The sequence below is a fragment of the Amblyomma mixtum genome, chromosome 1, assembly GCF_055824585.1.
Source record: "Amblyomma mixtum isolate Tamu chromosome 1, ASM5582458v1, whole genome shotgun sequence".
NCBI classification, from domain to species: domain Eukaryota; kingdom Metazoa; phylum Arthropoda; class Arachnida; order Ixodida; family Ixodidae; genus Amblyomma; species Amblyomma mixtum.
Genome location: NC_143012.1, coordinates 101,696,669 through 101,840,847, shown reverse-complemented (window position 1 = coordinate 101,840,847; position 144,179 = coordinate 101,696,669). Strand labels below are relative to the sequence as shown.

General features: G+C 48.7%; 1 protein-coding gene, 1 long non-coding RNA gene and 1 pseudogene across 2 annotated transcripts; 1 reads left to right on the top strand and 2 right to left on the bottom strand.

The window, feature by feature from the left end:
* Window positions 1-6,380: 6,380 nt before the first annotated feature.
* LOC149367344 (uncharacterized) lies at window positions 6,381-10,402 on the bottom strand. Its single transcript, XR_016284741.1, has 4 exons — window positions 10,084-10,402; window positions 9,627-9,695; window positions 9,048-9,112; window positions 6,381-6,516 (listed from the first exon to the last, which is right to left on the bottom strand). It is a non-coding gene; the product is annotated as an uncharacterized LOC149367344 (long non-coding RNA).
* A 24,208-nt stretch (window positions 10,403-34,610) lies between these two features.
* On the top strand, window positions 34,611-36,082 carry LOC149367343 (uncharacterized; annotated as a pseudogene).
* Window positions 36,083-65,877: 29,795 nt separating this feature from the next.
* On the bottom strand, window positions 65,878-136,349 carry LOC149367342 (uncharacterized). The gene is made up of 5 exons (XM_089573713.1): window positions 136,330-136,349; window positions 132,339-132,576; window positions 122,605-122,680; window positions 75,985-76,065; window positions 65,878-65,996 (listed from the first exon to the last, which is right to left on the bottom strand). The coding sequence occupies exons 1-5, from the start codon at window positions 136,347-136,349 to the stop codon at window positions 65,878-65,880; spliced, it is 534 nt and encodes a 177-aa protein (XP_089429839.1).
* Window positions 136,350-144,179: the final 7,830 nt, after the last annotated feature.

Sequence of the window (144,179 nt, the reverse complement as noted above, 5' to 3'; positions counted from 1 at the left end):
ATGAATTTAAGCGCACAAGAACAGGCACACAAGAAGACTTAGCGCCTGTCCCGTGTGTTTCCTCTTCTTGTGTGTGTGTTCTTGTGCGCTTAAATTTCTTTCTTTCCTTCTTTCTTTCTTTCTTTCTTTCTTTCTTTCTTTCTTTCTTTCTTTCTTTCTTTCTTTCTTTCTTTCTTTCTTTCTTTCTTCCTTTCTTTCCTTCTTTCTTTCTTTCTTTCTTTCTTTCCTTCTTTCTTTCTTTCTTTCTTTCTTTCTTCCTTCCTTCCTTCCTTTCTTTCTCTCTTTCCTTCTTTCTTTCTTTCCTTCTTTCTTTCTTTCTTTCTTTCCTTCTTTCTTTCCTTCTCTCCTCCTTTCTTCCTGCCTTTCTTCCTTTCTTTCTTTCTGCCTTTCTTTCTTTCTTACTCTCTTTCTTCCTTTCTTTCTTTCTTTCGTTCTTTCTTCATTTCTTTCTTTCTTTCTTCTTTTCCTTCTTTCTTTCCTTCTTTCTTTCATTCTTTCTTTTTCTCTTCCTTTCTTTCTTTCCTTCTTTTTTTCTCTTCCTTTCTTTCTTTCCTTCTTTCTTTTTCTCTTTCTTTCCTTGTTTCTTTTCCTCTTTCCTTCTTTCTTTCTTTCTTCCTTTCCTTCTTTCTTTCTCTCTTCCTTTCCTTCTTTCTTTCTCTCTTTCTTTCCTTCTTTCTTTCCTTGTTTCTTTCTTTCCTTCTTTCTTTCCTTCTTTTTTTCTCTTTCTTTCTTTCCTTCTTTCTTTCCTTCTTTTTTTCTCTTCCTTTCTTCCTTTCCTTCTTTCTTTCTTCCTTTCTTTCCTTCTTCCTTTCTTTCTTCCTTTCCTTCTTTCTTTCTCTCTTTCTTTCCTTCTTTCTTTTTCTCTTTCTTTCCTTGTTTCTTTTTCTCTTTCCTTCTTTCCTTCTTTCTTTGCTTCTTTTTTTTCTCTTCCTTTCTTTCTTTCTCTTTCTCTTTCTAACTTTCTTTCTTTTTCTCTTTCTTTCTTTCTTTCTCGCTTTCTTTCGTTCCTTCTTCCTTTCTTTCTTCCTTTCTTTCTCTCTTCCTTTCTCTCTTTCTTTCGTTCCTTCTTCCTTTCTTTCTTTCCTTCTTTCTTTTTCTCTTTCTTTCTTTCTTCCTTTCTCTCTTTCTTTCGTTCCTTCTTCCTTTCTTCCTTTCCTTCTTTCTTTCTTCCTTTCTTTCCTTCTTCCTTTCTTTCTTCCTTTCCTTCTTTCTTTCTCTCTTTCTTTCCTTGTTTCTTTTTCTCTTTCCTTCTTTCTTTGCTTCTTTTTTTTCTCTTCCTTTCTTTCTTTCTTTTTCTCTTTCTAACTTTCTTTCTTTTTCTCTTTCTTTCTTTCTTTCTTTCTTTCTCGCTTTCTTTCGTTCCTTCTTCCTTTCTTTCTTCCTTTCTTTCTTTCTCTCTTCCTTTCTCTCTTTCTTTCTTTCGTTCCTTCTTCCTTTCTTTCTTTCCTTCTTTCTTTTTCTCTTTCTTTCTTTCTTTCTCGCTTTCTTTCGTTCCTTCTTCCTTTCTTTCTTCCTTTCTTTCTTTCTCTCTTCCTTTCTCTCTTTCTTTCGTTCCTTCTTCCTTTCTTCCTTTCCTTCTTTCTTTCTTCCTTTCTTTCCTTCTTCCTTTCTTTCTTCCTTTCCTTCTTTCTTTCTCTCTTTTTTTCCTTGTTTCTTTTTCTCTTTCCTTCTTTCCTTCTTTCTTTGCTTCTTTTTTTTCTCTTCCTTTCTTTCTTTCTTTTTCTCTTTCTAACTTTGTTTCTTTTTCTCTTTCTTTCTTTCTTTCTTTCTCGCTTTCTTTCGTTCCTTCTTCCTTTCTTTCTTCCTTTCTTTCTTTCTCTCTTCCTTTCTCTCTTTCTTTCTTTCGTTCCTTCTTCCTTTCTTTCTTTCCTTCTTTCTTTTTCTCTTTCTTTCTTTCTTTCTTTCTCGCTTTCTTTCGTTCCTTCTTCCTTTCTTTCTTCCTTTCTTTCTTTCTCTCTTCCTTTCTCTCTTTCTTTCGTTCCTTCTTCCTTTCTTCCTTTCCTTCTTTCTTTCTTCCTTTCTTTCCTTCTTCCTTTCTTTCTTCCTTTCCTTCTTTCTTTCTCTCTTTCTTTCCTTGTTTCTTTTTCTCTTTCCTTCTTTCTTTGCTTCTTTTTTTTCTCTTCCTTTCTTTCTTTCTTTTTCTCTTTCTAACTTTCTTTCTTTTTCTCTTTCTTTCTTTCTTTCTTTCTCGCTTTCTTTCGTTCCTTCTTCCTTTCTTTCTTCCTTTCTTTCTTTCTCTCTTCCTTTCTCTCTTTCTTTCTTTCGTTCCTTCTTCCTTTCTTTCTTTCCTTCTTTCTTTTTCTCTTTCTTTCTTTCTTTCTCGCTTTCTTTCGTTCCTTCTTCCTTTCTTTCTTCCTTTCTTTCTTTCTCTCTTCCTTTCTCTCTTTCTTTCGTTCCTTCTTCCTTTCTTCCTTTCCTTCTTTCTTTCTTCCTTTCTTTCCTTCTTCCTTTCTTTCTTCCTTTCCTTCTTTCTTTCTCTCTTTCTTTCCTTCTTTCTTTTTCTCTTTCTTTGCTTCTTTCTTTTTCTCTTCCTTTCTTTCTTTCTTTTTCTCTTTCTAACTTTCTTTCTTTTTCTCTTTCTTTCTTTCTTTCTTTCTTTCTTTCTCGCTTTCTTTCGTTCCTTCTTCCTTTCTTTCTTCCTTTCTTTCTTTCTCTCTTTCTTTCTTTCGTTCCTTCTTCCTTTCTTTCTTTCCTTCTTTGCGTCTTTCTTTCTTTCTTTCTTTCCTTCTTTCCTTCTTTCTTTCTTTCCTTCTTTCTTTTTCTCTTTCTTTCCTTGTTTCTTTTCCTCTTTCTTTCTTTCTTTCCTTCTTTCTTTCGTTCTTTCTTTTCTCTTTCTTTCCTTCTTCCTTTCTTTCTTTCCTTCTTTCTCTCTTTCTTTCCTTCTTTCTTTCTTTCTTTCTTTCTCTCTTTCTTTCTTCCTTTCTTTCTTTCCTTCTTTCCTTTTCTCTTTCTTTCCTTGTTTCTTTTTCTCTTTCTTTCTTCCTTTCTTTCTTTCTTTCCTTCTTTCTTTTTCTCTTCCTTTCTTTCTTTCTTTCTTTCTCTCTTTCTTTCTTTCGTTCCTTCTTCCTTTCTTTCTTTCCTTCTTTCTTTCCTTCTTTCTTTTTCTCTTTCTTTCTTTCTTTCCTTCTTTCTTTCTTTACTTCTTTCTTTCTTCCTCTCTTTTTCTTTCCTCCTTTCTTTCTTCCTTTTTCTTTCTTTCTTTCTTTCCTTCCTTCTTTCTTTCTTTTATTGTTTTCTTTCTACACAAAGAGGCAGCCGAGACAAAAGGCTGAAAAGCCTGACGAGGCCTCGGCACCCTGATAGTTTGACAGAGAAGAGGGGTGAAATAATAGAAGCAAAACATACATCACAGCACAATTAGAGCACGTACATTTGTAGAAATGTACACAAAAGAATAAATGTGTCATACAATTTATCTCTACCTCTATTCCTTGTGTATAACTCGTGTGTGACCCTTGGCTCCCTAGATTTTTTTTTAGCTATGCTGGTGGAAATGCTTTATCATAGCAGTATTTAACTCTACTCAAAAATATGTTAGACAAGCTGGGATTTTTTTTTATTATACACGCAATTCCATTGCACTTTTTCTGTCAAGGCCCGAAAAGCAGCTATGGTGTCTGGATTAAATTTCCGGCAAACAACAGGAGGCGCATGGCTGCGCTTGATTCTCTTTTGTACACATGAAAAAAAGCTAAATATTGGCAAATGATCGCTCAAGTCAAAGGTAAGAATTCCCGAAAGAACGTTGTCTCGGACATTTCTGGTGAGTCGTGACACACAAATAAATCAGTGTTCCACTTTGCGGTGTTATTCTCGGATGTAAATGGATAACAATAGTACACTGAAATGATTCAATCACATCAAGGAACTGCTCTGTTTGTGGACTTGGTACTGCCACGTTGATGTTAGTCCCCAATCAGTACAATTGGCATACACAATACTGACGCGTATGCAAGCTGACTGCTAATGAATTTAATGAATTCATCGAGACTGCCCGAAGGGGGGTGATAAGCTGTGGCAACTTATTGACCGCAACGTTTGACATTCAACGACTCATGATGGTCGGTTATTTGTAGGAATTCTGGTACAACATGATACTGCAGCTTATGAAAGAAGCCAACAGCCACAGAAACCAAGGGGCACAGAGGATTTTTTTTTATTATTTATTTATTTTGTGGTGTTGATCAATTTAGAATATTACTGAATATGTTATCGCTTAACGCTAAATGATTAGAAAAACAGAAGAAAAAACAACCACATGCCGCCGGTGGGATCCGAACCCACGACCTCCGAATTACGTGTCCGGTGCTCTACCTCTGAGCTACGGCGACGGCTGTCAAATCTTCTGTTTTCGGGAGTATTTATGTTTACAAAGAACCTAACCTTGAGAGTGTTCATCAGCGCCACCCACGTTCATAAGCGGCCGACGTAGAACGTCCTGAGTTACCGCAGGTGTGACGTAGAACGTCATCGAACGGAGAGGGTGGAAGCTGCGTGAGAACCCTCTTATGCTTCCTATGGCGTCAAGGCTGCCAGAACCGAAGCCCTCGCTAAGCAATTAAGCAAACAAGAGAAGGGGATGGAGGGGCTCGTTATAAATATGAAAGAAGCTTGTTATTTAGATAGAGTGAAATTCCGCCACCTCTCCGATCCTTTCGTTAAATCCATTCAGACTGGTAACCATCGATGTCAACCGAATCATGTGCACCTGAGAACCACGTCTCCGTCAAAGCTAGCATATCAAACCTATGATCCAGTGAATCTCGAGCTGTAACAATGTCAGATTGTTTTTTCTTCAAACTTCTAATGTTGACATGAAAAATGGACACACTGTCGTTAAGGTTAAAAGCAGGACTGCGCAGGACAGAGTTGAAGGACACGCTATCTTGATACACGTCGACGCAACGGCTAGCCGTCAGTGCGCAAAGGAAGATAAACAGATGGCGTGTCGGAAACGGCGCAGCAGCTCGTACTATCAGATCAAGGTCCTCGCCGCACTGAACGCGGATGACCCGTGCGCCTGACGCCTTGCGCACAAACATCTTGTCGCCCCTTTGCCAAGCGTACTGATAGCCTTTTTCTTTTGCTCTACCCTTCATAGCCCACAACAGTCTCTTATTTCCTGCTGTCAGATAGTCCAGAAAGAACACTTCAGAATTACTGTCCTGCAGAGCATCCCTACTTGACATGCAGTAGTCTCGCGTGACACGTGAGACGAAGCGAACCAGCACTAGGGGTTTTTTACCTTTCTTTTCTGGAAACCTACGTAGGCCTTCAACAAAACGCAGCTCCTCTCTCTTGTTAGGACCGCTGCCAGAAGAGTAAGAACGGATGAAGCTGGGAGATGCATCAAGGAAGGCGTGGATTCCCTCCCCTCGGAGGTGAAGAAAGGAAGCACGCGCCGGCTCACTGCTGCAGTATCGACCCTCAAAGACGCTGGCGTCAAGCTCCTGCAGTCGGACAAAGAGGGTGGTTTTTCGTCGTGGCAAACGACCTTTACAAGGATAAGGCTCAAGCTGCACTCGCTGCCAACTTCAGACAAGTGAAAACTGTCAAGCCGTCGAAAGTGCAAGAGCAGGCAGTACAGCTTTGTAAGCGTGCTGGCCTTTCAAGACTGGCCTCTTCTGTCAAGGCGTCGAAGGCATCCAGCCTCACCGTCTTCTTCAGCGCCAAGACGCATAAAGTAAGCTGCCCCTTCCGTGTCATTGTGTCCGAACGAGGAACGTGGCAGCGCGAGGTAGCGGTGTTCCTGCAGAAGTGCCTGTCGCACCTTGAGGTTGAAGATCCTTTCCTCAATAAGGACGGCAAACTGGGCGAGTTGGTGGGGATTCATACTTTCAACTGCGCAAAAAAAACACGGACACAAGGTAGAAGGCACGACACGAGCGCAGAAAGAAGGCACAACACTGCGCTCGTGTCGTGCCTTCTACCTTGTGTCCGTGTTTTTTTGCGCAGTTGAAAGTATGAATCCTTTCCTACTCAGAAAGCCTGAGACCGTGTCAGAATTCCTTCCCAATCAACCAGTGTACATTCACTGGACGTCCGAGGTATGTCCTTTACTGGATATACGGATATCCGTGGGAGATCCGCCGACGTCCAACGGCTCTCGCACGGACCTCCGACGGAGGTACAAATATAATTATTTAGACTGCCGACAGATATCCATCTCGGATATCCGCCGGCGGATCTTTTGAGGATATTTGCAGGTAATGCATTCTTCACCATTATGAGGCAAGCCAGAACTACAACCACCAATCAGTGCACCTCCCAGGGCCACTGGGCTTATTAAAAGCCCGCAGAGTGTCTGAAATCGGACATACACCTTGCTGTATGTAATCTGCATGAATCTGTAAAGCAATCGACCAAAATGGCAAAGCATATCAGTCGGGATGATTTTATTATGACATAAATGCCGTCTTCAGTCTTCATGAGGAATTCATCAAGCCGGCCATACACAGCAGCAGGAAGGATACTGTACAGACCATGATGAATTTGTAGACAAGCCGGGGACGTCTTCTGCAGAAAACAGTAAACATTAAGTTCAGAATATGTCATTAAAGCAAGCGAATTTGACAGACACCATTCAGTTGTATGCAGTAAGTCCACCGTGCCAAGTAAATTAGTCATCTGCCGCTCCGAAAGCATGTTTACATCTTGAACAACTAGTAAGTTGTAAGCAACAGAGGTGAGAATATTTCTTGCAATACAAAATATTTTGCTTTTCCAAAAAAAACTGCAAAAACAAATGCCCGACTACAAAGCTTTGTACCAGTTCATGAAAAATGCGTGTACATTGCAAGCTTGAAGGAATTGGTGAGCGCTATAAAAACACGGAAAAGGGATAAACACACAGGACAACTGTTTAATCTCAGAAGAAACATGACTAAATACACACATTTGACTTCATATCATACACACAAGAGGGAGGAACACACGCGCTGACAAGAATGAAGGAAAAACAGGTAAAAACTATGCGAGCTTACAACAGCCGAAGATTACTATTCTTGAGGTAGGTTAATTCTGTTCCCCCTAACATCACTGAAGGGGAGCTGACGCATTGCTTATCTGGAGCAACGTGCATTGCAAAATTTTCGATAATTTCTCGTTCCCGTCAGTTTCTAGCCCTACCTATTACTTTGGTGTTCTTTAGCAAGGGTATGCATTTACAGTGTGCGAAATGAGGTGCCAGATTCCCGGACTTTGCAAGTTGTTCACTTGATCTTTCGTGTTCCCGGAGCCTCTTGTTAAGGCATCTTCTCGTTTGCCCTGCGTAAGTTTGTTGGCAGCTGAGGGGAATGGTGTAAATGACGTTTTCGTCACACTTTACATAGGTGTTTTCGTGTTTGGTGTTGCACCCAGGTTTCTTTTTGTGGTCTTCATTCTCGTTGACCTTTTTACACATTCCAATGAGCTTATTGGGAGCTGAAGAAACCACCTGGACTCCGTACTTGTTAGCTGTCCTCCTTATTCTGTGGGAGATATTGTGAACATACGGCATCACGGCAGGGCGTCCCTCGTAGCTCGTTCTCTTAGTTTTGTGGGACCCAGTAACTTCTCTTAGTAAGCTTTCAGCAGTACAGCAAAGTAACTGCTACGGGTAACCGCTCTCCTTCAATCGGGAGACCTGTTGGTCTACGCTGTGAATTATCAGTCATTCCAGAATTGTAAAGCGAGCTGTAGCTACGTCTTGCCTGAAACCAGCTATAAGAAAATCTTGCCCCCACTCGATAATTCAGAGCGTAGACCAACAGGTCTCCCAATTGAAGGAGAGCGGTTATCCGGAGCAGTTACTTTGCGGCATTGCTGAAAGCTTACTAAGAGAAGTTACTGGGTCCCACAAAACTAAGAAAATGAGCTACGAGGGACGCCCTGCCGTGATGCCGTAGGTTCACAATATCTCCCACAGAATAAGGAGGACAGCTAACAAGTACGGAGTCCAGGTGGTTTCTTCAGCTCCCAATAAGCTCATTGGAATGTGTAAAAAGGTCAACGAGAATGAAGACCACAAAAAGAAACCTGGGTGCAACACCAAACACGAAAACACCTATGTAAAGTGTGACGAAAACGTCATTTACAGCATTCCCCTCAGCTGCCAACAAACTTACGCAGGGCAAACGGGAAGATGCCTTAACAAGAGGCTCCGGGAACACGAAAGATCAAGTGAACAACTTGCAAAGTCCGGGAATCTGGCACCTCATTTCGCACACTATAAATGCATACCCTTGCTAAAAAACACCAAAGTAATAGGTAGGGCTAGAAACAGACGGGAACAAGAAATTATCGAAGCTTTTGCAATGCACATTGCTCCAGATAAGCAATGCGTCAGCTCCCCTTCAGTGATGTTAGGGGGAACAGAATTAACCTCCCTCAAGAACAGTAATCTTCGGCTGTTGTAAGCGCGCGTAGTTTTTACCTGTTTTTCCTTCATTCTTGTCGTCAAATGTGTGTATATAGTCATGTTTCTTCTGAGATTAAACAGTAGTTAGAAAGCGCTTCGTCCTGTGCGTTTGTCCCTTTTCAGTGTTTCTATAGCGCTCACCAATTCCTTCAAGTATGTATTTCCAACTCGCCCCAGTAGTAGCTCTTTTGTCTTTTACATTGCAAGACACCACAGCTACTCCCACAGGCAGTCACTTCCACACTGATGGTCAAAAAAATTCAAGTGCAAGAGTAGGGATCCTTACCACATCGTTGCAAGCTAGCTAATGACTTAGGTTGGGCACAAGGTACACTCATAGAGAAAAGTTTGCTGGATGTCGATTTTCCGAAAATATTTATTTTTGCATTGCCTCGCCAGGCAGTCAGCTGAAATTTGTTCAATAAGATCGAGTATCCATGTCCCCTCCTGGTTCTAGGCTTTTGATTAAATTGCTCTGGCTAACAGCACAGAGAAAATGTTTCACAAAGAACTCTCATACCACAAATTTTTATCCATTATTGTACAAGTACACTGCAGTATAGCTAGATACCCTCCGCTGCACAGAGCAAACAGAAGGAAAGTATCCATTATGTGACAGGGTCAAACTTGCACTGTAGTTCAAACTTACCTGAAGGTTGCTGCTGTAAGCTGCAGGTACTATATAGCTGCTAGCTTAGGTCAGTCACATCCACACTGTATGGACAAGAAAATAAAGTATGAGAGAGCACCTTATACTGCACGTTGTCAATGATGCAGCAAAACACAATCTCTGTCGAAACTACAATGCCCACAGGGTTCACTGATGAATCACGCATCAGGGCACTGACAGCATATTTGATGATCCACAGCTGCACAGGAGTAAGGAAGAGAGGTCTGGTCACAATCCAGGAACATGTGGCTCTAGGGGTGCCATATATGGTCCTGCTATCTGGCTCAGCATTGAGCCCTGTGGGCATAACATGTTTGGCAAAGTTATACCAAAGCACTGCAAGAGCTCATTGCACTCAGTGATTGGGAAGTAAGTGAAAAATGTGACTGAAGCTCGCAAATTTAACACAACAGTTAAGCTTTCCTAAACAATGCTACTGCACAGTGCAAAGTATTGTGTAGTGAGTGGATGGTTGGAGACTTCCATTTGGCAAGCCTAATAAATAAATTAATAAGCTGTGGAAGTATGCACAACTTTTATATGACATTTTCAACCTACCTGTGCTTTCCACGGCTTGGCATAATTAATGTAGGCACCAATACACTCGGTAGCCGGGCCACATCCACACTGCAAAGGCAACAGAAAAGTAAGAAAAACTAAGTCGCGAAGCACTGAAAAACTAACACCGTCCTGGCACTATGCTTTTCGTGCATTCTGTTTCATCGTAATTATGAACCTACGCGCAATTGCCTGAAGATTCACACCATGCAACTACACACCGTCTCCATCCATGGCAGAATTCTGCAGGGGTGGCAACGAATCACCTCCTTTGATGAGAAACGTAGGTCAACTTTTTTTCACAAACACGAGAAACACGTTTGCGGCAGCTAATGCATAGTGCTTGCAACTTCCACTCCGTGGCAAACAAGTAGCGCAACAGAGTACAACTGCGTTAATGCGGTTTAGTCATCCCACAGCAACACCCTGAAAGTAATTTTCAAGCACAGTTACTTACCTCGCAAGTGTTAACACCATGGCCGCTTCTTTCATCCAAAGCAACAAAGCATGTCTCGGCAAGGGGTCAGGCGACACCGGAGCTTTTTCACGAGAGCCTCAGAATCAAACGAACGTCTTTTCGAGCGCGTAGATGACACAACACATTTGTAGCACAGCCAAGCAACCACAGAGCGAACAAACCGCACATTGCAGCAAAAGTAAAGGTCGAAAGGAGCACCACGCGACGAAAACCAACGAGACCATCGCGCCACAAATATTGGCTTGGCTGATAGATTGGATTGGGTTGACTTTTAGGCTTACCGCTCTGCCGCGGCCCCTGGTAGGACAACATGAACTGGTGGGCGAGTTGGTCTGACATCAGTGTCAGTTCAGCGCTGTGTTTGTCCTCTTCTTCCGTTGGCCTTGTGCCGTTGCGCTGCTTCACTAGAAAATATCCCTGGTAGGAGTTTATTAGGGTTTGTTTTCATGGAAGGCAGCATGCATGGCTACATGCCTCGGTTATAGTGCCTAGAAAATATTCTAGGCACTATACCTCGGTTACCTCGAAGGAGTGCTGCAAAAGGGCGTTAATTATGAGCACTGGCGCCAGAAAGCCAAGCGATTCGTTTAATTCTGGTTCTTTAACATCAACACCATAGTTGAGTGATCTTAATCAATCTGAATATTAAACTAGTTGGTGGTAGAAATGTGATTGTGTGAATTTTGGCATTGGCAAAATAGAATTTGTTTTAAAATGTTCGTCTGAGGGAAAACAAATTATATATGTCATGTAAGCTCACATCCTAAGAGGGATGTTTACGGATACTCCTCGGACATCCGCCGGCGGATGTCCGCCAGCCATCCAAAAACGAACGTCCCTCGTACATACACAGAATCTCCAATGCGTATATCCGAATATGGACATACGTAGGCATGCCCTATGGACATCCCAGCCTGGCACTGGAGATTCGGACCTTACTCGGATATACCACGGATATCCGTGGTTGACTGGGTTCAAAACGAGTGTCCTGCCCACGTTGGCGCGTTTTCGGTGGATGTCAAGGGCTTGTACTACTCCCTGCCGCAAAGCGCGGTGATCGCAGAAATCAGCAGTTGCATCAACCGTCACGGAGTTAAAGTTCCAGAACTAAAGTGGTATGAACGTTAGCATGTTTCTAGAAATGCTCCGCTTTTATTTACAGTCCACGTTTGCTAAAGCTGACGATGGTTTTTTCATCCAAAAACAAGGTGTTTGTATTGGATCCAGCCTCGCTCCCGTTCTCAGCGATCTGTTCTTAGCTTCGTGCGATAGACAACTTCAAGCCAAGCTTGACGGCACCGTTGTTAAGGTTATGCGTTATGTAGATGACTTTTTAGTATTTTATCTCAGAGGTGACGCCCAACAAACTGTTGCTCAGATTTTTGAAGTGTTCAGTACTGAACGTAACAACCTACCATTGACCACAGAGCTACCTACTAACAACAAACTAAGGTTTTTAGATCTGGAACTTGTGCTATCGTGTGACCATGTCTGTTGGATGTACTCCCCGCGATCCCAGAAGAGCCTGCTCCCCTTCCGGTCGGCCCACTCTAAGATAGTTAAGCGCGGTATAGCGAAAACATGCATGAAAGCCGCTCTAGATCATGTGCGCATAAAACCCAAGCCAGCTTTGACGCGCAGGATACTAGGCTTACCGCTGCAGGCTACCCGACGAAGGTATTGTCTAGCACTGCTGAGCCGATATTAAAAGAATGCAGAATGCAGAAGGAGACACGCAAACTGGACAATAGGCACATAACATGTATTCCGTATGTTCACCAAGTGTCGCACAACCTGAAAAAGATTGTGAACAAAGCCGGCGTGAAGCTCCTTTTTTCTGCCAGGAACAAGCTGGGAGGCCTGTGCAGAGAGTGAATCAGGAAAGTGGTAAGAAGGCTTGTCAGAAGAAACACAGAAACAAATTAGTCAACTGTTGCTGTGGCGTGATTTACAAGGTCCCACTGTCATGCGGTCGATTTTACATCGGGGAGACCGGACGGTGCGTCAATGATCGGCTACGCGAACACGCGAAAGACATAGAAAACAAGTCACGCCGAAATAACATGGTCATTCATTTCGCAGATTGCGACGAATGTAAGGCCTTTTTGGACCAAAACACTATCATCGCCAAGTATAGAGATCATACCTAACGCCTGATATCGGAGGCCTTTCACATTCACGCATTAATTAGGCAACTCATGTGTAAGCCAACCATCGGTAGCTCTATTCACACAGTAGATCGCTTTTCTTAATCAGTGATGATATCCCGAATGTATGCCATGTCATGTTTGCACCGTATTTTTCTTCCCTTCTATGCTTTATATTGCCCCCCTCTTTAGCAATAAACCATTTGGTTGTCAGTTCAGCGCATGTGTCTGTCTCATCTTCTTTCGTCCCGTCCGTCAGCGCTGTTTTGCCGTACCATTCAACATGAACCAACCAGCCCGACTCAGCCATCTCTTTGACTTCAACCCAGCGTTGGTCAGTTCAGCAAAACCCATTTCCTTAGCCAGATCATTGACTTTATGGAGCAAATTTCCATTACCACTTGAGGGATGGATTTCTAGGTTCTGGCTTCTGCTGTACTGTTCCAAGCTGTTCACTTGTTGCCGCAAGATATGCACTTCCTGTTTAGTATGGTCCCTCTCAATTGTGTCCACTCTTTTCTTTAATTACAGTGACTGATTTCAAACACTATTTTTATTGTGTACAAGCATTCGAGCCAAGTGCCCGTCAGCTTGGTTTCGATGTTTACAGAGAACCAACGCCTGGGCCCCTGTACAAAATTAGAGGAGTGCCTTGACCCGCGCTGTCTTTAGGTATTCAATTGAAATGACCAAAGGAATGAAAATAGAGATGCCACACTTTAAAGCAAGGGGACATTTTGAAATGCTTTGCTGTCAACATACAGGCATGTCATGCTATCGCTGGTTAAAAGGAACGACGTCAAAGGAGGTTCCCACTGAAAGAAAGATGAGAAAAATGAAATGCGCCCGTGTGGCGGGAGTATAATGCTCTCGCATTAAAAACTGTTCTGATCCGTGCTGCACCCGAACTACCAGACTGCAGTGATGCATGCGTAGTGCGCCGTTTTTTGTAGCAATGCATAGATATCGAGCGTTGTCAGTACAGAAACCTTTATGAATTTGTCTCGTCTCGTATCGTCGCCCAGGACGCCTTCCGCGTGAGCTAAACTTTAAGCAAAACCTCATTCAGTGTGTTCTCTCTTCTCTGGCCAAGTCTCCAAGGGCGTGGAGAAGGCTCGGATAGATTACATGCTGGAAACGCTACTGCACGAAATGAACGTCGCTTCTCAGATCTCGGCGTCTCTTCACCGCGACAGATGCCCCGGCCCGCTGTCGCTTCTTCGTGGCGTTTGTGGCGCCGGGCGAAAGTGCGCCTCTTCGGACTACTCCTTCCTCCTCCGTTCCTATTCACGTCGCCAACTCCGCTCAACCGTAGAGCCTAGGCCATACATTTAGTGTCTATGCCTACTGGCTCCGTTTCTAGTCTTTTCGTTTTGCTTTTCTGCCATGATGCAGTCGCTTCGCACCGCTCAGGGTAGAGCGCTAATTCTTGCAAGAATAAATTCGACCGCTACGGCTGGGATCGAACCCACGTATTTCGGGCCAGCAGCCGAGCGCCATAACCACTGAGCCACAGCGGCGGATGAAACGAAGGTTTTTTTGACGAGAACCTCAGACGGGGATAGCACGTAGCCTCAACTTTCAACTGATACTCATCACTGCAAGGAGACAATTATACGGATAAAAATTAAGCAACTTACAAGAAGCACAGCCTTACGCCGTCCAGCATGGAATTCCCTTGTCCAAAAGTGAACGCAAGCATAACTCAAAACAACACGCAACTTATGCGCGCACTGTCATCGCTGTACCAGCAAAACCTGTGAACCATTGTTCAGTGAATGCACAGCAGGGATAGCGGCACTCAGGGGATCATATACAGGCACATTTGGTGCGCCAGAAACGAGTGGAGCTAGTCCACAAGTGCATGCAGCATCGGTACGCTTTTGTCTTCCCGCTTCCGGGCAGTGAAAGAATTCAGTTGAAAGTTGTCTCATGTCTTCGCGAATTTGCGCTATGACTTAACCTTCACCAATATAGATGGTACTGACCGCGCTCTTGAAATGGGTCTCTTCGAAACCATGCCACGCCACGAACACACTCGTGCAGCCGACCTCGCAGGGCGAGCCACAGGCGCACGCGCTCGTAGCAGTGAAGTTCCTGGGTGCGAGGGTGTGCGTTCCTTTTATTGCGAAAGCAGTACTACGCTCATGAACGGCCTTTCGCGCAGCGGTGGCCGGTAGCCCCGCGTGACATTTAGAATGACCTCTGACGTCATGCCATGCCTAGTGACGTTATACTCGGGTGAGAGATGGGCTACCAAGTCGAGTCGTCGCGCAGCGTCGGCCGTTAGCCACGCGTGACCTGTACACGCGGCGCACTGCGTTCTTTCTGTTGGAGGCGCTGCGCTTTTGCTTTCGCAACCTACTAGGCTTAACCAAAGCTAAGCCCCCGCCAATTTTTTCTCCGCCCCTCACTCGTTGGCATCAGATTATCACAAAAGGTGTCCGACTATGGTGTTGGCCAACAAGTTGGTGTAGAGGACCTAAGGGGAACATGCCATCGTGCGCTACGACTCAGGACACTCGAAGCTGATCGAGAGATCAGTCGCATTGGACTCCATTGTTGCAGGCCACCGAAAAGTCTTGGGAGCACATGGTGCAAAAATACCTCGGCGCTCAAGTTGTCAGGCTCAAGGAAAGCGGTTATCCGGGCGTTCTAATGACTTCAGTCGCCGAAATGGTGCTACGAACAACCGGCAGCAAGAACTCGAAAAAGGAAGAACCTTGTGCGAAAAAGGTGTAGCCAGTTGTTCTTACGTGCATTCAGAAAGTGTCACATGGACTTCACGGCATCCCTGCTGTCTTTTCTGCTGCGAAAAAAACACGCCGGTCTTTGCGAAAAAGACCACCGAAGAAAGCATCCCACAGCCACGAGATAAGATTCGTCGAGCGCGACAAATAAGTGGTGTACAACGTGCCCCTTTGACGTTCAAATGCAGTAGGACGCAGTACTGCATCTTGCAAGCTGCATCAACACTAGACTGAGGGAACCAGATAACGCTCTCCGGCAACTTGGCTACGCACTGTCACCACTGCACAGAATGGGAACGTCACCATTACGACATCACCATCACCCTAAAACGAAAGCCGAGAGAGAAATCATTGAAGCATTCGATAGTAGGACCGCAGGAATAGAAACTGCATCAGTGTTACGTCAGTAGCCCGCGAAATGGAACTGTTGGGGCACGGTGTAAGAAAACATTCTTACACCGTGGGTTGGGGCCATTCGCCAGATTCCAGGTAGAAGGGTGAAAGTTTTCCTTGGGGTGCTTTCGTTCTGTCAAGTTCAACTCTTCCCTCTCATTTTGATTGTGCATAAAATCGCCATATCCTATGCAATGAGGTCAGTACGCGCTTCGTCTGCCTGCCCGTCCTGTGGATATTCCGTCTTGTCTGCAAGATTTTTACTACGACGCCGCAACTCTCCCCCTATCTTCTTGCTCTGTTATTCAGTGTAGTCATGCAGCGGAGCAGGCAACCTAAATGCAACTTTAGATGAACAGCTGTTTGCGAGCGGATCCCTGAGGCTAAACTACACTACCGTTGCATCCCAAATGGTGATCACGGAGTCCTTTCACAAGTTTGAATAAACTGGCGAAAAAAAAAAGGGGTAAATTCGATTATCTCAGCAACGAACGCGTCTTTTAATGCCGACCGGGAAAAGGTCGCAAAAGCCAGAAAGAGCCATAGCTATGAAGAAAATAGGTTGGCGGAGTTGTTTTTCGCTTACTGCATGGAATCGGGAAAAGGAACTTGTGTAAGTCACCTCTCAGTTTTGCTTTCCAAACAGGAAATGCAACTCTTGGATCAGTATTAACAAATGTTATCCAATCAGCTGTGATAAAATCTTTTTTTGATGCTTGTTGGCATGATTGCAAAATTGCTGCTGAACTGCGTTTTTTGGTGATTTCTGTTATGACATGTGAAGCTTATATATGTGTGCTCATCGCAATAAAAACTTCATTTGCGCACCAGAGTTTGTGTCGTCCCTGTGTTGTTCCAAGTCATTTTCAAAAGCGCAATTATGTGTGACCATGTTGTTTTTCGTGACACTCCCGCTGATATGGCTGGCGTGTTTCAACATGGCCCATTGCAAGAAAGCTGCTGCAGCACTGAGACAGCAGCGGAGATAGCGCGCGGCTGCTGCCAGCAACAGGTGGAGGCAGAGCAAGGCAAAGCAGGAATGCGCTGTGTCTGAGGGATCGACATGTCCCGCCAACATTCCACTCCAGAAAACATGCTGTTACGTGACGGGAAGCCGACGAAAACAAAGCTACATGACAGATGCATGATTTAATGGCGGCGGGCCTAGCGCGAGCACTCCGAGCCGCGCCATTGCCCACTTTGTCGCCTTCTAGTTTGTGACAATATTCAGAAACTTCATGCGGCTGGCAGGGGTTTCCTACTTCCAGCACGTGAGATGGGATTTTAAAATGTAAAGCATAGTGACGTTATCAAAATTAACCTAGTTCTTTCTCCTGTTACGGTACACTTTTGAAATGAACGAAAACCAAAATATTTTTGCAAAATACTTTGGCAGAAAACCATAGTAATGTTCAGTGGTTTAGCACGGCAACAGAAGTTTGCAATTGGTAGCGAGGAGCTGGAAGTGGTAAGGAAATAGGTCCACTTAGGGCATGTAGTGGCTGCTGATCTGGATCATGAGAGGGAAATAACTAGAAGAATAAGAATGGGGTGGAGCGCATATGGCAGGTTCTCTCAGATCATGAATGGTAGCTTACCAATATCCCTCAAGAGAAAAGTATACAACAGCTGTACCTTACCGGTACTCACCTATGGGGCAGAAACGTGGAGGCTTACGAAATGGGTTAAGCTTAAGTTAAGGACAACGCAGCGAGGTATGGAAAGAAAAATGGTACAGGTGTAACATTAAGAGATCGGAAGCGGGCGGAGTGGGTGAGAGAACAAATGAGAATTAATGACATCCTAGTCGAAATCAAGAGGAAGAAGTGGGCTTGGGCAGGGCGTGTAATGTGAAGGCATGATAACCGCTGGTCCCTAAGGGTAACGGTGTGGATTCCAAGAGAAGGCAAACGTAGCAGGGAGCGGCAGAAAGTTTGATGGGCGGATGAGATTATGAAGTTTGCGGGGATACGCTGGCCGCAAATGGCAAAGGACAGGGTTAACTGGAAAGACATGGTATAGGCCTTTGTCCTGCAGTGGGCGTGGTTCAGACTGATGATGATGATGAAGAAGAAAAATTGCCATGCAAATGCTGAAAAATCTCGGTGAAATCTTGTAGCTGAGGAGAAAATGCCCTTTGCGAGCGCAAAGCTCGCTCTTTCAGAAACTAAAATTCCAACTTTGATCGCACAATCGCCATCCAAAAGTGTCGGATAGACTAAAGCGCCGTTTCCTTCCTATCCCTATATATTTATTTATTTTATTTATATATACATAATGCTAATACCATCTGGGATTGTTGCAGGAAGGCATTGCAAGCCTAATTAGAACAACCGAAAAGAATACATCATTTTGTAAGCAAAACAAGCGATAAACAACAAATAGCAAGGGTAAATAAAGAGAACCGCAAGAAGTAACTAATCTAGTACAACAAACCTCGAATATAACTAAAAAATTACTTGACATTGCGCAACAATAAGTTACATCTCTTAAAGAACAACAACAGTAAAGACATGAAGTTTCATAAAACACTATATAATAAAACTCAATACAATAAGATACAAAGGCGGTGTAAAGACGCATAGTTGAAGTACACAGTTAAAACACGATTAACTGCACATTAACAACAGCGCAAGGAACAAAAACTTGAAGAATCATTTGCTAATTTTATAGTATGCTCTCAACTGCAGGGGTAAACAATTTTAATGGCAAGCTGTTAGTAATTGAATGATGTGAACGGTCAACATTATGTACAGCGCGAAAAACGAAGACAGGGGAAGAAACACGCAAACAAACAAGCGCTGACTATCAACTGAAATTTTATTACGAAAGACTCGTGCTGCACATTGCATGAAACACAACAAAAACAACAGAAACAGCAAACCAAACCACACGTGTGCATTAGCCTCATTGCACTGCAGCAGTACTCTCAAGATAGTTCAGTTCTACCTGGTGTAACGCTACCGAAGGTTTTGCAACGCACGGGATGCGCGATGTGGCGATCAGATACGCCTCCACTATTTCCCGGTACTTCTGATTCCTGTGCCTGAAGACCACGTCAGCACACCCCAAATCAGGAGTACACACGCTATCATTTTCTTTACTGCAGCCACAGCAATGTAGAACGAGATTTGATGAAGCGACGGATGTCCCCAGCGACCTCTCGTGCTCTCAGGCGGACGTTGAGACACCTTCCGGTCTGCCCATAATAAATTTTCCTACACGATACGTGTATTTTGTACACAACGCCGGTGTTGCACGGCGCGTATCTGTTGCCGTGTCTGACAGCGCACGCTCCTGCAATGGGCCTCGACTCGTCCATTCTTTTCCTGACTACGGCACAAATCTTGACAACCTTATTCTCAGCAGAAAAAACCACCTGTACGCCGAACCTGCCTGCTACTTTTTTGAGACGATGGGAGACACCATGCAGATATGTAATTGGAGCAATATTTTTGTGACCGGCACTTTCCTGGGCTTTTTGGCAACCCCCTTTCATTTTCACCAAGAGCCTCTCCGCCAGACGCGCGAGGCTGTGTACCGGAAAGCCAGCCTCTTTGAGCCTTGAAACCTGTGCGTAGAAGCTGTCCTGTATCAAGTGTGGGCAGGACTTATTCAATGATGACCCAAGGCATGACATTGCTCTGCCATCTTTAACAAGCCTCGAGTGACCAGACTCGTGGCTCAGAAGGGGTTTCTGAGATCGTGGGGCATATTTCCAACACATCTGATCTTCGGTAACGAACAGATTAATGTCCAGAAACTGGATATGCCGTCTATCTGGCAACTAAAAGGCAAATTTCAAGCCTTGTCCCTTTTACGGGATGTAAACGGTTCCATTCTGTATTTGCTGACGGGAAAAATGAGTGTTTAAAGCAGTCAATATGGGAACAATACTTGTTAAGTACATGGGAATGTTTATGACACGGTTGTCTTGCTTCAGAGAGTGAAATATATTTTTCAGTGTCTAGTTTTAAGTGGCGATGAATTAGTTGGTACATCAGTTTAAGCCGCGAGAATTTAAGACGAGTGTTCAGTGTTGGTATTCCTTCTTATTTCATTATTTTAGTTGGTGGATCGGTGACTTCCTGTTGGTTAAATATAAATCTATCGGCCTCCTTTTGGACTGTGTCGAGCTTAGTTATGTTTCTATAAGTGTAACGAAACCAAATAATATTGGCGCATGCACGCACGCACACACATCCTTTTTATTGCCTAAGAAATTTTTTTCTTCGCATCATGTCTTCATTACGCTGCCTCTCATGAGATGCTTGAAATTATGGCCTCGGCCTGCCCATTCGCTGCGACATGCGCGAATAACACAGCGGACAGAGACGGGACAGATATGCTAGACATCAGCTGAAGTTTAATGCACAATCAAGCTATTGTCTCACCAGCCCAGCTTTATTGTTTAATCGACCTGTCCATCTACGTAGCTAAAAACACATTCTCTTTTCCGTTGAATTCTTTCCCAGATCCCCAGATCGGCGGGGCGAGCCACCGATGAATTCGCGATGCGATGCGCAGCTCTGATAGGGAGCACATTTTCACCGCTTCCTCTTTGTTTTCAAGAGCCATACGAACGCCGCGTGCCTGATTAAGTAATGCCACCGCAAGTGTCGAGAGACGAGCGACAAGGTTCTACAACGAGATTCGTCGTCATCCTAATCGGCAGCCCGATTACGCCCACAGCAGGACGAAAGCCTCTGTCATATCTCTCCAATTAACCGTGTCCCATCTTATCCCCGCAAATCACTTCAATGAATATGAATACATCAATTAGAGAGGCGTATGACAGGCACATGTCTCAGTGAGAGAAACGGTTCTCAGACGCTTGACACGCGACGAAAGATTGGCCGGCTGCATATGCTATGTAACATAACCAACAATACTAGAACAATACATTTTGACATTTGCATGCGGTTGAAGAAAGGCAGACAGGCTAGATGGAAACACTATGCCTCAGACTAAAACTAATGAACAAAGTTTTTCCATCTCTCCGCGCGCAGATTACCATCGTGATAGGTGCGCCCGTAGGGCTTGAGCCCCTGCGAGCTAAAGCCGACATATGGCGCCCCATAGCGGCTGTTCGGAGTAGTAATGGTCATTGAGATCGGCTAGCGTATGCCTTTTCCGCCAAAAGGGGAGGAAGCGAAAACCACATGTGGTGGAGGAGAGAGAGACAGGTTGGTGGGCGGGGAAAGAAAAAAATTACCGACGATTACGTTACTTCCTAATGCGAAATTTGAGCGCAGCAAATAAGCTGTTTCACCTTTTCGATAGATTGAGGCAAAGAAATCGAGCAACACATGTATGCGCTATCACAGAGTTTTTTTTTTATTTTTCACACGTATTCCTTTAACAAAGATTCCACTAACAGTTCTTGACAGTCATGAAGGAAGCTTTGTGGTCGGAGAAATAGACTGATGTATGTTCGACTTGGTACACCAATGCTTGATTCTCAAAGACGAGATCTATACAAGTGCCTCGCGAGGTTGTCACAGCCGTTGGACGCGTTACGAGCGAGAGGAACGGGATGTTCTCCCGCATAAGTGTTAGGAAATTGCTGTTTGTCTTTATGTCAACATTAAAGTCCCCCACTACTAACATCGGTGTGGATCGATGGACGGTTAATGCGAGTTGCAGGAAGTGCACGACGTCTTTCGTGAGTGCGGTAGGGGCGAAGTAGGCAGCTACTACCAGCAAGCCGTTGGGCAACTTTGCGGCGCACAGTTCGCCAACTTCATGTGACGTGCCAAACATTTCGACTGGTATTGCAGAGAGACCTGTGCGCAAGTAGATAGCGACTCCCGCCGCTCTGTTGTGGTCTCTGCGAGCACCACAGCAGTATAGGAAATCTATGATTTCGAGAGGCTCTTCGGGATCCATCCAGGTTTCAGCAAAGCAAAGTACAGAGGAATGACGCAGAATGTGATCGTGGTGTACGTCCTTGGCATGTGCGGCAAGGAAGCGTACGTTAAGAATGTGGTTGTGAATGATGAATCAAGTGCTGCCAGCGAATGACGCGTCCATTGGCTGTCTGCGTGTGTTACTGATGTGTGGTTAACATGTTAAGCTTCGCCTGTAAGAGTGGAACGCGACAGCGTCTTGCAACGCTGCCAGGGAGTCCACAGAACGCCATCGCCAATTCGGCTGTACGCCTTGCTGGACGGTAAATTTATTTTTTGAGGAAAGGAAATGTATCTCTCTCGCATATCTGGGTGGACACCTGCACCTCGCCGTAAGGGAAAGGGGGAAGATGGGAGTGAACGAAGACGCCGTATTAGCTAGACGCGCCTTTGTTCATTCCAAACCATTCAGCTGGCATTACGGAGTGGCTAGCGTGCTCGTATCGCACTCCGGAGACCCTGGTTCGATTCCCCAACTCGACCAATTTCGTTCTCGGTTTTATTGATTTATGCGGTCTAACTAGAAACGTTAATTAGGCTATTTCATATTTATATTATTGTATTTCTATCCATCGTGTTCTGTCATTAACCTGCCAATTGTTGGAACTCTCTAGGATGTTCGACACGACGTATATGAAACGAGCAACGTCTTACTGAGTGGGGAAGTGCGTGGTGGTGGAGGGAACGCGGCTTCGTACTTATCTGTTTTTTTCAGCAGCGTCTCCTTCCGCGGACGCTGTTGTCGCTGCGGCGCGCGTCTTTCTTTTCTTGTCTTCTGACCTCTTCATTCTCCTGTATATTAATTAGGCTAATTGATTAATTAAGCAATTAACTAAACTCAGTCCAACTTAGCTGCAGCATCACTATACGATCCCTTTGATTGGTTGCATGGTTACTAGCCAAAGTACAATTGGCCCCATTTGAAATTCGCGCACTGTGACGTCACGAGCATTTCGACCAATTGGAAAGCGAGACATTGGGGGCGGAGCTGGTTACGAGGCCGACGCCGATGCCGACGACGACGCGAAACCCAGGAACGGACGCCAAAGAGCTGCGCTCTAAAACAATAGCTTGGGACGAATCTGGAGGTAGTTTTCACGCGACGTCACGGGCGCCATATTTTGGTGCAGCAGACGATAGGGCCTTGGGGAGCGGCCTAGTCAGCGCTAGCTAGCACTAGCGACAACGCCGTCTCACGACAAGGGCCATACTACGCTGCACTGCCATAAAAAGTAACCGGCTAGCGATAGGCGGACAAGCAAAAAATTCAGGGGGCACTTTGGCTCTCTAAAGTGCTGCGTTTGGGTGTGTTTTTAAAATTTTTTACATTTTATTTTCTATTTTATTTTTGTTCAATTTCTTATTTTTCATTTCTTTACTTTTCTTTTCTTATTATATTGCCACGCGCCTAACGCGCCGCGCGGCCTCCGCGCTGAGTCGAAGACGACAACGAAGCGGCGGTGGGCTCTCGAGGCGCGCTTGTTCTGTTCGGTGTCCTGGAACCTGGCGTTGTAATTAAAAGAAGGCTCCCAGTCTTGGCTTCTTCCTGACGCCTATCTCCACGGCCCCTGTGGTCGTGACACTGGTGGAGGTGCGGCCGATGCTCCCTACTCCTGAGGACGACTCGACACGCCCGCCTCTTGTGACCACCCCTGTCCATCGTGCCAGCCGGAGGATCCGAGGCTTGTCCCCCGAGGCCCTCCCTTTTGTCGATGAGCCCTCGACTACCCCTACACTCATGACGACGCCAATACCCGCCCTGCCTCCGACTGTCCCTGCAGCCAGCCCCACCTATCTCACTCTTCAGACCCCACGAACGCCTAAGCCCTTTCACGGTGACCTTTTTGAAGATGCCGAAGATTGGTTGGCGCACTACGAACGGGTTGCGACCTTCAACTGCTGGGACGCCGCTACAAAGCTGCGTAACGTGTACTTTAGCCTTGAGGACTCTGCACGCACGTGGTTCGAAAACCATGAGGCTACTTTCTCGATGTGGCAGGACTTTCGACGTCAGCTCCTGAGTACGTACGCCATCAGCGACCGCCGGGAGAGCGCGGAGCGCACCCTGTCCTCTAGAATTCAGCTCCCCAATGAGGGTGTTGCCATGTACGTCGAGGATGTGACGCGTCTTTGTCATCGCGCCGATCCGGCAATGCCTGAAGAAAAAAAGCTGAGGCACCTCATGCGCGGCGTGAAAGACCAGCTCTTTTCCGGCCTCGTGCGGAACCCGCCCAATACCGTCGCGGAGTTTCTGTACGAGGCCGTCCACATGGAGAAATTGCTGCAGCAGAGATCCCAACAGCACGCCCGGCAACTGCGTCCGTCGTCGACACTGTCAACGTTGGACCGATTCGACCATGATCCTAGGACGAATCCGGACTCCCTTCGTGAACTCATCCGTTCAGTGGTCCGCGAGGAGCTGCAGCACCTTCAAGGAACCTTTGCCCCTCGCGTCGATTCCGTCACCAGCGTCATCCGCGAGGAAGTCCGGCAGGCCCTCAGAGCACCAGACGCTGCAGTTGTGCCGGCGCCGCAACCGACTCCATACGATCCCGCGCCGTACCCGACTCCGGTCCAGCCAGTCACGTACGCGGACGTCGTGCGCCGCGCGGCCCCATCTCCTGGGCCTTTGCCTTACACCGCACCATTGGTCGCGGTGCAGTCTGCTCAGCCTACTCCTTACTGGGCGGATCGGCGCCAGGCACCGCGGAAGACTGACCTCTGGCGCACCCCGGATCAACGACCGCTCTGCTATCACTGTGGTGAGGCCGGCCATCTCTACCGGCGGTGCCCCTATCGCGAAATGGGAGTACGCGGATTTTCTATCGACAGCCCCCGTCCACGGCCTGGAGAGCACCCTCAAGACATCGCCGAGTATGTCACCCGCCAGCGTAGTTCGCCGTCTCCTCCGCGCCGCGAGTCGCGATCGCCTTCTCCACGCCGGTCTTCCCCCTCTGGGCTCCGTTTCGCCTCAGGACAACGCGGTTCCTCGAGCCCTCGTCGGGAAAACTAGCTCCGGCGGTCTTTGGAGGCGAGGCCGCCGAACGCCGATCCGCCGCAAAGCTTCCACCGCCGCAGCAACTGAACAGCCCCGACGTCGGATGCCGCAACGCTGCGCAGTTTTCCCCGACGCGCCTTTCGACTAGCCGCGATGCCCTAACCCCAATCGCCGACCCGCTTCCGCCGCCGCACCGACCCAATCGCCCCGACGCCGAACGCCGCATCGCCGAAGAGTTTCCCTCTACCTGCCGCTTGAATCGCCCCGACGACGCAACCCCAGTCGCCGACCAGTTTCCGCCGCCGCACCGACTGAGTCATCCACAACAGGCATCGACGGGCCGCGCTGAAGGAAGGGTCTCTTTGGATATCCCTGTTCTCGTCGACACAAAGGAGGTTAGCGCGTTGGTCGATACGGGCGCAGATTACTCTATCCTTAGCGGACGGATTGCGACGGCCCTGAAAAAAGTGACGACACCCTGGGACGGCCCCGACATACGTACGGCCGGCGGACATCTTGTCGCACCTCTCGGCATGTGTGCGGCCCGGGTTACGGTCCGAGGCTGCACATTCGTTGCCACTTTTCTCGTTCTGCGCGAATGTTCTCGCGATGTCATCCTTGGCATCGACTTTCTTCGCGAGCACGGTGCTATCATAGACCTCCCGAATCGCTTGGTGACATTTTCTACCGCAATGGCCACAGACGAACCTGCGCACCAGGGTTCTCGATCCGCCCTGCGAGTTGCCGACGATACCGTTACGGTGCCACCACGTGCCAGCATTCTCGCAAGAGTTACCTGTGACGAGCCACATAGGGGACTGCGGGTTGTCGAGCCTAATGTCTCCCTCGTACTCATTAAGGGAGTTGCGGCGGCACGGGGCCTTGAATCCCTTCATGACGGTTGTACAGAGGTCCTTGTCACCAACTTCTGCAATGAGCATCGACATCTGTTTCGTGGCACAGCCATCGCTTACGTCGACTATATTCAGGACGTGGCCGAATGCTTTGCTTGCGAGGAGGGCACACCTGGAGCTGACACCGAAGAGGTCACCAACGTAGACATCAATCCAGGCCTTCCACCCGCTGAAAAGAGGCAACTCCAGGACCTCTTGCGGGAGTTTGGTGCGTGTTTCACGTCGTCGTCTAAAGTGCGACAAACGTCCATAGTTAAACACCGCATTATCACGCATGAAGGAGCACGACCCATCCATCAGCAGCCCTATCGTGTGTCCCCTCGTGAGCGAGATGCTATCCAAACACAGGTAGAAGAGATGCTCACAGACGGCGTCATCCAACCGTCAAGCAGTCCGTGGTCGTCTCCTGTCGTGCTCGTGAAAAAGAAGGACGGGACACTACGATTCTGTGTCGACTACAGGAAGCTGAACAGTGTGACCAAGAAAGACGTGTATCCGCTCCCGCGTATCGACGACTCCCTCGACCGACTTCGTCAAGCCAAGTACTTCTCTTCGGTCGACCTCAGAAGTGGTTATTGGCAGATAGAAGTTGATGAGAGGGACCGTGAGAAAACCGCCTTCATCACACCGGACGGGCTGTATGAATTTCGCGTCCTCCCATTCGGGCTCTGCTATGCTCCTGCCACTTTCCAAAGAATGATGGACACCGTTCTAACAGGTTTGAAGTGGCAGACCTGCCTTGTTTATCTTGATGGTGTCATCATTTTTTCCGCAACGTTCACGGAACATCTGCACCGTCTCAGGACTGTCTTCGAAGCCGTTCGATCCGCCAACCTCTCCCTCAAACCAGAAAAATGCCACTTTGGGTTCACCGAATTGAAGTTCCTCGGGCACGTCATTAGTGCTGACGGAATCCGAGCTGACCCAGAGAAGCTTGCTGCCGTTGCTGCCTTTCCGGTCCCCGTCCACAAAAAAGCAGTCCGACGCTTTCTGGGCCTGTGCTCCTATTATCGCCGCTTCATTAGAAATTTCGCCCAGCTCGCCAGCCCTCTGACGCTCCTAACCCGTGATGACGCGTCATTTTCCTGGGGCAACGAACAGCAGGCTACCTTCGACGAGTTACGACGCCAACTCCAATCACCGGCCATCTTGGCACATTTCGACGAAGATGTCGACACAGAGGTGCACACGGATGCGAGCAACGTCGGCCTTGGCGCTGTTCTAGTTCAGCGGCAAAGCGGTGTCGAAAAAGTAATTGCCTACGCCAGCCGCGCACTGTCGCGCGCTGAGTTGAACAACTCTACCACGGAAAAAGAATGTTTAGCGGTAGTCTGGGCCGCCGCTAAGTTCCGCCCATACCTGTATGGCAGACCGTTTTGTATCGTCACCGACCACCACTCGCTGTGCTGGCTGAAAAATTTAAAGGACCCTTGCGGCCGCCTCGCACGTTGGGCATTACGCCTGCAGGAATTCGATTTCACCGTCACCTACAAGTCAGGCCGGAAACACACCGACGCTGACAGCTTGTCCCGCGCTCCCGTCGAACCTCCCCCACAAGACACCACCGACGATGATAGCTTCCTTGGAGCGGTCAGCACGTCTGAGCTCGTTTCCAGACAGCGTGCCGACGCCGAGCTGCGTCTGCTCATCGATCATCTCGAAGGTGGGTGCCCTGAAATACCACGATACCTCGCTCGTGGACTGTCGTCGTTCTGCCTGCGGAGAGGAGTGCTTTATAAAAAGAACTCTGCCTCAAATCCGACAACTTACCTGCTCGTCATACCGTCTGATCTACGGGATGAAGTCCTCCTTGCCTGCCATGATGAACCGACTTCCGGCCACCTTGGAGTTACACGGACCTTATCCCGAATCCGGAAGAAATATTACTGGCCCAACCTAACTTCAAGTGTCAAGCATTATGTCCGGACATGCCGGCAATGCCAGCGGCGGAAAAAACCCGCGCTCAAGCCTCCTGGACTGCTTCAGTGCATCGAGCCGCCCCAAGTACCATTCGACAAAGTTGGCATGGACCTTCTGGGGCCATTTACTCTCTCGTCGACCGGCCACAAATGGATCGTAGTCGCCACAGACTACTTGACCCGCTACGCTGAAACAAAGGCCCTGGCGCGAGGTACTGCCGCCGAAGTTGCCCACTTCTTTATGCACGACATCGTGCTTAGACACGGCGCCCCATCGGCCATCATTACTGACCGAGGCAAGGCGTTTACAGCCCGACTCCTACGTGACATCTTAGCGCTTAGCCATACTGCTCATCGACCAACAACAGCGTATCATCCCCAAACCAATGGTCTAACGGAACGGCTCAACAAAACATTGGCGGACATGATCTCGATGTACGTCGACGTTGAACACAAAACCTGGGATGAGGTCTTGCCTTACGTCACCTTCGCATATAATACCGCGACGCAGGAAACCACCCAGTTCACCCCGTTCCGTCTCGTGTATGGCAGAGAGGTACGCATGATGCTAGACGCCATGCTGCCGTACGGCGACGCAGAGCTCCCCCCTGAAGCAGGCCACTTCGTGGAAGAAGCAGAGCAGGCCCGTCAGCTGGCCCGCTTGCACATCAAGGATCAGCAATCCGCCGATGCCCGACACTATAACCTTCGGCACAGGGACGTGCACTACGAGCCGGGCGATCACGTGTGGGTGTGGACACCCGTGCGCCGCAAGGGATTGTGCGAAAAGCTTTTAAATAGGTATTTTGGCCCGTACAGAGTCCTGCGCCGCCTGAACAGCGTCAACTATGAAGTTGTTCCCCATGGAACTGTGATCGCCGGCCCTCAGCGTCACCGGCCGGAAATCGTGCATGTAGTGCGCTTAAAGCCGTACTTTGCGCGTGATTGAGCGCTGTGTTCACGCTTCGTTTTGTACCTTTCTTCCCTTACCCCACGTGTGAACTTGACTCTCCCCGCCTTCATCTAGCGCCCATTGTATAGTTCACCTCACCCCTATTTTTCTTCTTTTTTTGCTCCTCCTCCTCTCTCTGTACATATCCCATTCCACATCGAGACGTTTGCTTTCGCGGGGGGGAATAATGCCACGCGCCTAACGCGCCGCGCGGCCTCCGCGCTGAGTCGAAGACGACGACGAAGCGGCGGTGGGCTCTCGAGGGGCGCTTGTTCTGTTCGGTGTCCTGGAACCTGGCGCTGTAATTAAAAGAAGGCTCCCAGTCTTGGCTTCTTCCTGACGCCTATCTCCACGGCCCCTGTGGTCGTGACAATATCTTTATTTATTTTATTTTATCTATGAAACCCATGCATTCACTACATGTGCCTTTATTCATGCCCAAACCCTGAGCCTTCGTGGCGGAGTCTTAGGCTCAGGGTTTGGGCATGAATAAAGGCGCATCTAGTGAATGCATGGGTCTCAAATTCCCAAACCCTGAGCCTTCGTGGCGGAGTCGTTTCGCCCAGAATTCATTTTAGCCGAATGTTGCTGCAGGTAACGGACATTTACAGAGAATTGGACTGGAATTGGATTGGTTTCCTTTCCTGATGCGCTGATATCCTACCCTTTTAGTTCTGTCTGTTATCCTGATGTTGCCGCCTTTTCTCACGTGTTGGGTTCGGAGCGATAATGCCATGAGTGTCATGCCTGAGCTGTATGCTTAAATATGCCCCCTTTCAAATTCAAATTCAAATTCTTTATTTCTGCCTTGTAAAGATACAGACAGCGGAGGCGCAGAAAAAGCTGTGAGAGACAGCTTGACTAAGCCGCAGCCCCCTTTCGCTTGGCAGCAGCTTGACAGCAAGGCTTTTAATACAAAAGGCAGTTGCAAAACGTGATAACAAGTATACAATAATGAGCAGGTACAAGAGAAAGCGAAAGAACATTATACAATACTGACACAATATTCACATTGGGTAGACTCAGCTAATGGCAGCAAAGAAAAAAAAAAGAGAAAGAAAAAAAAACACACAAAACAAAAATTCTACATGCTAGCATACAAAGCACGCAAAGACCTGTTTGACGAACTGAAAAGGTCAAAATTATTATATATATACGCGTTTAGCAGGGACGGAAGAGTGAACTGTAATAATAATAATAAACCGTGTAATAATAAACAGTTGGTAGTGTGCGCATGTGGTGTTCTGTCGTAGGCTACAACAACAACTTTCTTGTTAGTGTCCTCGTTGCGCCGCCGTTCATTTCATCATGCACCAACTCGCCCCTCAGGCCATTCTTCTGTAGTTTGTCACCCTCCCGGCATCCACATTGGATTTTTGTGCTCACCACTGCACTGCTGTCCAAGTGTCTCGCCCATTCAGGGGCATTGGCTGCTGCGGAAGGCACCGTTGGAAACCTCGCCGGCGGTCGTTCCCTGTCTTGTGGCGGATGTTGGCGAAATCTGACTGCAGTTTTCTGGACGCCGTGGAATGCGTTGTTCGCGCGCCGAAAAACAGCGACCCCAGTGTCTCCTGCAGGTTCTCGACGATGGAAGCGTGCGCAAAGTGTGCGCTCCAAGCCAAGCGAAGCGGCAGCAGCTGACGGGCTTTGCGGCGTCATTAATGGTATGTAAAGCGCTTTTTCGCGCCCTTGAGCACCAAAACACATCTTGTGTTAACAAGATTCTTACAATTCATATTGGCTTGCAAAATGAAATGAAGACTTTAAACGATCGTGTGCATGAACTTGAACTTAAAATCGAGTCTATTCCAGTTCTTCAAAGTGACTTACAGTCTTTAGCTACCCGTGTGAAGGAACTGGAACTTAAAAAACAGTCAGTGCCTACCACAGTATCTGCCACAAGTTGTACACACGATGTATCCAACATTCAAGTAAAACTTGACGACCTGGAAAATCGTTCCCGCCGGTCTAACATTCTTTTTTATGGTGTTCAGGACACTGATGAGTCTGAAACTTGGGAAGACTCTGAGCGTCTTGTGAACGAATTCTGTTCTAGCAAACTTGGCATCACGTTGTCTTCCTTAGCCCGTGCTCACCGCATAGGCCGTTTTTCTCAGGAAAAAAAGAGACCCATTATTGCAAAGCTGTTCAACGAAAAAGAAGTCGAAACGCTTATGAGTAAGGGCTATAAACTCAAGAATACCGATTTCAGCATTTCGCGAGATTACTCGAAAACGGTTCGTGAGAAACGCAGCCAACTGTGGAAGTATGCCAAATCAGTAAAAAAAGAAGGTGACAAGGTCCGTTTGTCTTTTGATAAACTGCTTATCAATGGTGTCTCGTATTTCTGGGATGACCAAACCAGTAGCGCAGTGCGCGTGTCCCTTGCCTGACGCATCCCTTCCAGTTCTCGTAAAGTGGCTGGCAAACCACCCATGCGGCCAAACGCGCAGCGTTGCTCCAATTACGATGTCAGTTTTCTGTACACTAACATAAGGAGTGTTCTTTCTAAAAACGTAGCTCTTTCTTCTTTAATTGATTCATGCTGCTCCTCGGTCATCGCGCTTACCGAGACTTGGTTAAATGACATGGTTCCTGATGATGTCGTTTTCGCCTGTGACTCCGAATTCAACATATTTCGTTGTGACCGCACGGGCCGTAGAGGTGGCGGTGTCCTTCTGGCTGTCAATAAAGTGCTCACTGCTGTGCCTATCGAGGTCATGTCGTACATAGAATCGGTATGGGTTCGGTTGAGTTGTGGTCCCACGGTCGCCATCATTGGCGTCATTTACCGCCCTCCGGACATGAATTCTTCATTCGCAAGTCAGTTTTCTAATTTACTAAGCGATCTTACTTGTCGTTTCCCGAATTCAAGCTTACTTTTACTTGGTGACTTTAACTTTCCGGCTATTAACTGGTCGTCATTAACAGCTCCTGCCAATGATCCCGAAGCTCAGGCTTTCCTCCAGTCCTGTCTCGATTTCTCTTTGCAACAACTTATTTCTGAACCTACGCGTCGTTCCGCCACTACAGCTAATATTCTCGATCTTATCTTGACAAGTGATCCTTACCTTTGCTCCAACATTGCGCTCTTAGAAGGCCTTTCCGACCATTCCATAATCACGGGTAACCTGAATTTTGTGCCCCATAAAAAGGTAACCCGTACTAAACAAATAAGGTGCTACAACCGAGCAAACTTCGGCGAAATAAACGCTCAGTTGTCAGTCTTTGCTGATCATTTCCTTCACGATTTTTCGTCACGCTCCGTGGAAACGAACTGGAACCTGTTCAGCGTGAAACTTGTTACTCTCATTGACAGATTCATACCCGTCATCAGTATCCCTTGCACTAACACAGCGCCTTGGTTTAATAGGCATCTACGTCGCCTTAATAACAAGAAAAAGCGCCTTTACAGACAAGCCGACAAGAACAGACACTCCGAATCTTGGCAACGGTACAAAATATGTGATAAGGAATATCAGTCTGAGTTGATATCTGCACGTAGGCACTTCTTCACACACGATCTACCGGCAATGCTAACAAACAATCCACGGAAGTTCTGGCAGATAATAAACCCCGCTAATCATCCTGACATTACTCTTACCAACGCGGAAGGCAGCAGTGTTCCAGTGGCCGAATGCGCCGAACTTTTCAATAACGCATTCACATCCGTTTTTACCCGTGAAGATCTCCCTCTACCTCCTATTTCTGTCAGCACTTCTAATACATCAATGTCCGAAATATTTATCAGTGAGACCGGTATCTTATCCTTACTAGGGAAGCTTAAAACAACATCAGCATCAGATCACCTTGGCTTTAATAACAAAATACTCAAAAATTCATCTGATGGTATTCATCGCATCTTGTCCGCTATTTTTTCACAATCTCTATCATCAGGCGTGATTCCGCTGGACTGGCGCCTAGCTAAAGTTGTGCCAATTTTCAAGTCTGGCGATCGTTCCTCACCACTAAATTACCGACCCATTTCATTAACTAGCACTGTTTGCAAACTTCTTGAACACGTAATTCACTCGCAGGTAATTAACTATCTTGAAGAACATAACATTATCTTTAAATATCAACATGGGTTCCGTAAAGGCTACTCATGCGAAACGCAACTTGCCGGATTCATTCAAGACATACATTCATCGATTGATGCTGGCATTCAAGTAGACTCCATATTTCTTGATTTTTCTAAAGCTTTCGACAGAGTACCTCACAACCGGTTATTAATGAAACTAGCACTGCTTAATATTCACCCTCTTGTCATTGCATGGGTTAAAGATTTTCTCTTTTCCAGGTCTCAATTTACTACTGTCAATAACCACAATTCGTCTTTGAGCCAAGTATACTCTGGCGTCCCACAAGGAAGTGTGCTTGGCCCCTTACTTTTCCTAATTTTTATCAACGATTTACCGGATTCCATTTCTTCCCATATCAGACTTTTTGCCGATGATTGTGTAATTTATCGCAAAATTTATTCTAACACTGATTGCCAATCCCTTCAATCTGACCTGGATTCAGTAACAGCATGGTGCTCAACCTGGCTTATGCAACTTAATCATTCAAAAACTAAATTGATGTCTTTTACTAACCGAATGTCTCGAATTCAAACAGCATACTCCTTAAATAATAGCTCACTCGAGCTAGTCACCACGTATAAGTACTTAGGACTTCACCTTCATTCAGACTTAACATGGAACCACCATATTAACATTATGCTTGCATCTGCTAATCGGTCATTAGGTCTCTTAAAACATAACCTAAAGCATGCTCCTCCTCACCTCCGTGCTCATGCCTATACCACTCTAATTCGACCTAAAATTGAATATGCCTCGGCTATTTGGGACCCTTACCAATCTTACCTAATAAATAACATTGAATCATTGCAGAACCGCGCCGTTCGTTTTATTTATTCCGATTATTCACGTAACACCAGCGTCACAGCCTTAAAGAAACGCGCAGGTCTCCAGGATTTATGTCTCCGCCGTAAAATTGCACGACTATCACTTTTTCATAAACTTTATCATCATCCATCACTTCATAACGACTTTTTTTCTTTGCCTCCTTCAATTTTTGACCGCCGCGATCATCCTTTTAAAGTTAGACGTTTCACGTGCAGAACATTTATCTATGCGCATTCATTCTTACCACGCACAATATCTGACTGGAACACTCTGCCTTCACATATCGCAACCACCACTGATCCTGATAAATATTTTAAACTTATATCTTCAATAACTACTGCTTAACTCTTCGCATACATTGTTATTTTATTTGTTCATGGCTTCCTTTTTTTGCAGGGTTTTTTACTAAAAAGATTCATTGTATTAGTGTTCTGTTTGTATGATTTTAATACTGCAATAATCTTCGTTCTTTGCCGCGCTGCCATTCTTTTGATTCTTTTGCTTACTTATATGTCATGCAAAGTGTCTTATTTGTGCTTTTGATTGATTATTTTGCTTACTTATGTCATCCAAAGTGTCTTATTTGTGCTTTTGTTGTTTGTTTTATATTTGTGGTTTTTGTTTTTTGTTTTTTATTCTGTTCAATTGCTTGTGCCCCCCCCCCCCCCCCTATGTAATACCCTCTCGAGGGCCTTTAGGGGTATTCTGTATAAATATAAATAAAAATAAAATAGTGAGCACCTCTTGTCCTGGACGAATCCGACCGGGATCATGGCAGCTAAGCTTGCTTGGACATGCCGACTACGTCCTTCCCATCTGTTCTGCGGAAATTTAATATTCGGGCGATCATTAAAATTCAGGGGGCACTTTGGCTCTCTAAAGTGCTGCAAGGCGAAAGCGTCTCCTGGCGCACTGTTTGTTTTTATGCGAAGCATACTACTTTAGCTACCACTTCAGCCCTTCACCGTGGTTATGCGCCTCCAAATCACGTGATACATGACGTCACACCACGTGACACCATGACGTCACGACAGTAGAGAAACGGGGGCCCACCTGGCGCCGTCGCTGTGGTTGTGCGCCTCCAAATCACGTGGTACATGACGTCACACCACATGACACGATGACGTCACGACAGTGAAGAAACGGGGGCCCACCTCGCGCCGTCGCTGTGGTTGTGCGCCTCCAAATTACGCGACACGATGATGCTTCGCATTCTCCAGGCTTAGCCATGTTAAGCCTCAGCCATTTTTTTTATTCATTTTTGTTTCTTATATATAATTTTGTGATGTTATTTTTATTGTGTTTCTCTTCTTATTTTTATATTTTTCATTTTTATATTTTATTCCATTTTATTTTTATTATTTGTTCCTTTTCTTAATGTTATTGTTTTTTCTTTTTTATTTTTGTTCCTTTCATTTTACTTTTTATTTTTGTTTCATTCCTTAATTTGATTGTTTTTGTTTTTCATTTTTTATTCCTTTCATTTCATTTATGACACCGATGCGTTCACTAGATGCGCCTTTATTCACATTCAAACATTGAACATTCGTGGCGGACGAGGACCGGCGTATTCAGCCGGGAAGAGGAAGAAGCCGTTCTGTGCGGCTGTGCATCAACATGCTCCTTGCTGGAAACAGCGCATCGGCCGTTGGCCGAGGTCTACCGACGTCTCAGGACACTACGGACTCGTACAAAGTTGTCCTTCCCCGATTGCCTACCGGTAATGTTGTCCTTAATACCGTTTTCCTGCATGCTGACCTTAAGGGTCGCCCGTACCGATCACCTGACTTCCGTGACGCACTCGCACAGATATTGGATCTCCGGGAAATTTTGTGCATTGGTCAATACCAAATGAGCCACGTGTGGATGGTTACCTGCGAGAGTAGTTCTTCCAAACAGAAGCTTGTTAACAAAGCGGAGTTTCCTGTCAAAGGACTGCGGTGCATGGTGTTTGACCCGGATACTAAGAACGTCAAGGTTAAGCTCCTTTGGCTTCCCCGCTATATGGAACACCGGAGGTTTGTGGAAGCATTAGAGCCTTATGGCACGATTCAGTCTGTGGAGCGTGAAAAGTGGCGGTGCACAGGGCATATGGAAACGTCGAACCGTGAAATCTCCCTCACACTCAAGGATGGAGTGTCAGCAAGAAAATCCCGCACACACTTAATGTTTATGGAGTGCAGGCATTAGTCCTTATCCCAGGGAGACCTCCACTGTGCCTCCGATGCAGCCGGGTTGGGCATGTACCGCGCCAGTGTCGCACGCCTCGGTGCACCCAGTGCCGACGCTTTGGCCATACTGCGGAGAACTGTGTCTTGAGTTACGCTGACAGGCTGCGTCAAGGCCAGTGGTCACGGGAAGATGACGTGACATCAGAACACATCATGGATGTGTCTGAGGTTGTCGACGCGACCGGAGAACTAAGTCGTGAGCATCGAATAGATGGGGAACAGAAGGCTTCAACACCTCAAATCAACACGGAATCTGAAGCGACTGGCTATCTAGCATCCGCGACTCCAGAACGAAAACCGCCGGACCCGGGCCCCCCTGTGAGCGCTACAGAGACTGCTGTGCTTGCTGCACAGGAACACCTCGTCGCCACAGGTCAACGTCCGGATATGCCTCCTGTGGAGTCAGACGAGGCGATACAGCCAGTGAATGCTCGCCGATCCTCCTCTGTTGCTGATTCTGCTTCGTCGTTGGAGGGTAACGGTGAGCCGTGTGTGGCGTCGATCTCTGGCGTGTCCGGTTCTCTGTCGGCTGTTAGTGTGGCAGCGAGTGATGTGCTCCCCTCGGGTTCGTGGGCCGAGGCCTTGCCTGTCTCAGAGGAAGACATGGACAGCACCGCACCTTTGAAACGTCCAGCAGATGCTGACGAGGTGTGTATCGATGGCGCTGACCACAAGGCACAATGTGTAGAGGCCACGGGAAGGGTGGCGTTAAAGAGGAAGGCGATGTCTGCCCGAGAGGCCGCCAATTTGGAGGCGGGCCACCCCATTCCAGGGGATGGCGTTTGTTAAGACTGGCACCAAAAATGGCGAGCGTCGCAGCATATCAAGTCGCTACCCTTAACGTTAGGGGTATGCGTAATCGTAGGAGGCAACAACAGGTACGGCATCTCTTAAACAAATGGAGTGTGGGTATGGCCGCTATCCAGGAAACAAAGTTGTCCTCTGATGAAGAGACAGCAGCTGCTCTCGAGCCTTTTTTGTCGGAATACAACATTATTGTTAGCCACGCGAGAGGCTTATCACGAGGTTGTATGCTATTCCTGGCGAACACGCTAGAGATGACAGCCATATCTTATTGCATAGGTGACGAGGGGAGACTTATATGCTGTGATCTCACAATTTCAGGTGTACAGTGGCGGATTATTATTTGTGTTTATGCCCCCCCCCCCCCCCCCCAAAGCAGCGCGATAGAAGGCTTTTCTTTCTGTCATTAGTTGAACATTTGTGCACGGACCGCAAAATTATATTGTTGGGAGATTTTAATTGCGTTTGTAGGGATGAGGACCGATCAGTGGTATGTAAGAGATACGACCCTAGTGCTGCATTACTTACCGACTTGGTTTCTGAATATAGTCTTGTCGATGTGGGACAGGAAAAAGGCGACAGTATATATTTCACTCATTTTCAGTTTTCCTCTAATGCTCGCCTTGACAGAATTTACGTTTCTGTAGACGCGTTAGCAAGTGTGTTTGGCTACTGGGTGCGGCCCATCTTCTTCAGTGACCACTATATGGTGTCTCTTCAGATAGGGAAGTACACTCAGCATGTACTTCACCCTCGATGGGAGTTATGGAAGATGAATAACTGTCTGGTCTCAGACGAAATCTTTCAGCGTGTTGTACCTGCTTGTTTGAAGGACGTATGGTCACGCCGTGATCTGTCCGTTTTTCAAAAGTGGGATTTGTTTAAACAGGAGATCAAAAACTTGGCGATTGAGGCCTCAGCAAGAATCGCTTTCCTGAAGAGACACCACCTTCGTGAGCTTGGGCGCACCCTAACGGAGCTACATGAGCTAGAGAGGGTAAGCCCGGGTGCCTATCTCGAAGAGATTAATAGCGTAAAAGCAGAGCTTCAACAATTTGTTGCAGAAAGATATAAGGGGGCCTTGATACGATCTAGGTCCCGAAGGTTTCTTGATGAGCAACCTTCTCGTCGGGCCCTGAGTGATGAAAGAGATAAGCTCACGCGCGAAATAATGGAAGCGCATCACATCCACAGGCAAGGTGACGAATGCATCAGCAGTCCTTCCGTGGCACTCAGCAACAAGGAATTAGCTTACATCACTTCACATGTGACATAGGTTTTGATTTTCACGGCCCTTTTCACACTATCTTCTTACTTCTTTGTGTTATGTTTTTGTATATATACCCTTCCGTCCTTCAATAAACCCAGTTTATAGTCAGCGCTTGTCTTGTCGTTGTCCCGCCTTTCTTGCGCTGTACACCAGTATGAATGCATACCAACTCGCCCAGATCTCAGCCTTACTAAATGAAAGAGAGAATGCTCTTGCGAAGGAAATATTGGAAATTCAGTATGGTGATTGCACATACAGCGATGCGCCTGGTATTCTTGCTGCTTTCTTCGACTATTATCGAAAGATCTTTGGCAGTTGCGAAGATCCAAATCAGGGTTTCGATTACAGTTCCTTACTCGGAAACTTCCCTCGACTTGACGATGAGAAGTGTGCTATAGTGAAGGGACCTATCACTTTTCATGAAATTCAATCAGCCATTTCTGCCCTGCAGAGCCAGAAATCTCCTGGGCCAGATGGTATTACTAGCGAATTCTATAAAACTTTTTCGCCTTGCCTAGTGCCTATTTTGATGGAAGTTTTCCAAGCATCTTATGATGTGGGTGTCCTGCCTCCCACTTTCTTTCATCGTGGTGGAGCAGCGCAAAGGACGGGACACAAGAAACAAGGAAAGACGAACACAGGCGCTGTGTTCGTCTTTCCTTGTTTCTTGTGTCCCGTCCTTTGCGCTGCTCCACCACGATGCAACAGCACCAACTAGCCCAGCAACTTGCTCTTCTTCCCACTTTCTATTCTGGGCACACAATATTAATTCCCAAAAGCAAAGATACTAATCGGTTGAAAACTGTTGAGGGATATCGTCCAATTTCCCTCTGCAATGTTGATTACAAAATTTTTGCCAAGGTTCTTAGCAGTCGTCTGCAGCTCGTCATTATGTACTTGGTAGGTTCGCATCAGGTCTGTGGTATTAGAGGCCGCAGTATTCAAACACATATCCATATTGCACGTTCAGTATTAGAGACAGTATCAGATGAGACAGACCAAGTAGCTCTGATTCAAATTGACTTGGCGAAGGCGTTTGATAAAGTTCGGCACGATTTCTTGTTCGCGGTCTTGGAGTATGCAAATATTGGTGAGGTCTTGCTCAAAGGCATAAGGCTGTGCTATAAGAACTCCTATACAAGGGTTATTGTTAATCAGGAGCTAACGAAACCAATACCACTAGAAGCATCTGTTCGTCAAGGATGTCCACTGTCTCCATTGTTGTTTGCCCTATATCTGGAACCCCTCTGTCTCAGTATAATTAACAGCGCAGCTATCCGCGGTTTCTCTCTGGCTCAATGTGAAGTTAAAGTTTTAGCCTATGCTGATGATGTCGCCCTCTTTTGTTCTGACAAAAGAGTGTACTTGAGGCTCTAAACTTGACTAAACAGTTCTGTGATGTATCAGGCTCGGCTCTTAATTTAGAGAAATCCAAAGGCTTTTGGTTGGGTTATTGGGGAACTAGGCCAAGCCAGGTCGGTGGCATATGCTGGGACAGTAGCCCTCTTGAGTACCTAGGCGTTCCGCTGCACCAAGCCTACTGGGATTCACAAATTGTAACTCTACGGCGGCAAACACAGGCTTGGATGGGTAGGGAACTCTCAGTGTTTGCGAGGGCACAGGTCTGTAACATATTTTTGTTTGCAAAGCTCGCGTATGTCCTTCAAGTCCTGCATTGTGCGAGGAGGAAGGTGCAAGCAATACACAGAATATTTGCAACATTCGTTTGGCGCTCTCAATGGGAGCCCATGAGGCGTGACAACTTGTTCCTTCCCTTAGAGGGTGGTGGAGTGAGTCTTGTTCACCTGTTCGTGCATCAACTTGTTTCCCGTTTTTTCTTTTTAAAATCGACAAACCACCCGTTTCTGGTAGCTGTGCTCATTAGGCGGCTTAGTTTTCATTTGCCTTACTTATTCGCACCGACTGTGCAGGCTCGTGAGGGGACTTTATGGGGATTCCTTAAGGAGGTTGCTGACACTTTCAATTTCCTCACTGTGCGCTTCTCTTTAGATTACCTGTATAGCCTCTCGAGAAAACAGATGACCCAGGCTCTCACTGAGTCTTTGTTCCCTACACCATTGTATCGGCAGTCTTTGGACATCAGTGTTCTAAAGCGTGTTAGGCGGATGTGCATTCAGGCAGCCGCTAAAACGTTCTTTTTCAAACTACACACAGCGATGCTGCCTGTGAAGACATTTCTTAATGACAAGGGGATGTTTGTACCCTGGAATGTGAATTGCCGTGTGTGTAACGTGCCTGAGACAATTGATCATTGCTTCATCCTGTGCCGTGATGCCATGTTCTTTTGGGACATACTACAACGAACTCTTAAGAAGGACATTGAAATTACACCGTACACTATTAGATTTCGGCCTGTTGACAAAAACTCTGTTGTGCCTTATGATTTGTTTATGTTGATGGGACTATTCAGTCTTTGGAAAAGCCGTATGATGGACAGACATGCCGAGCCACCAAGATCGTTCATATCTGTGTTTCGTGAACAGTGTGCTTTGGTGAGGAGTGTATATGCTGCACGCGAAGAACCTCCAAGCTGGCTGCCGTGCCTAGATGCATGTGTGTGCCTCCCTGAATTTTGATGTTTTGATGGGGATGCAGTGTTGAGTTAGGGCTATGACGGGCTCCTATTAAGCAGCCCGGTAACTTGAGACGCGAACCAGTCTGATTGAAGTTTTCCTCCTTTCTACGGAAGTTCTTCCATGCAATAAAGAAAAAAAAAAGAGCATTCGTGGTGGAGTGGTGGCGTCTCCGCTTCAAACGCCAAAGGCCCTGGTTCGATTCCCAGCCTCGACGCAGTTTCTTTTTATGTAGTGACGCCGAAACGCGGCCAAATCTGCCGACACGGCTGCCGACACGGCTGCCGACACGGCTGCCGACACGGCTGCCGACACGGCTGCTAACGACAGTATGAGGCATTAAAGGTTTTCGTCTTAAAAGCAGTGCTGGCTTTGTCTAGGCGTGAGGCTTCTGTGAACACGCCTGCCGTTCTGTACATTGTCAGCACGCCTGCCGTTCTGTACATTGTCAGTTCTGAACTAAGTCCGTGCAGACGAAGACACTGTGTCTTCCTGCCTCAAGTCGGTGCAAGCGCGAACGCATCTGCGCGGGTCTAGAGCATGAGTCCCAAACTCATGTTGCTTGTCTGCCGCGAGCCAGAAGCGGGAAAATAAAAAAGAGGAGAGGGTCAATAATAATGGCGTTCTTTTTTGCCTGGGTTTGGGGTGAGTGCCGATCTCGCAGTGTGTTAAATAAAAGAAACTACGGTGATAACTGAGCTTGTAAAGAAGCGGTTTTAATTTTAATCGCACTAATTATCCTTCAGTTCTAAGCACGTTGCTGGCTTGAAGGTTGATAACACTTAGCGGCGACAAGGCATGCAATATTTGTCTTGTGCGGAGGCGATTCGCATGGTGGCTCTGAGTTGGTCGCAGTGCAGGTTTGCTCATAAAGAGAAGTGCTTGCACAAGTGTGTGCTCCCGAACATGGCAGTCATCCTTGTGTCTGGGTGCCGAATTGTCTTATGTAGAAAAGTGTACAACTTCGGGTCACCTACATCTCCAAACTACGGTCGTAATGTGGTGCTTGCTTGAAGTTTAGTAAGCTCCATTTGTAAGCCAGGCTCAACATCGTCGACTCAAACAGCGAAGAGCACAGAGGAAATTACGAACTGTTTCGTCTTGAAATCGAATTTTGAATTTTTCCTCGAGATTGCTGAGCCAGTCTGCGAAAACATCGCAAGATTCCTCGGCAACGTTTTCTAATGACGTGAGTGTTGAAAAGTAGTCTAGCTTATTCGCTTATATCAGGCGCTGCCAGACTCGTAATTTGGCCTGAAATGCACGAAAGTCCTCGTCCATTTCTGTAATGGTTTTCTGGTTTCCCTGAAGTTTTGCGTTCAAGATGTTCAGGTGATCACATATGTCTGTGAAAAATGCAAAGGAACGAGGCCACTTCTCATCTGACAGCACAGCGACTGGAGTATTTTTCTCCTTCAAGAAGCTGTAAATTTCCTCTATTAGGTGAAAAAAAATGGCTGAGGCTTGACTCGGTTAAGCCTGGAGAATGCGAAGCATCATCGTGTCGCGTAATTTGGAGGCGCACAACCACAGCGACGGCGCGAGGTGGGCCCCCGTTTCTCCACTGTCGTGACGTCATCGTGTCACGTGGTGTGACGTCATGTATCACGTGATTTGGAGGCGCACAACCACAGCGACGGCGCGAGGTGGGCCCCCGTTTCTCCACTGTCGTGACGTCATCGTGTCACGTGGTGTGGCATCATCGTGTCACGTGGTGTGGCATCATCGTGTCACGTGATTTGGAGGCGCACAACCACAGCGACGGCGCGAGGTGGGCCCCCGTTTCTCCACTGTCGTGACGTCATCGTGTCACGTGGTGTGACGTCATGTATCACGTGATTTGGAGGCGCACAACCACAGCGACGGCGCGAGGTGGGCCCTCGTTTCTCCACTGTCGTGACGTCATCGTGTCACGTGGTGTGACGTCATGTATCACGTGATCTGGAGGCGCATAACCACGGTGAAGGGCTGAAGTGGCAGCTAAAGTAGTATGCTTCGCATAAAAAATCTCTTCAGCACTTTTCAGGGGCTCAATCAGCGCACGTCCGTGTGGTATAGAGACTCCTTATGATTGCATTCTTCCTGTCGCAACAGAGAGGTGAACTGAATATGGCTGGGTACTCTTGAACGAATGAAGTTCACTGCACCGAACACAACGTCCATAGTATACTTTCGTATTCAGTGTCTTGCTACATAGTGCTTCTTGATGTAAAATGCAGCGCACCGCCACAAACTGTTGTGACTTCGAGCCCTTCAAGCTTCGCTCGCAAACAAGACTGCTCCTTCATCCGACCACTGACGGAGCACCGTCGGTTGCCACACACACCACCCGCTCCCACTTCAAGCCGGTGAGTTAAACAGCTCCTTCGAGCAACGAAATGATGTCCGCTTCTCCTGTCATCATCATCATCATCATGATCATCAGCCTGACTACGCCCACTGCAGGGCAAAGGCATCTCCCATGTCTCTTCAATTAACCCTGTCCTTCTGTGCCAGTTGCGGCCACCGTATCCCCGCAAACTTCTCAATCTCATCCGCCCACCTAACTGTCTGCCGCTCCCTCCTACGCTTGTCTTCTCTTAAAATTCCACTCCGTTACCCTTAAGGACCAGCGGTTATCTTGCCTTCGCATTACATGCCCTGCCCGAGCCCACTTTTTCCTCTTGTTTTCAACTAGGATATCATTAACGCGCGTTTGTTCTCTTACCCACTCTGCCCGCTTCCGATCTCGTAAAGTTACGCCTATCATTTTTCTTTCCATAGCTCGCTGCGTTGTCCTTAAAACTTAAGCTGAACCCTCTCTGTTAGCCTCCACTTTTCTGCCCCATAGGTGAGTACTGGTAAGATACGGCGGTTGTATACTTTTCTCTTGTGGGATATTGGTAAACTGCCATTCATGATCTGGGAGAACCTGTCATATGCGCTCCACCGCATTCTTATTCTTCTCCAGTAGTGATGCCTTTCACTGGGATGATGTCCAGTAGTTCTGTCACGCTGAGATTTCTGTCTACGCCCCTAGTGAAGATAGCACACTGGATGGTGTCTGTAATGCCAGTGCTTTCGTCAATGGCGAGAGAAAAGGCTCCGAAGTTCCGACATAGCTTTTGCGTGGCCTATCTGAGTAATTCTCTCCGCAATCGTATTGGGTGAAAGGCTTATCTTTTCGAATTACTTTTTCACGCTGGGACAGGTGTCGCATGCGGCTTTAAGCAAGCAGTTTTTCACAAATAACCTATTCTGAAAGGGTTGCAAATTTGCAGGTAGATAGGAGATAGGAATTGACGAAGCTTGCTATCGCTGTTTCATCCGCTGTTTTGGCAGGCTTTTGTAAAAAAATTCTTGCAGTATTTCGAGTGAGTTGATCATCCACGTAGTCGTCACGCATCTTCCTAGTCAATACACCGTACTTGTTATGTCATGAAGTGTCAAGGGAGAAAACCAGCCAGGTAATCAGCCCGAGTGCGCCAAGGCAAACACTCAAACATGATCACTCAAATTATTAAATTCTTTTGTCGTCAACGCTATCGATGGTGAACTGACGCAAGCATCACCGTGTTTAGCAATCTGAAAGGCCTCAAAGATTTCACGAGCCTTCCGTGTTTTTCCGTAGCCCAGAATGGTGACGTCTGCGAAACGTGGGGAACATTTACTGGGACATCTACTGCAATGCAGAGCAAGACTGCCATCTTCACCAGCGCCGACTTTTGTTGCGTTCTGGCGCAACCTCTCGTTCACACAGTCCACCGTCTGACCTATGTAAAATTTTCCACAGGTCAGCGGGATCTTGTAGATCACTTCGGTCCGGCACTTTGTGTACGCAGTTCTATGTTTGGTCGTGCAACGCTTCTTATTTCCGCCAGGCATAATTCGTGCACAAAGACCTGAAAGCTTAACTGGAGCATAAAAAACCAAATTGACCCCTTGGCGCTCGGCGACTTAACATTGTGCGCCACTTTGTGCAACTAAAGCATGACTTGGACTTTTTTCCTTTTGTCAGTGGCATCATTGTTTCCCTTCTTGGCCACGCCGTTCATCTCTTTTAATACGGATTCAGCGACCGCTCTCAACATTTCTGCCGGGAAGCCCGCATCAGACAGACGTTGGGCTTGAGATGTGACACTGGTTGACATGGTGTGGCAGCAACTTTTTTTCCCCGCGTTATGGAAAGAAGCCTTAGCAATACCTAGCTTGACTAGTTTAGAGTGATTGGAGTCAAAGGGTAGCAGCCCTTTTATGTTCTTGGTGAGCACGTCCAGCACACATGGCCTTCTCCAGATAAGGTTAACAAGTCTAAAAAAACGGATGGAATTGTTAGTGGCTAATTCCTGAGTAAACTTCAAATGGGATGAGCAGCGCCTAAAGGCGCCCAAAACATGTTCAACTATCATCTGATTGGAGTCATTAGGTCCGATGTTTAAAAGCACTAAAAAGTCATCAACATATCTGACACCTCGCAGAACACACCCGTCGTCCAAAAAACTTAGAAGCGAGCGGTCAAACTTTGCTAAGAAAATATTGCAGAGCAGTGGGGCTACACAAGCTCCTATACAAATTTTATTCTGCCCTGCTCGAGACATGAAGTAGCGTCGTACGCCTTCGGCAACTTCTATTTAGCGCATAGCTCTTCAAAAATGTTGTAATATCTACCTGCCACTGAAGACTACCTGGTGCCATACGGTGTGCGCACGACTTTGCGAGAGCAGCCCGTAGGCAGTTAACGGCGATTGCCCTTTTCACTAGCTTCGAATGGTGGTGCACTAGTGTGCAGCATCGGCTTGGGCGTCTAAAGGACGCTGGCTGCCCGAACGAACTTCTGGCGTCAGTAGCTGACAAACTGCTGCGGGAAGGGGAGAAGGAGGGTGGCCAGAGCAAGCCAGAAAGCAAGGCCTCTTGCTGTTCCCTGTCGTCTTCTCTGCTTTCGCTTGACATATGCATCACTGCAGCATGTGGCAAGGAAAAGTACAGACCCTTCATGTCAAGTGAAAGTGCAATGACAGGGCCCAATAACAGCTCATTGAGGTGTTCTGACACATCTACAGGGCCCCTCATGAGAAATTCTTAGGCTTCAGAATACTGAGCCATTGCATAATTTGTCTCAAAGTTTGTTGCCACATGGACCTCTTCGTAATGATGACCCTAAAGGACGCGCCTTCCTTTAATGTCGCAAAAGAAGGCCTAGGACATGGGCATTTTTGGTTCTCCTTTAGTACCGAATTGTTTGCGAGCGAGATCTTTCGCGGATATGAAATGATTTCACAAAATGTCAAAAAGGAGACTGAAGCTGTGCGAAGCAATACGAGTATGAAACGCATCACAGCTGTTGAAGAAGCCGAAAGACCCATGCCTTTATCCTTTTTCTGCATCACACACATGAGGACACTTCGTATTTCTGGGTAATCATTTTGAAAAGGTTAACGTGGCAGCGGCCTTCAATTAAATTTCTGCAAATAGCCCTTTATGGAAACTTGAGCACCCGTTCCTCGTGAGGCACACTGCAGAGATATTTGAATACCTTAGTGAGCTGCGACCGGTACCTGTGACTGCATTTTCACTGAACTCAGAGATTAGTGCATTTTCTTGCACATGCTGGGATAACTGTGAGTGAGAGCATAAGGTTTGGGGGAAGTATGCTTCCTGATTGCTTGTGGGCAAGTGCCCGGTACCCACCGGTGATCCAATGGGTACAGGCTTTCCCCTCGCATGGTTCTCGGTTTCTTTCGGGTAAAATGCTTGCGAAATGGTTCTTTGGTCCCACCCTGTGATGAAGAAAATACCTTGTGCCATAGCGCACTTTGACCTCAGATTCCCTTGCGCCATAAAAAAATCACAAACATCATCATGCTTGTGGGCAAATGTCTGGTCTTTTTCAGATGTTACCAATGTTCCTTGCTCGCTGAGTTGTGCACTGAGTACTATGTAATGAAAGGCATCTGCATCGAATTGTATTCGACAGCCATCCTGAGCTGCTTTCTATTTGCACAAAATGATAGACAACCGTAAAGACGCCGCGGTGGCTCAGTGGTTATGGTGCTCTGCTGCTGACCCGAAAGACGCGGGTTCGATCCCGGCCGCGGCGGTTGAATTTCTTTGGAGGAGAAATTCTAGAGGCCCGTGTACTGTGCGATGTCAGTGCACGTTAAAGAACCCCAGGTGGTCGAAATTTCCGGAGCCCTCCACTACGGCGTCTCTCATAGCCTTATCGCTTTGGGACGTTAAACCCCATAAACCATAAACCATCGTGCATACAGTGGCGTCCGGGTAAGCGCATTTTGTCTGCTTCTTCCTGGTCCTGTTGTTTTTACTGTTTACTGTTATGAGGAATGAATTTTGGGCAATGAATCATAATGGTTTGGTTCTCAGTAAATGACTTTTGCAAGCTTCTACGAAAGCCGAATGTTCAATAGCGGATGGTTGAAATGTATTCGAGAAATTTATAATCCGTGTTATGTGACTACTAAATGAGGATTTCTTTATGCTTTTCAGATGAATTGGACAGCAATGTTCAGAGGTACATTGTGTGCAATTTGTCATGAAAATAAAACGTATGTACTTGTACTCACTCAAACACTTATACCACTCTTTCATTCTAAGCTGCATTCTTTGTACTTATGCAATACGCAATAAGCGGAAAGGAAAGTCTTGTACATAATACATATTTCTTCGGCCACTGGACTGCTATATCTGCAGTGAGCACTCTGTGCAGAAGCTATACACAGACGCATGTGCATGTACTACTGAAAGTACATAATTACAATACAGATTATTTCCGTTCTAAATTAAATGACTTCCGAGTGAACGGAGAAGGTATGCATACACATTAGGGAACCTTTAATAAGAACACAACAGAAGCATTCGTTGCGAAAAAAAAAAAACGGTTTCGTGTTCGTGCATACCATGGCGTAACTTTCCGTCACCAAGAATGTGACGATCGTCATACGGAGTCGGCATTTCTGACATTTAGTTCGTAGCTCATGTTGCGGAAAAACATGTGGCAACGCATTACCAGCGGGTTTCTCTGTGCAGCGGATCATTTTTTTTACAGTGGACGTGGAGTGGGCAAAACAAGTTAGGGAGGTGCAAGCGTCGCCCATGACCACTGTGCAGACAGCCGAGAAGGTGCTAGCAGTGGATGCCCACCTCCTACATCTGTCGGAGCCACGCAGGAGTCTTATGAAGAGGTGGAAGAACAACATATTAAGCCGTAAACTCAAGCATCGTATGTGGCGCAGCTTACCGATTATAATTGGACTGACAAGTGGCCAGACAGGTGAGTTCGAAGGGAACCTTGCGTATCCTCGTCGACCTATCTGAGACAAAGCAAGAAACGCAAAGACATCTCCGGCGCGCCTTGCACGCGTTCCAAGGTACAACTGCCCAACTCGCGGATGCCCTGTGCGACAGGTATACCTCCGTCGCGTACGGGCCCCGATTGGACCGGAATACCCGTACACTGATGAGGCAAATCAAGTTCTAAAGGCTCCTTTTGCTGTGCATGATCTCAAGGCGGCATTGGCCAAAATGCGGCGAGGTACGGCGTCGGGTCGTGATCGGATCAAAGTCAACCTACTGGCCAATCTCTCAGAACCCACCTACCTCCACCCGCTTGAGTATATTGTCACGTTGTAGTGACGGCAGTCCAGCGGTCAGGAAGACACCAACAAGTCTTGGAAACCAAGGTCTCTATTTGGGCTGACTTGCGCCCGCAAAAGAACTGAATCACTCGGCGGCGGCGTAAGCAACAAACGTGCTCGTCGGTCGTCGAATTACGAATGCCCGCTGCTCGCGGCATCGTTCAATTTAAAGCCGGCAAGGAAACTTCGAGATAACAGGTCGAGATCATCTAGAGTAATCTGGAAACACGTAGATGCAGCTCTTCATGGCTGTGATCAATCGAGATTAGTCCGGTCGTTTCTCGCGTCACGAACAAAAATGATAACACCCCTTTCCCGCGAACGAACGGACACTACAATGATACGTGGCAATAGAAACAAGATTTGGGATGGGCATTCGATTGGCAGACGGTGCTGGTTACATTCACACCCCAAACAAGGAGAACAGGTGAGTACTGAAAAAATTCGCCCCATGACGCTAACTTCTAGCGTCGGCAAATCATGGAGACCATGGTCCGGGACCGCCTTGCTCCATACCTAGAAAACAGGGGCTTCTTCGCTGACACTACTATCCGCTTTCGTCCTCACATGTCTTTGCAAGATGCCCTTCTCCAGCTCAGCAGTGAAATAATCCAACCCGCTTCCGTGCAACATAATGACAGAGCCGTTCTAGCCCTCGACTTGAAGGGAGCGTTTGACAACGTCAAACATGGAAGCATACTGGCGAACCTGAGCAGCACCGACTGCGGGCAGAAAACTTTTGCCGACATTAGGGACTTACAATCCAATACGCAGGCGCTCCTCAAAATTGAGCATGAAGAATACGGACAATGAAACATGGGCTGTTGCGTTGCAAGACACTGCTAGCCTGTGGGCCCGCGAGCTCCGGAAACTGCGTGCCGCGAGCGTTCCGGCCTACCCTCGGCGCCGCAGCATAGAGAAACATACTCACGTAAGTATGTTTCTCTATGGCCGCAGGGTGCCGGCCTCGTCGAGAACACGGCGTTCGAAAATGCGACACTCAACGGACGCAGTCTTCCTCCAGCCGCGGAAGAGAGCGGCTGCTCGGGGAGCCAGGCTGTACCTTCCAAGGGCCTGGGGCCCGCTTTTATTTTTTGGGTGGAACTTTCTAAGTAAAGATCCATTTCCTAACCTTCACCGAGTCCACAGCCCGTACCTCGCAACAAACTGGCTGGCAGCGGCCGGATAACGACAAGGCTGGTTGACAACTGCTGACGAGGATCCGGGATGAGCGGAGCTCCGCTGCATGGCTCAGGGAGTCAGCTTCGTCGCAGCGCAGCGTGAAGGCCAGGCGTGAAGACGACTGCTCAAAGGCAGCCTCGACGATCTGGGATCGCCGGGCTTTGTGTTCCTGACTTCGGAAGGCACGGTCGGCATTGAGGGCTACTGGCTGGTTGAGTGCTGAAGGGACTACGTATTGCCAGGTGATCTAGAACTGGGTTCTATCTGAGGAATAGACTGCATTTAATCACCACTGGGTGTGTGATTAGTTTGGAGACTTGGTAGTCGGCTCTCGCCAACCATGGATGTAAAGAAATAAGTAAAGACGAACTGCTGCTGTTGGCAGACGGGCTTGATTTAGAGGTAAACCAAAGTATGAGTTCGCCATGCAATTGTAGAGGTGGAGTTTGAAGAGGACGAGATAACGGATGCTTGGAAAAAGATACGCCGAGCGGAGAAAGAGAAGGCTGACGAGCGAGAAAAAAAAGCAGAAAGAGAAAGAAAAGAAACAAGCTGTGTTGGAAGTTGTGAGAGAGAACAAAAAGATTGAGCTCGAAATCGAGAAGGCAAGGCTCGAACGGGCAAGGTTAGAACGTGGTGAAAGTGCCGTCACACCTTAGGGAGGTAACGTTAAGATGACGAACTTGCTTCAGCCGTTCAGAGCAGGCGATGACATTGCTATCTACCTCGTAAATGTCGAAAAGATGTGCGAGAGACAGCCCGTTAGCCGCTACATATGGCCAGGAAAGTTGAGGGCATCGATCCCAGGAGAACCCTCACAGGCTGTGGCTAGCTTGGGTTCTAGTGACGCGGGCAACTATGATCTGGTGAAATCAAGCCTGCTCGCAAAGTACAGATCTCTACAGAAGAGTTCAGGAAGAGATTTCGGACATCCAGATAAAAAGCGAAACAGAATGAGAGTTCGAATTCCCCTGCACTTTAAACAATCTGACGCAGTGGGAAAAAGGCTCAAAGGCAGGGGACGATTTCAAAAGTCTAAGGGATTTGGTTTGTCTGGAGCGGTTCTATGAGAACTTGCCAGGAAATATCCGCTTGTGGGACAGGGACCGGCAGGATGGACTGTCCGTGAAAAAAGCGGCGCAGCTTGCGGAAGAGTGCGTGGCAACAAGCCGCAGCTTTAGGCAGCCTAAGGCAGGTTAAGACTTCAGGAACGGGTACCAGGGGCAGAAATTTTATTCGCGAAGGCAGCAGAGAGCTCTTGGAGAAGTAGACAACAAAAAACACGGTTCGCTGCGCCCTCTGGAGTCTGGGAGTAAAGAAAGTGGTGCTAATTATTCAGAGCTTGAAAAAAGAATGCATTCAACGTACTTTATTTGTAAAGAGCCAGGCCATTTTGCTCTAAACTGCCCGAAAGGGAGGCCAGTGTTGGCCTCGTTGAGTGACCACCCAAGAAACCATGACCTTCTGCAACCGTAGACTAGAGATTGCATCATAAGTGGGCAGAAATGCAGAGTAGTAAGGGATTCGGCAGCCACCATGGATGTAGTGCATCCTAAATATGTCACGAAGGAAGACTATGTATCGGAGTGCGCATGGATTTGTCAGGCAGTTAGTGAAGACTCTGTGTGTCTGCCGATGGCTAAGGTCGAAATTGAGGGGCCATTTGGTACACTAAACATGGTAGCAACTGTATCGAAGGGTCTGCCTGAAGGATACCCTTATCTCTTTTCGAACAGTTCGGAACAACTTCTGAACGAAAGGGCTTGTGCTTTAGTTGACGCCAAAGCACAAGTATTAGCTCTAAACCTGACTAAAGCGCGGCAACTTTCGCAGAAGCTTATCTGCCAAGAGCAGGAGACAGCAGCTGATGCCAGTGAACTAATTAATGCCGAAGTTGAGGAGAAGGAGGAAAGGTTGAAATGGCTGCACCTAAGGAAAACGAGGCTGCCAGCGCTCTAGAAAAATGGAATGTGAGGTAAAGACTTCGTTTGTCGCTCCTACTGCGCGCAGCATTGATCCGCTGCTTGAGGTGAACAAACAGAGGCTGAGGTCGGAACAGAAAAGTGACCCTAGTCTTCAGGTATTCAGGAAAGACATGACAGAAGGCGTGTCATCACAGAACATTTCCTTTCGGGAGGAAAACAGGGTTTTGTACCGTCACTATGAGGATAAACGGGGAAGGAAATTTGATCAGTTATTAGTACCTGCTCGATATCACAGGGAATTGCTACACCTCTGTCACAACAATTCGTGGGCTGGACACCTTGGCGTAAACAAAACGAAAGCAAGGTTGCTTCAGGATTTTTCCCGGCCAGGTTGTTTCAGGAATGTTCAGGATTTTTTCCTAACCTGCCAGATTTGCCAGAAAGTCGGGAAATACACCGACAAGTGGAAAGCTTCAATGGTAAACGTACCTGTAACTTCTGAGCCTTTCCACCGAGTTGTTGTTCACATTGTGGGGCCTTTACCAAAAACCAAATCAGGGCACAAATGTCTGTTAACGTTTTTTATTTAGTTATTTATTTATTTATTTTTATTTCAAGATACCCCTAAAGGCCCTCTTCACGAGGGTATTACATAGGGGGTGGTAAAAATTTCAACTTGAATACATAGAAGGAACATTGACATGAGTAACAGGGCAAAAAAAAGAAGCAAGAAAAGAGCAATAACTGCTAGTCAGCAAGAATCGAAATGGTCAAATGTTTAGGGGAATCCCCCAAGGTGGAGTAAATTTCTAATAAGGGAGTAACTACTCATTGATGTCCACCCGAGCGCAGCCACACGACTACAAACGGCTACGGTTATAGCTTTCCTTTGTAGCCGTATGGCTGCGCTCGGGTGGATGTCAATGAGTAATTACTCCCTTATTACAAGAATCGAAATGTGGCGGAACAACAAGACACAAAATAAACAAAATAAAAAACAAACAAGAAAAGAAAAACACAAAGATAAAAACACCGGAATAAACAGAACGAAAAGCAAAACTCGAACACATTGCGGTGAGCAGAACAGAACTAGTAGAAAACTACACATGGCTTTGATTTTTTAAAAGTTCATGAAATGATGTCGCATTCGTTTCAGTTGCGATTGTGTAAGGCAGCCGGTTCCAATCAATAATGGTTTTGGGTATGAATGATTTAGCGTAACTTGAAGTGCGACATGTGATGCGTTTGATTTTGAAAGGATGGTCACGGCGTGGAAACACTGCTGAGGGTAAGTGAAAGAAATCGTCGTGAAGCAACGGATGATGGTAAATTTTGTGAAAAAGAGTTAAGCGAGCCAGTTTACGACGATGGGAAAGGCTGTCAAGTCCAGCACGAGCTTTTAAAGCCGTGACGCTAGTAAAACGTGAGTAGTCAGAATAAATGAAACGAGCAGCACGGTTTTGTTGGATTCTATGTTATCTTTGATGTAGGCTTGATCTGGGTCCCATATGGCGGAAGCGTACTCAATTTTAGGTCGAATTAATGTAATATAAGCAAGTTTACGCACATGCGCCGGAGCATGTCGAAGGTTACGTTTTAAAAGGCCAAGAGAACGGTTAGCAGCTGCTAGAATCAAGTTAATATGATAGTTCCAGGTTAAGTCTGATTGAAGGTGAACTCCTAGATACTTGTAAGTGGAAGTTGTCTCAACTGTTATTTCATTAAGAGAGTATGCGGTTGGTATGCGATACGAATTTCTAGTAAAGGAGACGAGCTTTGTCTTAGAGGGATTTAGGATCATGAACCACAACTGGCACAAAGTGTTAGCAGAATCGAGGTCAGTTTGTAAGGATTGTCGGTCACAGTCATTTGTAATGGTTCGATACACAACACAGGCGTCAGCAAACAGTCTAATTTGTGAAGAAATGCAATTTGGCAAGTCATTAATAAATATTAGAAAGAGCAGGGGACCAAGCACACTCCCCTGAGGCACACCAGATGTGACATGGGCCATTGTAGAGTTAGAACCATTAACAGAAGTGAACTGAGCGCGAGATGAAAGGAAGTCTTTAATCCATGCTAGTACCTGAGGGTGAAGATTAAGGTGCGATAGATTGAGAAGTAGTCTATGGTGGGGAACCCGATGAAATGCCTTTGAAAAATCTAAAAACAAAGCATCGACTTGAATTCCGACATCTAAAGAAGTAAATAAGTCGTTAGTAAATCCGGCGAGCTGAGTGTCGCAAGAAAATCCCGTGCGAAAACCGTGCTGATATTTAAATATGATGTTATGATCTTCAAGATAATGAATGATTTGAGTGTGTGTGACATGTTCAAGGAGCTTAGAGAAAGTGCAAGTCAATGATATGGGTCTATAGTTTAGAGGATCAGAGCGGACGCCAGATTTGAAAATTGGAATTACTTTGTCTATACGCCAGTCGTGCGGGATGGAGCCAGAAGATAAAGACTGAGAAAAAAGTACAGACAAGTCTTGGAAAATACTGTGAGATATGTTTTTTAGTATTTTGTCGTTAAAGCCCAGTGGATCCGCGCTTGTGGTAATTTTAAGATTACTTAACAAAGTAAGAATACCATCTTCCCTGATGACTATTGGGGGCATTGAATAATCTCTTGTGTCCCGCGACTAAATTCCCCGAGGCGCTACCACTAAAGGAAGCAAGTGGTGAAGTGGTGAAGTTGAGGTGGTGAACGTTCTGTTAGCTGTACTTTCGCGTGTCGGATTCCCTGCGGAGATACAAACTGACCAGGGAACGACTTTCCTAGTGCGGTGACCACCTCTTTTCGAGAGAAACGTGGAATGCGAATCCTACACAGCGCTGTTTATCATCCACAGAGTAATAGCGTGGAAAGATAGCATGCAGTTCTCAAGGAAGTATCGAGAGCTATGTGCTCAGAGAGGAAATTGTACTGGGACTGCTGTATTCTGGGCGCACTTTTCGCCTTACGGACAGTGCTACATGAAGGGAATGCATTTGCTCTAGCAGAGCTGGTATACGGGATAAACCTTCGCGGTCCGTTTAGACTAGTTTGTGAGCTCTGGGAGGACGAACGTGTGAACAAAAGTGTAGTCGAGTATGTGCTTGAACTACTGCAGAGGTTAAACGAGACGAAAGAAATTGTCACGTCAAACTTGGAGAGAGCGCAGAAGGTCGCAAAACGCTACTAGGACAGGCATGCCAGGAAGAGATCATTCAAAGCTGGCGACAAAGTCATGATACTGCGGTCTAATGGGCTGCATAAGTTGGAGGTGCAATGGGAGGGACCCGTTGAAGTACTGGAACACGTCTCAGAAGTTAACTACTTGGTAAAACTCTGCCTGGTAGGAGACGCGAAGAACGGGCTTATCATCATCATCATCGGCCTGACTACGCCCACTGCAGGGCAAAGGCCAGGGTTGCCGTTGGTGGCTACTTTGCGCCAAATTGGCTACTTTTCGACCCTGTCTGGCGATGAAAATTTCACGCTGGCTCCTTGGCTACTTTCTGGCTACTTTGAACTTTTATTTTGGCGCATTTACTAGCCTTTTTTTTTGCAATTGCATATACAATAGCAAGCAAGAACAGAAAAAAACAATTGTTTCCAAGCTTTGCTGTCCTCATCGCTGTCCTGGTCGCCTTGATGCGCGCGCGCGTCCTCGACGCATATATTCCTCCAACGAACTGGAGTCTGAAATACGCCAGCAGCAGAGAATTAGCGGTGCACTTGATCGCGCATCATGTTTTACTTTCCGGCACGCAGCGGCATCGTACAAGGACACTTGCGGCGAATGCCCTTTTCAACACCTGGCGCAAGGAGCACTCAAAATTTTGACCCTTACAATTTCTAATGCTGATGCAGAGCGCGTGTTCTCTTGCGTGAACTTGACAAAAACAGAGATCCCAAGAAAAAACAGCATCATCGTTTAACGTTCCTGCTGAGTTGTTGAATAGAATGTGCCAAAATTACTCCGGCAAGAACACTATCTACTCTAGATAAACTACCCGGACTGAACTTTTATTTATTTGCAACGTACCTGATACTTGAAGGCCGAGCAAGAGGACCAAAAATTCCGTGCTCTTTATTTACTCTGTGTTTTTGTGTTGATTCAAAATGATATTATTTATTGTTCATTAATAATAGTGGCTTATAATGATGGTTCTTTTCTACTTGGCTACAAATTTGGCGCCAAGATCAGATGGCGTGGCTACTTTTGGCTACTTTTAGCTTCAGTTCTGGCTCTTTTTGAAAAATTCCCAACGGCAACCCTGGCTAAGGCCTCTCCCATGTCTCTCCATTTAAAGGGAAGCTGAATAGATTTTCGAATTCATTAAGATGCTCACGTATGGATGTGGGAACCTTAAAAATCATGCGGGTGAAATTTTTTTGCAGATTAATCGCTTAGGAGCGACGTAATCGCCGTTTAAAATTGCGCGGTAGCTCCGCCCCCCGCTGTCCGCCGAGCGCTGCTGATGACACTGACGATGCGAGCCGAAACCGGAAACCGTGGGGTGGTGACGTATACATTGGTGTTCCGTCACCTCGCAGCCTCCGCGACCGTGCTTGTTTCTGCGTGCGTGCCATCGTAAGCTGCTTCGATCTGCCGTGTGTTCCTGTATTTGTGCGTTTTTATGTTTGTGGTGACGTACAGAAACGTGTGCAGCATCGAGTGAAGCGGTGAACCATCATGCCGGCGTTCTGCGCAGCCTTCGGCTTCACTAACACCAGCGGCCGCGACGATGTGGCCCGCAAAATAAGAAGCTTTCCGCGTGGTGGGTCGCTGCTGTGAAGCGAAGGGATTTCAAGCCCTCAAAGACTGCAGTGCTATGCTCTGACCACTTTCGTGACGAAGACTATAATCAGAGCCTGTCGATAATGCGTTCATTGGGCCTGTCAACAAAGTCAGCCCGACTGAAACCCGGCGCAATACCGTCTGTCTTCGCGCACAGGAGCTCGTCACCGCCAGCGAGGCCAGCTTTCGCGAAAAGGAGGAAGCTCGAGGTAAGAATTTGTGTATTAACTCTATGAGAATTTGTCTGCGTGAACCGGTGTTCTGTGTAGTGTATGGCGCGTAATTTCGTGGATGCAAGACTTTCGGTAGCAGTGAGGTGAACGGCGCTGGAATGAGAACGGCAGGACGGCAGCAAACTGCAGCTTACAAAATAAGTGCTTAGCTGTTATGCATCTGATATAAGCGCTTAGCTGTACGAGATGCATCATGCATCTCGTACAGCATTACTCATATCAGAGCTCGGCCCTAAATTTTTTGGCTGAATAAAAATCTTAAACTGCTACTAATACTGCAAGAGGTGGAGCGACGCGGAGTGCTCCTCGCAACCGGAGACTGCGCGCCGCGCATGAGCAGAGAACTTCGTTCGGTAAGCGAGCACGTGAAAAGACGTTATATGCAGACTCTTTACTCAATTACGTTGGAGCTCAGATATGCTAGGATTCATGCGTAGCCCTCAGTGCCGAGAACATAGGGAGTAGTACGGGGCACATTTTTCTTCGTGCTCGGAGCGCCGAGAAAACTGTTTGCAGATGTTTCTGGTATACAGGCGCGCGGCGTTTCGTTTTCAGTTAGGTTTCGCCCGGGGCCTGGCTTATAGCCGCCCCGTCAGCGCCCAATGTGCGCAGTCATGGCGCTTGCAGTCCGGCCCCAAAGCGTACACTTTTTTTTTAGCGATCTACGTCGGACGCGGCCGCTGGCGCTGTGCTAGCGCTTGAAGTTGCCTGTCAGGGTGTAAGTTTTTAAAAAGAACTTTTTTGCTTGGCTATAGTATTTATAGGAGGTGCTCCTCTGCAAATACAACATAATATGAAAATAAAAATTTAATTAAGTTATGCAGTTTAGTGAGCCTAATGGAAGCGTTCTGCCTATTACTGGTGTCTGTCATATCCCCCAATATAGCCCCAGGGATAAAATTAACACAAAGTTAGTTACCCGTTTTTTAAAATAAATTTTGGACCTTCTAAAAAAACACCTGGTACATAATAAATGATCACACTTTTCACGAAGCTCGCCAATCAACAAAATGGTTTATGAAATAAACCGGAAGATTTTACTCATACTGAAGCACACTTTTGTTCTGTTTGCAACAATAACATCATATGGCTTATGCCTTTCAGGTTCTTGCCGAACTGCTGCAAAATATCCACTCCGGAAGACACCATCTATACACATATTCAGTCTCAGTAGAACATAGTCCATCGCAGAGCCACCATCCATGCACACACTCACTCACAGAAAATTCAGGGGGCACTTTGACTGTCTAAAGTGCTTAGTGGCGAAAGCGTTTTCCGCACCACTTTGACTGCTTCTGTGGCACTGGTGGCGTCACATATAATTGAGTACTAATTACTAAGTGACGACAAATCACTAATTAATGGTTAATTACCGATTTGTGTCTGAATACTAATTAACTGCTCATTAATTACGCTTAAGCTTCGCCTATAGGAGTGGAACGCGACAGCGTGTTGTAGCGTTGCCCAGGGAGTCCACGGAACGCCACCACCCGTTCGGCGCGATGCCTTGCCCGTTGAACGCTTTTTGAGGAAAGGAAAGGGCTCAGTAATTCTCTGTCATCTCGGTAGACACCTGAACCACACCGTACAGGAAGGGAGGAAGTGGGAGTGGAAGAAGAAAGACAAAGATGGCCCGTAATGAAGAAAATGAAAATTGTATTTGAGGAAAGGAAATTACGCAGTAACTGTCTCACATACCTCGGTGGACACCCGTCAAAATGCAGGGGGCACTTTTTTGACCTAAAGTGTGGTCACTGATGTGTGGTTAAGATGTTAAGCTTCGCCTCTAAGAGTGGAACGCGACAGCGTCTTGCAACGTTTCCAGGAGTCCATTGAACGCCATCGCAGACGGTGCCTGGGCGCCGCCTGCTAAACCGCTTACACATCCAACACACATGCATACCAGAGGGGACGGAGAACATCCCGGTGCTGTGGCGCCACATGCTCTTGGTCGCTCCGCTCCTGCGTCACATGGACATGGCTTCACATGAAGGCAGACGACAAGCGCGGGTTCGCACGCTTGAGAGGCAATATGGCTATAAAGAGGGCGTCTATTACGTGGACATCACAGGGCCGTCGCCCGCGGGATTCTTCACGGCTGCCGTAGTCCACCGGGGAATGAATGTCGATGGGCTATCTTTTCGGGCCCCAAATTCAACACGAGCGGAGGAAGTCGCAATAGCTCTCGCTGCCGCCGATCCAAAATCGAAAACGGTTATCACAGACTCTCGCCGGGCCTGTGAACATTATCTTGCAGGCGAAATATCGCCTCTGGCCTCGCAAATTCTAAGACACGCTCTCGCCGATCCAACTCGCACAAAAGTGATCTGGGCTCCTGGCCACCAGGGTCTACGAGGCAATGAGGCCGCTGATGCGGCCGCCCGAGCGCTCACACACCGGGCTCCTCATCCTAGCTCTCATGGCTCAGAAGCTCATAAACCGCTTCTGCGGTTCCGCGAAATCCTAATTTATTATTGCGACAGCCACCGTCTCTACCCGGCACCTGCCAAGGGGCTGAGTAAGGCGGAGGAGCGAACTCTGCGGCGCCTGCAGACAGGAACCCTTCTCTGTCCTGCAATAGCAAAACACTTCGATCCGAACACAGATGGGCGCTGCCCGCACTGTGGAGAGATCTGCGATATCTATCACATGGTGTGGGCATGTACTCAGAATCCTCACCTTCCCCCCTCCCCCACCCCCACCCGAGAGGCATGGGAGACTGCCCTCCTCAACTGCTCCACACTGGAGTCCCAAAGGGCTCTGGTCAAGCGGGCGCGAGACGGGGCCTCGTCATGCGGTGTCCCGGACTAAGGATACCGACCATGCAGCAGGGCTATTATTTTTTTTTTAACCCTCAAGCTCTCTGATTGATTAAAGTTTTTCACCACCACCACCACCACCACCACCACCAGTCCGGACCTGACGCTGAGCCGCTGTATCCGCGGCGTTACCTGGAACAGAACACAACATACACTGGGCAGTGATCATTACATTATACAAATCACTGTCCCATACAAACCACCCCGTCACGCAAATATGACACACGAACTCATTAACTGGGATGCCTTTCGCGCTGCACGCACCGCCCTCCCAGACACTCCCATCGCAGACATCGATGCATGGGTGCAATCACTCAAGCATGACGTTCACCACAACACACGACACATTGAAACTACAACCGAAACACCGACCCTTGACACACGCCTAGCCCACCTCTGGGAGGCTTATCACAGCATCCTGGAACGCTGGAAAGGCAACAAACACAACAGAACGCTTAAAAAGCGGCTGGCCGCGCTGCAGACACAAATCCAACAGCACTCTGAGGAGCTCTGTCGATCCAACTGGGGACAGATATGTGACGGCATCGCCGGAAACCTGTCCAGCAAACGTGCATGGCAACTCCTCCGACACCTCATTGACCCCACACGCACCAAATCAGCAGCACAGCACCACGTGACACGCCTCACACATGAACACATTGACGATCCCGACACCCTTCTAGACACACTTCAAACCATGTACACATCTCCAGGCGGCCCCATACCTCTACCGCACTACACAGGACAAGCAAATCCAACACTCGACACCGACATCACGGAGACGGAAGTCAGAGCGGTCCTCCTGACTTTCCGCGCCAACTCCGCACCTGGTGCAGACCAAATCACAAACTCCATGCTCCGTAATCTGGATGACCAATCGATCACCCACATTACGAAATACTTCAACCAGTGCTGGAGGGAGGGTAACTCCCGCAGTCCTGGCGCCACGCGAAGGTAATATTTATACCAAAACCCAACAAACCACTCACCATTCAAAACCTTCGCCCGATTTCGCTAACCTCATGCCTCGGGAAGCTCCTCGAGCATGTTGTGTTAGCGAGACTCACAAGTCACATGGCGGACAACAATCTCTACCCGCATAGCATGGTGGGATTCCGCCCTCATCTATCCGCACAGGATGCCATGCTGCAACTCACACACGACCTTTTTGACCCGCTTCTTCCAGGTCACACCAAGGCAGTCTTAGCTTTGGATCTTTCCAAAGCTTTTGATCGCATTGAACATCAGGCGATCATGACTGCTCTATCGCCATTGAATGTGGGTGTGCGCACGTATGCCTACATTCAAGCATTCCTGACTGACCGCACGGCTGAGATACACTTCGGCCCTCTGTCTTCCCCCTCCTACAAGCTTCAGAGCATAGGCACCCCTCAAGGGTCCGTCCTTTCCCCCTTTCTCTTTAACATAACCCTCATACCCCTCGCCCGGAAATTGGCAACTATTCCCCACCTGAAGCACACTCTTTATGCCGACGATATCACCCTGTGGACCACTCACGGCAGTGACGGAGACATAGAGAACACTTTACAGGAAGCAGCCACCCTCACCCAAAATTACGCACGGACCATCGGACTGTCTTGCTCCCCAGAGAAGTCCGAACTGCTCCTCATCCGGCCTAAGAACCACCGCTGTCCCCGCTCCCCCATTGCCATTGAATTGAATGGTTACCCGGTACCTGAGGTTGGCACCCTCCGTGTATTGGGCTTGCACATCCAGAACGATGGCAAAAACACCACTACCCTCAAGAAACTCAAGCAGGTTGCAGGCGCGATATCGCACCTCATCCGCAGGGTTTCGGGACATCATAGAGGCATGAAGGAGCGCGACCTATGTCGCCTCATTCATGCCTTTGTCCTCAGCCGTGTACTGTACACTACCCCATACTTACAACTATCCAAACATGACATAAACGCTTTGGATGCTTTGATTCGCAAGGCATTCAAGGTAGCACTTCATCTTCCCCTCAACACACCCACAGACAGATTACTAGGCCTGGGCCTCCACAACACGATCGGGGAACTGGTGGAGGCCCACCGACAGGCCCAATACATCAGGCTCACAAAAACTTCCACAGGTCGGTATATCCTGGACTCCCTGGGAATCAAAATACCGGCCAACGACCCAACCCTTCTCGCCATCCCACGATCCCTTCACCGAGAGCTTCTCATCAGGCCGCTCCCGAGGAATATGCACCCGTCCCACCATGAGCAGCGCCGCAGAGCCCGTGCGAAGGCACTCCATCGAGCGTACGGCCCCCAGCCGGACGCCGTATGGGTGGACGCTGCCTGCACGGGTGATGAAGCGACAGCAGCTGCGGTGGACTCCTCTTCATCCACCCTCCTCACACTACCTCTCCCTCCAGATACGTCCCCAGAGGCTGCAGAGGAAGCCGCCATTGCACTTGCTATAACCCGCACGGAAGCCCGGTATATTTTAACTGACTCTAAAACTGCGATCCTAAATTTTGCTCGAGGCCGAGTTCATGTCCCTGCTTTTGGCATACTGGACTCGCCCGATGCACCCCCGCCCCGCCAAGTGGAGCTGATATGGGTGCCTGCGCACTCCGGGAATCCCGGAAACGAGGCCGCCAACCTTTTAGCCCGAGGTTCTTTAAACCGGGCTCAGGTGGCCTCGGATCGGGGATTCACGAAGGATCGCATGCACTCATTCAGTGAGCTGACCCAGGCATACAGAGCCTCTCGCCAGCTCTACCCCCCGCCCCACCCCTCCCTAGATAACAGACACGCAACACTCTGGCGCAGATTACAAACACATACTCTCCCCTCGCCCCTTACCCTAACCCACTATCATCCCTCCTTCCCCACTCCTGGTTGCGCCCTATGCCCAGAACCCTTCGCTTCTTCCCTCCACATCCTTTCCCTCTGCCCGGCGGACCCTCCCCCGCGGGACCTAGAGAACCTCAAGACCTGGGAGGACTGGGAGACCCTGCTGCATTCGGAGGACCCGGCCGTGCAGACCATCGCCACCGGCCGTGCTGCCAGTGTTATGGACCTCAGGAACATAAACACTTGAGTGCAGTGGGGTCGTGCGGGGACCCTGGGGCGTGCCCCGAATTCCTTTGTAAATAAAGTTTTCTCTCTCTCTCTCTCTCTCGTCGGTAAATTGGTTTTTGAGGGAAGGAAATGTATCTGTCTCTCATATCTCGGTGGGTACCTAAACCTCGCCGGAAGGGAAGGGAGGAGGATGGGAGTGAGCGAAGACACCGTATTCACTAGACGCACCTTTGTTCTTCCCAAACCATCGAGCTGGCATGGCGGAGTGGATAGCATGCTCGTCTCACACTCCGAAGACTGGGGTTCGATTCCCGAGCTCCACCAATTTCTTACTCGGTTTTATTTATTTATATGGCCTGACTAGAAAAGTTAATTAGGATAATTGAGTAATTAAGCAATTAACTAAGCTCAGTCCCACTTACTTGGAGCATCACTATACGATCCCTTCAATTGGTTGCCTGGTTACTAGCCAAAGTACAATTCGCCCCGTTTGAAATTCGCGCACGGTGACGTCATGACCGTTTCGACCAACTGAAAAGCGTGACATTTCTGTCGACAACTGCTGCTTACAACGATGAGACATTAAAGGCTTTCGCCTGAAAAGATCAAGACTGCACACCAGACGATAGTGCAAATAAAGAGTGCATGGAAAATGGCATCACACCTGGAGGCTGCACACCAGACAGTCAAGAATGCACTCCAAACAGCAATACAAATCAGGACTGTGCAACAAGTCGAATGCCACTGGCAGATGCTGCTGAGGACCCTGCATCGAACTTTTATTCTAAAAGTGATGACAAGGCTGACAAGTCTGTTGAAGTTCTAATGCAGCCAATACCAGTAAAGTGTTCTGCCAGGAATACATCTATAATAGCACATGTAGTCGTAAAAAATTGCCGAGTGCAGCATGGCTTCATACATTAATAATAATATTATATAATTGTGCGCCACATGTGCTACAGCCAGCCTTGCGATTCGGCCTGCTCGGTTGCAGCACGAGGCTATCGAGTTAGTGAAAAAAAATCACTTGTCGCTTGATCTGAGAACAGCACGATAAAGGCGACCGCAAACGGATGGAGATACTCCTACAAGAGCTTGCAGTATGAAGCAACTCGCCTAAACAAGGATTTCAATTTACTGCCAGTTCCCATCTTGGCACGCAGAACGGAGGGCGCACGTTTGTCACCTCGACGAGTTCTGCCGCAAAGCGCCGCGAACTTCTGTTTTACACGTGTGTTATGCACCGAGCCGGCACGCAGCGACCATGAAGCGATGCCAGCATAAAATTTGCGTCTAAAAAGAGCCTGATAACTTCTTGCGCATGTCAATGGCCTGTGTGGATTGCAAGCAGATTTGCGGCAGCACCGACAAGCGGCAAGACAACAATACCGACGGTCGCATCCGCTTACATTGCATTAGGAAAATTTCGTGGGGCATTTGCTCGCTTCAAAATTAATTTATTGTATCTCTGAATGAAGTTTGGCTAGAAAAGTATGTTACCAATGGACATTTCCAACCCGTGGAGATGCTGACACTTCGCTTTCGTTCAAGCCAAAAGCACCGCTTGCGCCAGCATCGTTGCTTCCTTGGAGCGGTTTGCTCTTTGCGATTGGTTCGTACATGTAGGGGATGACGCCAAGATCCTCCTGGTAATCTTCGATGTGTTACATCGTGATATAAGCATCAAACCAACAGCCCGAACCACCGCGCGCCGCGCTTCATGTACTAGATCGGCGGCGACCGAGCCGGGCTCACCGAGCCAATGCCAGTGTTCACGTCACGAGGCGCTCAACCAATCACAGGCGGCAACGAGGCGCGCGAGCTGGCCCGAGCCTGCTGCTGCACTTTTCGCCAAAATAAAATAGGTTGCGCTTTCCTTTGCCTAATTTCGGTGAGAAATTCGAATTCCGAGGGTGGAAAACTGTACAGTGCATCTCTTCACTCAATTTTTTTGGGAAACCTTTCAGCATCCCTTTAACCCTGACCTTATCCCCGCAATCTTGTTTATCTCATCCGTGCACCTAACTTTCTGCTGCCGCCCGCTGCTACGCTTGCCCTCTCTTGGAATCCACTCCGTTACCCTTGAGGACCAGCGGTTATCTTGCCTTCACATTACATGCCCTGCCCACTTCTTTCTCTTGATTTCGACAAGGATGTCATTAGCGGGTTTATCATGTTGGTCTAATGAAGCCGTTTCTACAAAGGAAGGAGGTCGTCAGCATTCCCTTAAACGTGCCGCAGGACGTTCCCGTAGAAATTCCTTCTTTTCAAGAGGAAGCAGCTCCCCGAATTGAGGAGATGCTCGCGTACACCGTAGAGCAGTCTGAGTTGAGCCGGGAGCAGGTGGAGGACATTAAGGGCCTGGCAACCGAATTTTCGGACTGCATCAGGAAAAGGTTCAGAAAAACCCCACTTCATAACCCATGACATTAAACTGACATGAGAGGTCCCTTTCAAATATAAGCCGTACCGAGTGTCTCCCAGGCAAATGGAAATTATGAAGAAAGAGATAAACAGAATGCTAGAACTCGGAGTCGTTAAGGAGGCAAGCAGCGATTACTGCTCCCCGTGTTTGCTTGTCGAGGTTTCCGGAAAGGATCCACGTCCATGTGTGGATTAGAGGAGATCGAACGCTGTAACAAAAGACCAAATCTACCCGTTGCCCTATATTGACGAAAGAGTAGAATTGGTAAGCGGGGCTACGTTTATTTCTACGTTTGATTTGGTGAGAGGCTACTGGCAGGCGTCATTAACTGAACGAGCTTGTCGCTATGCGGCGTTCATCATATCTTTTGGAGTTTTTCAGCCGATTACTAATAGTTTTGGCTTGAAAAACGCACCATTCTGTGTTTCTAGATTAATGGACTGGGTGCTTGAAGGTCTCAGTGACTTCGCACTGCCCTATCTGGATAATGTAGCTGTATTTTCGAATGACTGTAGGTCTGACGTAAAACACATTAGAAAAATTTTCAAGGGATTTAGGGCTGCAGGATTGACGCTAAAAGCGGAAAAATGCCAATTAGTTAGAGCCACTAAACAGGGCGAGGAAAGCGTGAGCGCATGAAATCTAAAGTGGCGGCTTTCAGAGATTTCCTAACGCCGGCAACCAAGAAGGACGTGCGGTCTTTTCTCGGTATGACTGGTTACTACCTAGGAAGTGGCGAGTCCGCTCACAGACAGCCCATAGAATCAGGAGGCTGATGTGGTCAATTGGACACGCGCGAGCAGGATGTCTTCTAAAATTTGAAGGGAGCTCTGTCCATATTGTGGACCAGCGCAAAACGGACAATGTACCAAGGAAAGAGAAGACGACACGGGCGCTGTCTAGAAACTGAAATTTGCAACTGGAGCTCTGTCAACGCGACATGCGCTGGTTTCACGAGATTTTTCTCGAAAATGCATTCTCCAGTGCGATGCTAGCAACCGTTGCCTAGGTGTCGTACTTTTGAATACAAACGAAAAGAAAGGATAACATCCCGTGTTGTAAACTTACGCCGCGAAAGGAATCATAAAGCACCCCTAAGAGTGCCTGGCCATTCAAAAGCTGTCTTGCTACATCCAAGGTACAAAATCCACGGTCGAGACCGACCATTGCCCTTTATTGTGGCTGAAGAAAATGTCGGGCAAGGATGGAAGACTCCTGATATGAAGCCTCATACTGCAAGAGTACAACTTCGACGTAAAATACGAGAAGGAAAGTGAGAACCGAAATGCAGACGGTCTGAGTAGAGGGTTCTAAGCTATGAGAATATGAGACGGCGCTAAAACATAGTCTTAGACCTCTGCGTCGCTTTTATTGTTGTGAGTTTTCCCGTGTGCTGTCGAGAGCCGAATACTTGTCCAGCGAAAACAGACAGGGGGAGGTTTTCTGGAAAACGGCGTCTGTCCGTCGTTCGTCGCTCGGGCACTGTCAGCCAAGGGTATCCACGAACGCGCGCGGGCGCGTGTCTGTCTATGTGTGTGTGTGTGCTAAGTGAGCTCATTCATTTGCCCTGCAACCGTCCGAGCCTTCTCTCGAGCCTGCATCTGGGGACGCAGCCTCGGCGAAGGACTTCATCGGGGAGGATGAGTGAGTTGCGTTGCAAGACACTTCTTGCCTGTGAGCCCGCGAACTCCGGGAAACTGCCGCGAGCGTTCCGACCTACCCTCGGCGCCGCAGCATGGAGAAACATACGTATGTTTCTCTATGGCCGCAGGGTGCCGGCCTCGTCGAGAACACGGCGTTCGAAAACGCGACACTGAACGGACGCAGTCTTCCTCCAGCAGCGGAAAAGAGCGGCTGCTCGGGGAGCCAGTACCTCCCCAAGCGCCTGGGGCCCTCTTTTCTTTTTTTGGGTCAAATTTTCTAAATGAAGATCCAATTCCTAACTTTCACGAGTCCGCAGCCCGCAACTCGCCACAGGGCACAAGGGGCGCCCCGCCCCGCAAAGGGGGCCATTCTCTTCGCTCCTTTTCAATATCGCCATGATGAAGCTCCCTCGTGAACTTGCCTGGGTGGAGGGAATACAACACACAGTGTATTATGACGATATTAAAATCTGGACTTATCAGGGAAATCTCGGAGAAATGGAGGACAGCCTTCAACGGGCCGCCTCCATAGTCGATGCCTACGTATCAGACTGTGGTCTCTAATGTGTCCCTGCAAAATCCTAACTTCTGCACATTCGCGCAAATTACAAAGACAACACGACGCCCTATCTCACACTTCCTGGAGGGCCCATTAGGGAAGTGTCCACGGACTTTAGGCCAAAATATGGCCCAAGCAGCAGTGGGGGACACCAAAAGAGCTAGATTACACGTGCTAGCAATAATACACTTCAAAAAGCAAGCACAGCAGGACAAGCAAAACAAACAGCTATAGAGCAAATGAAAACAGCTCAAGTAACTCTTGACTCGCTACAAGCACACTTTGAGTCCCAAATACATCTCGTCTACTGAGCCAGAGCACCCGGGTTCGAACCCGACCGCGGCAGCCGCGTTTCGATGGAGGCGAAACGCAAGAGGCGCCCGTGTGCTGTGCGATGTCCGTGCACGTTAAAGGGAGGTCGAAATCATTCCGGAGACCTCCACTACGGCACCTCTTTCTCTCTTCTTTCACTCCCACCTTCCTTCTCTTACGGCACGGTTCAGCTGTCCACCGAGATGATATGTGAGACAGATACTGCGCCACTTTTTTTCTGTGAAAACCAATTTACCCGTGTCTTCTTGGTACGCGTCCGTGGTCCGGGATGGCGCAAGATCCCGCCGCCTTGCGAGGCTTGCGTTTGAGGGCAGCTTGTGCCGTCGCACTCGAGGAGGAAGGTCTCCCAAGCCTCTTTAGTGGGGGTGGAGTGGGGAGGAAAGTGAGGACTGCGTTGACAGGGCAACACCATGTAGGATTCGGTCGTTCCAGCTCCTATAGGTGGTGCGACGGCAGTACGACATGGCGGACGAGGCGTTGATGGCGCCGATGCTATAGAGTGAAGCAAAGCGGCTTCTTGGAATTGTGACATCGTTCGTGTGTGATTTAGCGCCTATATAAGCAGCAGTAAGTCATTTTCAGTTATTAACGGCAGCCTGTGCTTGAGTTTGTCAACATTAGAGGCCGACAGAGAGAGACGGTGAAGTCTGCAGGGGGATTACTACCGTCCATGAGCAGGAAACTTCTACCACCCTGAAATCGAAAGTCCAGTGGCGTGGAGGAGAGATAGCCTTCATCTGCAAGCTGGGGAAGTCGACGATTGCCCTGTTCACCTTCGTGGGGCATAAAGTGCCACGTTACGTGCACTACAGCAGTGTGGTGACTTTGGTGCGCGAATACAAGCGGACTATTACGGCGTGTTTCCGATGCGGCACCATCGGTAAACGTGTGGCCTTATGCCCGAATCCTCAACGCAATCGCTGCTGACACTGTGGCCAAACGGTCGCAGTCCTCGAAGACGGCAACATGGCGGCCCACGAGTGCATTCCTTCCTGCATCGTCTGCGGTAGTGGCCATCTTACGGGCTCGCAAGACTGCAAAGCGAAATTCCGGCGGCTGCAACGACCGGGCAACCAAACCGGTCAACGAAAGCAACCTGCGCTTGTTGTCTTGCCTTCTTGTCTGTGTCTTTTTGTGCGCAGTACCCCCATTATTTACCATGATTGACCGACTAGCCCAACAACGTACGCTCTTAAAGCAACCTAAATGTGCAGTGGCCACGGGAACTGACACCACTCCAAAAATTCCCCCGCCTAGCAACAAGATGGTGTAAGGCACATTCGGACCAGCGCCACCGGCGGGCGCGTTGCCCAGGCGTACCTCCAAGCCTCCTCCATCAACTAGACCAGAGGTTCTCAAACTGGGTTCCGCGGAACACAGGGGTTCCGCGGGCTGTCTTCTTGTGTTCCGCGAGAACCCTCACCTGCCCTGACCCAGCAGCTGATATGAGACTGGCTCTGAGTGCTACTGAGCCACGCTTTGACTTACTCTTAAAAGAGAAGCAGTACCACCCATCACATTAGTATTTGTATTAATCTGTGCAATAAACATTTAACTTTTGCAACTCTCTCTTTGCAAAAATGCACTTGACAACATTGCTGGTAAGTGAAAGCGGGGGAGGGGGGGGGGCTTCCCTGGAGCTTATTGAAGGCTTTTGGGGTTCCTCCAAGCAAAAAAGTTTGAGAACCCCTGAACTAGACAAAAGTCGTCACGTGATCCAGGTGCCCCCGTATTCCAGAACGGTTATTTTCCGCCTTTCGAGGGCCGTCCGCTTGGAACACCAAAGAAGACATCACAGCCAAAGGTAGGCGGCTGAGACGGGCCTTCTCCGCCTCCCCATGCTCCCTTACCTTCTTCCCCACTAACCCTTCCTCCCCCCCCCCCCCCTTAACTCTGAGGTCGCTGACCTCCGCCGTGAGCTCGAGACTCTCCGGGCACAAAATGCTCAACTCCACGCCAAAATTCACGCGCTAGAAACGGTTCGGTCCTCCCCGCCCACTGCCCAGGTAGCTCCGGAACCGATGCAACAAGTGCCGGTGGACCCGACACCCTCTAGCTCTGACGCGCATTTCACCGCCCTCGAAAACGCCCTCGCCGCATTAGCGACTCAGATGTCAAATTTTGGCCAAATTCAAGAAAACCTGTTCAATTCAGTCATGGCCACGGTTACGGCCACCGTGGCGGCGAACATTAAGACGTGGCTAGAGTCAAACCCCAGGCATCTCCGCCGAATGGGGCCCCTCAAAGACACAAACTGCCCATAAATATTCAACCGCCCCATCGATCTAACCGAACTCTCGGAAGAGCCGGAACCGCTTCAGCTGCTGGTGACGAAACCTGTGCCGGCTCTCTAAGGCAGTGTCCCTTCAAATCAGCATGGCTGTGTCCCCTCCCAACCAACACCCTAAAGGACGCCGCGCCCCGCAAAGAGAGCAAGCTATTTCCCTTGTACAATGGAATTGTCGGGGTTTCAAAGACAGGACCAAACGCGCCCACTTCGCGCGGCTCATTGACAACCTCGAACAACCCGCCGCAGTCCTTGCGTTGCATGAAACCGGGGATGCGGTTAAGATCGTGGGCTATAGCACTTTTCAACGAGACCCGTTCACCTGTATCCTAGTCCATAAAGGTTACACAGCGCAGGAGGTTGATCTCGAGCTAAATCTGGAATATTCGTACGTAATGGTCTCTCTCCTCCCTATGCGGCGAACAGATAGCCTCGCACACATACTCAATATCTACTGCCCCCCCCCCCCCCCCCCCCTCCATGAAACTCAAGAACGTCACTTCTGTCCCCTCTCTTGTTGTGTTCTTCTTGTTGCGCCGCCGTTCATTTCATCATGCACCAACTCGCCCCTCAGGCCATTCTTCTGTCACTTCTAACATCTTTAGCGCAGCGCTGACGACCGCGGGTCGCGACCTCCTCATGATAGTGGGCAATTTTAACGCCCTCTGTCTCATGTGGGGTTATTGCAAGGAAGAGACGCGTGGTCGTAAGTTGGCAGAACATATCTACGCGGGGCATCACTCTTCTAGCCGACCCGGTCCACCCAACACGTGTAGGGAATTCCGTCACTCGGGACACCTGCCCCAACCTTACCCTCGTGAAACACATCCAACACGCAGAGTGGATCAACACCGAGGACACCCTCGGTAGCGATCACTGCATACTGAACAATTTCATTTACCTCGACCCTTACATCGCCCCCTTGCGAAAGCCAAACTTCCCGTCTGGAATGCTTTCCGCCAGGCCCTCCCAGTAACTTCTCTCATGGAGCAGGACTACTCCACTTGGGCACACGGACTCATGCAAACACTCCGTTCACACGAAAAAGCAAATCCAGCTCACGGATTGTGCATCGGATGTGGATAATCACCTGATACACCTCAGGGAAGCTCGCCACAGCCTTACTAAACGATGGCGGCGGCAGAAACGCAAGCGTAAGCTCCACGCTCGCATCTCTGACCTCACCCAGCAAGCTGCCGAGTATGATGCCCAGCTCGCCGACACTAACTGGGTAGATCAATGCAACAGCGCAGCAAGACAGATGTCCAGTCGCAACACTTGGCGGTTCTTTAGCAGTCTCATAGACCCCACACATACACGCTCGGAGACCCAGAAACACCTCAATCGCGCGATACACAACTTTCAAGGAAACACGAAGCAGCTAGCGAACGCCTTGCGCTCACAATACCTCAATGAGGATCAAGACCCGCGCGGGCAGGATTATTCGTATGCAGGCTGCGATAATCCTTCACTTTATTACCTTAAAGGCCCCCAGGATTGGGGGTATTACATAAGGTATAATCCGGAACTGGATCAACTTTTCCAGCTTCACGACCTTAGCGCGGCTCTTGTCAAAATGCGCAGGGGTCGGCGCCCGGGAGGGATAAAGTCACAGTCAAATTATTGGCGAACCTTCCAGATCGGGCATACGTAACCTAACTCGAATATATCAACGCCATTTGGACCGGGGACACTTCGTTGCCACCGGATTGGAAAACATCATTGGTAACCTCTATACCGAAGGCGGGGAAACCGATAAACACAGACAACCTCCGGCCCATCTCCCCCCTTTCTTGCGTAGGAAAAGTGATGGATACGATGGTCCGTGCGCGTCTCTATGAATATCTTGAGAGGAAGAACAGCTTCACCGACACAATGTTCCGGTTTCGACACAGTATGTCCGCAGAAGACATCCTTTTACAGCTTCATCACGAAGTTCTGGAACCCATAGAACACCCACACAACGACAGAACAGTCCTACACTGCAAACAAAAATATACCCAAAAGGGAGTAAAAATGGTGGCGGCCACCCTTTTTACTCCATTTGTGAAAACATTTACTCCATGAGTGGGGAGTAAACAGTGGACTGTGCTCCATTTTACTCCCATGAGGGAATAATGGAGTAAAAATGAGGATTTACGAGCATTTACTCCCGTCTAGAAAGGGAGTTAATTGTGACAAATACTCCACCAGTGCCGAAATGGAGTACAAAAAATGGCTGAGGCTTAGCTAAGGTTAAGCCTAGTCAAATGCGAAGCATATTGATGGCCATGCTTGGTAATACATGGCTTTCCTTGGTTGAATACTTGGTCAGACAACGGCATGGCTACAGCGGAACGCCGACTAACCCCGAGAAGCGCGTTGGGTGAGCGCCTGGATTGACACGGAAGCCGCGTCCGCCTGCCCGGTGGAGCGAGCGTTTCACCTACACCGAGTGTCAACGCGCGTTCGAAATGCGCGGGAATGTCGCTCGAGGACATTCCGGCGTCTGTGCGATGGCATCGTTCTCCCTCTCCCAGCGCGTGACGGCGATCTGTCGTGACGTCATTGTGTCACGTGGTGTGACGTCACCATACCACGTGGTCTGCACGGCGTGCAACCGCAGCGACGGCACAAGTTGGAGCCCCGTCTCTCATCTGTCGTGACGTCATTGTGTCACGTGGTGTGACGTCACTATACCACGTGGTCTGCACGGCGTGCAACCGCAGCGACGGCACGAGTTGGAGCCCCGTCTCTCATCTGTCGTGACGTCATTGTGTCAAGTGGTGTGCACGGCGTGTAACCGTCACGAAGGGCTTGGGTTACCTATTGTAATATGCTTCGCATAAAAACACCATTTTGTGCAATCCGCCCCGCCGCCTAGCGTCTCGTCTGCTTCTGGTCAGTTTTCGGATAATGGCGGTGAGTGACGACCGCTTGGTTACCATCGTCGCTGGATCTCTGCTGAATTCTGCTCCTTCACGGGCGCCTGCCGCGGTACAAGATATCGACTTGTCGCCGTTTTCCGCTACAGTACGTCACATAATTTAATTGCTCCTGTTAAGCCTCCAGTGCTGTAACGATACCTGACTTTCCTTTGTTTTTGTCGCCACCCCGTTACAGCCCCTGTTTAGGCCTAATTCTCACAGGCTTTTTTCAGTGTGGTCGCAATGTGTTGCAGCAGATTATGTGTTGCATGAACATGGAACTGTGATAGAACATAGCGTCAACGCTGAGCTCTTGATTGAGCTCATGAGGCCACCTTTTTCCTCAGCCATGTTTAAAATCCAAGCCTTAATGAAGTGATTATGAAAGCAAAGACTGCCATTCCAAACTACCATCAGGTGTATTTTCATCTTTTCTGCTCTGGTTTTGGGTCAAATATAGCGTGGTGCATGACCGTGAAAACTACCCAGCGTCTCCTTTTCAGTTTTGAACTATTGATTATAATGTTACATCCCTTTATCTACGAACATGGCCAACGAAACGAGCTCGTACAGCAAAAAGAGACGACAAGCAGACGACTCTCCTGCCGTGTACGCCACCGCTGGGCTACCAGTCGGCGGAAAGAATGCGTGACGCGGGGTCACATTAGGGCAGCGCAGTTTCCCAAGTTGGGTTGCCGGCGGTCCGCGGAGCTACTGCCCGTTTCCGCCGCTGTCACTGCTGTAAGAGTGAGCCTGAATGAGGATAAATAAACATGACGCCATTTTCGGGCTCCACCTCTGTGGGTAGTGAAAAATTTACTCCCTTTTCACTCCAAAATAACTCCCTTAATACTCCAAAATAACTCCCTAATATACAAGAGACCGAGTACGACCCGTTTGAGATGGGAACGAGGGGCACACCACAAGGCGCTGTGTTGTCCCCACTTCTCTTTAATATTGCTATGATGCATCTCCCGGCACAGCTGGCGGGTGTCGGCGGTGTTCAGCATACGCTGTACGCCGATGACATCACCATCTGGGCCACTACAGGAAACATAGGAGAGATGGAGGAATGCCTGCAAGCAGTGGCGAGCATAGTTGATCACTATGCCACGTACTGTGGCCTCCAATGCTCCCCGTCCAAGTCTGAATTTTTTTCATATTCGATCTTCTCCGAAATGCAAAATCTGCGTTCAGCTTTCTCTCGCAAGCGGCCCCATCAGTGAAGCGAAGGAGCTAAAAATACACGGTCTCTTCATTAATCAACATCGTAAGGCAGACACAACGCTTGCCCAACTCCGCAAAGTCGGCGACCAGGTGGGCCGAATGGTTCGCCGCGTTTGAAACAAGCAAGCAGGTTTGCGGAGTAAGGATGCGATGCGGCTCGCTCATGCCTTCATAACTAGTCGAGTACTGTACTCGACTCCCTACCCCCGCTTAGGGAAACATGACGAAGAACGCTTGGAGGTTGTACTCTGCAAAGTTTCAAGAGAGCCCTCTACCTCCCGGTCTCCACTTCCAACGCGCGACTCCTCGCGTTGGGGGTGGTGAACACCTATCGAGAACTTCGCGAGGCGCCTCTCGTTAACCAACACATGCGTCTCGCCCAGACCGTGTCCGCTTGCCGCCTCTTCGACCGGTTACATATCAAACATGATCCCCATACCATGGAACGGTTCCGAGTGCCCGAACTGTGGAGAAGCGCCCTCTACGTTCGACCCCTTCCGACTAAGATGAACAAGCAGGACCATAATGGCCGGCGCCAGGCGCGGGCGGATGCCCCGCACCGCCACTATGGCTCAGAGAAACACGTCTTCTACGTCGACCACGGTGTAAGAATACGTCGACATTGCAGGCCCCTACCGCTCCAGGGGGAATGGTACACTGCTGCAGTCATACACGAGTGTCACAGAATTCGGCGCATTTTTGAAACAAACAAAGAAAAACCGCCGCGCGCACGGCGTCACGCCGGCGCGAGCCGAACGGGGGAGGAGGAAACCCCCGCGGAGCGCCTAGCCTGTGTGCGTGTGCTCTCTCTCCCCTCCACCAACGCTCACCGACACGGCGTGCACCGAGGGAATGAGTCATCCACGCCGATTTCTCTGGAACGTGCGAGTCGTTTCTACTGTTAACCGGGGGAAAAGGGGGAAGCCTTGCGTGCGCTAAGACATGTCCCCCTGCTCTGCACTCGGACGTCGGCGACGGCGCCACGCCAGAACACGCTCGAATCTTCGAGATGCGACCCCCGACCTCTGACCAATGGGGACGCGCGGCCGGTGAGAAGAGGGAAGGGAGACAGCACTGCCGATGCTGAGTGTATGTGCGCGCCTACTCTGGCGCGTAGAACAAACAGACGTGGAAGCGAGCCTATAAAAGAAGGCATTGACCGCTATCAGATTAGTCAGTCGGGACCGCCGTTTAAGCTTCATCGAAGCGCGCCCGTTCGACTCCCGGGAAAACACCACTCGGCCAGCATCGGACCAACGAGGCAACGTTCGCCAGTCTGCGGGACGGCATCGTCGTGGAACTCTGGTCGTCGGACTGCCGCAGTGCCCGGTGAACAAATTGTGTTTTGTTTGTTTACCTCTCTCTCTTGTGTTAGTGCACTTTAGGTGCAATATTGCCTTTGTACTGTAGTCTCTCTCTCGAGTTTAACTTTGCCCGAGTTGCATTGTTTGTTAATCACTTTGTATGTGCGTGTACTAGTGATTGTGAAATCCTCTGTATCGTCTCTTTGCTGTATAAACTTTGTTTTGTTTGTGAACCTTTGGCTCCGACCCATTCTCTGGCTTGCGACCAGCGAAAGCTGGGCACCGAACGCCCAAAAACCTCTTGTCACTTGGTAGCTGGTCTCCGCTGAGTTTGCCACGCTGAGTCGAGGGCATCTCCTTCGTGTCCGAGACCGCTACCCCCACACGCTCTAAGGGTGTCTGGGAACTTCCCACGTAAACGTGCGCGAAGTGTGGGTGACAACGAGGGAAAACAGGTGGACGGCCTCTCGTTCAGAGCGCCCAACTCAACGCAACGCATGCGGAGGAGGGGGCGTCGCCCTCGCAGCCTCCCATCCTGACTCTAAATTCATCCTCGCAGACTCTCGCGGAGCCTGTCGTAACTTTGGATCGTTGGATCACTACACTACTCACCAGTTTTTACACCACAGTACTCGCGACGGCGATCCAACTCATCGCTCAATCATATGGGTCCCCGGCCACCAAGGCATGCCAGGTAACGAAGCCGCCCATGAGGCAGCCCGCGCACTCACTCACCGGGCACCAGGCGTCCCTTGGGAGGAGCTTAACCCAGATCACAGCCCTCTCCTTTCTTTTAAATAGATTAGTGAGCACTATGGTGCCGAACACCGGCGATACCCAGTTCCTATGAATGGACTGGGTAAAGCTGGCGAACGAATTCTCCTCAGGCTCATTAAAAACACCCTGCTGTGCCCGGCTGTTCTCAAGCACTTTAATCCTTCTTTTGATGGCCGCTGCTCATTCTGTGGGGAGGAGGCCGACACCTTCAGCATGGTTTGGGCATGCAGAAAAAATCCTTCTCTCCCCCCAATCACCCCTTCCCCTACCCGAGAGGACTGGGAGGCGGCCCTGCTCGGCTGCCAGGAACTATCGGCCCAACAGGCCCTGGTTCGGCGGTCTTGTGCAGCGGTCATGACCAACGGAATCCCGGAATGAGGGACTCCGCCTAGTATTGTAAGGGGTGAGACCCACTAGGGGCCTCTCTCCAAAAACCTCTCTGTAAAATACCAAAATAATGCTTTTCACCACCCCCACCACCCAACATCCTTACAAATACTTCTTTAGGCACTCCATGGGCTGTTCATAGACTTTTGTCTACAAAATCTTTAGAAAAATTCTATATACTCGTATATAGACCATACAAATCCTATAGACAATCCAAGACGATCGATACATTCATGACTTCACACTTTTAGTTGACTTGTGTCCTTGAGAAATTTGTGGACTTTGAATTGGCATAAATGAAATATTTATAAGAAGGCAAAGGAGTCTATAAGTAGTCCACAGAAAGTCTGTCGGCCATTTCTATAAGGACAGATCTACCCGATTTGGCTGCCTCTGACAGGTCAAGAAGTACTTTGATTTGGGCTAGTTGGTTCATATCTTGAAAGTAGTTCGGACGGCGCGAAAACAACAAAGACAAGGCGCCCGTCCTGTTGTGTTCGTGTCTCCTTTGTCTTTGTTGTTTTCGCGCCGTCCGAACTACTTTCTGACAGGTCCTTGTCACTTCTGTCTCTGAATGTGCTCGCTCGGCCATTGGCGGGAGTCACAGCAATAAGGGTGGGTGGCACTCACCGGCCCGAGTCACGCCGCCGTTGGAAATGGCTCCATTCCGTGCAGCGTTGGCCGTTGCTCCGAGGGGCTCCTCCACTGGCACTGGGGTGGGTGGAGGCAAGCAGAAAACAGTGATGTTAGCTAAAAGATGGGCTTTCCCAGAAGAGTGTTCGACAGCGACATGACTCCAGTTTTCGGGACAATAAAGTTACCAGGGTACCGAAGGGTTTATACATACTATGGTAAAAGGACACTACAGTTCTATATACCCTGCTATTTTAGCAAACTACCTGCAAACGTGTTTGATTGTGATTCGTTGAGGGCTGTCAAATCTGGACTGCAAGCGTGATTTGAAAGTTTCAAAGGAAGAAAATACTGAGTTGCTTTGTAATTTGTATCTTGTTATTGAAATTTGCATTCCATTTGTTGACTGCAGATTTTCATTGCTTTACATGATTATCAGTCGCTAAATTTGTTGACTTAATTATATGTAATATATCGGCTTTGTGTTATTGCTAATTTTTTCTTCTTCTTTTTCTTTTTGAATTGTACATTTTCCACTTTCACCGTTTTGTATTGACCGCGCACTGTTGTGACTGCCGTGGCCCGCCCACAAGCGCTTGCGCTTCTGCGGGCACACACTATGTACTGTATCGATCGCTTCATGCAGAGACGCGACACATCAGTAGCTAGGCCAGAAAATACGCCCGGTCCTTTATTGCGCATAGATTTATAGCTGCGGCTGCAGCGAGGGAAAGAGAAAGGAAGAAGGGGCGTTGACATGTTATCAGGCCGCTTGCTTGATAGCCACATCTGATACATGTACTGCGTATATATATCTTGCAATAAAATTCCGGTATGTATGTATGTATGTGTATGTGTATGTGTGTGTGTGTGCGTGCGTGCGTGTGTGTGTGTGTGTTTGTATGTGTGTGTGTGTGTGTGTGTGTGTGTATGTGTGTGTGTGTGTATGTGTGTATGTATGTATGTATGTATGTATGTATGTATGTATGTATGTATGTATGTATGTATGTATGTATGTATGTATGTATGTATGTATGTATGTATGTATGTATGTATGTATGTATGTATGTATGTATGTATGTATGTATGTATGCATGTATGTATGCACAAACACGGCTACTTTCAGAAACTGCTTGTAGACGTCCGTCTGCTGGCCCAGCAAGCGCGCGTTAGAAGTCTGTTTTGTGAAAAAAAGCGGGGACATTGCGAAAATGACATTGCCAGCCAAATTAGTGTTTGCGGCCAAGGTACACAACGGCCGCTGTAAGTTGACCCCTAGAAAGCGTGTCGTGGGCGGAACTGCCAGAACCTCTCACACGCAACAGCTGTTCGAGATGAGGCTGCTTCCGTGACTGGCTGCGCAGTCGTGACCGCCGCGCGTTGCATATTAAAGTGGCTGTCAGCCCCACTGCGCGCCAACCGCCTTTGCTCATTTGCTGGTGGCACCTCGTCCCCCGTCTTTGGCGGAAACAAATGTGGTCGTCCGCGGCAGACACCTGGAAGCAATCTCGCACCCACTGGATGAAGCTCGCGTTGACCGCCGCCGGCAATCAGCATTGCTCGAACAAGAAAGGATTCGTAAGAAAGGATGTTGGTTCATAGCTGGCAAGAATTAAAGCGCAACAAGACGGCAGAAAGTAGGAGAAAACACGACAGGACAGGCGCTGTCCTGTCGTTTTTTCTCCTACTTTGTGCCGTCTTGTTGCGCTTTAATTCTTGCCAGCTATGAACCAACATGCCCCGAAGAGTGTCTTAAGAATGGATTCGTGCAAAACGTTCGCCCGTCAGGAGCCCACAGGGCCTCTGGCCCCAGAAAACACCTTCCAACGGCAGAAGGCGAATAAGCGTTGACCTTCCTTCACGCGTGGTGGAGACGCGCACGCCGATTGCGTCGCCTGAAGCTCGTGCGAGGCAGATGCCACGCGGCGGGGTTAGTCTCATTCGGGGGTGCATTGCTACACAGAAAGCTTCGCTATAGGGCACGGGTGTGAAATTCGAATAACCCGCAGGTACGTAGCTTGACTGGACCATTGCCAATGTTACATTGCCAATGTTGACTACCATGCCCCTACTGATCACTTATTTTCACACTACCAGATTATACCAGTCCATAGCTTGTACCGATATTACTTAGCAACCAGATACAAGAAATCTCTACAATATAATAATCGAGCGTTTCTAGATTTGACCTGCCTCTCTCAAACTGTACCGGCTTATACCCTGCGCAATACAGAAAAATGGTCTATTCCTTTTTGTCGCACCAACTACGGCAATCAGATGCTAAGATACAATATGCGATACTTATTAAACCAATTACAATCCATGAATATCGATATTTCCAAAAGCAGCTTGCGCGAAATTAAAACTGCGTTTAAATAAGCAAGAAAACGTTGTTAAGTATATTCTTTTTTATGATGTATAAAATGTATTGTATGTATAACTGTGTCTGTGTAAAAAGTCTGTCTCTAGCGTTTGACCATCTTCCTATGTTTGTTGCTGTATGCCATGTAAAAGGGGGTCCGGGGGTCCCTCAAGTGATCTGCGATCACTTTTTACCCGGACCTACCCACATCTATGATGTAAATAAATAAAACTTCAAACTTCAAACTTCAAACCGCCCAGCGCCCGGAAGCATGCACACAACTAGACACTTTTTTTTAAATAACACTAGTAGGATGTGAGCGAAAGCAACGAGTAAAATGAAGAATAAAAAAGACAAGTAGCAGGCGCAAGCAGCGCATATAAACAGTCACTGCGAGGTACTGGTCACAATTTGCGCAGGACTTTCATTGTCATAGAAAAACCAAGGACAAATTATGCTAAACAGATAATTTATCATCAAACTATGAAACTATGCAATAATTATTCAGACATTCTCGAGATAGCAGAACAATGTAGAAGTCTGAGAACTTTCAAACGCAGAATACGACTTCTATTCACTCCAAATAGCAGGCCAAACACCTTTGAATAATGATATCTAATTGCAAAAGTTATTGTATTCTGGTTTCCATATTTTTGTACAAAGTGTTTACAGTAACCTGTATTTCTTTCTTTTTGAACTCGCTTCATGTGCATTTTTGTACGATGATGATTATTATATGAATTTGTATGTGCACTGTCTTCATGTATTCTGTAACCGTTGCTGTTGCACCCAGTGGGGCCAATAGCCTCGTCAGGAGACTAATTACCTCCTTTTGCCCTGCCCCACGGGCAGTACCATGTATTGCCCAATAAATAAATAAATAAATAAATAAATAAATAAATAAATAAATAAATAAATAAATAAATAAATAAATAAATAAATAAATAAATAAATAAATAAATAAATAAAAATAAACAGTGTTGGTGGTGTTAATGGGCGTTGAAATACGCGGTAGTCCAAAAGACCACCTGAGTTTATTAACGTGCGCTGACACCAAGGCCGTTCTTGCATATCGCACACACCGAAATCCGAATACCGGGATCCCATCCCGCAACCCAGACTCACCGCCGGTAAGCAGGGAGAATTGTTAGCTAAAATGGGGCGGCCTTTGCTTTGAAATTTTAGCTCTGTATCAACCTGACACTGATTTACCCGTCGATAGCTGCGGGATCGACCAGCCTGCTTGGCGGATGACAACAGTCAAATAGAATGTAAGGCAAAGAAGCGGATAAAAGTCGATGCTCTGCTCCTCTAGAGCTGGTTGCTCCTTAATTGCTAAATCTCCTTCCCTAATGGTTCCACTATTTTAAGAAGCGTTGGCTCAAGGCAGTCCTGTTTCTGTGGTACAATCTCGCTGGTGAGCAGTGCTATTCATGATGCTTTGTTGTCGCCAACTTTGCGTAGGCGAAGATCTATTTTCGTTAGACCTATCTCCGAGAAAACACGTCTTGTTTCGGCGCCCGCTACAGTACACCAGAGAGGTGATGGTGTTGAGGATTCCACATCACCTCGTGTGGGCATTATTTATTTATTTATACAACGACTTGCGGCACGCTTTATCTGCGGCAGATATAGGAGGACTGATTCGGTCAATGAAATGTTGCACTCCTGCAACCTCGAGCCGTTAGAAACGCGAAGAATAAAGCAAAGGTTGACAGTACTGCACCAAATACTGCATGACGATTTAAAGATAAATAAGGAAATGTACTTCCACCCACCTGCTAGGCATAGCGCCAGGTTGAATCATGATGCAACCATACGGCCGTACTTCGCTCGCACTAACGTATTTCGCTTTTCTTTTTTTTCTGACGCGATAGAGCTGTGGAATAAATTGCCTACTCATGTTTTACGAAAGCCAGTAAAACAGCATTCCAGATAAGTCTCGGTCAATTCTTTAAAGAACGCTAACATGTCGTCCCCCGTGCGTCGCGTCTTATTGCTTTGTATGCGCTTTTTCGCTTTCTGTGTCATTTGTTCAACCTCAGCAGCTTTGTGAGATGATGTTAGGAGAAGGTAAGTGACGCCAACCAAGTAAAATACAGGAAAAACACGACGTTTCGGGACCGGCTCGGCCCCTTCTTCACGGTGTGACTACGGGCGAGCGCAGCTTGGCTTTTTAAGCCCCTGTGTGGAGGACCTGCGGGTCAATGGCCGCAGCCCATGGACGTAGGATGAGGGGAGAGTCCCCAGGGAACGATTAACATTCTCTCGTGTTTGCTGTATGTGCCACGACTCGAGTAGAAGCCTCCTGCGTGGGTTAGCTTCCGTTTCCAATACAATGGTGCTGTCGAAGTCAATTGGGTGGTCACACCCTTCACAGTGTTCGGCCACGGCGCTGCGTTGACGATTCATGTGACGGACGTCCGCTTTGTGTTGGTTCATCCTTTCCGCGAAGAACTTCGCGGAAAGGATGAACCAACACAAAGCGGACGTCCGTCACATGAATCGTCAACGCAGCGCCGTGGCCGAACACTGTGAAGGGTGTGACCACCCAATTGACTTCGACAGCACCATTGTATTGGAAACGGAAGCTAACCCACGCAGGAGGCTTCTACTCGAGTCGTGGCACATACAGCAAACACGAGAGAATGTTAATCGTTCCCTGGGGACTCTCCCCTCATCCTACGTCCATGGGCTGCGGCCATTGACCCGCAGGTCCTCCACACAGGGGCTTAAAAAGCCAAGCTGCGCTCGCCCGTAGTCACACCGTGAAGAAGGGGCCGAGCCGGTCCCGAAACGTCGTGTTTTTCCTGTATTTTACTTGGTTGGCGTCACTTACCTTCTCCTAACATTAAATTTCCCAACCAGACAGACTTCTGTCGAATGTTTTCTTTTGTGAGATGATGTTTGCATAATTGTAACTCAAAATGTTTGTTACTGTGTTCTGTCATTTGAAACTTTAGATGTGTTATTGATTTTATATGTATTGTTGGTTCTCTCCCTGTCATGACCCTCAGTAAGGGTTAACACTATGAATAAATAAATAAATAAATAAATAAATAAATAAATAAATAAATAAATAAATAAATAAATAAATAAATAAATAAATAAATATACTATCAGTCCAGTCTGGACCAAGATAGGAGTGATACAAGGGTAGTACAGATCACAAAGGTGGAACACGACAAACAAAGCACAAGCACCATACAGGCTGTGCCAAGTTTTAACATTTCATAAAATTAGTCAGGAAGCCATCGCTCTCGCTGTCAGAGAAGAAGAATGAACTGTACCCGTAGAGGCTTCTCAATGGGAGCAGTGCTGGTCTCTCATACCTCGGCGCCATGAGAGGTGGCTCAATCACACTCACACTCACGGCCACTCTCACGCACATCCACTAACTCACAAGCATGTCCACTCGCACTACCAACCACTCACTAACACTTATGACCATTCCCACTCAACAATTCCTTCACACTCACGTCTACTGACATTAACAACCATTATTCACTCACGCTCATGTCCACTCCCTACATTCACTTTCACTCACCCCTAGCATCGCCTGGGTGGCGCAGGTGTGAAGGTGAATCGCCCGGGGTTCTGTCGAGCTCTTTGCCCAATTTTCACAGTTTCGACGCTCGAAGGAAGTGGTCACTTATCACGCATCTTCGATGTCCCGAACCAGGGTTACGCACGTGTACTTCCGTGGTTGCTGCTGAGACGATGAGTGTTTGTTTAGCCTCAGCTAAGATGCTTGGACACGTTTTTGAACGGTGTCTAAGTAGCAGTAATAAGTTTGCCTTGAAAATGACGTGTCCGTGAGTCTGCATGGATACATTAGAGGCAAGTTGAGACTATGAAATGAGGCGTTGGAAATGGAAAGTGTTTTATGAAAAGATCGAGTGAGTTCCTGTCGAAAAGGGAAATGGCTGGAATGCGCCCCAAATACAGATTTGCCCTGGGGGAAAAGCATCCAAAGAGGAGTGGCCGTTATCAGTCCCCGTAAAACAGCATCTTGGGCTTACTTTGGGGCAAAGTTAAGTGCAGGACTGGCTTCGTTTAGCCAGTGCAGGTATGCCTGAGCGATATATGGACACGCCTGCTGTGGAGTGTGTCGTCTGCGCTACATAATCCCTGTCTGTAGGAAGCTTGAGAACAAGCGCGGTGTTCTCGCTTGAGGCCGGCGCGTGCGGAGACCAGGTGCGCATCTGCGTAGGCATACCGAGTCACAACGATACACCTATAGCTATTACCCTGAAGTCCCCTGCGTCGTTGGTCGAAAATAGTTATAAAACATTAATTCGGCCAAAGTTAGAATACGCATCTGCCATCTGGGACCCCGCTCAACTTAACCTAACTAACTGTATTGAACTTGCCCAAAATCGCGCCGTTCGATTCATCTACTCAAAATACTCATACTCCACCAGTGTTACTTCCCTCAAAAATAATGCATGCCTACCTAACCTCAAGCAACGTCGCACAGTTTCAAGGCTGTGCTTGTACCACAAAATGTATCATAACTTTTCTTACAACTGTCCTATCCAGCCTGCTCATCGTTCTTCAGCCCGCACAAGCCACCAAAATGCCGTTTACCTACCCCCTGCTCGCACCGTGACCCATCTCCATTCCTTCTTCATCCAAACAGCGCGTGACTGGAACAGTCTTCCCACAAGTACCATCCTTCATACAAACCCGGACCATTTTAAGAAAGCCATCGAAAAAAGGTTATTAGCACCAGGTTGCTAGCCCACCCCTCATGTAAAGCCCTCACCCGAGGGCCCTTGAGGTATGTGTAATAAAAAAAAATAGTTTTTCGTGGAATAATGCGCAAGCTGCCAATTTGTCAGCCATTTTGCAGTGCATGCCGTTCTGAAACAGAAGGATCTTAAGGGGGGGGGGGGGGGGGGGGGGCCCTATCCAGAATTCTGGGTGGAAATCATAGTATCCAGTTCAAACGATTCCTCATGCAGTCCAGATATCAGAGGGGGTAAATTGCTGAAATCGGAGAGTGCAAACAAAATATTCCACTTACAATATTGAAAAAACAAAGAGTAATCAAAATATAATTTCACTCGCCCGGTCCCGAATACTGTGCCTTGCATTTTAAATAGGAGGGTTTATGGCGCAAACAAAGACACGGACAAGAGAGACGAAACACACACACACAAGCTGTAACTGTCAACTGGATTTATTCGTCGAAAGCCACATATTTTATAGGCCGAAGGATCGGGACGGAAAAGATGACAAAAAAACAAGGGTTGTGACAGAGCCACCTGTTGATTCGATGGGAAGATAAACGGAAGTGTGATGCCCTTGCCTGCCCACGCATGCGCTCGCGATCTGATGGCTCTGTCATAACCCTTGTTTTTTTCTAATCTTTTCCGTCACGATCCTTCGGCCTATAAAAGCTGTGGCTTTCGACGAATAAATCAAGTTGACAGTTAGCGCTTGTGTGTGTGTTTCGTCTCGTGCGTGTCTTTGTTTGCGCTATAAACCCTTCTACATCAAGAAAAACTACCAACTCGCGCAACAGGAAGGTTTGATGGGCCTTGCACACATGCAGCGGAAGCGTGTATGCAGTTGCTAACTTGCCAGGGCCGCCTGCGTTCCACGTATGTGGTGCAGACGGGGCCTCCTGCTCGTGACCCCCAGAAAGAAATGGAGGGGACACTTAGGGTACGACGCGATAGCGCAATGGGTCCACCTGCCGCGTGGGCTGCCGCTGGGCACCTCCCGCCAGAGCCGCTCGCAACGCCGACACCGGATTTTATGGACGACACGGCTTCCCCGTTTTCGCGTTAAAGGTGCACTGAAAAGGAATCTGAACTCGTCTTTTTGCCGCGGCAACTCCATCTACACGTTCCGAGCATTCTTAGACACCTCGACTTATTGCCCTCTGTGGCCGATTTCCCTAATTAAATCAGATTAACGTCCGGCTCCAGCCTTTTTTTTTTAAATTCTCCCCGTACGATGGGCGGAGTCGACCAACGCGTGGAGTGCCTCTCAGCCAGCTCCGTGGAGGCTTGCCGCTCTGCCATCGGAGGAGTAATACGTTGTAATCCGTAGTAGCAAATAGTCCGCGCGTTTTTTTGTTTCTGCGGGCTTATTTTGCGGCTATATTATCTGCGAATGAAACTATTTACTCACGGAAACCTAAGAAACAAAATAAAGCGAAAGCAAAGCCTCCACGGAGCTGGCTGAAAGGCACTCCACGCGTTGGTCGACTCCGCCCACCGTATGGGGAGACTTCAAAAAAAGAAAAGGCGGGAGCCGGACGTTGATCCGATTTAATTAGGGAAATTGGCCACACACGGCAATAACTCGAAGTTTATGAGAATGCTGGGAACGTGCAGATGGAGTTCCCGCGGCAAAAAAGACGAGTTCAGATTCCTCTTCACTGCACCATCAAGACCTTTTTTTTTTTTGTACACTGAGGACAGCGTGAGGGAGCTTAATTCTGAACCATTTCCTGTTCCAGGAGCAGCCCAGTGTCCAACATGTCGGCACCCATCGACCTATTTATGAAACGTTGTTTCGTGCTTACCTCCCGCCCACTTTTCTACCTCTTGCCCTCACCCCCTGTTTTCTGTTCGCCACATTTTTGGCCATTGTGTCCATCGGACGCTTTTTTACTCGCTGCCTTCGCGCTATCGACAGTTTGAGCAGCAGCCGTCACTTGCAGGACATTTTTAGGCGAAACGAAAGCTGGCGCCCCTACCTTGATTCTTAGCACTTTTCATTCTTCTTTTGTAGGCTTTGCTCAAGCGGTAATGTGACAATACTGAGACGCATAATTTAGATCCCTTTCCCGAAAAGGATGAAGTTCGAACTGGACGTCCAACAAAACAAAAGGGGTGCTGGCAATTTCGTTGCCACCTCATATCCACTGTTGAAAATTGCTGCAATGTTTAGTCACCATCGGCACGAAATAAGTATTTCTGGAGCAGATTAGAACATCGAATGTTACCGCTTCGGCTGTCTCCTTGGCGTTAAAGCACCACCATGTCCGACGCTGTGCATACAAAAAATAGAAACCGCAAGCTTGATGTCGGGCGCAGGGCTCCTTCAAGTACGTGATAGAAACAAGAACCTCAGGCGTTACCAAAAAGTGCGCTTGGATTTCGTGTCGTTTCCGTGCTTCAGCCGAGCCAAATAGGTCAATTTCTTCGCATGGGCAATGGAAGGCCCTGCCGGTTCTGTGTCTAGTTCAATAAACAAATTATACCCAGAGCAGGGCTCTACGTTACATACATCCGGGCACAGTAATGAAATTGGCGGGGGCTTAGCTTTGGTTAAGCCTGGTAGGTTGTGAAAGCAGGTGTTTTATACTGCATATGCAGCGCCTCTAGTGGGAAGAGCGCGGCGCGCCGTGCCAAGCGGCCGCCGTTACCCGACTAGCCGAGTTGGTAGCCCTTCTCTCGCTCCTGGTATGACGTCACGCTATAACGTCACTGTCGCCTCTAGCGGGAGGAGCGCGGCGCGTCGTGACGAGCGGCCGCCGTTACCCGACCAGCCGAGTTGGTAGCCCGTCTCTCGCTCCTGATATGACGTCACGCTGTGACGTCACTAGGCATGATATGACGTCAGGGGTCATTCTGCCAAACGTGCCAAGTGGCCGCCGCTACGCGAAAGGCCATTCTTGGGAGTAGTATTGCTTTCGCAATAAGACCTACGTGCCCACTCCAGTGCTCGAGATCCCACTTTACGCTAGTTGTTGGTGAGAAGCAAGCAGTGATTGTTTCAGCCAGAAGCATTGGTACTCTGCGAGTATGAGCTCGAGCCATGTTGAAGCCGCGAAAAAAGTGACAAGAGCAGTGGCAATGCGAAATTCGATCAAAGGGTCCGACAGCCCCCAGCGGCTCATTGCACCTGCGGAGAACCTGCGCCCATGCCAGCGGTGAACTATTAATGCAAACGGTAAGGAAAGACTGCCGTTCCCGCGCCAGTGAATCCTCTGTTTCGCGCGCCCAAAGATACCAGCATGATGCCTTATGCTGCCTCGAGCGCGCTTGGCAGCGAATATTTGCGTCCGTCAGCCGTCAACAACATGAAACAAAAATTCAGGGGGCACTTTGGCTCTCTAAAGTGCTGCAAGGCGAAAGCGTTTCCTGGCGCACTGCTTTTTCATATTTTATTTTTATTTCATTTTTCTTGATTTTTGTTCCTTTTCTTAGATTAATTTTTTATTTAATTTTTAATTTTTGTTTCCTTTCATATTTTTGCTGTTTTATTTTATTTTATTTATGAAACCCATGCATTCACTAGATGCGCCTTTATTCATGCTCAAACCCTGAGCCTTCGTGGTGGAGTGGTAGCGTCTCCACTTCAAAGGCCCTGGGTCGATTCCCAACCTCGAGACAGTTTGTTTTAAGTAGTGACGCCGAAACGCGGACACACTTGCGAACATTCCTTGGTGACGACAGTATGAGGCATTGAAGGCTTTCGCCTTAATAGCTAAGCAGATACGATCGTCGCGAAGCACAAGTGACAAACTTCGTTGTCGCGTCCACCCGCCATTCACATCCACTCGCCACGCACGACCTCTCACAGCCACTCACATCGACTCACAACCACTCACTCAGACTAATGACCATTCACACTCACATCCGCTCACTCGCACTCACGCTCACATCTCCGGTGGGCTCGGTGGCTGTACACGACACTTCCAGCTAAGTTCATCGTAGCAGTCACTTGCATGTTACCCGCTCTGCTGACTTAGCACTGCGGTGTTCCTTCGAGACATGCACCAGAGTGGAACAAAAGTGAATTGGGCGCCGGCTTCTTGACTGTCATCGCTGCTGCAACACGTGCACAAGCATCATCTCTGGATGCCTGGGAGCTCAATCGACGTTGGGCGGTCCAACCGACAGGGACAGCGGTCCACCACCAGCATATATAAGGACAGCGACCTTCGGCAACACTCTCTAGGCTCATTGGATGCGCCACGTCACTGCCAGTTAATCCTAAGGTTTTCGCCATGCGGGTTAGTAGAACGGAATCGCTTTCTAAAAAATCCAGTAACTGCACTTTGATACAGCTACCGAACCCTCAGATCTGCCTTTCCATCCTAAATGAACGCGTATCCGTGATTCATTCATTGCTGTTATTGTCAGGAGACATTGAAACCAACCCCGGCCGTAACGATAATGCCGCCGTACTAAGTGAAGAGCAGAAATTAAGTGCGGCTCAGGACAAACTAATCATGGAAATACAAGATTTGAAAGACCAACTCCTAGCTACAGATAAGAAAATAGTTGATCTGAGCCAAAAGATAGCCGAAGCAGAAAGTCAATATGAAAACCTAGTGGCACTGCAAATGGAAATTGACAGCGTCTGAATTGATACGGCTCAAACTACCTTGCTCATATGATGTTTAGAAAACCGTATTGATGACTTAGAAAACCGATCCCGACGCAACAAACTAATATTTTGTGGTATATGCGATACAAAACCGTCGGAAACCTCTGCCCAATCGGAATACCTAATCACTGAATAATGCAATAGCCTTTTAAACATAAATGTAGGCACAAAAACAGTAGAACGCGCTCATCGCATGGGCCGCCACTCTGACAGCACAACCGTCCAATCATCGTAAAGCTCACATCCCACAAAACTAAAAAGCTTATCTTTGCTAATGGACGCAAGTTGAATGGTACCGATTTTAGTAAGTAAGGCTTTTTGACGGGCTAGTTGGTACATATTCCTATTTGAAAGGCTGTGCGCTAAAAAGACGTTCACGTTAACTCGTTCGCTTCTCTATGTTTTAGTGTCCTTTTAGATCTTTTAATGTGCTTGTATTTTATTTGCCGCCCTTTACACGGCTTTTATCCCCATGTTTCACTTGTTCTTTTCTTTGTTATAAATTTCGTCATGTTGTTAGGCATTTTTTACGGCGTTATCCTCTGTTTTAGTGTCATCTTTCACACAGCTCTATTTTCCCATGTTGTTATGCATTGTTATCAGCCGATATGAATCCCCCTTTTTTACCTTACCTCGGCCGGTGTTTGATATGTTCACATTCTTGGGTTTCTTATCATCTCACTTAGATATGCATTTTTGCGCTCTCTTTTGTTTAGTTGTTGAGTTCACGCTCCGTCACGCAGGTCATCTCTGGTTATCAGCGGATATATAAGTGCGCCTGGCTTCTTTTGTCGTCATTAAAGTTGAAAGTTGCGCATCTTTCCTGTCGTCTCTATCCGTTTTCCTGTGAACATCTTTTTAGCGCACAGCCTTTCAAATACGATATTAGTATTGGTGAAGATATTTACTGGCCTGTTAGAAGTGCAAGATGAGTGGTTGGGCAAGTTGGTTCACTGTAGCGTAAAGATGGGTTGCGTAAACGGGACAATCACATGGAAGAAGACGGAACAAAGGCACTGCACTTGTCCAGTCTTCTTCCAGGTGATTGTTCCTTTTGCGCAACTCATCTTTACGCTGTTAGAACTGCTCGCAAACATCTTTTGGCGTTTGCAAAAGAGAAATGAGTAGCTTCCGCCCTTCCCTTAAAAGTCCTCGTCATTGGTTCCAAGCGCGATTACTGCGACGCATAATCTGAAGCAGTAAAAAAAATCTCATAGCTATCCTCTCGTGTTACCAGAGTAAGAACCTCTTCTCATCCTACGCCTCAGCACAACCTTTCATTTTCCGTAATCTTTTTAAACATTCGTAGGTTTCTTCTGAAACGTGATTCCGCATTGAACCTCATGTCCTTATCCGATAGTAGCCTACTCATCCTAACAGAGGCTTGGTTCACCAACTATGTCAGCGTCCATGAAATACATAGAAACTTTCCCGGTTTTGACACTTGTCGCAACGATCGTAAATAAACAAGAGGTGGCGGTGAAGGGGGGGGGGAAGGGGGGGAGAGAGGTGTTAATAGCAGCAAGTCAACAGTTATCATGTCCGTCAATTAACCTTCCTTCAGATCTGGAAATTATCTAGCTTCTCATTGGGGCCTCGCTCCATACAGTACTTGGTGTCTGCTTGGCGTCTGCTAGCGCACTCCAAACAGTAATCCTGATTTCCGCACAAAATTAAATAAAATACTGTGCGACGTTGCTACATCACACACTAACGCGCATATTCTATTAATCGGTGACTTAAACTTTCCAAACGTTGATTGGTGTGCCCAAATGCCTGCTAACACTGAAAATAATTTTCTTGACGTGTGTCTTGATTCTAACTTTACGCAACTCATTATGGAGTCGACACGTGCTGTAAAAGACTCCGCCAGTATTTTAGACCTGATGCTAACAAACAATCCTGAAAGCCTAACCTACATTTGTTTCTTACCAGAGATCAATGATCACAAGGTAATCCATACCACATTTTTGTTTGCTCCAACACCACGTCTCACTTACAAAAAAACTACCACTCTGTGCGACAAAGGTCTATAAAACCATATATAATGAACTGCCTTCCTTCCGTCTTTTGAAGCATCATTTCATAACAGATCTCCTGAAGACAACTGGCTTATCTTTAACACTAAGGTAAACGAATTAACAAATTCATTCCGAAAACCACTTTTCATGAAACTCGCCGCAAACTATGGTTCCAGAGATTCATAAAACTAATAGAAAAAAAAAAAAAAAGATTTTCGCGGAGGGGTGGAGGGACACATTTGGCAGACCATTCGAACTGCAGAGCGTGCGGGCCGCGGCTGAAGGAGATAAAGATACTTGGCAGAGGCGGTGATAAGACGGCACGTGAATTATTCGAAGCCTTTCACATCAGGAAGATGGGGCATGACTGTGTGAATGACACGTCAGTTAATCTTTTGCAGGCAGAGTACAGATATCTTGAGCACGCATTGTGAAATGACGATGTGTTTCTTTACTGCGCATGTCTCGTTTTATGTATATATTTTCGCTCTCTTACCTGCGAATAAATCAGATGAAGTTAGCGCCTGTCCTGTGTGTTTCCTCATTTCCTCCTCTTGTGTGCGTGTTCTTGTGCGCCTAAATTCACTTCAGTGTAAGCGGAGCCAAACGTAGACTGGGCACTTCAGCATGGAATAAATACTACGCAGCCGAAAAAGCTTATCTAGCAGCCATCCGTGACGCAGAGCACTCTTTTTTTCCGAAATGATTCGCCTAACATCCTACGTCACAGCGCAGAAAAGTTTTGGAAAATAATGCAGCCCCAATGGCCCCGTCAAATTATCTCACTAACAAATGTGATGCAATAATCGCAGGTGCTGACAGTGCTGGCATGTTCAAAGACGCGTTTCCTTCTGTATTTACCATGGGGGGGGGGGGGGGGGAATATGACTGTGCAGCCTGCTCGTGGCCCCCCCGCCACCGAATACGGGCCGGTGTAGTTTCGGCTACTAGGCTTTGTTTCGGTGCAATGCCAGCAGTGGGGATGGGATGGCCGGGACCCATCCTCTGGGGATGCAAACCCCCAATGGGAGTGGCAGCGACTCCCAGACGACTGTGAGGGCCAGTCGTGCACGTGAGGTCCGATGCCTGAGTGGAGGCAGGCCTGGGTTTATACTCAGGTTGGACCCACGAAATCCGGCCCGGAAGGCATGTCAAAACGCCAAAAGGTTTTCAAATACATGCTACCTTCCTTCCTCTGCGCGCGGGGGCGTGCAAGTCTGGCTACCGACGCGTCGGTTTCTGGTTACGGAGAAACCAGGTCCGCGCGGGGGTTCATAGTGGCCAGGCTCTGAGGACCGCCGCCTCGGGGAAGCGGCCTTACGGCCGGCCGCAGGCTTAACCGCCTGCGGGATGCCGGGGATGAGGGCTTAGTACTGCCTCGTAAGAGTTGGTTGGTTTGGTTGGTTTATGGGGTTTAACGTCCCAAAGCGACTAAGGCTATGAGAGACGCCGTAGTGGAGGGCTCCGGAAATTTCGACCACCTGGGGTTCTTTAACGTGCACTGACATCGCACAGTACACGGGCCTCTAGAATTTCTCCTCCAAAGAAATTCTAGCCGCCGCGGCCGGGATCGAACCCGCGTCTTTTGGGTCAGCAGCCGAGCACCATAGCCGCTGAGCCACCGCGGCGGCCCTCGTAAGAGTCTGGCGAAAACCGAAGATGTGTGGAGTACCGGTGGAGTAGACCCGGGTCATCTCATCCTAAGCCACGTTCTTGGTTAGTGGCCCGGTCGCCCAGCCTTGAACACTCTCTCCTCTGTAGGAGAAGAGTAAGCTAGGGGAGGAAATAAGTGCATGGATGGTTGGAGGAAGCACAGATGGACCCCCAGGAGCGACCAGTTCTGAGGCCGCGAGGCCGTTGACGTTCTGGACCTCCACTGGCTCGGGACTATCACACATACTTCCGGTGTCCGAAAAACCGCTAAAAACCTTCGACGGCTAGTAGCCGGCAGGTGGGAAAGGCCTTCTAGCGTGCGATGAGGAGCCCCAGGTAGCTACTGACCCCGTGTTAGGTTTTCCTGTCTCCGACGGTCGGAGCCCGTTGCGTATGGTGGGTGGTCGGGCATCCCGTGAGTGGGGCCGCACCATTGGGCAATCTCGATGCTCTCCCTGCCCTGGCCAGGCGGGCCAGTAATGGAGTCAAGATAATTGAAGGATCAGAGCAAAAAACTCGCTGTCCCCATTCCCTTCCCACGTCCCATTTCCCTTTCCGCTACTTCCCAGGGGAGGTCAGGGGAGCCTCCCCGGGCCCGCTCTCTCGGCTGTGGGTCGCTAATGTAGCATTTTCCCTATTATTTTATTTTTCCACCCACGGGTGGTCAAATTACAACTTGCCTACGGGCCTCCTCTTTTATTTTACAATTGGGTTAAGCCTGTTGTGTGTAAACGGTGCAGGCAGGGGCCTATTATTTTTATTTCCTTTTCGGTTGCCCCAACCTATTCAATGTATTTACCATGTATACCGGCATACTTTCTGCGTCTACCCTTCCCAGAAACATAACGAATAACATGCCGGCCAAAACGTTCTCTGTTGATTGTATCGTTTCCCAAATTCAAAATATCAAACGCTGACCATCAGCCGGCATCGACGAAATCAACTCGAAAGTGTTAAAGAATATCAAACGTACCTCTGCAAAATTTTTGTGCCTCGCATTTTCGCAGTCATCGTCGACAGGTATATTGCCTCACATCTGGAAGGTGGGAAGGCCGTTTCCGTCCCGTCTAGAGGTCAGGTAATAAAAATTCCCCTTTGTATTATCGTCCCATCTCACTAACCAGCGTGCCGTGCAAAATCATGGAACATGTCATATACTCACAAATCATGGACTTCTCAGATACAAGTAGCTTTTTTCATCAATCACAATAAGGACTTAGGAAAGGATTTCCATGCGAAACACAGCTGGCACTTTTTCTACATTACCTGCATGCAAATCTGGATTGTAATCTCCAGACTGACGCTGTATTCTTACATTACGTTAAAGCATTCGATAAAGTATCGCACTGATGCTAGCTGCTAAAACTTTCCCTCTAAAATTTGCACCCTCATATCTTACAGGAGTATAGACACCTAATTTTGGTGGCATGTTTTATTATCTACAATGATGCAGAAGACACTACTATGCATAAATCACCACGTGGTATTGGCGTACGGCCACTAAATTATTTACAACTGAATTTTGCTGTTTCGGACTCGGTTTGAACAGCCAAACGATGGCTGTGACGTCAAGAGTGGTTATACGTCACATGAGGTATGGAAAAAAAATTGATATAATAGCTGTTTCATCATTTAAATTCACTACAGTGCAGAAACCAGCCATCCTCAAGACCCGGATTGACAATGACCACAGAAGCAGCGATCATATTGCAGTTTTTTCATGACTCACGTGACCTATAACCACACTTTGACGTCACAGTCATCGGTCGGCTGTTGAAACCGAAACCGAAACAGCATGAAAAAGGCATTCGATTATAAATTATTTAGCGGTCGTCGGAGAATTCCACGTGGTATTTCATGTATAAAAATGCCTTACGCATCATTACAAACAAAAAACGCGCACCTAAAAGTCAGGTGTCTATGCTCCTTTAAGATAATTATAACGGTTTTTTACTAATCGTACTCAATCTGTGCTTATTAACAGCCAGTTGTCTAGCCCCCTGCCTGTGACCTCAGGTGTCCTACTGGGATGCGTCCTGGGTCGTCTTCTGTTCTTAATATACATTAAGGATATACCCTTGCATGTGTCTTCCTCAATCCGCCTGTTTCATTACGACTGCGTCATTTACAGTACAATAACCACCATCTCAGACAAAAATGCTCTTCAGACTGACCTTGGAGATTCGCCAGTGAGCACGCGCTAAGCACACACAAATTCGTCTTGTGTCGTCGACGTTCAATAGGTTCGTAGCAATATGAAAAAAAAACAAAGTAAAAAATTAGGAGGACGCTTATGTGGTGGTGAAAATATTTTCATGAAATCGTTTAGGATGTTGTAGCGGCGGGTGGAGCTCTCAGTCCGGAACCCCATTGGCGTAGGCTGCTGTCCGGGCTCTTTCGATGAGTTGCTTTTGACTCTTCTCATCCGAGCTGGTCAGAGCTGCCTCCCACCCCTCCTGCGTTGGCTGGCTATTGACAGTGACTGCCTGATTTCGTTGGCAGGCCCATACCTTATGGTACAGGTCTGCCTTCTCCCCGCAGAATTTGCAGTGTGAGTCAAATGACTCCGGGTCTATTGCGTGTAGTCTGCGTGGGTTGTTGTAAGCGTTGGTCTGTAGCTTTCGGAGGTGTAGTTCCTCCCCTTTGTACAGTGTCTTAGCCAGTGCATCCTTGTGGAATCGCTTTCTATCCGTCTCCAGAGTTTTTTAGTGTATTTTGTGGGTGCATTGCGGGGACGCCGCCCCGTCATACGGCGATGGATGTGGATCCTCCTGGGCATCCGACCAGACTGCCGACTCCTTCCTCGAGTTCTTCGAGGAAGCGTTGCAGCCTTCCGAGTGACCCCTACAGCGAGGATACCATAGAGTACTTCAGCGAGGACAGTAGTGAAGGTGAATTTGAGACATACCTCAGTCGCAGGACCAAAAGAAGACTATTAAGAGCCAGCTGTTCATCGAGCCAGTCCACGGTGAAGACAACTGGCCAAGCATCGAAGCATACTATTCTCATCCTGCCTGCGCATCGATCCCACAACATGAGGCGGTTTAACAGGCAAGCTCTCTCAGTGCAACTTGAGGCCCTTCTGCCGAACGATTAAAGACGTTCGCGTGAACTCGCGCAAAAATGTTGTTGCTGTTGACGTCCATCATGCGCCAGCACTCGAATCCCTGCGGGCCATACTGAACTCGGAGGCATGTCGGTCCGTACAGTTATCCCGCTCGGCGAGGACGTTTCTTCTGGCGTCATCTATGACGTCGATGAGACAATCACGCAAGAAGATCTGCGTATACTTGTGAAGCCAGGAAACGAAGGCACCGTGATTCTCCGAGTTTCACGTCTTGGGAAATCTCGCTGTGCCAAGATTGTCTTCAAAGGCGACAGCCTTCCGTCACATGTGAAGGTAGGCCTTTTTCGTCACGCAGTACGGCCATTCATACCAAAGCCCCTACAATGCACGAATTGCATGAAACTGGGCCATGTTAGCGGAGTCTGCGGCAACGCGAGTGTGTGTTCCCGGTGTGCCGAGCCTCATGATTCTGAGACATGCACAGCACAAATTCTCAGGTGTTCAAACTGCAACGGTCCCCATGAGGCCTCATCTAGAGACTGCCCGCGGCTAAAAGAAGAGCGTGCTGTCCTAAGACAAATGGTCCGAGACAACTCGACGCACCGCGAAGCCGCCGCGATCGTTCGCAAGAGACGTGCCCGACGCAAGAGGAAATCCAGAGAGGCTATTGCCAATGACAGCCGCAACGACGCGCTGTTGGCGCCTGCTTCTCACCCTCCTCCACCTCCTGTTCCACCTCGCCCCAGTGTGCTCCGTCCGCCCTCTGTGGACAAGGGTGGCCAGATGTCATCAGGTTCCGATCCTCGGCCAGCGCTTCCGCCATTATGTCCTCCTGAGGCCCCTCCACGTAAGCTCCCATCGTTGAGCACGTCGGCCGCTGCAGACGGGCTCCCGGAGCAAGACCGCCAAACCCTCGTGATTTTAAAGACCATGGTCAACGCAATTCGGCCTCTCCTACAGGCTCTGCAATCCCCAACTGCTCGAAGCGTTTTACTAGTGCTGGACTCCCTGGGTTGAGCACTTCAAGGACTTTAATCCATAATGGCTGGCCACCTTCCCACCTTTCGTGAGGAAGTCAGAGGCGCCACGATCTTCCAATGGAACGCAAGAGGTCTGAGGTCGCGAATGTCAAGTTTTCGTCCTTACGTATTCACTAACTACTTCCCGATATTGGTAATCTGCGAGCCCAAATTATCAGAAGCAATCAGGCTCTCCGGGTACGAATCTTTTTTCGCCCCTACATGCGGGGAGCGCAGCCAAGTCTTGGTATGCCTCCGCACTGACATGACGTATGTTTGCTGCCCAGTTCCACCTCACAATGACAATCAATACGCGTGTTTCTTAAGACAAAAACGCTAGAATTCACGCTGATTGCAGCATATGTGTCACCCTCCTCTCAATTAGACTGCGAAAGGCTGAAGGCCATCATAGAAGAAACCCGTGCTCCTTGGATCATTACTGGCGATTTTAACGCCCACCATTTGCTATGGGGAAGCACCAGAATTAACGCCAAAGGAAGGCATCTGGCGTTAGTTGCTTCCGACAATGATCAGTATGTTATGAATGACGGCAGTCCGACATACCTGCGCGGCTGTCACGACAGCAGCTGCCTGGACCTGGCATTAGTTTCAAGGTCGTTGCACCGGAGTGCTCGCTGGTTTTGTGATGTGGAGACCCATGGAAGTGACCACATTCCTACCTACCTCAAAATAAACGGCCTTGGTGCGTCCACCCCAGCCCAACTCGCGCGAATCGACTGGGCAGTTTTTCGAAAACATATGGAGGAGACGAGCAAAGAAGCCCTCACTGGCAGGCTGGAGCACACTATAGCTAATGCTATGAACGTTGCGAGAGGTCACATCACGTCCTCAAGAATTTGCAGTGATTTGATATTGAACTAGAACGCCTGCGTGCTCTTTGGCGGCGAGCAGAAAAGCGATACAGACGAACCAAGTGCTTAAATGATCTACGGGAGGCGAGACGTACGCAGAAAAAAATCAAACGAAGAATGGATCAGCTGGCGAACGAGCGCTGGAGGTCCTTTTGTCAGCACTTGGATCCCCGCAAGCCCATGTCCCTCATATGGCGTACTGTGCGGGGCCTCCGTACGCGTCCGCAGCAAAGACAACCATTCTATGCGTTGGCTGTCTATCAAGATCGACAGCAGTCTCAGGTAGCAACGGACTACTGCAGGAAAATTGCTGGTGCAGCAACTGCTTGGAGTTCCCGGCGTGTTCCTCCTGCCTCACGGGTCTCAGGCACGAATGCCCTTTTTTCTCGCGAGGAACTCGACGCTGCTCTTGCAGGATGTCGGCGTTCGTCTTCACCAGGGCCAGATGGAATCACATATGCTGCGCTGTCCCACCTTGGCCACGACGCGCGAGAAGAGCTCCTCAAACGTTGCAACGACTCTTGGCTCGACGGTGCTGTTCCTCAAGAATGGAAATCGAGTCGATTGATACCCCTATTAAAACCAGGGAAATCTCCACTCGAGCTCTCATCGTATAGGCCAATAGCTTTGGCCAGTTGCGTAGGAAAGGTCATGGAGAAAATGATTTTGTCGCGCCTTGAGTGGTACCTCGAACACTACAAAATATACCCTGACGCTATGGCCGGCTTCAGGCGGGGTCGCTCTTCTATTGACAACGCCGTTGATCTCGTATCCACGGTTCAACAGAAGTGATTGAAACGTTTGTCAGTGGCACTCTTTCTGGATGTAAAAGGTGCCTACGACAACGTGACCCATGAGGCCATCCTTGATGCGCTGGAAACTGTGGGCATCGGTGGTCGGATGTTAACGTGGATAGAGAGCTATCTGTCCAAAAGATCATTTTTTATCCAGTGTGAAGATGGCTCGACGCCTGCGCATTACACCTACCGTGGCGTGCCCCAGGGCGGTGTCCTTAGCCCTACATTGTTTAATCTGACTCTCATCGCCCTCCCTGAGAACCTCCCCAACACCGTCGAGGTGTGTATGTACGCCGACGACATCTGCATTTGGGCCTCCTCTGTGACGCGTCTCCAGGTGCGTGCAAGACTTCAGCGGGCAGCAACGATCACTTATTCCTATCTCCAGAAGCAAGGTCTCAGCGTTTCACCGGAAAAGTGCGCGCTAGTGGCATTTACACGTAAATGTATGACTCCATATCCGGTACGCATCGATGGTCAAGTCATTTCTTACAGCAAATCTCATCGTTTCCTAGGGATCCTGATCGACCGCAATTTATCATGGAGCCCGCATTGCACTCTACTGAAAAAAAGCTAACATCTATCGCTCATTTACTTCGATTTCTGGGTGGAAAACCATGGGGCTCGTCGGTCCAGTCAATGCTGGAGTTGTACAGAGCTCTATTTCTGGAATGCTTGCGGTACAGTACACCTGCACTCTCAAACACGTGCAAAACTAACATGCGTGCCCTCCGGTCAGTGCAGGGGCAGGCCCTTCGCACATGCCTAGGTCTTCCTCGGGGCGCATCAACACTGGGTAGCATTGCACTCGCCAAATACCACCCGATCTCTACTTATATTGTCCTAGACTGCTTGTGAATGCACATACGTCATATTTCAAGGATTCCACAGCATCCCCTTGCGCCTCTGCCACTACAGAGACTACATTCTGCATTTGCAAAGGTGATAACGACGCAACAGTCGTCGATCCCACAACAGTTCAACCCAGCAGCACTACCTCCCTCTCCTCTGTGGTGTATGCGGCTCCCATGTGTGCGCCTTGCTATTCCGGGGATAGTGACGAAGTCAAATTTATCGACGACAGCCATTAAGCAACTGACACTGTCCATGCTCCACTTCGAATATTGGGACCGTACTCACGTCTATACGGATGGATCAGTAACCTCTACTAGTTCTGCTTGCGCTGTGGTCGTTCCTGCGCGACAGACTCAAATTCACCAACAAATTTCGTATCAGACTACCTCTACTGGAGCAGAGTTGGCCGCACTTCTTGCGGCGGTACAGTAAATCTCACAACAGTCACCTCAAAAATGGGCTGTTTTCTGTGATTCAAAAGCTGCCCTACAATGTCTTCAATCGGCCTTGAGACATAGCGACCATGAGCAACTTGTAGCGGAGATACGATATCTGCACCACCAGGCAATCGAACAAGATCATGAAATCATCTTCCAGTGGGTACCAGGCCATAGCGGCATTGTTGGTAACGTCTTAGCTGACGATGCTGCTCGATCGGCTCACGATACAACCAACACTGTCCACATACCACTGACAAGAGCTGACGCAGCAAGGCACCTTCAACTGCTCGCCCGAAACCTGACTGTAACGTCGTGGTCTGCCCCTGGAGGTTGGACACCCCGCTCGCATCACTTCAACCTCGTGCTCCAACATCATATACCATTCGGCCTCCCCCGCGGTGATACTACGCTGTTGTGCCGCCTGTGGCTGGGAGTGGCGTTCACAAACGCCTATTCCCATCTCATCGCAATGGATGACTCTCCAGCGTGTGACCAGTGCGGTTGTGACGAAACGATCAGCCACCTCCTCTGTGACTGCCCTCGTTTTGAGCGAGAGCGCGGTTTCGTAATTGCTTCTCTGCTCCGCTTGGACTCGCGTCCTTTAACAGAGTGCAACGTTCTGGGGCCTTGGACACAACCTTCCGCACAACGGAAAGCGGTGAAAGCGCTCCTGAATTTCTTAAGGGACTCGGGGTTGCATTCCCGCCTATAATCTGTAAGTTTTAAGTGCGCGCCCTCTGTCCCTGTAACATAGTGGTCGCTGGACACTTAAAAACTCATTTCATTGCTGCTCTTTTTCCGTTTTTCCCCTTTGTTCCCCGCCCCAAGTGTAGGGTAGCCAACTGGGCATCGCCTGGTTAACCTCCCTGCCTTTCCGTCCTTTTCTCTCTCTCTCTCTCTTAAGTGATGAATTATGTCGTTATAAGTTAGTAATGGGGTAGGAGGTTCCACGGCATCCGCAATGGGTGCCCGGGGGAGAAATGCTCGTGCTGAGGCATGTGCGCTCTCGTTCCCTGGGATGCCCTGGTGACCTGGTACCCATATTAAGTGTGTGTGTGGGTTGGTAGCCACGGCTGTAGCTATCTTGCAGGATTTTAGCTGCTAGTGGTGCGATCCTGACCCTGAGGTAATTGGGATACACCGTCTGTGAATCTGTAAGAATGTATTCCGAGGTAGTGCGTGTTGCAACTAAAGCAATCGCCACTTCTTCCGCAGCCAGTATGTCCAGGCTAGCCAGTACTAGCCCGTCCATTGTGTTATTTTGGTGCACTATCGCGACAGCCGTCATTCCCTGCTCGGGACCCGCAGCATCGACATAGAACATGCTCTCCCTTTTCACAGCTTCGGCTCGTGCTTGTCGTCTTGACTGGTGGAAATCGGGGTGCATATTCCTGGGTAGTGGAGCTGCCTTGAACTGTCCTCTCCATTAGGCTGGAATTTCGTTTTTAGCGTCTAGCTGTCGGAGGCAATTGATGTTTAAATCACCGAGGACTTGTCGGCCAGTCCGAGTAGTGGAAAGCCGTACCACCTGCGCCATGAGGTGTGCCTCTATTAACTCGTCTATCGTGTTGTGCACTCGCAGTCGTAAGAGCCGACCCGTCGATGTCGCAAGAGGGAGGCCCCAGTGCCTTCTTGTAGGCTGTTCTGATTATGACATCTAGGTTCCTGATGTCACGCTTCTTGAAGCGCAGGTAGGGTGCTGCGTAGACGACGCGGCTTACGACGAAAGCCTGCACCAGTCGCAGAGTATATTCTCGCATCCCTGATTTCCGCGTTGTTATCCTGACGATCATCCTGGCGACTTGCTCGCTCACGAGCCGGAGTTTCTGGAGGGTGAGGTGGTTGTTGCCGTTGTTATTTATGTACAGACCTAGTATCTTGAGGGTCTGAGCTTCCTTGATGGGCGAGTTGTCAACGCGGATGTTGATGGTGTCCTGATTATTGCGTTGACGGAACACTGAGTTCAGATTTTTTGGGAGAGCAGGTTAGCCCACACGCCCTTGCTTAATTTTGAACTGTTGTTGCCGCTGTTTGTAGTTGTTCTCCCATCATGGGACGCTTAAGCTTCGCCTTAAGAGTAGACGCGATAGCGCCTTCTCCTCCTTTTTCATCTTCTCATTCTGTAACATAGCCGCGGCCGACAGGCCACGGCAGGAACGGAACGAGCGTACACGCCTGGGAACGAGACAAGCGAAAACCAACGTTTATTGCAACAGAGGGTGATTATATAGTATTCCAGGGGAGAGAGGAAATGGAAAGGGGGGACATGGCGAGGTAGAAAGAAAACTTCACGTCTGCGCAGTGTGTAGCCCGCACAATGACACAGCGGCCGATACAACACTTCTTCCTCCTAAAATCGGTCAATGGTTTCCTCGTCCTCGTCGAGCGGCGTAAGGCTTGAGCGGGTTCGCTTGGCACTACTGCTCCGGAGGACGGAAGTGCCGGGAATGCGCCGTCAGCATGATGATCCCCAACTGCAGGCGGCAAAGTAGAACCTTCCAGTTTCATATCGAGCTGTGATGCGGATTCCTCTGGCCTGAATGTAGCGCCGTCCGGGCGCGCGTCTTCCGCATGTCGGGTGACTGTTTCTGTAGCGCCGTCCGAGCGTGCCTCTTCCACAGTGTCGGGTGACTGCGTTTCTGCATGCCGAAGACGTACCTGGTCCACGTGCCGCCGGACAATTGCTCCAGGTGTTTCTACTGTAACCATTCTGGTCCCAGAAGTACGTAGATGTCACATGCCCTGGTATCCATTTGTCTCCTGTCCCATAGTTGCGAACGTGCACACGGCTCTTTAGTTGGGGCAGCCACTCCTAGCTTACACCTTCAAAGACATCGTTTTACTCTATCAATCTGGCCATGGTCTTTATCCCCGCCCGTGTAAAGGTCTGTCAAAGGCGGAGGAGTGGCTTCTGCTGCGCCTGTATACTAATACTTTGCTGTGCCCGGCAGCTCTGAAACACTTCGACCCTTCTTTCTCGGGCAGCTGTCCGCACTGTGCGAAGAAGTCTTCGGACATCTACCACATGGTGTGGGCCTGCCCCTCCAACCCTGCTATCTCCCCTCACCCCAACCCCACCCGGGAGGACTGGGAGGCGACCCTGCTCGGCTGCTCTGACCTGCAGGCCCAACGGGCCTTGGTCGCGCGAGCCTGGGCGGCGGCCGATGCCACTGGGGTCCCGAACTAGGGACCTCCACCTAGTATTTGTAAGGGCTGGCCCCCTCTGGGTCAGCTCATGCATAACCTCCTGTATTATACCTGTACATAAATGTTTTCCACCACCTCCTGGCTGTCCAACGGTGCGTCTCCACTACCCTTCGGGAAACACGTATCCAGGCGCGATCTAATCTGGTATCCTAGAAGCATCTCTGATGGCGACTTGCCGCTCTTCTGGGGCGTCCTTCTGTAATTGAGCAGTAGACGCATAAGTTTGTGCTCCAATTTGCCAGGCCTCAACTTCCGGAGACCATCTTTCACCGTTCGGACTGCTCTTTCGGCAGCCCCGTTAGATTGCGGGTGGAAGGGGGCGGTCCTAACGTGGGATATGTTGTTGTTCTCAACAAATGTTGCAAATTCACGACTAGTGAATTGTGTTCCGTTATCGGAAACGATCGTTCTTGGCACGCCATATCGGCTGAATATGTCCCGCAAACAGTGGATTGTGGCTGTCGTGGTAGCGTGCTTCAGAGGGATTGCTTCTATTCACTTGGTGTGCGATTCGATTAGCACAAGCACCATCTTGCCTTCTACCGGTCCGGAAAAATCCACATGGATGCGCGACCACTTCTCAAACGTTTGTGGCCAGCTTGCTGGTAGAGCGGCTGGCGGCATGGGCAAATTGTCGATGCAATTCTTGCACTGAGCCGACATTCCGGCAAGGATCTGAATAGTCTGCGTGCTCAGTGCAGCCACAAGTGCTTTTTTCTTACTTGACTCAGCGATGCCATTTGCTTCGAAATACGCCTCCACTTTGATCAAGTACGGCTTCCACTTATCTGTGCTTTCGTCGAAGCTCGGGAGCATCTGGAAGGCCATGGAAGTCGCTGGCAGTGCTGTCTTCAGGGCCGGAGTGTCTGGGTCTTCCTTGACAGCGTGGGTGCCGTTTTGACTCGTCGCCACTGTAACATAGCCGCGGCCGATAGGCCACGGCAGGAACGGAACGAGCGTACACGCCTGGGAACGAGACAAGCGAAAAGCAACGTTTATTGCAACAGAGGGTGATTATATAGTATTCCAGGGGAGAGAGAAAATGGAAAGGGGGGACATGGCGAGGTAGAAAGAAAACTTCACGCTTGCGCAGTGTGTAGCCCGCACAATGACACAGCGGCCGATACAACACATTCCTTTTCTTTCTCACTTCTAAACTTAAGTTGCAGTCATAGTTCGTTCGCACATTGTTCTCGAGAAACCCGATGCCACGAACGCTAGCATAGCTTCCGCGCCCAACGAACGGGCAGCAAGCCGCAAGCTTCGTGGTGAACGCGCCTCGGATGTGCGCTGCGTTGCTCGCCGCTCACCGCGTGATTCCTGAATCCCCGCACTACCCCAGTGCGCCCGAACGAGAGGCGTACATTGCGAGGAGGAGGGAGTGGTTTTAGTGGACGCTGCCTGATGGCGCCACGTGCGCGCCAAGCGAAGAGCAAAAGTAGCGAAAACGTACATACATTGCAACCGAAGTAGCCAGCGAACAAAGTCAAAACGAAAACGTACAACACAAAATCGATTACAAAGGCAGAGAACCGGTAATGACATCGAACTTAGCAGTGAACGAAGGTATAAACTTGGCCCAAAACATAGATACATGTGAGCCCTATGCTTCATTCAGAGCTTGTAATATTAAATTCAGCAATTCGCAATTGACAACGTAAGCAAGTAAACCATTCCACTTATCGATGGCATGGAGAAATAACGAGTATTTAAAAACATTAGCTTTACGTGAAAACGCAGCAAAAATTTTAGAATGGTAGGCGCGTGTAGGGTAGCGAGATATGTGCTCAACAAGAATTCCTTCGTCTATTTTTATTTTATTGTGATAATAGAAGAAGAAAAACTTTAATTTTTCGCGATTACGACGCGTTGCCAGCTGTTCATGTCCTGCGGTTTGCAGTAGTACTGTTGGGGAAATATTCCAAGTGTAACCATTAAAAACAAGCCTGGCTGCTTGCGTTGGACATTTTCTATTTTAAGTTTGTTAGTTTCGGTCCAGGGATCCCACACTGCCGCAGCATATTCTAACACTGGCCGAACAAACGTTTTGTAAGCTAAAAGCTTTATTGCTTGTGTGGAGTGAGCCAGCGTTCTTTTCAAATAGTGCAGTTGTCTTAAGACTTTTTCTATATACGATATGTACTTGTTCCATCGAAGGTCAGAGGTTATCTGAATCTTAAGTATTTAAAAGCGTTGACAACTAAGAGAGGTTCGTTGGCTATTGTGTTCAGGAAAGTAAAAACAGCGCTAAATTTGACACAAACCACACAGGAAGACGGACAGGACGGACGCTGACTCCAACTATTCTTATTGAAAGCCACATGTCGCATATATATATAGCCCGAAGAAGGTGAACGCATGCGCCTTTCTTACATGGCAACAAAAAACAAACACACACACGGACGATAACTTCTCATAATCGCGTATTTTTAGCAATCTATGCTCACTTCCTCGTAGGGAGACAGAAGTGGTGATGACGCACATGCCACCCCTCTCTTTGATAAAAAAGGCTTCTGCCAGTTCGCGAGCTAATCTATCTTTACTTCTGGTTAGAATTTTAATCTCGTCAAGTGGTGGTACACAGTTATTTTTATTTTCATCAATGCAAGAGCGGCAATGGGCGGGCTGGTTTTCGAACGAATCTGATGCGTTCCCTAACGACCTTCTATGTTCCCCGGCACGCTCGTTGACGCAGCGTCCAGTCTGACCGACGTACACCTTGCCACATGTAAGGGGGATCTCGTAGACCACTCCCGTGGCACACCTTACGTAGGGCTTCGAGTGCTTCTTCCCACACCCAGATGTTGCTTTAGCACCGCTGCTAACTTTGGGGCAGATCTTGACCAATTTCCAGGGGGCGAAGAAGACGGTGGGGAATCCGTACTTGTTAACTCGTTTTAAATTGTGGGAAACCTTGTGCATATACGGTATCACCACTGGTTTGGCTTCACCGAAAGTTTCTTTCCGGCGTTGCCCCTTTGGCTTACCCTTAAGTTTCTAGCAATGCCTCGGTCACGGCAGCCAAGACGTGGTCAGGGAGCAGTCTATTCACCTCAGCCTGGAAGCTCGCCCCCATCATGTGAGAGCACGACTTCAGGAGTGCTGATTCCATAGAAAGATCCCATAGAAACAGTTTTTGACTGAGCGGAATGGTACGGTAAAAAACCTTTCTTGGCCCTGGGAAGGTATACAGTGTGTTGGCTATACAGTGTGTAAAATTTAAAGCATTCTTTTTTGCTATCACGGTCGTTGCTACCGTCTTATTGGAATTCAAAGTCATTTGCCACGTGGAGCACTATTTTTCTATTGCGGGCAGAGTCGCTTAAAAGGAGTTGATCTTCAGGGCTTGCAAATTCATGATAAATTATGAAATCGTCTGCGAATAGTCGTATTTTAACATGTACGTTTCGAACTATGTCAATAATAAATACTGGAAAGAAAAGGGGACCAAAAACTGAGCCCTGCGGGGACAGCATCAAAGAGAACACCGTCAACAAGCACACTTTGACGTCTGTGCGAAAAATAGGATTCGATCCGTGAGAGTAGGCACTCGTGCTTTAGAATAGGTTTTAACTTCTGCAATAATATGTGATGAGACACATGGTCGAACGCCTTCTCGAAATCAAGTATCAACTTGATCATGCCTATCTAGTGCTGCCACTAAATCGTGAACAGTTGCAAATAAGTTGCGTTACTATGGGCAGACCGCGACGGAACCCGTGCTGACGGTTATCAAGGAGGTGGTTTTCCTCGAGGAAGTTACTAAAGTAATAAGGGAGTATATATTCATTGACATCCACCCGAGCTCAGCCATACGGCTACAAAGGAAAGCTGTACAGCTTCCTCAGAAGATTCGTAGTTAAAGAAAAATTCGTCCTGGTCCGGGGTTCAAACCCGGGACCACCACTTCACCAGAGCAGTTGCTTTACCAATTGAGCTATTGAGCTAACCAGGACGGGAAACTTATGGTAGGGCGAGAGCGAATTGATCAATAACTTGAAGTTTGAATTGTGTAACCACGCAAACAATTGAAGGAATGGTATAGTTATGCTCCAAGTGGGACTGTTTAGTTAATTAGTTCATTACCCGCCGCGGTGGCTCAGTGGTTAGGGCGCTCGGCTGCTGATCCGAAAGACGCGGGTTCGATCCCGGCCGCGGCGGCCAATTTCGATGAAGGCGAAATTCTAGAGGACCATGTACTGTGCGATGTCAGTGCACGTTAAAAAACCCCAGGTGGTCGAAATTTCCGGAGCCCTTCACTACGGCGTCCCTGATAGCTTGAGTTGCTTTGGGACGTTAAACCCCAATAACACCAAACGAAACCAGAAACTAATCAGTTCATTAACCAACTAGCCTAATTAACATTTCTACTCAGACCAGAAATATAAATAAAACCGAGTAGGAAATTGGCCGAGTTGGGGAATCGAACCAGGGTCTCCGGAGTGCGAGACGAGCAGGCTAACCACTCCGCCATGCCAGCACGATGGTTTGGAATGAACAAACGCGCGGCCAGTGAACACGGTGTCTTCGTTTACTCCCACCTTCCTCCCTTCCCGTTACGGCGAGTAGTAGTAGTGAAAACATTTATTTTTTTTTCAAAAGGAAGAGTTAGGGAGTAGGGGGATGGGGATAGATAGATGTGGAGCTTCAGTGGTCGGTCTTCCCTAGTCCAGGATCCCGTTGGCCTTCGCCGCTGCCTTGGCCCTCGTCACCAGCATAAGCTGTGTGCTCGGGTCGGAGTCAGCCAGGAGGGCCTCCCACTGCTCTAGACTAGGGCTATTTACCTTTGGTAGTAAAGGGCTTTTTTCGCAGCCCCAGGTGGCGTGGTACGTTGTTACGTAGCCCCCACACCACACGCACTCTTTCGCGTATCTGTTCGGCCACATTTTGTGATACATGGCTCTGCTTGGGTAGGTGTCTGTTTGTAGTCGTCTGAGCGTGGTGGCCTGCTCTCTGTCGAGGATATCCGCCGGAGCCGAGTGGTTCAGGTGTCCACCGAGACATGCGAGACAGATACATTTCCTTTCCTCAAAAACTAATTTATCGACGAGCAAGGCGTAGAGCCGAACGGGCGATGGTGTTCTGTAGACCCCCTGGCAGCGTTGCAAGACGCTGCCGCGTTCCACTCATGGAGTCCAAGGATAGGATAGGAAAGACCTTTGTTGCTCTTGGAGTGTTATACTTGGAGTCCAAGCATAACATCTTAACCACAAAACAGGGACACAAGCAGCAACACCGAGCTTAATACCCCTGTCAAGCGGGCAAGTGAAGTGCACTTAAGGGGAGTGCGCTTCGGCATCCCGAGTGACACTTTGGGCTACGCGGTGCTAAACGGGAAAGCAAAGTGCACTCGTAAAAAAAAAAATGTCGACAGAAAATGAGCGGAATTTGTGAACAGGACGATGGAAAAGGAAAAAAAGACTCATAATATTTGATGGCTGAACGTGATAGCGCAAATAAAACGAGGTTCAAGAGTTTTTAACGATGAAAAAAAAAAACGAAAATACAAGAAAAGCCAAGTCCAGCCAAGACTATCCAGAATTTTTTACAACAAACAAGATGGCGGCGGGCAGCGATGTTGCATCTGATCACGTATACTTGTTTTGTTGCTTCGCTTGTAGCTATAACCAACGAACATTTTTCTGAAAATTGTGTTATAGCACGTAAAATAAAGTTGTAAGTACTTTTTATGCACTATAAATTTTGTACCATTGGAACCGCTGGCGTCGAGGCTACGCCCTCGGCCAGCAAAGTGTGGTCCGTGAACGCACTCCTAGCGGAGTGCACTCTTCCCCGAGTGACACTCGCGTCGTTTAGATGCGACAAAGTGTACTTACAGCGAAGTACACTCTCCTTAAGTGCACTTAACTTGCCCGCTTGACAGGGGTATAAGTTTTCTAGTGAAGCAGCGCAACGGCACAAGGCCAACGGAAGAATAGGACAAACACAGCGCTGAACCAAGCATTCGCGATTTGCATGACGCATTAGCAATGGCTGGGACGAAATGGGACGGTTCAACAACACAGGACGAATAGATAGAGCCCCTTGTACAAGAAATAAAGTTGTACAACATGAACTGGTGGGCGAGTTGGTCTGACATATTTTCTAGTGAAGCAGCGCAACGGCACAAGGCCAACGGAAGAAGAGGACAAACACAGCGCTGAACCAAGCATTCGCGATTTGCATGACGCATTAGCAATGGCTGGGACGAAATGGGACGGTTCAACAACAGAGGACGAATAGATAGAGCCCCTTGTACAAGAAATAAAGTTGTACAACATGAACTGGTGGGCGAGTTGGTCTGACATATTTTCTAGTGAAGCAGCGCAACGGCACAAGGCCAACGGAAGAAGAGGACAAACACAGCGCTGAACCAAGCATTCGCGATTTGCATGACGCATTAGCAATGGCTGGGACGAAATGGGACGGTTCAACAACAGAGGACGAATAGATAGAGCCCCTTGTACAAGAAATAAAGTTGTACAACATGAACTGGTGGGCGAGTTGGTCTGACATATTTTCTAGTGAAGCAGCGCAACGGCACAAGGCCAACGGAAGAAGAGGACAAACACAGCGCTGAACCAAGCATTCGCGATTTGCATGACGCATTAGCAATGGCTGGGACGAAATGGGACGGTTCAACAACAGAGGACGAATAGATAGAGCCCCTTGTACAAGAAATAAAGTTGTACAACATGAACTGGTGGGCGAGTTGGTCTGACATATTGGTGACCGAACGAGAACTAGAAAATCTAGAAGAACGAGAAATCTAGAAGAACTAGAAAATATGTCAGACCAACTCGCCCACCAGTTCATGTTGTACAACTTTATTTCTTGTACAAGGGGCTCTATCTATTCGTCCTCTGTTGTTGAACCGTCCCATTTCGTCCCAGCCATTGCTAATGCGTCATGCAAATCGCGAATGCTTGGTTCAGCGCTGTGTTTGTCCTCTTCTTCCGTTGGCCTTGTGCCGTTGCGCTGCTTCACTAGAAAATATGTCAGACCAACTCGCCCACCAGTTCATGTTGTACAACTTTATTTCTTGTACAAGGGGCTCTATCTATTCGTCCTCTGTTGTTGAACCGTCCCATTTCGTCCCAGCCATTGCTAATGCGTCATGCAAATCGCGAATGCTTGGTTCAGCGCTGTGTTTGTCCTATTCTTCCGTTGGCCTAGTGCCGTTGCGCTGCTTCACTAGAAAATATGTCAGACCAACTCGCCCACCAGTTCATGTTGTTCAAGGGGTATAAGGCTTTCGCCTCACCGCGCTTTACGCGAACAAAGCGCCCCCTAGAATTTTTTAACACTACAAGTCTCTAAGCATCATGGCGGGTGAAGGAGGAGGAGGCGATGCAAGCACACAGACAAACAATGTGAAAGCAAATACCAGTTATGATTTGTGGGCCACTCTTGCAGGAATGCAGAGATGGTTTATTGGCACAAAAAACTTGACACGGCTACATCTAACACTGCTGCTTCAACCAGTTGCTTTCACACACTTGCGCCCCTATGCCATGATGTAAAGCACGCGTGAATGCCCCGGCCACGTTTTAATTTCTACTTCCACTGCTCATCTGCATCCTTGCGACCGAAGGCTAGCATTCATCGCTCGCGTGTGATGCCTCACAACCCGCACATGTCTTACTCTGGGGTTAAGGTTAAAAAAACAACAAATGTCATGATGGTCACCACGTGTCAACGCGATATTCAGCGTGATCGGTTAATGCGATATGTTGTGGTTGAGAATATGAGCGCCACCTCTTATCCGTGTAGTTCTAGGGCCGCTCTTTTCAGTATCCCACACACAGTTGTTTACGCACCAGCGTATACAGCTCGTTCGGTCGAAAAGCCGTCGGCGTCGTAGTTGGCGGCACAGCTCGTCGGAAAAAATCGTATCATGCCGGAGACCTTTACTACGGCATCTCTTTCTCCCTCTCTTCTTCCACTCCCACTTTCCTCCCTTCTCTTAGGGCTGCGCGTTTCAGGTGCCCACCAAGGTATTCGAGACAGATACTGCGCCATTTCCTTTCCTGAAAAACCAAGTTGTCAACCGTGTGCCGCTGAATGTTCCAGGTGGTGTAATACCATTAATCCTTTTGAGCAGCATAAACTTACTGGTTAGAGAGCTTTCGGCAGGAATTCCAGCTGGCGACCTACAATCGGGGCTGAGGGTGGTGGCGGTGGTGAAAAACATTTATGGGCAATTAAATTTTTACAGAAAGCTGATTGGGGCAGGACCCTATTGGCGCTTTCTCTTACAATACCAGGTGAAGCCCCTATTCCGGTGCCCCATTGGCAAGCAACGCCGCCCGCGTCCGTTGAACCAAGGCCGTTTGGCTCTTTAGGTCTTGACAGCCGAGCAGGGCCGCCTCCCAGTCCTCTCTGCTGGGGTTGGGGGGGATAGATGGGTTTGATTGACACGCCCAAACCATGTGGAAGGTGTCAGCCACCTCCCCACCGAACTGGCACGCGCCATCAAAGTATGTATTTAAATGTTTAAGCACCGCCGGGCACACTACAGTGTTAGTAAGAATTTTGATGAGGAGGCGCTCGTCAGCGCGATCCAGACCCTTGCAAGGGGCCGGGTAGGGCCGGTGCTCCTCCTTGTAGTAATCGGTGATTTTTTTGAATGTAAGGGCCAGATTGTCTGATTGTGAGTACCCTTCCAATGTCAGGGAGATAGCCCGGGGAGAGAGTGCGCGGGCGGCCTGATCGGCCTGTTCGTTTCCCTGGAGCCCCTGGTGACCGGGGGCCCAAATCAGGTTGCGTGGAGTTGGATCTTCGCATCGGCAGCTATTGGGCGCGAGGACATACCGTGGCGCCACCTCTCGGCTGCTCGCGCCTGACGCACTAAGTGGGATAACACGCGTTGAACTGCTACTGTGTGACGCTTTCCCAGGTAGTTTGGCTGTGCGCTAATAGTTTATTTGTTCATTTAATAAATGCACTTGGGTCTGGACCTGTTTAGGCTCAATTTGAGGCATCAGGCCCACTCACTCGGCAACAACAAAACACGTTACCGTGTGAGCGAGCTGCTGAAGTGGCAGCGATCGTGCAACGACCACCGTTGTTGATGCTATGGAGCGAACTGAAGGTGCCACACCAGTCAGAGGTAAGCGGTCACTGAATATCGGTAATAAGATTTCTCTGTGACAGGTGCCGAGCGCTTTCAGGCAGCGCCGGCGGAAGCGGCGTCGTTCGACTGCTCCCTAGAACTTTGTACAGCAGTCGGGTTGGGCAGTTGGAGACGACGCGGATAAATATTTAAACGTCAGTGTTCTGCATTTCACGCCGCGCATTCTTGCGCACTGACCGCGACGGTATTGCCATTCGAGCTTCGGGCGAATGTTTGTTTATCCCGCGCAGGGTAATTTTGCTGACTCTTTCCTCATGAGGTCACAGTCTGTAATGTTCTAGTTTGTGTTTATTGGCTTGCTCGGCCATTCGAAATTATCACTCCAGTTGAGGCGCGTGCGTGTTATTTTTTGTCACGCTGCAAAATCTTTTATTTCGTTTCAGTGAAACTTCCATTGTCAAGCATCAATGACTTCATTGAGAAGAAATTTGAGACCTCCCGGCTTTTGATAGAAGGGGAGGCTGTCTATGACGCAAAGCACGTAGTGGTGTGCAGCGTGAAGCTTTGCAAAGACGATGAAGTCACATATGTTGGGCTTATCCTTCAGACCTCCGCTGTCAACAAAGACCCTCACGAGCTGGAGATAGAAATAAAAGGAAGGACAGTGACTGCTGCATCTTGCACTTGCAAAGCAGGGTATGATACTAACATTGGTTTCATGATTGGAATATAACTGTTGTAGTTTATCTTTTGCAAATACGCGCCGCAACTTTGGCCGCTACTCACCGAACAGTTTAGCGCCAACTCCATATACGAAATCTTGTTCGCTGAAATGCTTGCTGCACACACGAGAATGGACACTCGCACCTTTTCCCATTCGCAGGTTGACTAACCAAGCTTCTCGCAGCTTTCTGTCCTTCGGGTAGAAGTGGAAGCTTACGCCTGGTTCCGCCGCGTAAGTCCGGCATTGAGGCACAGAGCAGTAAGCGACCATGGCAAAAGCTTAAATAAACTGTAGCAGTACAAGCGACGACACACGATTAAAGTGCGCAATGCTGGCACTCACTAAAAACGAAAAATGCAGATGACAACACGCCTTTTAGCATTTAAAACGCACAAAATTCAGGCGAGCGTCCGCTTCAGCAACAGCAAGAGGAGACCCGTGATCCCACTTGCTACGCAAAAGCGACGCTAGCGCCATTCCCTCCAGTGGTGGCGCTCGCGCCCATATGCCCAGCCCAACTCGTAGTTCCGACAGGCCCCTTGCGAGTCGGTGATGATATGTTTTGACTTCGGATTCGTGAGAGCCAAAGCAGAGCCAGCACAGGATGTACTTCTGCAGCTCCACCACGACATTTTAGATCCTGTAGAATGTCCCCACAACGACAAGGTGGTCCTGGCTTTGGATCTTAAAGGCGCATTCGACAACGTGAAACGAAGTAATCCTGGACCACCTCAGTAACACCAACTGTGCCCACAACACATTCCATTACATAAGACAATTTCTTACAGACCGTCAAGCCTATATACGCATACAAGATGCGGAACACGGGCCATACACCATCGGCTCGAGGGGAACACCTCAAGGCGCGGTCCTGTCTCCCCTGCTCTTCAATTCGGCACTGCTTCGTCTTCCCTCCAAATTGTCTTCTCTGCCCGGGATACATCACGCTCTTTATGCGGATGACATTACAATCTGGGCAACGCAAGGTAACCTGGGCCACATGGAGTCCTGCCTGCAAGCAGCGGCGATCCTAGTCGACGACTGCGCGGCCTACTGCGGACTCCAGTGCGCCTCAGCTAAATCAGAATTTGTGCACTTACGTCCCTCCTCTCGGGACACAACTCCGCTTCGCATGTCTCCCCTCGGGACCGATCCGGGAGGCCAAGGAGATCCGCGTCCTTGGCCTCTTCATACACCACCAACGCAGAGTCGACACCACCCTAGCCAAACTTCGCACGGTGGGAGACGAGGTTGGCCGCATGGTCCGCCGAGTCTCCAACAAGCGGGGCTGCGGATTACGAAGCAAGGGCTGCGGGTGTCCACCAAGATGTGTGAACAGTTACTGCAACTTCCTTCAAATCCAATTTTCGTTTCCTTCATTACGGCACCGCTTTCTCTCTCTTCTTTCACTCCCACCTACCTCCCTTTCCCTACGGCGGGATTCGGCTGTCTACCGTAATGAAAGCGAATTACTGAGCATTTCCTCTCCTGCTACTCCGACGGACGCTTCCGCCACCAACGCCATCATGGAGGTGCAGGTGCAGGGAGAGGTTCTTAACCCGCACGACTACGACCCAAGGGACTGGACGCACATTCTTAGTGTGCCTGCCCGATCCAAGGACGTCCTTTCAACAACCCGACGCCAGGAGGCCGCAGCCTCTGCTACCGGTACCCCCAAGTCTCCATGCCTTGAAAAGTCAGCGCACCTGCAAGCAACGCGCACAGCTGCGCAGCGTTCGCGGCAGCAGCCACCGCTTCCTGCTGCAGATTACAAGATCGTTTTTAGATAACGAGGCGGGCTGCAGCTGGACCTGCTTCCACCCGGACAACTACGAGAGACCATCCTCCAAGCGGCGTCCCAGCTTAAGGAGCCAGCGCGTACCCAAATCAGGGTACACCCGGTCAACAACACCTGCACCGTAAGCACGCCCCTAAAGGATGACGCGCTCGCTCTGGTTCGGGTGAACATCATCACACACCAAGGCAAAGAATTCGCCGTCGCACCTTACATAGCCCCGCCGGACGGAGCAGTACGCGGAGTCATCTCCAATGCGTACTGGAATGAGACCCCGACAGAGCTCCTGCAAGACCTGATCGCTGGCAACCCAGACGCCCTCATCGTGGACGCCCGCCGAATGGGCTCCACGCTTTCTATTTTGGTCACGTTCCGTGCTGGACCAGTCCCACGCGCCGTTCTTTATGGAGGAGACCTCCACAGGTGCTCACCGTACCGAGGGCATATAGACGCCTGCACGAACTGCCGCGTCCCAGGTCACTGGACGGATGTGTGCGTCGAACCAAGATCACATAAGTGCCCCCGCTGCGGACAGTCCCATCCTAAGGAAGATGTGCCCTCATGCACCCCCAGCTGCATTCTCTGCGGAGGCCCTCACATGACCGGAACTGGGAATTGCAAGGCACGGGGCCGTAAATTAGCGTTCCCGAGGAACGCTCTCTCTCCCCCGTCTACACCACGGCTTTCCCTCTGCGATCAACCCAGCACAGCCAACGGACGCAGATCGACGGCTTCCCGGTCGCCTTCCGCAACCCGGCAGAATGGCAGCAAGAACGCCTCGCGTCCCACCTGGGCAGACCGCGTTTCAGGTAACACCACCCGTCATCCACCACCACCCCAGTCCTCCCAGGATCCCAGAGACCAGGAACTCAAGGCCTTGCGTGACGAGGTAAGCCGCCTTTCCTCCCTCTTAAGCACCCCCGTCCCCTCCATGACCCCTCAACCCGCATCCCCTGTCATTAACCCGACCTCATCAACCCCAGACACTTGGAGCACCCCTCCTGCAAAGAAATAGCGTATCACAGACGCCACACCCCCTCCCGTGCCCCCCAAAATCGACGCTAAATTAGCAGCACTCGAAGCCAAATTTGACCACAAACTAAAAGAGCTAGACGCCCGCCTCGAGGCCAGATTCAATCACCTTGCCGCCACCCTCACCGAAAAACTTGAGCAGCGCATGGACGCTATGCTTACCAAGATGATGGAGCTCTTGGAACATAGCCTTACCCATCGCTTCGCCCAACTTCAAACACCCTCCACTCCCTCCATCCTACCTCCGCAAGCACAAACCACCTTTCCTGAGCAACACATACCGATTGACGCCCGTCTTACTACCCTCCTAAATCCACCCCCTATCCAATATGGCGGGGGGGGGGGGAGCACTAATTATCTCCCCATTTTAACGGAACTGCCGCGGCTTCCGGGCCAAGCGCGCTCCTCTGCAACTTCGCCTTCCCACCATCACACCCACGCCGCACATCTTCTCCAGGAGACTGCACACCGGGCAACGCTCCCCAGCTACACATCTACGCACTCAGATACCACTAACACACCCAGGGCGTCCACACTCATCCAGCGCAGCCTCACCTACAAAACTCACCACATCACGTCTGAGACGCCCTGCGTGATCACAGAACTTATCCATCACACACATTCACTTCCTTCTATTTTATAGCAAACATATACCACCCCCCGTCCCTGCCGATGGCCCCGCTAGAATCACTTCTGCGAAAGCTACACCATCTAGCAGGGAAACATCCCCTAATCATCGGTGGGGACTTCAACTGTCAGCATACTGACTGGAGATACACAACCACAACACATCGAGGTCGCAGGCTCTGGCTGCTCCTGCAGAACCTCCAACTCACTGTGCACAACACGTTTCAGACGCCTACGCGGATCGGCAACAGTGTCAGCATGGACACCAGTCCGGACCTGACGCTGAGCCGCTGCATCCGCGGCGTTACACGGAACAGAACACACCATACACTGGGCAGTGATCATTACATTATACAAATCACATTCCCGTACAAACCACCACGTCACGTATATACAACACAAACTCATTAACTGGGATGCCTTTCGCGCTGCACGCACCACACTCCCAGACACACCCATCGCAGATATCGACGCATGGGTGCAGTCACTCAAACATGACGTTCACCACAACACGCGACACATTGAAACTACAACCGAAACCCCTACCCTCGACACATGCCTAGCCCACCTCTGGGAGGCTTATCACAGCCTCTTGGAACGCTGGAAAGGCAACAAACTCAACAGAACGCTTAAAAAGCGGCTGGCCGCACTGCAGACACAAATCCAACAGCACTCTGAGGAGCTCTGCCGATCCAACTGGGGACAGATATGTGACGGCATCGCCGGAAACCTGTCCAGCAAACGCGCATGGCAACTCCTGCGACACCTCATTGACCCCACGCGCACCAAATCAGCAACACAGCATCAAGTGACACGCCTCACACACGAACACATTGACGATCCCGACACCCTCGTAGACACACTTCAAACCATGTACACATCTCCAGGCGGCCCCATACCTCTACCGCACTACACAGGACAAGCAAATCCAACACTCGACACCGACATCACGGAGACGGAAGTCAGAGCGGCGCTCCTGACTCTCCGCGCCAACTCCGCACCTGGTGCAGACCAAATCACAAACTCCATGCTCCGTAACCTGGACGACCGATCGATCACCCAGATTACGAAATACTTCAACCAGTGCTGGAGGGAGGGTAGCCTCCCGCAGTCGTGGCGCCACGCGAAGGTAATATACATACCCAAACCCAACAAACCACTTACCATCGAAAACCTTCGCCCGATTTCGCTAACCTCATGCCTCAGGAAGCTCTTCGAGAATGTTGTGTTAGCGAGACTCACAAGTCACATGGCGGACGACAATCTTTACCCGCATAGCATGCTGGGATTTCGCCCCCATCTATCGGCACAGGACGCCATGCTGCAACTCACACACGACATTTTCGACCCGCTTCTTCCTGGTCACACCAATGCAGTCTTAGCTTTGGATCTTTCGAAAGCTTTTGATCGCATTGAACATCAGGCGATCATGACTGCTCTATCCCCATTGAATGTGGGTGCGCGCACGTACGCCTACATTCAGGCTTTCCTAACCGACCGCACGGCTGAGATACACTTCGGCCCTCTGTCTTCCCCCTCCTACAAGCTTCAGAGCATAGGCACCCCTCAAGGGTCCGTCCGTTCCCCCTTTTTGTTTAACATTACCCTGATCCCCCTCGCCCGAAAATTGGCAACTATTCCCCACCTGAAGCACACACTTTATGCCGACGATATCACCCTGTGGACCACCCACGGCAGTGACGGAGACATAGAGAACACTTTACAGGAAGCAGCCACCCTCACCCAAAATTACGCACGGACCATCGGACTGTCTTGCTCCCCAGAGAAGTCCCAACTCTACCTCATCCGGCCTAAGAACCACCGCTGCCCCCGCTCCCCCATTGCCATTGAACTGAATGGTAACCCGGTACCTGAGGTTGGCGCCCTCCGTGTATTGGGCCTGCACATCCAGAACGATGGTAAAAACACCACCACCCTCAAGAAACTCAAGCAGGTTGTAGGCGCGATATCGCACCTCATCCGCAGGGTTTCGGGACGTCATAGAGGCATGAAGGAGCACGACCTATGTCGCCTCATTCATGCCTTTGTCCTCAGCCGTGTGCTGTACACTACCCCATACTTACAACTATCCAAACATGACATACACGCTTTGGATGCTTTGATTCGCAAGGCAATGAAGGTAGCACTTCATCTTCCCCTCAACACACCCACAGACAGATTATTAGGCCTGGGCATCCACAACGATCGGGGAACTAGTGGAGGCCCACCATAACAAGTGAAGGCGGGCTAGTTGGCGGTAGACAATGGAGTGCATATTGCAACCGCGCAAAACGACGAGGGACGAAGAGAGGAAAGCACAGGACAAGACAGGCCCACCGATAGGCCAAATATATCAGGCTCACACAAACCTCCACAGGTCGGTATATCCTGGACTCCCTCGGAATCAGAATACCGGCCAACCACCCAACCCTCCTCGCCATCCCACGACCCCTTCACTGGGAGCTCCTCATCAGGCCGCTCCCGAGGAATATGCACCCGTCCCACCATGAGCAGCGCCGCAGAGCCCGTGCGAAGGCACTCCATCGAGCGTAGGGCCCCGAGCCGGACGCTGGATGGGTGGACGCTACCTGCACGGGTGATGAAGCGACAGAAGCTGTGGTGGACTCCTCTTTATCCGCCCTCCTCACACTACCTCTCCCTCCAGACACGTCCCCAGAGGCTGCAAAGGAAGCCGCCATTGCCCTTGCTATTACCCGCACGGAAGCCCGGTACATTTTAAGTGATTCTAAAATTGCGATTCTAAATTTTGCTCGAGGCCGAGTCCATGTCCCTCCTTTTAGCATACTGAACTCGCCCGATGCACCCCATCCCCGCCAAGTGGAGCTGATATGGGTGCCCGCGCACTCCGGGAATCCCAGAAACGAGGCCGCCAACCTTTTAGCCCGAGGTTCTTTAAACCGGGCTCAGGTGGCCTCGGATCGGGGATTCACGAAGGAGCGCACGCACTCATTCAGCGAGCTGACGCAAGCCTACAGAGCCCCCCCGCCCCACTCCTCCCTAGATAATAATTAAGCAACACTCTGGCGCAGACTGCAGACACACTCTCTCCCTTCACCCCTTACCCTAGCCCACTATCATCCCTCCTTCCCCACTACGCGCGTCTAGTGAATACGGTGTCTTCGTTCACTCCCATCTTCCTCCCTTCCCGTTACGGCGAGGTTTAGATGTCCACCCAGATATGCGAAACATACATTTCCTTTCCTCAAAAACCAATTTACCGACGACCAAGGTGGAGAACCGAACGGGCGGTGGCGTTCTATGAACTCCCTGGTGGTGGTGGTGAAAAACTTTAATATGCAAAGAGAGTTTGAGGGTCAAAAAACCCTGCTACATGGACACTATCCTTAGCCCGGGACACCGCACGACGAGGCCCCGTCTCGCGCCCGCTTTACTAGAGCCCTTTGAGACTCCAGTGTGGAGCAGTTAAGGAGGGCAGTCTCCCATGCCTCTCGGGTGGGGGTGGGGGAAGGGGGAAGGTGAGGATTCTGAGTACATGCCCACACCATGTGAAATATATCGCAGATCTCTCCACAGTGCGGGCAGCGCCCATCTGTGTTCGGATCGAAGTGTTTTGCTATGGCAGGACAGAGAAGAGTTCCTGTCTGCAGGCGCCGTATAGTTCGCTCCTCCGCCTTACTCAGCCCCTTGGCAGGTACTGGGTAGAGACGGTGGCTGTCGCAATAATGAATTAGGATTTCGCGGAACCGCAGAAGCGGTTTATGAGCTTCTGAGCCAGGAGAGCTAGGATGAGGAGCCCGGCGTGTGAGCGCTTGGGTGGCCGCATCAGCGGCCTCATTGCCTCGTAGACCCTGGTGGCCAGGAGCCCAGATCACTTTTGTGCGAGTTAGATCGGCGGGAGCGCGTCTTAGAATTTGGGAGGCAAGAGGGGATATTTCGCCTGCAAGATAATGTTCACAGGCCTGGCGAGAGTCTGTAATAACTGTTCTCGATTTTGGATCGGCGGCAGCGAGAGCTATTGCGACTTCCTCCGCTCGTGTTGAATTTGGGGCCCGAAAAGATAGGCCATCGACATTCATTCCCCGGTGGACTACGGCAGCCGTGAAGAATCCCGTGGGCGACGGCCCTGTGATGTCCACGTAGTAGACGCCCTCTTTATATCCATACTGCCTCGCAAGCGTGCGAACCCGCGCTTGTCGTCTGCCTTCATGTGAAGCCATGTCGATGTTACGAGAGAGTGGAGCGACCAAGAGCATGTGGCGCCACAGCACCGGGATGTTCTCCGTCCCCTCTGGTATGCATGTGTGTTGGATGTGTAAGCAGTTTAGCAGGCGGCGCCCAGGAACCGTCTGCGATAGCCGCGTATATTGGTTCACGAGGTGGGCCTCCCGCAACTCCTGATAGGAGTTTACCACTCCCAACGCCTTCAGTTTGGCGTTGGAGGTAGCCACCTGGAGGTCCAATGCTCGCTTTGTTGCCTTCCTGATGATGGCGTCAATGCGCTCGTCTTGTTGGTTGGTGGTGCGTAGGTACGGCACGGCGTAGAGGATCCGGCTGGTCACGAAGGCATGGGCGAGCCGTAGCGCGTCCCTGCCCCGCAGACCACCCCGCTTGTTGGAAACACGGTGGATCATGCGCCCTGCCTGTTCACCTATGCTCTTGAGTTTCGCTATAGTAGAGTCCGGCTTAAGTTTGTTATTGATGAACAGACCCAGGATCCGGAGCTCTGCCACTTCTCTGATGGGACCGCCCGACAGAGATATGTGTAGAGACGTGTTGTCCATGTGGTTTGTCCTGACGTGTAGAAGCTCTGATTTGGCGGGAGCACATTGGAGACCACAGTCGGCAGCATATGCATCGACTATGGAGGCGGCCTGCTGAAGGCGGTCCTCCATCTCCCCAAGGCTCCCCTCGGTGGTCCAGATTGTAATATCGTCTGCGTAGAGTGCGTGTTTTATGCCCTCCACTTGAGCCAGTCGGCCGGGCAGGTGCATCATGGCGATGTTGAAAAGGAGCGGTGATAACACCGCCCCCTGTGGTGTACCTCGTGTACCCATAGAGTACGGGCCGTATTCCTCGTCCTCGATCCGGAGGAGTGCCTGACGCGCAGAGAGGAAGTCTCTGACATAGGCGAAGGCCTTCGCCCCGCAGTTAGTGGTGTTCAAGTTAGAGAGTATGGTGCCATGTTTAACATTGTCAAACGCCCCCTTAAGATAGAGGGCGAGAATGGGCTTGTCGTTTTGTTGCATGGCTGTGGGTCGTATTATGTCCCTGTGTACTTGGAGTAGGACATCCTGTGCAGACATGTGCGGGCGGAACCCGAACATAGTGTCTGCAAAGAGGCCCTTACCCTCCATGTATGGAGAGAGGCGATCCCGAACCATCGTCTCCATGAGTTTTCCTACACACGAGGTCAATGAGATGGGTCTCAAGTTTTGCAAGACGCTGTCGCGTTTCACTCTTAAAGGCGAAGCCTAACATCTTAACAACGCATCAGTGACACAAGCAGCAGCACCACTGTTAAGGCTTTCGCCTCACCGCGCTTTAGGTCAACAAAGTGCCCCCCTGAATTTTGGAAAGACGTTTGGTGCTCTATGTCGGAGGAAAGAAAAAATGGCTGAGGCTTAACTTGGTTAAGCCTGGAGAATGCGAAGCATCATCGTGTCGCGTAATTTAGAGGCGCACAACCACAGCGACGGCGCGAGGTGGGCCCCCGTTTCTCCACTGTCGTGACGTCATCGTGTCACGTGGTGTGACGTCATGTATCACGTGATTTGGAGGCGCACAACCACAGCGACGGCGCGAGGTGGGCCCCCGTTTCTCCACTGTCGTGACGTCATCGTGTCACGTGGTGTGACGTCATGTATCACGTGATTTGGAGGCGCATAACCACGGTGAAGGGCTGAAGTGGTAGCTAAAGTAGTATGCTTCGCATAAAAACTCAGGAGGAAGTGTTGGGCGATAGCCACCCCCCCGCTCCCCGTGATCCCGCCACGTGATAGCGTGCGGTGACTCTATCGCCACTGCGCACGCGGAATGCAGGGACCAGCAGGGCCGCCAACGCTTTAGCGCGAGGTTCTCTCAACCGGGCACCGGCGGCCTCCGACCTGGGGTTCTCGCGGGAGCGCATGCACTCATTCAGTGAAATGACGCAGGCCTGCAAAGCCGAGCGTCGGCTCTACCCTCCACTCCATTCCTCCCTCGACCATTATCATCAGACACTTTGGAGGCGGCTTCAAACACGCACCTCACCCTCCCCTTATATACGCTCGCGCTATCACCAAGTCTTCACAAACCCCTCCTGTACCCTCTGCCACCACCCCAAAGCCACTCTAGACCATATCCTTTTCCTCTGCGCCGCGGATCCTCCCCAGCGGGGCCTGGAGCACCTGACCACTTGGGAGGCTTGGGAGACCCTACTGCGCTCCGAGGACCCGGCCAAGCAAGCCATCGCCACCGGTCGGGCTGCCAGTGTCATGAGCCTCCGGGACATGAACGTTTGAGTGCAGTGGGGCCGTGCGGGGGCCCGCGGACCTGTGTGTCCAAAACTCCCCAGTTCTAAATAAAGTTTTCACCACCACCACCCCCAAAACATTAGGGACCGACACGGAGAGCGAAAAGTTGGGGATGGAGCGCTTCACAAGCACTTGGCTACGGCACCCATGCCATAGGTGTCATGCTTCGGAGAAGCGCTCCCGCACGACTCGACAACACTCACACAGCCATGAACCAGAGAGTAAGCGCGGGACAGACTCCGGGACGGCCCCGTTGTTATCCTCCGATAGTCGGACTGTCACAGTGCCAGGTGAACAAATTGTATTCGGTTTTGTTTGTATCTCTCGTGTGTGAGACCACTTTAGGAGCAAGACCTTTCGCTGTATTGCAGTATCTCTCTAGTGTCGTTTAGCATGTGTAAATGTTTTGTAGGTCACTTTGTATGTGTTCTTATGAGTGATACTATATTCTTTGCAACATCTCTTTGCTGTATAAGTTTTGTTTTCTTTGTGAGGCTTTGACTCCGACCTATTATCTGGCTTGCGACCGGTGAAAGCTGGGCGCCAAACGACCGCCCCCTTTGTCACTTGGTAGCTGGTTTCTGGCTGCACTTGCCCCGCTGAGTCCAGGGCACTTCCTTAGAGACAGGAGCAGCTACCCCCACACGCTCAAAGGTTGTCTGGGAGCGCGCGCTACAAGTGTGCAAAGGTGACAGCCCCTGTAGCGAGTGTCACTCGGATGTTTATCGCGAAATGTGTATATAGTGAGGAAGTTGTGAATGGGGACATGCGCGACACACACTTAATAGGCCCCTCAACCGCTACTTCACTGTCGAGATGATTACGCGAAGAGGAGGAGAGAGCAATAAATGCATATCCGCGTGAACAGCCGACAATAAGCATCCAGATATTTCAGTGGATGCAGTGCGGTGAAAAGCATGGAAGTTTGTGCGACTGGGTTCCGTAGCGGTCGTCACGTTTAGCTCAAGCACGGCAGAACACATTCACAGAAGAACCACTGAAGCAGAATTGCCTCTGCATGTGCCAAGCACGCGCGAAAAGAACAGTATGAAACAGCGAGTGTTTCTTGATCGCTGCAGTCAGGTTAACGCGCGTGGCGACACTGGTCTGAAAAGCTCTCTCTGGTCGGTCCTCCCGTGAGGAGCAGTTCCAGGCACATTGCCATGCATATTACCACTCTGCTCGATGGTTGTACGGGTGCGAATCGTAGCGAACTCACCAATGAAGTGGGGCTGGACCATGGTTGGGCACCGGGTCTGCAGCGGCACCTCTGCAAGAACGCGGCACTTTGTCACCTGCACGGAGACGCACACAGCCGGCGCGTGAAGCCAACAATTTAACCTTCGGATTACAAATCGTCCTGGGAAAACGGGAACGCACGTGGGAAGAAGTGACACCAGAAACAATGACTCGCTAGCAAAATCTAGCAACGCACTGTAGTGAATGACGGGAGCGTAAGCCTCTTCTTGAGCAAACCAAAATTTTTTGTAGGCACCCTAATGAAGTAGGGAGGTGTCAAAGGCCCATTATTCTGCAAGAAAGGACACACGTGCCCTGCGTGAAAGTTTTTTTTTTTTCAATATCCACACACGCCTCATTTATTTCGTCTGCTTTGTTGTTTTGTGATGATGATGAAAACGTTTATTAAAGCCACAATGCCTTAGTTAAAGGGAAGGCTGATCGGGTCCCTAGTCCGGGACGCCGTTGGTGAAAGCCGCTGCCCGTGCTCTGGCGACGAGGGCTCGTTGTTCCTCGAGGTCCGAGCTGGACAGGGCCGCCTCCCAGCCCTCCCGCGTTGGCTGATTTATGATCTCAATGCTGTCATTTTTCTGACAAGCCCATACCATGTGGTACAAGTTTGCCTTCTGGCCACAAAATTTGCACTGTGCCGAAAAGGACTCGGGCTCAATGGCGTGAAGCGTAGCTGGGTTATTGAAAGACATAGTTTGTAGCCTGCGAAGGTGACATTCCTCTGATTTACTGAGACCCTTAGCGGGCCTCGGGAGTGTCTGCCTTTCAAGGCGCAAATGTTGCAATATTTCTGAATATGTCGTTAGCGGAGAGGGGGAGCCAGAGTCAGGAAGGGAGGACATAGAAGGATGCCGGGGAAGAAAAGCTAGGGCCGAAGCGTGTGCGCGCTCGTTTCCTTCAACTCCCTGGTGACCTGGTACCCATATTAATTCCTTCCGTTCAGCTGAAGTCCTACATTGACTAAGAATTTTGCAGGCTAGCGGCGTGATTCTGCCACGCATATAGTTTCTATAAGCCGCCTGGGAATCTGTAACTATGTATTTAGATTCGGAGTGCGTTGCGGCTAGGGCTATCGCTACTTCCTCCATAGCCTGTGTATCCCCGTTACGAACTGAAAGCCCGTCCACGACTTGCATTTGGTGCACCACTGAGATATTTGATATTAGCCGCCGCGGTGGCTCAGTGGCTATGGTGCTCGGCTGCTGACCCAAAGGACGCGGGTTCGATCCCGGCCGCGGCGGATGGAATTTCTTTGGAGGAGAAATTCTAGAGGCCCGTGTACTGTGCGATGTCAGTGCACGTTGAAGAACCCCAGGTGGTCGAAATTTCCGGAGCCCTCCACTACGGCGTCTCTCATAGCCTTAGTCGCTTTGGGACGTTAAACCCCATAAACCAACCAACCAGATATTTGATATTCCTTGTACAGCTAGGACCCGCAGCGTCCACGAAGAAGGCTCCTTCTTTTGTTGAATAGCACTCGTTCATCTTCTTGCTCCTCGCCACTCGTCTAGCATGATGATGCTCCGGGTGCATGTTTTTGGGAAGCGGAAGCGTAAGGAATTTGCTCTTCCACTCTTTAGGTATATCTTGTCTCCCAGCCACTTGCTGCGGAAAGCTAATGTTTAAATCTTCTAAGACCCTGCGGCCGGTCGTAGTTGTGGCCAGGCGCACTACCTGGCTTGTAAGATGGGCGCTAATCAATTCATCAGCCGTGTTGTGTACCCCTAGTTTTAGTAGACGCTCCGTAGATGCTTTCATGGGTAGGCCGAGTGCCTTCTTATAAGCCGTTCGAATGATAACGTCCAGATGGTTTAGATCGGTCTTCCTCAAACGAAGGTACGGGGCCACGTACACTATCCTGCAGATGACAAAGGCCTGTATTAGTCTAAGGGTATCCTGTTCTTGCATGCCGTTTTTCTTGCTTGTGATCCGAGATATCATACGGATGACTTGTTCGCACACCGTTCGGAGCTTGGTGATCGCTGCTGCGTTCACACCCTTGTTGTTAATGAGCAGCCCCAAAATCCGTATTGTTTCCACCTCGGGAATAGGTGTATCATGGACCGAGATTTCCAGCGATGCAGTATCCCCCTTCCCTCGCAGGACGAGGAGCTCCGACTTGTCCGGGGAACAGCGCAGTCCGCATTCTTCAGCATACTTTTCAACCGTACTGGCAGCTTCTTGGAGGGCCTCCTCCATCTGTCCTATGTTTCCCTCCGTTGTCCATATGGTCATGTCATCCGCGTATAGGGCGTGGCGGATTCCCCTTATGACATTAAGTTGTTCCGGCAGGTGCATGAGGGCAACGTTGAAGAGCAGTGGAGGACTGCTCCCTGAGGCGTCCCCCTGGTGCCCATGGGTATCGCCTCGGACCTCGTGTCGCCAATAAATTTTTGCAGAGTGTACGTTCTGTGAATAAACGCTCAGCTGCGGTTCAGCGCCTGTGGTAACTGTTCTTTCTACGTGCCTTGTATTTTTGCGTCGTTTTTTGAAAGATGCTATATAGCTAGCTTAAATATCGGTTTTACTCCAGTTTGACATCATTTCTGGAATTCTGCCAGCCTTTTATGAAATGCTCCTAGGTATTTTCATGTTACAGAAAACAAACAAATCTGGCAAGGAAGTAAATAATATAGATGAAAACGCTACAAAATAACACCACCGAACATCATACTTGAACATGACACTAGCCACCAATGATGAGCGAAAGGAAAAAAAACGTCTGCTGGGCAACTTCACACAGAGCCAGGCTTTGTACACGAGTGATATGAACTAAAGATCATTGAATTGCAGTGATTCAATATAGGCGTAAATGCGTATAATGTAAGATAAAAAAAACAAGGACGTAATATTAGCGTTATTTCAAGACCCACATTATGAATGCGGATACGTTCGCGTCGAAGAAAAGCAGACTGCTGTGAGAAACGCACAAAAGACAAGATAAAAATAGTACACAATGGAAGATGAAAAACTTAAAGAAAAATAAATTTCAAAACATGATCAATGAGTTAGACGGGCAGAGCAGAACGGTGGGTCTAAAAATTAACATGCAATAAACCACAGCAATGTTCAACAGTCTAGCTATGGAACGGCAGTTAGCAATTGGTATTGAGGTATTGGAAGTGTGAGGGAGTGAGTGGCCGCTGACCTTGATCCTGAGAGGGAAAAAACGAGAAGTATAAGAATGGGGTGGAGCGCATATGGCAGGTTATCTGAGATCATGAATCGCAGTTTATCAATATGCCTCAAGAGAAGAGTACAGTCGCCGTCAAAAGTAAATGGAAGGCGACTTTGTCAAAAAAATTTAATTTCTTTAAGTCTAAAGCATAATGGTCCATGTTTGTTGGTGCACAATACAATTCGCACAGTCACATTTAGTCTGCACTTATGTATTCAAGGATGGATGAATTGAGCGGGCAATGAATAAATATTTTCGTTAATATTGGCTTCCATATACTTTTGACGGTACCTGTATACAACAGCTGTATCTTACCGGTACTCACCTGTGTGCAGAAACGTGGAAGCATACGAAAAGGGTTCGGCTTAAAGATAACGCAGAGAGCTATGGAAAGGAAAATTATAAGTGTAACGTTAAGAGACCGGAAGCGAGCAGAGTGGGTGTGGGAATAAACGTGTGTTAATGACATCCTAGTTGAAATCAAGAGGAAAAATTGTACTTGCGCAGGGCATATAATCCGCAAGATAACCGCTGGTCCTTACGGGTAACGGAGTGTATTCCAAAAGAAGGCAAGCGTGGCAGGGGGCGGAAGACGGGTCAGCTGTCTGCAGATGTCGATAATCAATTCCTTGCGGAACAAACACCGGAAATATATAGCGTCACTCAAGGCACTCTTGGCGCGCGGGTCTTCGTTGTGCGTGAACCGGAGGAAGTAAAAAATGGTGGTGCGGCTGTGGAATGGAGTCACTGCACTGCTGAGATTACTGTTGCCAATGCCGGATGTGCCATAGAGGCAGCTGACTGCCAGCCTGCCAGTTCACCTCGTGACGGCAACTGTGGCGTGGACCTGCCAAATCCACTTGTGTCTTCCAAGCGTGGTGTGTCGCCGGGTGTATTAAGGTGAAGGTTGGTGTGAATATCATGAAGGAAAAGAGCTAGCTGTGATTCACAAGAGTGGCCTTGACGGAAGCCATGCTGATTGGGGTGGAAAAAGTTGACCGATGAAAGGAACAGCTTACAGCTCTTGTTGAACGCGTTAACGACCTCCTTCACCAGCTTATTAGTCCTCACCAATCTTGATGTGTTCCTGGTGGTAGTATTTTCACCTCACTAACCCTTATTCTAGGCCTCACTGAGTGCACGATTGCGTGTGGGGCTAGCGGAGTCGCGGTCCACCTGAATCAAAAAAGCGTTAGGTCTCTTAGAGCACTTGTATCCGGAAGGAATCCTTGGATGCTACAACTTCCCGAGAGTCTCCACTCAACTCCTTCGAAATACTGCTGCGCCGAACCATGATGTCCTCTTAAATGGGGTTGCTACGCCGCCCTTTGTGGTGACACGAGGCGTCAGCCAGTGTTGCCCGCTCTGGTCGGCGCTCTACGTGCTCGCGATAGGTTCTTTGTTGCGCAGTGTCGAGGGCTCGACTTCGGTGGGAGGCCTAGCACGGCCTGGTTCCTCGCAGGTAAAGGTTGCTGCATGAGGTGACGACGCCCCCTTGCTCTTGCGTGATGCAGACAGCGTGGGTAGCTTTTCCCGCGTGCACGAGGAGTGGGCCTCTCTCTCCAGCGGTGAGTTCAACGACAGTAAATATCTGGCGCTATGCTCGGGGAGTTCGGCTGGCATGCTTCCGAGCGTGCATGCCCGTTCCGAGCACGTCGCAATTTCGGGAGTCATGTTTTGGGCGAGCGGCGCCTCTCCTCGTATGCGGCAGATGATTGTCGCATCAGTGCAGAATGAAGTAGTTGTCTCACCGCTTCTCCGTTTCCACTGAGAGAGAGGACATGCCTTCTGAAAGACGTATTGTGCAGCAAGCTATGGTTTGGTGCCCGCGCAGCACTACCTCCTTCTCCAGTAGTGGGTGAGCTACACGCTTTGGTGTTTGGATGGTTTCTGGGAAGGCCGAACCGATCTAGTTTCGCGAACAACTACGCATCGCATCGCGCGCAACAGCGGAGGATGGAGCATGCTATGCTTGGTAGCGTTCTGCAGGGTTTTATGCACCAAATGGATCATGCACCTTGTAGGAGTCACAGTGGCTCCCTGGTGCCCCATGCCCTTGGCAACCGCGCCCGCTGCAGTGACCCCTTTGCCGCACTACGCCGCAGCAGCGTGCATGTACACACAGCTTGAGGAAGCTCAACTCGCAGGGGCTTGGAGTGGCACGGCCGCATGGAGACTGTGCGAGACGTTTTGTCTTCCTGTGCTGCCACCGGACGCAGATCCAGAAAAAACGCCCGACTCTAGATGGAAGGGCGCCAACTGCCCCGGCTTACCCGATGCGGTCAGAGATTTCTGCTGGGGCGTCGAGTGGGGGGTACTGCTGACCAAAGAGCAGCTCCTCCGGTTCGGAATCCTACCAAACGACACGTGCGTCGATCGCGATCGCTTAGAACTTTAGAAACACAAGAGCACGCACTGGAAGACTGCGTCGTGTCGCGCACTTTTCGCCGGTCAGCCACGCGGGCATTCTGTGTGCTGGCCTCGTGCACGGCAAGACCACGCGGAGCTTTCGAGCGCTTGTTTACGAAGTCGATCGGCTTCATTTTTGTAGCGAGAGCTACATTGGCCGTATTCTCGCCGTTTCGCTGCGACAGGTGGCCACACCGCGAGCTGAGCCGTTGCCTAGCAACCGCCGCAGCTGGCAGCGCGGCTCGCCGCGCCATCTGGCATGACGTCAGAGGAGGAGCTGGTGAAAACGCGTTGCAACAGCAGAGGAGGAGCCGGCGTTGCATCGTATGTATTTTAACATAGTAGTGACTGCAGTACGGCGAACAGGGAAACAGCGAGAATGGCTCCTAAACGAAATTCTTTATTTGGGCTGTCTTGCGCCCGCAAAGAACTGAATCACTCGGCGGCGGAGTAGCAACAAGCCCGCTCGGCGGTCGTCGAAAAGTATGCCGGCTGCTCTCGGTCATGCTCTTTTTAAAGCTGAGAGCGAACATTCGAAATGTCTCTTTGCCACCAGATGCACTTCTGACACATCTGACATCTTCAGCCTCCCTCAGGCAGCGTACACGTGCTCTTATTCCCCCGTGTACCTACCCCCTTCCCCCCAACCTATCACGGGTGGAGGAGGTCTCTCTGAGGCGGCTGCGTGTCGGAGTGGCCCTTACCAGTGGCAAAGTGACAAGATTCCTGCGCCGCAAAAATGCCCTCACTGCGAGGCACCCGCTTCCGACACCAATGTCCACCACCTACTGTGGACATGTCCCGGAACTTCACTGGTGCGCGCTCGAGTTCTTCAAGAGGCAGGACTGTCTGCAAACAATGACTCTAGTTTGAACGTGTGGGTAACTAAAAACATTTATGCCCGAAGCTTATGTGACTTTTTACACGCAACCGGGCTTCATGCATTTCTGTAACTTATTCTACCTTTCGTGACTAACACCACGTTTTATGCCGCGCGGCACACTCAACGTCATAAATAAATAAATAAATAAAGCTTAAAAAGTTATAGAACACTGTGGAAAAACGTAGAATCGGCTCCGCCTGGATGCAATCAATCGAGACAAATCTGGGCGCGTGTTGCATCACAAACAAAGCGATAAAGGTGCGTGCCAGGAGCTTTGAGGAATGAACAAACAAACACTACAAACATTCGCGGCATTACTCCCCTCTCAAAGAAGCATCCACCCGATGCTTTAAAACATAAGGAGACTACCAACAAATAAAACGGATGGCTTTAGACGGACAACGTGGACACTTCTTGTACGCGGCGTCGCTGGGATGCAGTCATTTCGTCAGGGACGACTTCGTAGTCCAGTTCACCAAGGCGACGAAGAACCTTGTGCGGGCCGAAATAGCGGCGCAAAAGTTTTTCATTCAATCCGTGGTGGCGAATAGGTGTCCAAACCCAGACTCGGTTTCTTGGCTTGTATTCCGCGTTGCGTCTTCGTAGGTTGTAGTGCCTGGCGTCGGTCCGCTGCTGGTCTTTGATCCTTAATCGGGCAAGTCTTCGGGCTTCTTCTGTGCGTTGAAGGTAGGCGGCGACGTCGACGTTATATTCTTCGGTAACATTGAACAGCATGACGTCTAGCGTGGTCGTGGCCTCCCTGCTATGGACGAGCCTAAAAGGCGTCATCTGGGTGGTCTCCTGCACTGAGGTGTTGTAAGCGAAGACGACGTAAGGCAGGATAACGTCTCAGGTCTTGTGTTCGGCATCGACATACATGGCGAGCATATCGGCGATGGTTTTGTTCAGGCGCTCGGTCTGTCCGTCGGTCTGCGGGTGGTATGCTGTTGACCTCCGGTGGCTGGTTTGGCTGTAATGGAGGATGACTGGCTGCAGTTCCGCCGTGAATGCGGTTCCTCAGTCCGTGATGAGCACATCGGGGGCGCCGTGTCGCAGAAGAGTGCACTCCACGAAACTTTTGGCGATTTCTGCTGCTGTTCCGTTCGGTAGGGCTTTTGGTTTGGTTTGGTTTATGGGGTTTAACGTCCCAATGCGACTAAGGCTATGAGAGACGCCGTAGTGGAGGGCTCCGGAAATTTCGACCACCTGGGGTTCTTTTACGTGCACTGACATCGCACAGTCCACGGATCTCTAGAATTCCTCCTCCAAAGAAATTCAGCCGCCGCGGCCGGGATCGAAGCCCCGTCTTTCGGGTCAGCAGCCGAGCACCATAACCACGGAGCCACCGCGGCGGCGGTAGGGCTTTTGCCTTGGCGTAGCGGGTCAGGTACTCAGTCGCTATAATGATCCACTTATTTCCAGATGTTGACTTCGGGAAAGGGCGAAGCAAGACCATGCCGATCTGCTGAAAGGGCCTTGAGGGGAGTTCAATGGGATTCAGAAATCTTGCTGATCGTCACTGCTGACTATGTCACTGCTTTGTGCAAGTTATCCGAGAACTGCGGACTTAGCGGTACAAAATTTCCGTTAGAGGAAATGTTGCGTGACCGTCTGGTTTTTGCAATTTCAGACAGTGTGGTTCAAGAGCGTTTGTTAGCGGATAGGATAGGATAACTTTATTCGGCTTTAGCACAAGGTTTTTTTATGTGGTCAGATGAGTCCATCCGCAACGGTCGGTTGCCCCTATTCCAGGGCTCCAGCGGAAAAGAGTTTGACGTTCGAGACATCATACGAGTTAGCAGTAACAGCGGAAACGACTGCCAAACAGCAAAAGGCAGTGAGGAAAGGCACAGGAACCCGAGTTCCAGCAGGAGTTGACGGCGGAAGTAGGAAGGGTGGTCTCCATGAAGCAACCAGAAAGGCAGTGGCGTTGTTTTCGCTGTTTGGGAGCCCATGCGGGACGGCGTTGCAGATACATAGATTCTGTGTGCTTCAGCTGCGGTGGAAAGGGACACTTGGCAAGAACATGCCGAAAGAGGCAAGCGGAACTGGAATTGCAGTTGGATGATACTGTCACGTAGTGGTGACTGCAGTCCGGCGAACAGAAAAACAGCGAGAATGGCTCCTAAACGAAACTCTTTATTTGGGCTGACTTGCGCCCGCAAAGAACTGAATCACTCGGCGGTGGCGTAGCAACAAGCGTGCTCGGCGGTCGCCGGACAGAATGCCCGCCGCTCTCGGCCATGCTTTTTTAAAGCTGATAGCGAACTTTCGAGCTAATGCTTCGAAAGTTACTAGAACATTCTGGAACAACATAGAATCGGCTCCGCCTGGATGCGATCAATCGAGATAGGCGCATCTTGCATCACGAAAAAAGCGATAAAGTGGCGTGCGGGCAGCTACGAAGAATGAAAAAACACTACAAACATTCGCGTCAATATGGAAGATGCAGTGAAGAGCGAGTACGACGAGTTGTTTAGTATTAGACAAGTAAAAAGTGGGGCGTCAAAGTACGTCATCGCTGTAGAGATTGGGAAGGAAATCGTGCCTATGGAAGTAGATTTTGGAGCTGCCAGATCTATTATTAGTGAGAACAAATTTGAAAGGCTGCAAGTGGCGAAACAGATCAAGCTGGCAGTTTGCGACACACAGCTCGTTACCTGGCCAAGGGAAGGTCTCGACGTGCTGTGAAAAGCGTCCGTGCCCGTGAAGTTCAAATGTAGAGAATTTTAGTTGCCACACTCTGCTGGGCCGGGATTGATTCCAGCCGTTCCAGCCAATCGGGCTTTCGCACGCGCCGCGATGCGGCGAGAACAGCGGCCCTCCAGCAACACATGTAATCGGCCCACCATCCATTTGCGATACTGGGCCTATTACCTGTGCTCATGTAGGCGGTGGCCGGAGAAACCCCGCCGCGCGCTTTATAAACTAGGCTTTTTTAAAAACTTCTACAGAAATTTTTCAGTAATTAGCGGCGAGAATCGGAGGCTTGCACATTGCATCAGTGAATGTATTTTATCAGCGGAAGCTATCCACGCATGGTTAGTTGTGAGAGGCCGAACAAGGTCACTCATGTATCAGCTTTGTGTGAACGCATGCACTCACACCTAAACTCTGCTGTGCTAGAGATTAATAAGCTAATAAAGCGACAAACTCGAATTACTGCACACAGCAGTGTTAAAGGGCAAAAGGGCGCGGACACAGACCACTGAGCGGAATCAGGGCCTCGTACCTTCAGGCGCAGACGTCGCTTGGTCAGAGATCTCGCAAGTAGCGCCAAGGGCCGTAAGGAGTTCGGCGTCCTCAAAACACTCAGGCTCGCAAAGATGCCACCTTTGCGAAAACTGCAGTCGACGGGCGGTAGCGAAAGCAGCGTTTTGACCACCGCTTCTTCTGAGTAGGCATGCGCTGTGCAGTGGCGACTGCCACTGTCCTTGACGCACCACTGACTCGGGCAACGAAGGCGATGGCTGCACCCGATGAAAGGACGAAATGCGAATCGGTTTGCCGGCAGCCGTTTCGCCTTCTGGCAGCTGCTGTTTTGGCGTCACGCATGCTCTCCTTCGTACGCAAGAGAGGAGAAGGCGAGAGAGAAAGGCGTGCATAATTACAGCACCGTCGCAGTGGACGCCTCTCCGCTGGCGACAGGGCGTGGCCAGCCCCGCTATACTGGAGTCTTTGTGCCGTAATCGGGCAGAATAGCTACAGCAGGACCACTAAATGCGTCCACTGGAGGGTGCGCGCAAGAGCCCTCAAAGCCTGACCTTGGCCCATGTGCGGTAACTTCGCCGAAAGCCTCAGTCATGGGAAAGAGCTGTCAAGGGGAAAAAATCACCATAAGAGCAATTTCTCCGCGATGTTTTTGTTGCCATTTGTTTTCCGTGGGAAGGCACTATGGAGAGGCCAAGCATTGTGCTTAACCAGGAACGAGAAGTATTGTTTGCGACATCGATCGTACGTGCGGTCACGTTACAGATGTTGGGCCGGGTGCAATTGGTGGCTGGCGTTCTAGCGTTGTTACGATGATTGCCCTATGGACAGGAGAACACGCGGCTGATAAACTCTCTATCTCACATGTGAAAGTTCCTATGCTGTCCGAACGTCTTACCTAAGAGTAAGCTTCATCGACTTGCCAAACAAAAAGTTTTACATTAACCCTACTGAGACGGCCCCAGAGACGTCGGAAGCCGCTGCCACGGTCGCCTCCAAATGTCTTGCAACAACTTTCGACATGAGACGCTGCTGATGTTCCTAAAGAGAGGAAAGACGAGAGAGTCTGAGGTGACCCTAGGTGGATCGTTTGAAATGGTTACACTCTTAGAAAAGAGGTAGTAGTACTTACTAACTTTTGGGGTAGTAACTGGTTGTCACATAAGTTACTACCCTGTTAGTAACTGCAGGTAGTAACGGGAAGGTAGTAACGACTGCTACCTGCAGGTAGTAAAGGGAAGCTAGTATTATTTACTAAGAAAATGAATAGAAACTCGCATATGCTGCTAGATTCATCGTACGGTGTGCTGGCGTGGCTTGTCAAATCTATGCTTACTCGGAAAATAAAAAAAAACCTTCCCAGTCAATTTGACTAATTCCGTAACCCAGACAGAGCTATCAGAGCGTGCTGGCCGTAAATCACACGCTTTGGTTTAAGCTCGTCGCGCCTTACATATAAAAATTATTCTAGGTGATGGCATCGACATCCTTACCGTGCGCACACAAAGGTTCAGAATGCAGGAAAAGCACAAATCAGAAAGAGTGCGTGTGCACATGCAGGGAAATCTTTCGCAGTCTCATATACTCCGTAAATCGAACTCATTTACGGGCTAGTGGCTCTTACCGGTTGAGCTAAGATACCAGCGTTAATTATGAAGTTGAGATTGTAGAAACAGCTCATTCTACCTAACCATATGCCTTTGCAGAAATGTTTAATTACAAAACCAATTTATTAGCACGACAATCTGTCAGTTTGTTTACTTTGACTTCATTTTATTTATTTATTTATTTATTTATTCAACATACCCCTAAAGGCCCTCATTCGAGAGTATTACATAGGGGGCGGGGAGTCGCATCTAACAGAAACATTATTAACAAGCAAATGAACAATAAATAGGCTAAATATAACATGGGAAAATAATTAAGCGCCAGAGGATGAATAAAGAGGCTAATAGAAAGCAATATAATAATAGGTTTAAGAAAACAATAAGCCATAACAGAAATGAACGTACACAGCGTGCACGTATTGCCCATAAAGAGAGACAGACGCAATAACATACATTTCAATCAACAGTATATTTCGAATGCCAACGTCGCTGCGGATGAGATCGAGAAATGTGGAGGCGTTAGATTCAGTGGCTATGTGTGCTGGTAGATCGTTCCACTCTGATAGTGCGTGGTATGAATGACTTCGCAAATGCAGATGAACGACACGCGATGCGCTTAACTTTGTGCGGATGGTCGAGCCGTGGAAAGAAGGCTGATGGTGATAGGAAAAAATCGTGGTGGAGCGATGGATGGTGATACAGTTTATGGAAAAGTGCTAGTCGTGATAATCTGCGGCGGAAACACAAGTTTTCTAATTCGGCACGATTTTTTAGGGCAGTGACACTGGTAGTATGTGAGTAGTCTGAAAAAATAAAACGCGCAGCACGGTTCTGCAAGGACTCAATGTTTGCTATGAGATAGGCTTGTTCAGGATCCCAGATGGCTGATGCATATTCAATCTTCGGACGAATGAGTGTGAGGAACGAGTTAAAGGAACGGTTACTAACTGATATGATTGAAACAGCGCAAGGCCGAAGGCCAAAGAAGAGAGCGGAAGAAAGGAGGAATGGACAACACACTGCAGCGCTGATGTGTTGATGTTATGTGCACATCTTAGTTTGTGTTGGCTTGCAGGGATCCGGGTGCATGAATAGCTCTATGCGTTGTTTTCTATTTTGGTGCCTGAATGTATTTATACGCGCAGCGTGCCAAATAAATGTTAGTTGTTAGTTCAGCGCTGTGTTGTCCGTTTCCTCCTTTCTTCCGCTCTCTTCTTTGGCCGTCGGCCTTGCGCTGTTTCAATCATATCATGCACAACCAACTCGCCCATCAGTTCGTGCTTTGGTTTGGTTTGGTTTATGGGGTTTAACGTCCCAAAGCGACTAAGGCTATGAGAGAGGCCGTAGTGGGGGGCTCCGGAAATTTCGACCACCTGGGGATCTTTAACGTTCACTGACATCGCACAGCACACGGGCCTCTAGAATTTCTCCTCCAAAGAAATTCCAGCCGCCGCGGCCGGGATCGAACCCGCGTCTTTCGGGTCAGCAGCCGAGCACCATAACCGCTGAGCCACCGCGGCGGCAGTTCGTGCTTTCAAGGTTACTAACTAGGTAGTAACTAGCGACCATAGGTAGTAAAAAGGTAGCAAGGGATACGTTTACTAGCTATACCTTGAAGAGAGCTGATAAAAGGAAGTAAAAGGAAGTCAGAGTTAGTAACTGCGGCACTTACTACCTTTTAACTAACCTTTTTTTTTAAAGAGTGTAGCACTTCTTTGTTACTACTCACTCTATTGTAGCTAATGCCCACATTGGTCACAACCCTGCATTCATGCATCGCGGGGGGTAGCAGCGGAATGCGCCACTGCCCGGCAGATGGCTCGTTCAGATACATCCATCCAGGGAGCTTTTGAGAGCACCATCTCGTGACCAGTCATTTATTTAACTGCCACCCGCCACGGTGGGCACTTTGCTCTCAGTCCTATGAGCATGCTGCGATGTATTCAGAAGGTTCCACGCACGTCACGCGTTACGGCCATCGCCATTTACGTTTGCACGGATACTTCTAATGCTGATGTATTAATCACGATGGTTTATTTACTTTCTATTGCTGACTTCTGCAATAAACGGAAGCCTACAGCCACCGAAACAACCATGGAGCATAGAGATCTTTAAGTAGAACAAGCTGTCGGGCTAGCTGGTGAATTACTCTGACGTGGTAAAATTGCGCGAAAAGATGAAAGGAAAAGCGTGCAAAAAAAAAGCGAAAGCAAAGGCAGGCCGGTAGCGACGCCACATTTATTTTATTTTATTTTTTATTTATAGAATACTGCAGACCCTAAGATAGGTCCAAGCAGGAGGGGCAAAAGTGCATAAACAAAAACTGCATAAACCCACACAAAAACTGACATCAATAACATTGAAAACGTGCAAAAGAAAGCCCTTAAGTTTATTTATAATACTTACAGTAGAAGAGCCTCGATCATTGATCTCAGAACACAGTCCGGCCTCCCAACATTAGAATTTCGGCGTAGACTCCATCACCTACAAACTTTGTTTAATATAGTTAATAAACACACAAAAATTGATTCCCACATCTACATCAACTGTAATAAAAGAAGAGAAACAAGAGGCAAGCACAGCAAAACAATTGTGATGCCACAGGCTAAGACTTGCGCGTATCGCTTCTCGTTCTTCCCTCGAACTATATCCGAGTGGAATGCTCTACCGCAAGAAGTCGCCAATATGGCCTCGGTCGAATCCTTTGCGTCTGCCATTCATTGTTTGCAATGAAGCGCGTTAATTTTAGAGTGTCCAGTTTCCTGTTTCTGCAGTTTGCATATGAGTGTTTTTTGTTCTTTTAATGATGTTAGTGTCCGTTTTTTGTAATTTTGTGTAAGCTTCTTTTGCTCATGCAAAAGTCTGTATTGCAAGCCATTTCAATTCAATTCAATTCAGTTTATTTCGCATTTTTTTACAACAGTACAAAACAGTATGCATTCTTGTCACGCACATTCTTGTTTACCTTGATTTGTAGTGCCGACTTTGACTTGTCTTTCCTGTACTTACTCACTCCTGCCTGGACTGCGAAGAGGCAGTTGGCAGTATCAAATAAATAAATAAATAAATAAATAAATAAATAAATAAATAAATAAATAAATAAATAAATAAATAAAAGAAGCGCGGCAAACAACATAGCAGAAAACTAACATATGAGTAATAGAACATAATGAACAACAAGGAAAAACAACTCTGCAATTATCAATAAGCAATTTTGTCAACGGCATCGATGCTGTTTACAACCTCAGGGGGAGTTCATTCCATTGAGTCATTGTGTAAGGAAAAAATGAGTGTTTAAAAGCAGTGATTCTAGCGCTGTACGGTGTTAGTGATTCCGTGTGACGATGTCGTGTTAGTCGGGTTGTGATCGGCTTAAGAAATAAATCAGGGCTCATGGAGATATTGTTATTTTTGAGTAGGAAAAAAAATTACAATCGTGGAATTTTTCTTCGTGTTTGCAATGTCTGTATGTTGTTTATGGTGTTTATGTATGGTGTTTATGTGCATAAAGGTGGAAAGTTAGGCGAGTCAGTATCTCTCACTCATGACAAAAGGAGGGCAAAAAAAAAAAGACGATGCACGAAGACAGAGCACGCGTCTTATGCGTATCAACGCGTATCCCATAAAAACAACGCGTATCCCATACCTTAGGTAGCAGAAAGGTATGGGATACGGGTTGTTTTTTTGGCTCCCTGCAAGCTAAAAAAGTGTGCCCTCTACTGCCTGTAACAAGAAAGGAACCCACCACTTGCAAGAAGAACCACCCGAACAAGTTCACAAAATGTGTTTCCGAAGTTGTTTACGAAATACCTCTGTTATGCGGTCGTTCCTACATAGGCCAGACTGGCCGTTGTTTTAATGAGCGCGCTTTAGAACACAGGCGATCCCTTAGCAGCGGCACTGGCAGCAATCTACCCTTGCACTGTAAAAGCTGCGACACCAAAAACTGTTCTCCTTACCTGGAAAAAACAAAGTTCCTTTCTAAGGTCAAAACAAAAACCGAAAGAGAAGTTATCGAGGCCTATTTTATTTCTAAAAGGCGTGATATGTGTGTTAGCGCCCCTTATTTATCTCTTTCAAGTCAAGAGATTCTTAGATGGACACATCCGAACTTTTTAGGGGTCGTAATCACACGTGGTCTTGTTGACACTGTCATTGCCGTTCGCACGTTGCTTCTGCTTGTCTCCTAGTTTGCTGTGATTGCCTTTATAAGCACCCTGCTTTTACAAAATAAAGTCAGTTGGAAGTCTGCGCTTTGTGCGCGTGTATTCGTGCCTTTCTTTTGTCCCGTCGTCTTCGCGCAGTTTTGTTTCGCTCTAACCATGAACCGACTAGCCCAACATGATGTCTTACTTAGACACAGTTGCCCTAGATTACAACAGTGTTGAAAGCATATTTCTTGATCCTACTAATGAAAACGAAATATACAGCACATTCATGGGTCTAAATAACAGTAGGTCATCAGATGTTGATGATATTCAAATTAAACCCGTTAAATACGTATTAGAATTGCTAACATCTCCTTTAGCGTATTTAAACCTGGTACTTGAGTCAGGTATATTTCCCACTGCTATTAAATGTGCAAGGGTGTCGGTGTTATACAGAGGAGGTGATCACAGTATTGTATCCAATTACAGGCCAATTTTCGTACTCCCAGTGTTTTCCAAGGGATTAGGAAAACTAATTTTTTATCGTATTACAAACTTTTTTTTCATAATACAAAAATGTTAACAGACTCACAGTATGGTTTCAGGAAGGGTCGCTCGACTGAGGCTGCTTTGCTAAGCCTGAAGGAAATAATTTTGGAAAATATTGGTAATAATTTACTGACAGCCGGAATATTTTTTGATTTCAGCAAAGCGTTTGACTCCATCGATCACAGTATTCTCATTAATAAACTTTCATCTTATGAAATTCGTGGAACAGCTTTGGCTCTACTGCAATCTTACCTGGAAGATAGGCACCAGTGTGTATGCATCAGTAACAAAAGGTCATCACTCTTACCAACAGTATGTGGTGTACCACAAGGAAGTGTTCTGGGCCCCCTTTTATTTAACACATATATAAATGATATTGTCAACATTGACACCTCAATTCGATTTGTAATCTATGCCGATGATAGTACCCCACTTATTTCTGCGAATAATATCAGCCAACTAGTGTTAAGATCTAATGAAGTCCTTACAAAACTCTCAGCCTGGACCAAAGTAAATAAAATCAAGGTAAACCCAATTAAATCCAAAGCCACTATATTTAGAGCACATAATAAAGAAGTTCCTCCCCTAGATCCACTCATTTTCCAAGACCAGCACATAGAGATAGTTTACGAGCGTAAGGTTCTAGGCGTATACTTCTCTTCGCATCTTAAATGGGACGCTCATATAAACCATATTTCTAAAAAGCCCTCTAGTGTTACTGCTGTAATCTCACGCTGTCGCACATTGCTCCCCATAAATTCTAAACTGCAAATTTACTACGCTCTGTTCCTTTCTCACGTTAACTACTGTACTCTAGTATGGGCAACAACAACTAAAACAAATATGAACAAGCTTCTTGTCTTGCAAAAAAAATTATTCGCCTCATCGTAAACTTAGAACCTATGCCAAATATTAAGGCGAAAGCCGTTAATGCTTCATCGTTGTAAGCAGAAGTTGTCGACAGAAATGTCACGCTTTTCAATTGGTCGAAACGGTCGTGACGTCAAAGTGCGCGAATTTCAAACGGGCCAATTGTACTTTGGCTAGTAACCATGCAACCAAATAAAGGCATGGTATACTGATGCTTCAAGTAAGAGGGACTGAAGTTAGTTAATTGCTTAATTGACCAAGTAGCCTAATTAACCTTTCTAGTCAGACCAGATAAATAAATAAAACAGAGTAGGAAATCGGTCGAGTTCAGGAATCGAACCCCGGTCTGCGGAGTGCGAAACGAGCACTCCGGAGCACGAGCACGCAACCACTCCGCCATGCCAGCTTTTTTTTCTTTATTGCCTGGCTTTGGCTCATGACATTGCACAACAAAAATACACATAACGCTATATACATACGACACTGTCGAAGTCAGCCAGCACGAGACTGGCTTCGTCAGCTTAAAATTCCCGCAACATACACAACGGCTCTAGTCTTGAGAGCCACTCGGGAGGCTCCGCAGCTGCTTTTTGGATTGCAAGAAACCAGTCCATGCTTTCCCAAAAATAAATTCGGGCCGCTCGTGCGTCTTTGTCACAATGGTAGCCTGCCATTCTGGAGCGCCATATACAGTGGAGGCCCAAGAGCATTATGAGATCAAAAGGTGCCCCATCCTCATTATCAGTGCTTAAATAGCGAATTTCGTGCGCGTCAAGTGGTAGCTCTTTCTTTATGGTCCTTTGTAACACGTCCCAAAAATAAACCCCTTCCCAGCAGTGCAAAAAAACATGGTCTATTGTTTCAGGCTGTTTACAAATTAAGCAGTTCGATCCCCACGGTAAAAAGAGATCCTTTCCGTCTAGAAACTTTTTAACTGGTAACGTCCCGGTGTGTAGCTTAAAAAAGAAAGTCTTTACTCCTGGTGGCACCTGCATTTTCTTCACCCTTTTTAAAACATCCCCTCCCGGGCCTCCACTGTACAAGGCCCTGTACATGGGCTCTGGGAAAACAATATCACAAAGATCATTGTACAACTTTTTCCTTTTACTTTTCCACAAATAATCGGTGGAAAAATGTGCCGAAAGAAACCGAACGCTTGCTACAATTTCTTTGTAGTAACCAAAAGTTCCACCAGAGAGCTCTTCTGTGGATACCACAAACTCCGGCAGCAATCGCCGCAGCTTCACTTGGCACACGGTGCGCAAGAACGGGTCTGTGACGTCGCGAAAAAACAAAAAACAGTTCACCAGCTGCCTTAAAAAGAGGTGCCTTTGCCCTAGCCCCCCGCCTTTTACCCGCCGGAACAGGTTCGTTCTGCTACAACGTTCCCATTCGGACGCCCATATGAAAACTGCAAAAATCCAGTGTAGCTTCTGAACGTTCACACGCGAGCAATGCAACACCTGCATCACATACCAGAGTTTGCTAATAAAAAAAAAGATTGCAGACTGTAGCTCTGGCGAAAATTGAAAGGCTGGTGCCTTTCCATTTCCCAGCTCGGTCACGTGCGTCTTTAGTTTGTTCTTTCCAATACTCCTCGCTATCGCGATAAGCATCGAGCGGAACGCCCAAATACTTGCCCGGGGTCGTCGCCCACGGTACGTTGGCGAAATGGTCCGGGTGGGATGGCCACCATCCATGCCAGAGCCCAATGCACTTGGACCAGTTAACCCCGCTACCTGTGACCGCTGAACGCGCGTACACACCCGACAGCTTCACTTATGCTCCTCTGATCAACCGTAAATACTGCAACGTCATCTGCATAGGCCAGCAGCTTAAATTCAGCTGCTTGTAACCTAAAGCCATTAATACTACTGTTTTCTATGATTTTCATGCACAGCGTTTCGATGTAAATACAAAACAAGAGAGGGCTGAGGGGGCAGCCCTGACGCACCGAACGCTGCACGCTTATGGGGGCCCCCAGTCTCGTGTTAACAATCAGTCTCGTCGTGCAGTTTCGATACGCCAGGGCTACACCCTTACGGATAACTGAACCGACGTTCACATGGTCTAAAACGGTAAACAAAATTTCATGGGAAACATAATCAAATGCTTTTTCGAGATCAATCTGAAGCATCGCTACTCGCCCATTGATGTCGTCACAGCTTTCAAGCACGCTGCGCGCTTTGTGAATGTTGGAAAAAATTGAGCGCCCTTTGATTCCACATGTCTTGTGGGGTCTAACAATATCCGATATCACTGTCTGCAGTCTACGCGCCAATACCTTCATAAAATTTTTGGTAGTCCACATTAGTGAGTGCTATGGGTCGATACGCTGTAACCAATTGTAATTTCTCTATATCATCCGTTCTAGGTATGAGCACTGTATGGGAGATCCCAAAAGATGGAGGCAATACGTTTATTTCATAGGCTTCATTGAAAATTGTACACAGCACTGGGGCAATTTCGTGCTTAAATTCTTTATAAAATGCCGCACTGAATCCATCTGGTCCTGGTGATTTTCCTAGGTTTAACTGATCTATCACGTGCTCTACCTCGCTGTGAGTTATTGCTAGTTCCATTTTCTTTTTGCTTTCTTCGTCAAGCCGTGGCATTGCACCAAGAAACTGACGCGTAAAGGCTACTGCGTCTACAGGAGTCGATGAAAAAAGCCTCTGGTAGTATTCATTAAAGGCTTGTTTGATGTGGTCAGTGTCTGCCGATAAAATACCCCCGCCCCCCATTCTATTTTATAGAATAAAGCAATTAAAAAAAAACAATAAACAAAATAAACAATATATAAAGCAATAGAAAGGGCGACATGTATCCGTTATAAGGAAAAACAAGACGAAGCTGAGTTAAGGGCACTGCTTGAAACGCTGATGAAGCAGGAATGCAAAGAGCCTGGGAAATGGATAGAAGATAGTATCAGGAAAACAAAACAAAAGATAGAGCTTATGGAAGAACGGCGTTATCGCGGAGCACTAGTGAGGGCCCTCACAAGGGCGGTAGACACAGCTGCTGGCGAAGCGCCACCGAAACGTGCTCTTGGTGTAGAAAAAGCGCGCGCTGAAAGAAATCACATCTCCGCCATGCCAGCTCGATGGTTTGGAATGAACAAAGGCGCGCCTAGTGAATACGGTGTCTTCGTTCACTCCCACCTTCCTCCCTTCCCGTTACGGCGAGGTTCAGGTGTCCACCGAGATATGCGAGACAGATACATTTACTTTCCTCAAAAAACCAATTTACCGACGAGCAAGGCGTAGGACCGAACGGGCGATGGCGTTCTATGGACTGCCTGGCAGCGTTGCAAGACGCTGCCACGTTTCGCTCTTAGAGGCGAAGCCTAACATCTTAACAACGCATCAGTGACACAAGCAGCAACACCGGCTTTCGCCTCACCTCACTTTAGGTCAACAAAGTGCCTCCCTGAATTTTTCAACCCATAATAGCATCATTTAATGTGATCCGTGTGGATAATATTTATGAATATCGCTTGTTACAATTAACTTATTTCGGTTCGGCAGGTATGGGTAACTTCTTGGTAAAACTTGCATCTCTTGAGCACCGCACTGCAATAGTAAACACTAGATGCACTGACACATGGTCCCTACAACATTTTAGAACAGACTACAAATTAGAATCCTTGGCTCATAATCTTCCCGTTTTTCTCAACAAATATAAAGACACTGTTGGTTTTAGTCCTAAGCAATTGAGAACCTACTTCGGGCAAATATACTATATCCATACATGTGTTCTTACTTTAAACATTATACCCGCATTTACAAACTTTCTGCCTTGTTGAGCTTCTTCCATTGATTTTATTATTGTTCAACTTTTTTGTTTTGTTTTCATATCGTGCTACAGTGACGTATGCAATGTATAACACTTTTGGATGTCATGTTAATGAACTTTTGGAATTTGCTGTTTCCTCCTGCTATGGTGTGTACTGATTTCCTGTGCCTTTGTCAAGCTGTTCGTACAGCTTTTAGCCCAGGCGACCATCCACTTGTTGGAAAATAAATTTGTGGGGGGGGGGGGGGGGGCATAGCAGTTTTCACTGCTTCTGCCAGAGGAGCGGGTGGCCCTGCCTCAGGCCCACTGTGTGTCAGCTGGGCAGGTGCCGTCGGCCGGTGTGGTGTGCCGCGCCCACGCACCACATCGGCGAAGTTCATTTCTGCGCTGAAGGAGAAAGTGCCCTGCGTCAGTTCATATCGTCTTCGTGCTTCTCCGAAGCTGATGTTTTCCTTTGTTTTTATGATTATAATTTCTTTCTCCTTCTTCCAGGATGGGCACGACCTTGAGTAGGCAGCGTGCTCTCCTTTACAGTTTGCGCAGTGTCATCGCAGTTCTCTTAAGCGCGTTCCTTCGACGCGCATTTCGCGCACATTTTGCGGCCACGGCAGCTCTGTGAGCTATGGCCAAACCTGTGGCAACTGAAGCATCTTCGGGGGTTCGGAATGTAGTGCCTGACATTTACTTTAAGGTATCCGACTTCTGGTTTCAGGTAATGTACTTGTGTTGAAGGTGAGAACCAGGTGTTTTGTATCTATTTCCTTATTCTTTCCGGATTCTTATTCTGTACACATCTATGAAATTTCGGTCGGTGAGCCCTTCCAGCATCTCTTTTTCTGCTAGATATAAGAAATCATTTTCACAGATGACGCCGCGGACGGTGTTCAGGGATGT

Excerpts from the sequence above, each read along its gene's own strand:
- LOC149367342 (XM_089573713.1), bottom strand. The coding sequence starts at position 136,349 with ATGATCGAGGCTCTTCTACT. Across the intron at positions 122,681-132,338 it reads AGCGACGTCTGCGCCTGAAG|GTGACAAAGTGCCGCGTTCT; the intron begins GTACGAGGCCCT and ends GTCTCCGTGCAG. Across the intron at positions 65,997-75,984 it reads CGGCGGCGTGACTCGGGCCG|GCAAGTTCACGAGGGAGCTT; the intron begins GTGAGTGCCACC and ends CCCTCCACCCAG.